The following is a 141034-nucleotide window of genomic DNA, read 5'->3' as shown; positions in this document are numbered from 1 at the left end:
AATATATACAGGTGCAATCACAATGCAGAATAATATCCAGTATTGTAATGAATTGTTGAAAACCCCTCGTGCGCTGACATTCTTTTCATGATCATAGCTCCGCAGATACGCACATGTACGATTACGTATTCCACTCTGAATATTTGCATAATTCTTTGGCGGGATAATTAGTACCTCAGATTCAAAACCTTTCTTAAAAATAAACATAATTTGCAAATTCTCTTAATTTTGCCCACGAGTGACTTAATGAAAAGTTCATTGAAATAAATTCAGTAATTTTTTTTTAATTCCCTGTGATATAGTCATTAAGTTTGTCAATTAAGGATGCAAAAATATCATTTCAAACAATTAATAGTAATCAAAGTGTGACATAATTCATGAAATTTTTCATTAAATCAGGATATTGTCAAGTCGAAGTTATTTTTACTTAATCATATTTTAGGAAAATGCTGAAACTTTAGTGTATGTTTCCAAACTGCCCAGGTCTTTTATGCATGCAAATAAAAATATTGTTTTTCTTTTTTTATTTTAATATAAGATAAATTTTTCCGATTTCATACACTTCAGATCAAATTAATAAAATAAATTGTTAATTCAAAGTCCGGAGCTTAATGAAATGACAATTCTCTTTCAGTATTGTCAGTGTATGGTGTCTAAAACACAGGACTAGTCACCTGGTGAAGTACAGGTGACATAATTTTTAGAATTCAGAAAGTTACTTGATGGCAAAATCTTGAAGATATATAGATTACATTGGGAAGCCAGTCAGAACGTTCTCTTCCTTTTTTAAACCTCTTGCTACTGAACAAGGACCAAAATTCTTATGCATATACGACATGTTCTTGTATTGCCTTCTTTATAGAACTTAATAAATTTTAAAACAAATTGCAGTTATATTCCTTTGAAGAATTCTATCTCTTAATTATTATAAAAATCAAAATTAAATAAAGATATAAAAAAGGATGCTCATTATTTTTGAAGTTTTAATGTGAAAGATAAAATAAATATTACACTACACTGAATTATAACTTCTGAAAACTGGCAATTACAGTCAAAAGTCGTTAATTCGGACACCCATAATCCGGACCTCAAAACTAAAAACTTTCTGCGCATGCGTCGCGTTCACGCATGCGCATAGGCGTTTACGCGTGCGTGTAAGACCTTTACTGCTGCGAATATACATGTGCGCATGCGCATAATACGTTTACGCATACGCGTTTAACGTATAAAGGACGGTATAAGCTAAAATTATCTAATTATCTATTTCAGTTAATGTTGCAGATTGCGTTGTTCTTTAATCTTCGAATTGGATCCGGCTTATGATTTTTTGCAGACTGTTAGAGCAATTTTATAAAAGTAAGCTTAAACTTCCGATTATGTCAAATAGAATTTCCGATATATATTTACTAATATGTAAAGGATCTACAAAGCGAAAGTATGTTTCGAAGTCCATTAAACAGAAAGTGGAATTGCTGCAAAAAATGGATAAAGACATATCCTTTGATTATCTAATCATTCCGAAATATGTTTATCAATTTCACGCTGCTCTGCGGGGGAAGGGAAACGACACGGCGCGCAATGAATTGGAAGTTGATTTGTCAGCACTATCCTTATCTTCAGGGCAGATGTTTTTATTTTATTTGGCTTATAATTCTTTACTAAATGTAGTATTTCATCTCGATGTACTCGGTCTTTGATATGATTTAAATCAAGTTCCTCGTCATTATAATTCGCTTCCGATAGTGAAGAAAGTGACTCAGAGGTTATTGATTTGATATTTGAAACGAAAAAATTTCGATTGACAAATTAGTCGGTATTCTCGACACAGCAATTGTAGGACTTGAACAGCGGAACTTTGTAACTAAACAAGAAATTATGTCTGTTTAATAGAATTAAAGAGAAAGTATTATCACATGAAACGAAGCAAATTAAACAACTTACATTGAAAGAAATGTTTAATAAAATAAACAAATAAATATTTAGCTTTTTCTTTTTGTAAATTTTGATACCCTTTAGATCATAATTCCTCTTTATTTCATAAATTACGGTTTCATATTTTTAATTTTATAATTTCTGCATGCCATCTTACCGGATTTAAACTGATGATCTATAATCCGGAATCGCCGAAGTCCCGACGAGTCCGGATTAACGATTTTTGACTGTATTATGCAGCAAGGATGATAAATACTTCAATAGAATAACAAAATGTAGCCCAATGAAGATTCAAGAAAAAGATTAAGAAATGCTCATGTTTTTTTATTACATTGCTCCTTAAGCTAAAAAAAAATTTAGAACTACCACAAGTGATTTGTTTTCTCATAAGCTCAAGATTTGATTATCTCTGAAAACAATCATCTTGCAGAGGTAAAATGGCAGTATCGAATAAAAATTCTAGTGAATCTAAAGTAAAATGAAATAAGTTTTGTACACACACTGCAGTTAAAAAAAAAGTTGTGGTTGGATAAAAATGCACTTGAGTTACATATGCGGCATTAAACTGACATTTCAAGTTTAATAATTAAATGCAAAAACAAATTTAGATGGAAAAATCAAAATTTTATGCATGCACACACACACACAGGAGGGAGGGTAAAGATGAAACTTATTTGTTTATTTTTATTAACAACAATTTATCCTTGCACTGTTATACATAAGAATTATAACTATCTCTGCCATATTCACTAAATGGAAAAAATGAATAAAAGTTTAGATTAGGATATTTGAATACAGCAAAGAACATGAGGGCTATCTGCCTCCCCTAAGGAAAAATGGCTCACATTTACGTTACACACAGGAAAAACTATACAGCCAGTACTTTCACCTATGATCAAACTTCCAGCATTCAGCAGTCTTAACTACTCAGCTACTGTGGGACTAAGTCAATAATCAGAATTAATATTTAGATAGTTTATGACTTGAACCTAAGTATAATATATAGTGTTCATTAAAATGTTTTAGCTAAATCTAATATAAAAAAAAAAAAAAAAAAAAAAAAAAAAAAACCTTAAATGTTTCATTTACTGATATTTTATGTATAAAATATATGTCTTCTAGAAAAATTTTAATTGCTTAGATAAGGAGAAGTCTTTTGAGTAAAAAAAATCAGTATGTTGGAGTTTTCCATCCACACATTAATAGTTCAAAGCACATTGAAATCATTAGAAATAGGCTAGCCGTAAACGTGGTTTTGTGTTTTTTCTGGATCTTAAATAGAATACCAGCCATAAAGGTAATTTTTATCTTTAGATAGTTAAGTCGTTTTTTCATAATCATTAAATGCTATGTTACAGAAATTTAGGTCAGTTATCTAATTTGTGATTATATTGCTCAAATGTGTAAAGCTTAGTTAAAATTTTGATGTAAGCACAATATCAAGATACCACACTATCTTGAACTTTTAATTATATCAGTCTTTGGAAGTTTTGAGGTATTTAATTTTTAAATGTGTGAGTAGTAAACTAATACATATCCATATCATAATACATTTTAAGCTAATAATGAAATGCAAGATCATCACAAAGAAATTGGATTATTTTTATAATTTAACTCAGAAACATTAAATCATTATTTAGCATTTTAATGTACATTTTTGAATAAGAAACTTGATTATACACAGATCTAATGCTTTTTTAGAATGAATTATAAATAATTAAGGACATCAGCATCTCCTCAGCTGGAAATGTAACCAAAATTAACGAAACCACCGCACTAACAATTCTGTTATTAAATCAGCTATTAAATAACAAATATAATTACTAATTTTTCAATAATTTAAAGTGATTATAAAAATATTTCACATTATAATATAAATGTTTCTTCCTACAAAATGGTAAAAGCATTAAAATTATTGACTAGCTTTTGAACAATTAAGTACTATGTGACGTCATTAGATTATTTTGAAGCAGAAGGTGTGAAAAATATGCAATGTTCTCACAGGAACCCTGGAACTCTCGACTATGCATCGAGTCTGTTTTCAATTACACCATGAAGACATGTGGAAGGACAGGAGAAAATACTTTATAACTATCTTACAAGTAAATGATCAACAAACATTTTGAAAGGAACAGAATACATCTACAAAGACAAACTATTAGGACAAACTGGTAATATTTGAGTTGATCTTCATTACTAAAATAACCTTAAAATACAAGTTCTAGTAACCCAGTACAAACATTAAATCATTATTTACCATCTTAATGTACATTTTTTAAAAAGAAAATTAACTATACAGAGATCTAATGCTTCCTTAGAATGAATTATAAATAGCTAAGGATGTCAGCATTTTCTCGCCTAGCAGAGGAACCCATAAATTCAAGAAATCAGTGTTACTATTAAATCAGTTGCATGTTAAAGTTTTAATCTTTAATTTGCACACATTTAATCAATATATATACTAATTTTTCAATAACTGGAATAAAATCTTTAAATCTGTTTATTTTTATGGAGTCAATCAACAGTTTATTTTTGTATTTCTTATATCAAGTGCCCAGAAAATATCCAGTATGATCATTATGTATTAGTTTCTATACTATATTAACTTATCAGTTGTATTTTGCTGTTTAACTTGAAGCGAAAAATTAAAATCAATGATAATTAGCTCTTAGTTGCCTTTCATTTTTTAATTAATCTCAAATCAAACATAGCTCAGTTTGCTTTATAAATGAAGCTAGCTATTCAACAGAAAATTCTTCAGCAAAACATGTGAGTGCTATTTGTCAAAAGGGAGGAGTACTTTTGTGGAGGACTTTATAGAGGAAACTGGTTGGTATCCAAGTTACACATTGGAAATTTGCAAAAATGCTCATGTAGCCAACCCTTTCGATTGGAATCCAACTCAGGTCAAACTATTAGTATTCAGTAACTTTACTGCTTGGCCACTGATGGGATCCAAATCAAACATATGTTTAGTTATTAAAATGAGCTATTGAACAGAAAATTCTAAAAGAAACGATAATTACTTATCCAAAACAAAAGTAACATTAATTTATGCAAACCATTTTAATTTGCTAATTAAAGGATATTTAAACAGTTTATTTATAATTTGAAACCATGCAATATGATTTCTTAATTTTTTACCAGGTTTAACCATATACAACAAGATACACCATTTACTTATTATTAACTAATTGTATGAGGTGCATAGAAATTTGATGAAAATCTCAATTATAAAGTATAATTTACATATCACAATGACAAGTTTACATAAGTAGTTGAATCAAGGATATTTTGTTGTTGCATATCTGTTACAATATAAAAACAGGATCAAATTAAATTAAGATAAATTAAAATTATTAAACATTTATTATTATACTTGTTTTGTGTTATAAAAACCTGCTGAAATCGCTGTAGAGTAATAGCTATTTTGATTATTCACAATTTACGAATTTTATTTGAGAAAAGATAACGTAAGTTCAAAATTATAAAAGAACAATCTAACTATGAGATGATAGAAAATAAAATTAGGACTAATATTTTGAAACTACATTTGTTCAAAGATTAATAAACCATGCTTCATATCGAAAGACATTTGATGATCCTGATAAAAACTTAATTCAGGAAATACTGAAAAATTATTTCAGTGATACGAATTATTGTTATAGTATTAAGTGATTAAAAAATATTTCAGAGTATACTGTAAATGCTTCTCCTTATAAAATAGCGTTTAATACGTTAAAGCATTAAAATTAGTGATTAGCTTATGGAAAATTTCTGTCTGCATACGAACAACAAAGAACAAAAAATTTCAGTAAAGAACAAAAATGCGCGAAGATCCCAAAATCACGACAAATTGGCGACATTTCAGTTGCTCTTCATTACTATGACAAACATAAAGTTCTTCTTCTAGTAACCCGGAGACAAAACTCTTCATCTGAACGTCATGCGTGATTGACATTCATTATAACCAATGAGAGGGTGCCATTTAGTAGGAGGAGCGAGAAGAGGTCCGGTTAATAACGTGTCCCCAAAAGAGTAATATGGCAATCCAGCTAAAATTTTGATGTTCTGCGCATGACGTCATAATACACACTTTTTTTTTCTTTCAAATAATCTATAGATGGCGCTGCAAATTTTAACAGAAATTCTACAGAAAGGCTGTTTTTATATAATGAATCACAAAGATTTGGCTACAGATGAACCATTTTAAGGAAATAATCCTTCATGTAATTTGTATGTCCAATACTTGGTATTCCAAAAGGAAGAACTTCTTAAGAATTTTGGGTACTTCCTAATTACTACCTTGCTGAAAGGCAAGTCTAGTTGGCTTTGTGAAAGGTCGCTAATTTATTTTTCTCTCAGCTAATACTTGAAAGCAGCCATTTTGAAAAGGTGGGGCAGTAGAAATTGCGAAAAAAAGCAATCAATGAATAAAATTTAAAAAGTGAGATATATCCATATTAAAATACTTACTTATACTTACTTTTAAAAAAATTTTAATGATTTCTCGTCATATGCACAGCGCATAAAAAACATTTGCTTAAAAAAATCAGAGAAATGCACGAATTCGGCGCACCGGCCAGTATCTCCCCAAGAACAGCTGTATGCAAGTTTCCAGCTATACGGTTAGCAACATCGGGGAGAAGTAAAAGCTGGCTGCTGTCAATGCAATGGTTTCAGCAGAGATATCCTTGAGTGGTTGAGCTTCTGGCCATCGAGAGAAACGGTCAATTAAAGTCGAGCAGTAAGAATAACCATTTTAGGGAGGAAGAGGGCCGATAAGGTCCAAATGAACATGGTTAAATCTTTGGGAAGGACCTTTAAAACTTGTCAAAGGTGCTTTTGTATGCCAATGAATTTTAGCCTTTTGACATGGGATGCAACATTTGGTCCATTCAACTTGTCGCACGTGGTTTCGGCTGTGTGCAACAACAAACTATGAGTATTGGAATTTGCCAGTGCTTTTAAGGATGAATTCATAACATGCCATAAGAGCCAATTTTTAGATAACAAAAAACATTTAATCACATCACAATAGTAAAACTTAATTAGTACAGTTGACAGAAAATCACGTTGGAAAAAAGCGAGCGTCCAACCGCACCGACGACGAGACAGACAGACAATACTATACTGAGCTTCCTTGAGCTATACTGAGCTTCCTCGAAAGGAAACCAAAGGGCTGCAATTTGGAATCCAGAACCTGATACAATGGCATAATGGCATAATCAGATGCATCTACATGCAAAGCAAGTGGGGAAGTTGGAGAAGGATGGGCAAGTAACGTGGCATTAGCTCGTGCTTATCTGCATTTGTTAAAAGCCTCAGTTGCAAACGGAGTCCAAATAATTGGTTTCTTCGAATTTTTTCTGCCAGAAGATCCTTTTAAAACGTCGCTTGTTTATGGAAGAGCCCTTAGGACTTTGTGTATAAAGCGCATGAAGGTTGGGGATCATTCACTAAGCCAAAACACAGATGAGTATACTCGTAGAGACCCCATGGGTTTGTCACTGTTGCTTTAGGAATGTCAGTTTCTGCAATAGGAATTTGGTAAAATGCTTTAAAAATATCTACTTTTTAGAAAATGTATTTACCGTAGAGTGAATGAGCAAAGTTCTGAAGATACGGAATTGGATAACTATCAAATTCAGTAACAGAATTCAGCTTGCGGTAATATCCAACCGGACGAACTGTGGAATTCTGCTTAGGGACGACATGCAATGGTGAACTCCATGGACTCTTGGAAGGACGGAGTATTCCTTGATCCAGGAGGAATTCGAACTCAGATTTCACTGCTTCGTGCAGCTTCCGATGGAGTCGTCTCGGTTTTAAGGTTATAGGTGGTCCACGGGTCAAGATATGATGCACTGTGTTATGAGGAACAGTCTGTATTCAAAAATTCTCACCAAATTTGTTACCTCAAGAACTATTTATTACTCGGAAATAAAAATCTATATCTCTTTAGTTATTTATGACTCTACAATAATTAAATAATTCTTTTACTCATACTCTCAAATGAGGAAAACAAAAGTTACACTAACTCTCTAAAAAGAAGAACAACATAGTATATTGCCATTCTCTGAAACATAAACTGTTACAAAACATAGATAATAATAATATGAATAGATAATGAATTAAAAAAACCTGTAGAGTAAAGAAAATAATTACATCTGCTCGAAGCTCGTGCAATATTACTCAAAGGCTGCAGTTAGAAAAAATATAAACAAAAATATTAGAGTCAAACTATTATTCAATCTGCTTAATTAGGGTAGGATTTATAATATCTGGAAACTCAGAAAGCAAGGAGTCATAATCTGAATTAACAGAAACAGTGACAATAGAAGGTTGGCTTTTGTGAGTAACATTGCCATAAGTAAACAATGAAGTTTCAGGATTTATAAAACATTGCCGTTTCAAATCAACAAGAAGATTAAAATGTTTCAAAAAGTGAGCACCGATGATAGGAGAAGTTACATCAGCAATCACAGATGTCCATGAGAAGTGTTTCCAGAGGCCCGATTCCAAATGTCTGTGTACAAATCCATATGCAGGAATTTTAGAGCTGTTAGTAGCAAAAAGGACAAATGTTTCACAACAGTTTCTCTTATCTTTAGGGGAAGGAGGTAACACTGAGATATCACCTACCAGAATCAATCAAAAATTTTTTACGTCTTCCTGTAGAGAAGAAATAACCGACTGGGCTTTGGATACTTCCGTCATCCCAGCTATGACAGGAGTTAGAGGCTTTTTGTTGTTGATAAGCGCAATGATTAGCATATATGCCTTATCACCAAAACGGTTATGAAAGAAACATACATTACTTTCCTGGAACGAGAGGTTGACCGACTCCGGAACCTAGTTGCACGAGAAAGTTCAGTGTGGATGTCTTGAACATAGGAAATGTTAAACATTGCTCTTACTCCAATAAGATTAATATTTATTTACGTTTTTTAGATATAGAATCACACAGACAAAAAAAATCAGTCATCGTTCTTTTCCTTCTCTGTTGCTTCATGTTGCCATTCTGACGAAAATAAAATTGCATGCGAGAAGTTTCACAGATGGCGCTTCATTAACGCGAATGATTTCGCCACACACCCCCTTCCCAGTGATAGCGTTATACGTCGTAATCTTTTAGGTATGCAGGAAATCTCACCCTTCGTCCAGCTTTTGTGTTTTTAGGATGAATATCTTGGGAAGAATCATTGTCTCCAGAAAGTGGAGGTGAGATTTTGGAGTTATCAGCTTCATGTGTCCGGAGATTTTTTGTTGTTTCATTCTTGAGGCTGAAACATGGTTTCAGTCTATCTATCAATATCCTTTCAGTTTTACCTGAAACTTCCACCACATCGAAAAATTTCACAAAACGTTTTTTAACTAAATATGGTCCGAGATAGGGCGGGTGAAGAGAAGATGAAATTATGTTATTATGAATACGTGTGAACCATTTGCTAAGTCCTTGTGCACGAAATTTTTTTTTTTTTAATGCTTGATTGTTGGTGTTGGTTTTAGGTTTTGAATGTGACTTTGCAATTTTTGTATAAAATCTGAATGCGTAACAGTGGGGACATACTTGAAAAATTCTCCAGGCAAACAGATTGGTGAACCGTACACAAGTTCAGCAGAAGAACAATGCAAATCCTCCTTAATGGCGGATCGAATGCCAAGAAGAATCAAAGGTAGGACATCAGTCCAAGAATTTGACTTTTGCAGGTGAGATTTTAGGCTGTTTTTCCAGGTTCGATGTTGCCGTTCTATTAAACCATTAGATTGTGGATGATAAGCCGTGGTGCTGTTAGCCTTGAAGCCTAGGTATTTGCTCAAGGATCTGAAGAGTTGGCTGTCAAATTGTCGACCTTGGTCAGATGTTATCTTCTCTGAAATTCCCAATCTCAAAATCCAAGTCCCGAGAAGCGCATTTGCGACGGACTCTGCAGTTTGGTCTTCCAAAGGTACAGCTTCGATCCACCGAATGAATCTATCGATGATGGTAAGCAGGTACCTAAAACCTTTGCAAGATGGTAAAGGGCCAACGATATTGATATTAAGCTGCTTGAAACGTTGATTAGGAACTTTGAATTCAGCAGCTGGAGCATGGGTATGTTTGTGAATTTTGGCTCGTTGGCATTGCAAACATGCTCTAGACCACATCTGACAGTCTTTGTTTATGCCAGGCCAAATGAATCTTTTTGTCAACAGCTTCGTTGTTGCACGAATCCCAAGATGGGATAAGTTATGTATAGAAAGAATTCTTGTTCGCGAAATTCTTTAGGAATGTATGGCCTGTTGAAATTAGTGGGGGTATCACAGTAAATTTTCTTATTGCTATCCGGAATAGAAATTAGTACTATTTTGAAAGTGGAATTCGATTTGAGAATTCTGAGGTCTTCAGCCTCCTGGCAATCTGCTATAACTGTATAATCAATTGGAGCTGGGATAGCGATAGCGATCGATAGCGGTTCTCGATAGCGTGTCAGCTACAATGTTTTCTTCTCCAGAAATGTAGCGTATGTCCGTAGTGAATCCAGCAATGTAGTTCAACTGTCGTACTTGTCTTGGAGAGGCTTTATCTTAATTCTGGTGGAAGGCGTAAGGGATAGGTTTATGATCAGTGAAGATAGTAAATGATCATCCTTCCAGAATGTGTTTAAAATGCTTCACCGCTAGGTAGATTGCAAGTAGTTCTCGATCGTATGCGCTGTAATTTCTCTGTGTTAGTGATAGGGATCGGGAGAAAAAACTTAGCGGTTGTTTTTCATTATTATATAGTTGATGAATCATAGCACCCACAGCAGAATCAGATGCATCTGTAGTTAGGGTGATCTGCGCCGTTTGATTGGGGTGAACTAACATTACAGAGTTGCACAGTGCTTTTTTGATATCAGTGAAAGCGTTCTGCGCATCTTCGGTCCAAATTAGAGGTTTTTGCTGTTAAGAAAGAGTAAGTAGAGTAAAGAAATACTCTTTTAAGCAAGACTGTCAGAGGTTGTTGTAGTTTGGCGCAGTTTGGAATGAAACGATGGTAAAAGTTCACCATGCCCAAAAATCTGCGCAAGCTTGTGAAGGATTCTGGTTTAGGATATTCTTTAATTGTATCGACTTTGGATGGAAGTGGCTTGATTCCTTCCTTTGATATTTCATATCCTAAAAATTCAACTTTACTCAAGCCAAATTAGCATTTTACAATGTTTATGCACAGTCCATAGTTATTGAGTCTTTGGAAGATTAATTCAAGATGTTTTTTGTGTGTTTCAGCATCCGGAGAGGCGATGAGAATGTCGTCCAGATAGCAAAATACAAAGTCTAATGCTAAGCCCTGTGTTCATAAACCTTTGGAAGGTTTGTGCAGCATTGCGTAAGCCAAATGTCATGTAAGGAAATTCAAAAAGTCCGAAAGGTGTTATGATTGCTGTCTTCGGAATATCAGCTTCATGAACAGGAATCTGTTGGTATGCTCTTATTAAATCTATGGTTGAAAAAATCGTTTTTCCGTGCAGAATGTGAGTACAGTCAGTTTAGAAAGGGTAGTGGGTAATGGTCTGGTACAGTATTTGCCACGGTAAGGCCACGGTAATCGCCACATGGTCTCCAGTCACCGGATTTTTTTAAAGTGAGGTGTAATGGACTTGACCAGTTGCTTTTCGATGGTCTTCAGAGACCTTCTTGCAACATATAATCAAATTCCTTTTTATCGGCAATCAACTTTTCTTGTGAAAGTCTTCTGACTTTAAAGAATACAGTGTTGCCTTTGGTTTCGATGTAATGTTGCACATCACGTTCTTTAATTTTACTGTTTTTTATGTTGGGTTTAAGTAAGTCAGGAAATTTGTTTAGGATGGCTCTATATGGGTTTTGAAAAGTATTAGCAATGAATTTAGGAGTGACGCTATTGTTACACAAAGTACCTTAAGCCGTTAATGAGGTGATGCCATCGATTAATTTCCTGTTTTTACTATCGACTAACAAATTAAAATGTGAAAGAAAGTCTATTCCCACGATAGGTTTATTAACGTCCGCAATGATAAAAGGCCATTTGAAATATCTGCGTATCCCTAAATCGAGCTCCAATAATTTTTGACCGTATGTTTTGATTGTTGTACCGTTAGCTGCGAACAACTCAAGTTTAGCCACAGTTCTTTCTTCCGATGGTGATGGTGGGATAACCGATATTTCTGCTCCAGTGTCAATTAAAAAATAGGTTGCTGATGCGTTGTCACGAATATATAGACGACTCAGCTGTACCCCTTAACTTTCTATCGTCATCGAAGGCCGGGGAATCAGTTTTCCTGTTTCGAGATCTGGTATTTACATGGTGGGGTGCACTTGTACGCTCTCTCACCAAAGCGTTGATGAAAATAACAATTATTTGGGTCATTGTTATTTTTGAAACGATTTCTAGAATTCGACCTGTATCGTCGTCTTTGTGGACTGGAATTTCTAAGCGTATTCATTTCTGCTATCTGTAGTGTCAAGTTTGATATCTGCTTCTGTAAATCTTCGGAGGTAATGTTATCAAATGGGGAAAAACAATGCGAGCTACCTGGGATGGATTGGGATTTAATTCCCATATTTTGTCAGCCATTGTAGACAATTTGGACAAATCATCACTGCTTACAGATAAAATGCTCCGCGTATCAAGTGATAGTCGTTGCATCCACAAAGTTTTTAAAAATTCATCGGGCACTTTCTCAGCCGCCAAGTTACGCATTTCGCAGAGAAGTTGGGATGGTTTCTTATCACCCAGTTCTAATTCGGTCATAAGTTTTCGGGTTTTCTGTGTTTCAGAGTCGGCAAAAATTTCAATAAGCCTTTTTTTAATGGCTGGATATTTGCCGTTGTCTGGTGGTTTGGTGAGAATATCAGAGATTTGTGACAATGTCACTGTTTCAATAGAACTGACTACATAATCGTATTTTGTTTGATCAGCTGTAATTCCAGCGTTTCGGAATTGGGCTTCAGCCTGAAGAAACCATATTTTGGGGTCAGGTTTCCAAAAAGAAGGAATTTTGATGCTGATCTTGGCGAAAGTCGCAGATGTTCCGTTAGTTTCGGCTTGTTTACTTTCATCTCCTTCAGACATAGCAGAACTAGGCTTAACGGAAATACAGCTACCTTTATTTAATTTTATATTTTTATAGCTTTTCCGGCTGAAGTTATATTGCAATATAGAACAAAATTTAAAATTTTAAAGTTGACTTACCATTTTAGAAGTATTTCAGTCCCACGTACGCTCGAAATTTACATTTCACCAGAAGCACTTCGAAATCGAAACTATCACTCAATCCACTGTCAAACTCAGGAAAAAATTGCGGAACTTTAAAAATGGGTAAGTAGCTTCTTAGGACGCTGTCCGTAACATTTATTCGGTAACAGGTGACTATTTATAAAGTGCTTATAATGTCAGTGACATCTCGTAAAATTACAGAAACATCGTACGTTCTTTTTACATCAGATACTTTATAAGTTGAATTCAATCGCATCCGGGTAAACCAGTGTGGATGTCTTGAACATAGGAAATGTTAAACATTGCTCTTACTCCAATAAGATTAATATTTATTTACATTTTTTAAATTATTTAAATAATTTAATATTTATTACATTAGACAAAAAAAATCAGTCATCATTCTTTTCCTTCTCTGTTGCTTCATGTTGCCATTCTGGCGAAAAGTTTCACAGATGGCGCTTCATTAATGCGAATGATGTCGCTACATTCAGAAATTTGGCGTGTAAGTTCTTCGATCTGCCTGGCTAGGGTTTCACTTAACATGCTATTGGTATCCAAGGTCGTTCCAGTTCCAGAAGTAGCACAGATTGCGCTAGGTTGAACAACATCAGCGATTTTATCAGCTATAATTTCTAGCTGATCAAGTGATTCAGAAGAAGCGGACAAAACTGTTTGAATATGGGCTGGTACCCGTTGCATCTATAAATTCTGCAAAAAGTCATCATTTAGCTGCTTTTCCAAATAGCTCTTTCATTTTCCGTAAGAGATGACTAGGCCGTTCGTTCCCCAGCTGAAGTTTAGTGAGGAGTTTTTAAATTTTCTTGTGTTCAGAATCTTAAAATTCACTGATGATCCTCTCAGACAGTTTTTTATATTTGTCAGAGTCCGGAGGATTTAGCACGATATCTGAGACGTGTGACACAGTTTCAGCATCTATGTTCGCTACAAGAGCAGAAAATTTCGTTTCATCACTTGTAATTCCGCTATAAATGAAGGCATTGTCACACTGTGCGATTCACAACCGTACGCTAGCTTTCAAGAAAGGTGGAATGCGAAGTGCAACTTTCGCAACTTGGCTCTGCTGATCGGGAGGAGGCATCGCAAGTATGTGGAAACTGTTCCGGAGCAGAAAGAAAATAATCGGAATTATCCGGAAAGCGAAGTCGCCATAGTTGGATAGGCTTACCCAACAAACTTAGCGAAGCACGTGACCAATTAACTTATTTTTCATCTATAAGTCACCAATCAGAGTAGGTTGGTTCTGCATATTCAAAAATAAGCTAAACGTATTCAATTAATGACATTTATTTAACTTTCTTGGATTACATAGCGAAAGAACAGAGCATGCGACCAAAACATATCATGCTGCGTTTTTTGCACGCCAGCGATAACAGTAGAGGCACGAGGAAGACTAACTCATATTAAATATCATTACGATCTTTAAATATTTAATGTGATACACATGAAAAAGACAAACAGTTAACATTTAATTTAAAAGTTCATTGCATGGTTGCTGCACTGTAAACAAGATACAGCTGTCTTCAAACCAATATCTGATCCTCATGCAGTAATTTCTTTTAAACAATCGCTGATCAGAAAAATGAGGTGTAAATCCATGTGCACTAAAATGCAAGTTTGCTGTTCGCTTACCTCGTTTGCCATGTAAATTCATTTTGGCGACAGAATGAGTTGTCTAGTGAATTTTCGACAGAAAGGGGTACGGAGAGGCAGAAAGAACAGAATCAATGTAACGGATTTAATCCGCAGAGAATCCACAAAATTTTAATACCCCCAGCATGGCGATAACAGAGCACTGTTGGCAACCTCATGAATTCTGTTTCTGCGTTTAGAAACCACTTTGTTTAGCAGCCGTGTTTTTAATTTATAACAATTCATTCTGTTTTATTTATTACTTCATTATATTCTTGAAAATGTTTTCTAATTAAGAGTTTTAACTGTTATTTTAATTTCCAGTAATAAGTGAAATTACTTAATGTAAGAATGCTGCTAAAGACAGACAAATGTTTGCACTGGCTGAATGCTCATTACATTGCGATTATAAATTAGACAGGTCCAATAAATATTAACTTCATAAAGCTATGAGGCATTCAATAATTTGCTGTTGTTTCTAATCCCCGACGTGGTCCAACATTTATAGACTAATTCCGTGAGTCTAAAACCTCTAAAAAGTCTAAAACGAGAGAAAGTATCGAGGGAAACCTTGTCCAAGATAAAATCAAGACAAAATAAAATAGGATCAGAGCATTACACTTGATGCAGGTCTTTAAAACTTTCTGCCCTTGTTCATAGGTTTGGTTTGGTTTATTAGATTACGGCAAAGCACTCGAGGGCTATCTGCCTTAAGAGAGGGATGCCTTCGTGGAGGACCTTTTAAGGGAAACAGGCTCGTATACATGTTACACATGGGGAAAACCACGAAAACACCCATGCAGCCAGCCTGTTCGCGGGATTGAACCTCGGACCGAACTACCAGTGTTCAGCGACGTTACCGCTCGGCCGCTGGTGGGCCCCCTTGTTCATAGGAAAGAGTCCTAAGTGTCCACTGGCAAAACGTAATATGCAAATCTGCTGGATTCTATGGACCCCAAAAAAGCAAGACGCCACTGAGACAGACTCTAAGTACCAGCCATGTACTGTAGGGACACTTCAGAAATTCTTAAATGATTTCTTACATGCAGAAAGTACCTCATTATAGGTTCAAAGCATATCTGAGTAGGAAGTCTGTAAAGCAGCAGCCTTTGTCAGAGGGTCTGCAGTCTCGATGCCACTAATACCACATGGGAGGAGGGAATCCATTCGATCTTTAACTAGGAATTAACCGAAAGCATAGAAAGTAAGTTCAGGACAGATATTGCAACCCTGTTCCTAACCTCTGACCAATGACTTACATTTTGAACTGATGATCGGCTGACAGTTTGGATCCACTTGTAGACAAAATCAGATTGAACAATTTTTTTCACATAGCTCGGGCCTTTTTTAATAGTTGAGCTCCGATCTGAATACAAAACAAGATTTTGAAATTTTATTTTTATGTCTAAAAGTGGAAAGAGTCCTGATAAGGATACCACTACCAGAATGGCCATGGTCCCTCTTGCTGGCTTCTATATACAAGGTGTCCCGTAAATGTTGTGCCAAACTTCTGGGAGAGGTAGGGCACAGAGCTAGTGGAAAATGAGGATTGCCTCATTCGAGCGATAGGCACCATACGAAGAGCTTGGAACGTTATACAAACGGAGAGCTTGTGAGCATGTGGTTCCAACATGATGGGGCGCCTGCTCATTTTGTACTGGTTGTTCATAGCCATTTGAACAGATCATTTTTGCATTGATGGATTGGGCATGGTTTACCGGTTCCCTGGCCCCCACGCTCTCCGGATTTATCAAGACCTGATTTCTTTTTCTGGGGAGCCATCAAAAGTGTCATGTATCACGATCCTGTTGTATCTGAAATGGATCTAGAGGCAAAACTCGCCTTCGCAGCTGCTACAATCAATGAAATTGCCGGTGTGTTCGAACACGTCCGGCAATCAATGTTTCGTCGGTGTCAGGCATGTTTGGCGTCTGATAGTGTAAATTTCGAGCATCTGTTGTAACATTCAAGCTGTCATATACCATCTGCATTCATATCCAGTAAATGTTTCAAATTAATCACTCTCTTGTTGCCTTTCCCATCTTCTACCTCTGCTACCACTTACCCCTGACACATCCAGGCACGGGTTCCTATGCAATTCTTAATCCTTATAATGTGCCCTACCTCCATCAGAAGTTTGTTACAACATTTACGGGACACCCTGTATATTTGAAGAGCATCTTTAAGTATATGATTGAGAGTCATATACTTAAATCATCTGTCTCATGAATTCAGAGCTGTCAGAATTTTTATGAGCTTGGTCTAAAGTAATGGATGCGATTAGAGTCACAGACAAGCTTAAAGCGTGGCCTCAGAGAGTGACGTTAAATCCGTCAAGGGGAGAGCAATTAATAAAACTTTGCTAAGATGGTTGAGAAAAGAGACTGCTTCACTCCAGTCTTTGGTTATTGATGCAGTTCTCCAGATATGAAGATGTTCTATTCTGGTCATTATAACTGAGAAACTTATAATATTGAACAATACAAGATTTCCTTCCCATACTCAATAGTGGAAGTCCCACTCAAATAGAACAATATCTTTAGTGCACATATGGCTCAAGTCAGAAATGATTTTCATCGCACTAACTTGAACTCTTTCCAGCCTACAGAGATTAGGGCACAGAAATGAACAGGGGAACCATATTCCAAGATAGGTCTAATAACGGAAGTATAAGTTAGTTTCAGAGTTGAGGCACCTACTCTCCAATCTTGCTCAGAAAAATATTTTAGTAGAGTTAACTTTTTTCTGCATCTTATCTGATAGTCTGGATATGCAAATTACTAAGAATCTCTTGATCCGTTCTGTATCCCAAGTACTTAGTATTCTTTTCGTAAGGTAAGGTTTGGCCATTCATGGCAATAGCAAATAGTAGGTTAATAATTATAAATGTGTCTATTAGTAGCATAAAAACTAAGCTCACATTTGGAAGTACGGAAAGTTAACTTGTACGCATCAGCATAAGCACTTACATATTTAAGAGTGAGGTTAATGTTAGCTTCAGTGTTCTTCATAACGGCCGATGCGATTAGCCGCTTGAGCTATTCGCACCAACATTAACCACGCATGCGCATTGAGTTGTCGGATCCGTCATTTGAACCCAATCGTAAAGAATGGCCTAAGTGTTGTAGTGAATCTTTTTTTTAAAGGCGGGTTACTACCTTGGCGTAGTTTATCATCCTTTAAGCGTTGGCGACTTTCAAAAAGTTTAGAAAGGAAAATGGGTTCTTTTCCTTTATATATTAAAGGAAGGAACACATATCCTTTTATTAAAATATATATAAAAAGGGGCAGATTTTTATGTTCAGAATGTTTATCGTTTTCCTGAACGGTTGGAATAGTTTGAATGACTGATTTGGGGAGGACAATCAGTCATTTGCTTACATTTTTTATACTTATTAGACATTTAGCTTTAAAGATGTGTTTTGACCAATCAAGACTTTAATTCATATCCTCTGCAAATTGTCTGAGAAAAGATAGTAAAAATTAGACAGAGGATTTCTGTATAGAAAATTTAGACATGAAATAAGTTAAAAGCGATTAAATCAATTATTAAATGAATAATTAATCATATAATACTGGTTATTATCAATTTTGTATGCCTGTTTATTTTTTTAAGGAAATACTTCGCATTTTCAGGACACAAAAAGTATTTCAAAGAAGTTTGAAATATTAGTAAAACCACATTAATAAATTAAATTGAAATAAATAATGGGATGTAATTTAAAAGACAGAAATAATTTAATGTAAGAGATTTAGATATAAAAATTTGCACACACAAATGATTTATCAGATTTTATAAGGTTTTATTTCATAAATAACTTTGATTATGAAATATGGCATTTAAACCTATAAACATGTTGTGGATACTGAAAAAATGATGAATATATAAGAATATTATAATGTTCAGTAAGTTTTTCTTATTGAATAATAAATTCTGACAGTCCTATAAGACTAGGGTTTAAGTTTGCATAAAAATTCCTCAGTTAACTAAAAGAATTTAAGTAATTTCTGAGCCTTTTTGTCAATACATTAAAGATTTTTTAATTAATTACATGTCCTCGTTTGCAATTAGAACCATCATTAAATTCCTATTTTATCTAATAATTTCCTGAATATTATCATGTATATAGATTGACCTCGTCTTTGTAACTGATAATTATTACTTGCAAATTATTCTCTTGCTGGTGAACTATTAACAACCGTTTTTATTGCTGAGTTAGGGTTAACAACCTTCGCTCTCGCTACCGCCTGCCTTACGGAAATCGGCGCAAAATGCTGCTACTTGAGCTGTTTGTGCACATGCGCGAACGTAGGTGGTGTGAATAGCCTTTTAGCTATTCGCACCGTCGGTGCGATTAGCCACTGCGCTTCATAACACAGCCAGAGGACATCATCATTAACAAAAAATGCCAACTTTATGCCTCGTAGATATCTCCTTTTTGGTTCCAGCAATGAACACTGAGAAAAGCAAAGGACGCACTGACGAGGCTTGGGGTAACCCTGAATAAGTCTGAAGTTTTTATATAGGGTCTTATTAAATTTAACCCAGACAGTTATAGTTTTCAGAAAATTAGAAATCCAGGGTAGGGCATTGCCTCTCACACCATAATCATCAAAAAGTTTTACAATAAGTTTAGTAAGCCATATCCTATCATATGCCTTGGTCAAGTTCAGGAAGATAGCTATTGTATGATTAGTAGGTCATAAATTATTGGCATCTCTAACTCTCTAGTAAAAATATAATATATGATGAATGGTACAGTGTCTTTTCCTATAAGCGTAATCCTTGTAAGTAGGTTATACAGAGATATATTTCGAAAAAGAAGAAGAGGAAGAATGACTTTGTGTGCTTACATTAGCTGTTCATAAGTCATGTGACCTCTGAGGTCATCGGAATGCATCTAATTAAGTCTATTTAGCAACATTTTTCCCCATGATTTTACATGGTATATGGGTCAAGGAGACAAGGTGGTAACTCTAAGGTCAGCTCGCAACTTTGTCTGTCTTAATAATCGGAATAACAATATCTTTTTTCCAATCAAGTGGTAAACAACGACTCTTCCATGACCGACTAAAGATAACTTTACCATTAGGGCCCAGATGCAAAGGTATTTGACCATGTAATGTTATCGGGCCCGGAGAATTTCTTCGGGTCCACATCTCTTAAGACAGGCACACCAGACATTAATCTCCGACCCATGTCCATATTTCAGCGGATCCATACAGAGTTTAGATATCTATGGTCCAAGGGACCTCATCCTCGCGGGCGCAACCCCCGCCCGGCTTTATACAAAGCATTGAGCAGAACGAATCGTTGCTATGTAAAAAACTTTGTCACCTTGCCTCCGGGCACCACTTCATTGGCAAAACGTACGGTGTTGTGGGTACTCTGTCCACTCTGTCAGTCCCCGCCACGAGAACTGAATGGGATCAAACCCCCGGGGATTCGTTCGACGATCTCCGATCTAGCTGCACCCCAGCCGAAGGAACAGACACGACAGTACCAGTACGGTCCCTGACAAGCCTGAACCAACCTGAGTACAATACTTGGGTTCTAGTCCTGTGAAGCCTAATTATATATCCCCGTGGTGGCTGCCTAGGTACAGATCCTAACCAGTACTTCCCAGGCGTTAGCCTGAGTCGGAAAGCATCCAGTTCGTGCATTACGAAATCAGTCCTAAAAATCGTGTCCCCAAGGTCCGAACTGCGACATTTATGAAATACAAGTCTCGCAATTCTTTCGATCAGTTTATCATTTATGTTGAACGTTAGTTTGCTTATTAGCTTGCAACAGCCGTAGAATATCGGCAGTAGCTTTATCATTATGCGGTAATTGTCCATTAGGATCAACTATAGTATTACACACTTTCATTTGAGAACATCTTTTATTTAGAGCTCTTGTAAGCTTCCACAGCTTTCAGCTAGATGCTCTAACAGAGCATTACTGCACATTCAATAATTTTGTAAGTCCTACCAATTGCACACGGCGCCGGGTCCAGAGCCAATGCAACTGGTGCGGTCACACTGAGGGACAAAAGTTTTAGAATTTAGAGAAGTAAACGAACAGCAAAATTTAGGAATAATAAAATTTGTAGAATCTAGAGGAGGCACGAAGAAACAGAATTAATTGATAGTGTCTAATTGCCAAACTTATAAAAAGCGAGATAAGAAACGAATTTAGCTAACAATTTGCTTAAAACTTATTAGACATGTATAGTATAACTGCAGTTCATAAATTTCTAAATGTTGTCGACATACAATTTCATCACTAATAATTTAATATAATAAACATCTATTTTAATTTGTTTTGAAAAAGTGCCATCTAAATATCAGAAATGGTGTATTTAATTATGGCAAAGCACACGAGGGCTATCTGCCTAAAGGGAGGGATGCCTTTCGTGGAGGACTTTCTAAGGGAAACTGGCTCGTATACACGTTACACATGGGGAAAACCACGAAAACGCCCATGCAGCCAGCCCGTTCGCGGGATTCGAACCTCAGACCGAACTACCAGTGTTCAGCGTCTTTACCGCTCGGCCGCTGGTGGGCAAATATCAGAAATGATGATACGCAAAACCATTTAATGGTAAAAATATATACAATTAAAACGCAAGTTAAAAGTTTAAAAATAAAACCATAATAAAAAGACTGCACAAAATTTGAGTGGCGTTGCAGATTTTTAAATCATCTAATTGCTTTCATTCGTTTAATACCAAGACCTAAAGCTGCATCACAACGAAGTTTTATATCAACAAAACGTTTTCATAAATCTTTTCATAGAGTAACAATTTTTAATATCTTTTTCAATTAACCAAGTTATATAATTACTTTTTTTAGCTATAATTTTAATCAACTCCTGTCAGAATGCAGATTAGTTAAATTACATAAAGGCAGAGCTCTTGAGTCCGAGAGAGAGCTTGTGGCAGCTCTTGCTGTCCGTTAATTTGTTGTGCCCAATGCTGCTTGAATTGATTGACCAGTTTAGTTTGGAGAAGCCATGCTTGCTTCGCAAATACTTGGGAGCCGAGCTAAAGCTTACTTAAGCCAGAACTAATTTGCAATTCAGAGCTTAATTTGACTTGAAGATTTTTTTTTTGCATTTCCCACGAACTGCAGAGATTTGGTTTTTGTTACATTCCCGAGTTCTGCAGAATTGTCAGGTTGATGTTTTAATAAAAAGATTTTACTTTAATAAATATTTTAATTCTGTATTCAGAGGCTAAGGCGGAACGTTAAGTCATCTGACTGTCTAATAGTTTGGCAGGCATGAGACTCAGAATGGATTTGTAAATGAGTAACTTCCTATCAATAGGCAGAACGCTATTCTGAGCAGTGGAGGAAAAGCTAGCTTCATACATTTGAAACTTCTGGATAATACATGTAAAGCGTCGGGTCCATGCGAGATGAAGGTAATAACCCAGGATAAGGGTCTTACTTAGCCCACGAGAGAGCAGTTCCGTAAGATTTGAGATCCTCATTAATTTTCCTTTTATTCACGAAGAAGTTTGCCAAAGTTTTACCGACGTTTGGGTTTTGTCTATGCTGACTAGCTTGCAGAGTTCTTTAATTACATCCGAGGTAAAATTTCTTCTCTGATCGTAATGTAACTGAAAAAGCACTCCGAACTTGGAAACCTAATGCTGTAGCATTACTTCATCTACCGTTACAGTCTCTTGATCAGAAATAGGATACAATTTAGCACACTTAGTAAAGTAACCAATGATAATGAGCAGGTATCAGCACAGAGATCCCTGGATGTCGAAGGCGTACGTTCAAAAGGCGTACCTACATTGTAACGTTGCAACTTCCTTCGGCTGCGTTTCTTTACGGATGTCTGGGATCTCGGAAGTATCAGCTGTGATCGGAATGCCTTTCCATCATTCAATTCGATTTTCCAGTACAAGACGCTGTTTCGAATATGGAGTAAGTCCTTAGGGAGCCCAATATTGTTTTGCCCATAGAGCTATAGATCGAAATGTCCTCTGCTAGCTAGGTTTCCTGTTTGATGATTGGATCAAGTCAATTATAGGTGTAATATCGCCGTCTTCCAACTGGTCATTCCAGTCATCTTTGTCACTCCATGGGTCTCGATCAGATCAGCCGATGTTGAAGTTTTAACTTGTCATGTGACCGGATTAAGCAGCTTGTATTTCGCTTCGATCGTTGAGCAATATCAGCAGCTTTCCGAGCACGGTCTTCTACACAGGCAATCGGCGTTTTCATGTGACGATCATTTCCGATGACGGATAGTGATGTTATATTCCTGGAGTCTGTATCCACCTGACTCTCGGGATTCTTGAAACTTAACAGCCAGGTCAACGATGCATGATCTGAGCGGAACAGGAATATTCTGCAGTAGACGTAATCATCGAAATGTTATATGGCTTTAACTATAGCGAGCAATCCTTTCTGGTGAAACAGTAATTCCTCTCCTGTTTAAATAGACACTTGCTCCAGTATGACACATGTTCTTGACGGTTTATTTCTTGGGATAAAACAGTACCGATACTCTTATTACTCGCATCCGTGTCGAGAATAAATGGTTTCTCGAGCTGAGGATACGTCAGGATTGTCGCAGGTGTTAAAAGCCTCCTTCAGTTTTTTAATGCATCCTCATATCCTTTTGACTACAAGAATTTTTGTTTGCTCTGTATCAGCTTGTGAAAGCGTCTTTGGATGGAAGAAAAGTCCTTGATAAAATTTTCGTAGTAGGTGCAAAGCCAGGAAAATTGTTAGCTGATGGATAATTCTGGGGCGCCTCCAGTCTTTAACTGCTGACACTTTTTCTGGACCTGTACAGATACCTCCGGCAGAGATGAGATGTTTGAGATAAGTCACTTCCTGTCTGAATAATTTACATTTGGTGGAACTTAACTTTAGATTTTCTCCTTTCAGTTCCTGAAGCACCTAAGGTTTTCTAGACGTTTTTCAAAACTCTTCCCAACGATGACGATGTTATCCAGGAATATCAGATAGGGTTCGTAAGAACGACCTCTCAACACGGTCTCCATAAGCCGTTCGAATGTTGCCCGCGCATTACATAATCCAAAATGCATCATTTTGAACTGAAGTCCTGGTCCAGTAGTAAAAGTCGACTTTTCTAAGTCATCGGGATGTATTTCTACCTGCGAATATCCACTCCTTAAATCAAGCGTCGAAAACCCACTTGCTTCCAGAATGTGACCAATTCTCGGAAGAGGGTAGCTGTCTTTCTTCGTAACACCACTCAATCGGCGATGTATTTCTACCTGCGAATATCCACCCTTTAAACCAAGCGTCAAAAACCACTTGCTTCTAGAAAAATTGTCCAGAATTTATGTTAATTTTATTAACAGTTAAATTTTAAGTTCCGTTCCTGTCGATTCTTAATTTCAACTTACTACTTCCGGCCAGAACGTAGTTTTAGAATCACGTCTAAATACATAATGAGGAAGAGCGGTATTTAATGGCGAAGTCTTCGATCTTAGTGAGAGAGGCATCCATCTTTTTAGGCTACTCTCTCGTATGCTGTTATTACGCTCGGCCGCACTTTAGGCCCTTGATAGCTTCGCAGTCTATTAACGTTAAGGGGGCAACTTGGTTAGAATCTTGATAGCTTCGGCTATATCTTTTTAGTTAAGATTAGTTTAGTATTATTCTTAGACACTTGGGCTTTGAACTCTAGTAAGTTCAAAGCGCAAGACACTCAAAGACGGAGTTTGTTTAGTTGGCATAATAAAGGGCTAGTTTATCCTTCTATCTTCTTGTTTCCTGTCACACGAACTCAAGCGATTATTCGCTTATCAGTTCTTAAAATTCTTCACGTTCAACAGTAACTCAGCATTACATTGTGAGGAATCCTACAATATCATCAATTCTCGGAACAGGGTAGGTCTTTCTTCGTAACATCGTTAAACTGGCGATAGTCAACGAAAATATAGTTGAACTGTCTTTCTTTCTAATCGGGACGATGGAAGAGGCTCAGGTCCGAGCTGAAGTCTTGATAATGTCGGTGTCTTGCACCTCCTTTAGGAGTTTTCGTACCTGTTTCTGTTTAGCAATCGGTAAACGCACAGCTTAAATTTTGACGGAGCTCACTCCAGTACTTCTGTTTCTGAGATAAATCATAATTTTAGCTGAAGTGCATGAGTCCTGAGGCACGGTGGCTAGCGCATCGCGCAACTGCACCGGTACGGGGTTCGATTCCCGGGCTGGGCAAGGTCGACTCAGCCTTTCATCCCTTGATTTCCATCACTTGGATTGATAAAATGAGTACCAAATTCGCTTGGGGACTAAACACTGCGGGTCCAAGCTGACCACTTGTTCAGGGCATAAACTTACGCACCCCGGGATACACGGTCAAGAAAGCAGATTTCGGGCACTGCAGACCTTGGCCCATTAGGGCTGTTACGCCACTGATTTTAGTTTTAGTATCAGAGCCCTACATAAAAGGGCTCCGTCACTTATTTATGTAAGTAAACCACAAATTCAGCAGTCGATTTCAATAATAAATATATGCCCTAAAATCTATTCTAACTCATGAATGGTGCCTGTGTTTTCCTCGGAGCGTTGACAGAAGTTGAGACATAAAAAAAAGCCTTATTCTCCAAAATGTGCAATAAAGTTATGGTAGCGGGCTAATTTCTCGTGTCTGTAAGTACTAAAGATATACCAGTTCAGTAGCTCGGACGTGCAGGTGCCACTCTAATGATTCCAACTGCAGAGCTCTTATAGACTTCTTGAACGATGTAACTAAACGCAAGGACCACTACTGTCACTTGTACTTCGAAGTCTAACCTCTGGTTTTCGGGCAGACTGTTATGTATTAATCTTTTTTTTTTTTTTTTTAAGCTTAAGTTGTTTTGCTTATTTCAGTTTTGATTTGTAATTGAAGTTCTAATTTTTTTGCTGTTTAAAGTTGGTTGTAAGTTTAAATTGTAACTTTTCGTAAACTTTAAGTTTTGGTTAGGTTCCTTTAAAAGTTCTGAGTTGAAGTTGTTTAATTTTAATTTGAGTTTAGGGACTTAAGATTTTTGGGTTTTGTATCTTGTTGTTTTGACCCTTAAGGTTGTTAAACTTTTAACTTTTTTTTTTATTTTAAAGCCTTGCTGTTGCACTTTTGGTGTGTTAATTCTTTTTCTTAATCTTAAGTAATTTAATTGGTACCCCTCTTTCTTTTAAAGTTAAACGAATACATACTTTCTAACTGGCGGTAGAAGAAAAAAAAAATGATTGTATTTGTATTTCAATTTGGATAATGTGTTTATACTTAAATTGTGGCTGAGGAAACAATTATTACAGTGCTGACATTTTTATTATGAATTATAATGTTGTGTAATTAGTAGCTTCATTTTTTTTAAATTTCCCAAAGTCACTTTTTATTAACTTGGTTCAGAGATTTTTCACCCCTTGCCCTCGGCTTGGATTTCCTTCAGCGGATACTCTTATCAGCGGTTTACTGCACCCAAAAATTCCTTCTACCAAGCGTTCCACCATGTGTGGGGGGCGAAGTGCTGGATGGATACACCATATGTTTTTCACGAAAAGAGGACCCTGTTTTGCTGGACCAGGCAAGCATGGAGATGTTCTACAGCATACTTATGGTGGGGGAAAATATTCGTTGAGATAGAAGATCTGCATTATTGACTGGGACCCTGGAGCGAGGCTAGTTTCTTCCCCCCCTGTTTCCGTCTGCAGTTTTGATGACACATTGGTGTGGCCTTGGAAGTTGAACGATGGAATAGCGAGAAAGGGCTCCTCTGGTAGTCGGGAAACCCCTTCCCGTGAAGATTCCTAGCGTTGGGTTGCTGGTTTTGGCTTCCTGCTGATCAACACCTATGCCAAGTTTTCAAAAAACGCGCCAGCTACTAAAGCGGCTGCGCAGTGTTTTCACGGAGACGGAGAGACGGAGAAAAGAAATTTCACGAGAACCTTCGAAGCACCAGAAAAAAAAAAGATGTCATCTTTGCCGTGCAGCTTGGAGGGGAGCTGCATCGTAGACGTAGCAACGTAAAATAACCAGCACCGAAGAGAGGCTTCAACATCTATAATTCTTGCATAATTACGCTTTCATTGATGGCCTGTGGAGGGAAGACCTGTGTCCTACTGGGTGGAAGCGGCAATAGGGGGAAGCCTGGCCTCCGAAACAATAGTCTTTGTTAAATTTTATCAACTTTTTTTTTTTTCTAATTACAGATACTATCCCAAGTTTTCCTTGAGATCAAAATGTTCGCCTTCGCCTGTATCAAGTAATCTAACAAAAAATTGTATGATGGATCCCAAATCAGGAACTGTGAAAAGTATATATTTATATATGTTAAAGAAGGGTATGTCATCCTTTTCTGTTGTTTCCTCAGAACAGAATGACCGGTCACTACCAATTTAAAATGTAACTGTACTCTTACTAGTATCTCCATAAAATAAACGTTAGTTTGATTTCATTTAACCTGTTGTAATTATTGTAATTAACTTTTTACAGTGGACCTTAAACATACAACGGGTTTTTGACAAAACACAACGCATCCTTGAAATTTAGAATTGTTTGTATATTCTGTTTTATGTTACTCAATGATAACTACTTTTATACAGTTTGGTGAATGATACAATATTGGTTGAAATGTTCTGTTATGTTACCTATAACACACAGTTACCTGCCTCAAAATCTAGTATGAACCTGACAAAGGTTATTTCACAGAAATGATGTTCAGTTGTAATTATTAAGTTTGAATTTCTATATTGTTTTTATATAACAAGAGTTTGAGGGCTACCCACTGCGTATGCTCTCAGAAAAGTGGCAGGACTTAGCTTGGGAATCCATCCATTCCGCTATACAAAATTGTATATTATGCACTCGCCAGGAAGTCTTATATGTCGATAGCTTTAGAGAGGGACAAGAAGGCATGGGTAAAATTTTAAAACCACCAGAATTGCTTCCTACTGTTGTTATGATTTTTTTAAGGTGTCAACTTCTTTGGCGACAGCAGAAACTCTCTCTTCGATTTTTTTTTGACAAAAGAAACTCTTTCTTGAATTTCTCCAACTTTGTTTTCTAGCGCATCTTATTCTGTTTTCATAATTCATTCAGTAATTTCTCTTTTCATTTTGTCTTGACATGATTCATCTCTCCTTTAACAAATAGACCGTCTCTTCCATCTTTTCTTGGCCTCTTTACATTTTATTCTTTAATGGAGTTGACGGCCCTTCTATCTTTTCTTCGCCTTCTTTCATCTCCTATTTAAATGATTCTTGTCCCGTTTTCACTTCCTCTTTGAAAGCAGCAAAGGCTCCTCCATCACTCTTCTCACCTGCAGTCAACTCCACTCCTAACAACAAAAATTGTTGCGTTCGTACAAGTTCGTAATAGATTAAATGCACACAGAATTGATGATAGCTTGATAAAATTTATTTTACCCAAAGAAAGACTTTACAGTTCTGGAACTTTCCACAAAAATAGTTGTACAATTCTTCACAGTATCACCAAGTACAATCAGCAGTTACACTTCAACTACTCAGAACCTCAAACAAAGGCAAACCAAAGCGCATCTGAAGAGCGAAGCTAACACGGAGAGATCTCAGTACTCCAAACTCACAATGAAACAATAACAACTACTCAGAAACTAAACTGATGTTCTCTCCGATCTTATATAATTTTCAACCGGTAACCGAGATATTTCTAGTCCTTTCTGCTTCTCGAAATTACTGGAAGGCATATGAAGGATGGCTAAGGTTACAGTTGCGTAAGAAATCAATTACAGTTATTTAGTAACAATATCCATTATGGTGACAGAAGTATCACACCAAAATATTGCCAAATGGTAGCCAAGTTCGACGAATTTTGGCGATTTTCGCCAAATTTGGTGACAAAAATTAATTGCCCAAACCGTTGCCCTCTTGACGATATCTTGCCAAACAGCTGGATAGCCATTTACTCAATGTTAAATAGACTTTGCCCTGTATTCACATTTTCTGGCAGAGCATAATTTCTCTCAGCTTTTATGTTACATTATTAAAAAAAGAATTCAAGTACAATTTCACTAAATTATCTAACTACGTACAAAGTTCGCAACAATATATCAATTACAAGTGTGTATGCTATAATAGTAACTATACAACATCTGTTCAAGATACGTTATAAATAGCATTTCTTCCGCGAATCACAAGGTGAAATTGTGAAACAGCAGAGCTCTAAGTACAACTACCTCCTACTCTGCTCAGTTGATCTTGTCTGGGGCTGTTAGAATATATAAGGGAAGAAGGGCAGAAAACCTTCGGATCTATCCCCAGAAGGAATCCTCCTACAAAATTAAATTGGTGCTGGATAAAGTCCTTATGTCATCTATAAAACCAGTATCACATCTACTACCTACCCTCAACAGTGTATTGAAAGTAACATTTGCGGGAATTTTCATTTTGTGGGATATGCTATTGGTGACTTACATAAAATCCAGGTCTTTGAGAAAAAACTACAAGGGACAAAGCTGTAAACAAAACACTTTCATCTCAAATGCAAAATGTCCCGCATAGCTAAGCAGAACATCAGTTCAAGCAAAATAACTTTGGCTAGGTACACTTCCAATGGTAGAAGAAGCTTGTTTCATAAAACATTTTCTCCCACATCGTTAGATATGATAATCTCATAAAGCACTCAAAGCTCATGCCAATGACAGATGCATTCCCGTGCTCTTTGTCCGCATAAAATTCGCAGACTTATTCTGGTGTTACTGTAATGGGGTTATTGCATCTAATTAACTAGTGAGAATAAGAGAAACTTTTCCAAGAAACCAGCTTCTCCTACGACTGGAGGGTTCTCAGCTGAACATGTCTCACTGGAATGCACATCCTGTGTAGAAACGTGGGATATTTTGCATTCGAGATGAAATGTCTTGTTTAAATTTAAGTCACTTGTAGCTTTTCCCCAAAGAACTGGTATTTGCGTAAATTAGCCAATCAGATAACTGAAAGTCAAATTTCAGAGAAATGTTCCTCTCGACGTGCTGTTGAGGGTAGCTTGAAGATGCTATACCAGTTTAAGACAGATGAGATAAGCCATAACAACATTCACTAATTTCATTTTAACATGCATAATCTATATTTATGCCTACTTAAACATTGCTTGGTTTCTGTCCTCAGCAATGATGTAATAGAAGTATCTAGATTATAACAATAATAATTAATATTAAGTGACAATTATTTTTTAAGAACAGTTCATAAAAGACTTCTTAAAAAAATTCAGAAACTCAAAATAATAAGATTACCTTAATAATATTTTTGTTAAAATGAATATTAAATGCAAGTGATACAAATAAAAGAAGTTGCATCCCATTTATAACATACCGTAAACTTTTCTGCCAACTAGAAGGAACACAATTTTGAAGATTTCAGGTATGGGCTGATAATAATATGATTCTGCTGTAGGCAATTTGAATAAATAAACAGGCTTTAACACATGCATTAACATCTTTAGACTAATTAAACTGGTGCCTTACAGTGATTCTGCTAATGTTTTAAATATGTGCAGTGCAGCACATATGTGATCAAATATGAATAATACTAATTAAAGTTAAATTCACAAGGTTCAACAAAATATGTTGAGATAACAAAGGTTGTACAGTTAAAAAAGGTATATAATGAACAAAATATTTACTTTTTTATGGAAACGTACAGAAAAATGATCACAGTATTCTAACTCTTTTGGGACTAAATTAAGTACAATGAAGAACTAAATGAAAAACTACAAATTACTATTTCACAAACGTTTCATTGATAATGCTTTTTATTATTACTAAAAAGCAGATAATTTAAAAATAGCATTATACAGTGCTTCCAGAATATAAAAATGCATGCACCAATATTTCTGACTTGGAGGTATATTATATTACATAAATAGTAAAATGTTAAAATTTCCACACAATAATAAAAAAAAATTCATAAGCTCTATCTTTCTAAATACTTCAGCACATCAGGTAGTTCCAGAAAATAACTACTTTAAAAGGAATAGAATGCTGACATCTATCTGACCAAGAACATCTATTCACTGATGATAAACAAGTAGATAAATATTGCTACACATATATAACACACTTCTAGAGCAAATTTAAATAATTATTTTATATTGTAAATTAAGGAAAATTACTGAAAAAATTTCCCCTTCCTCTGAAAATAAAATATTGAAACTTCGACCTTGAATTTATTGGGTTATCGAAATATTTAATTTGACTTATCTTCTAAGTCCTAGTTCTGGCAACAATTCCGGCAAAAAATTCTGAATTATTGAAGCTGAAGCAAAAGGTTTAGTATATATTCAATATATGTTAATAAAGTAATCAAAGTGTAATAAAAATAGATTATAGAATTTACGCTGATACAACTTTTTGTTTGAATGCACAACATGTAATCGAAGAGAAGGCTTGTAGAGATCTGTTTTTGAAATGCCTTTAAAAGTAGATGGCCCACCAGCGGCCGAGTGGTAAAGATGCTGAACACTGGTCCGAGGTTCGAATCCCGCGAACGGGCTGGCTGCATGGGCGTTTTCATGGTTTTCCCCATGTGTAACGTGTAAACGAGTCAGTTTCCCTTACAAAGTCCTCCACAAAGGCATCCAACCCTTTAGGCAGATAGCCCTCGTGTGCCTTTCCGTAATTGAATAATCCAATCCAATCCAATCCTAAAAGTAGATGTCATAGTCTTTTTGTCTCTTCAATGTCAAAAAACTTGCCTTTGAGAGGCAACTTTAGTTTTTGGGAAAGAAAAATGCAAGACGATTGAGTGCACATACTTATTTTCGGAACACAAGCGGTCTCAGATTGGTTATTGAATAATGAAAAGATGCATTGTCATGCAATACAAAACATTTGGAATACGTTTTCTGACTGAATAACGTAAGATTAAAAGTCATCTGCTTAATTCACAGCCATTTACAAGTCAACTACTCGGGCAATTGCAGAATTGCTCTGATCCTGAGCTTGTAAGAGAAAGCTAATATCACTGGATTTAAACACTTCTTGAATCTTCCGAGAACATTCCTTCTTTAGCTCATATTCCAAGAATATTAAGTGAATACAATCGAATATTCATTTGCACTACGGCTTGGTAGTTTACTAACGAGTTAACAAAACTTAAATTCTACTTTTTGAGTCTAAGAATACAACAATATCTTAAATATTTACAAATAAAATATTAAATTGGAGATTTAATTGGTGCCTCACCAGTTGCCAGCATTTGAAGATTGTTAAATACTAATTGTTTTTGCAAAGTTTAACCCAGGCTGCATAGTTGGTTTTTCGTAGTTTTCTAGGTTTTCTTTACAAAGGTTCTCTATGAAAGCATCTTAACCCTTTGTGGTGCACTACACTTTAAAGTCGGTATTTCAACAAGAAAAGTTGTATGCAGTCTATCTAGGCCTAAAGGAGTATACAGATAAAATTTTGTAAAAACTGCACTTACCGTTTCAATTCTATGGGTGTTCCATGAAATGGTACACTGCGCCACCAGAGCTCTTAAAAGTGCGACTAAGCGAGCATTGCAGTGAAGCATGAAAATGAGTAGAAGCTTTTGTATAATAATTAAAAAACACTGTATTATAGCTGTATACATGGTTTTCTGGATATACATAACTTTCTTGAATATACATGGATAAATGAGATAAATGTATGTATATACACAAGTCCTATATACAAAAATATTAACAAATTTTTTGATTTCATAGCTTCATGAAATTTTCAAATCATGTCACATCTTTTTGATAGAAGCATAAACCAACTTTGCAGGTTTTGAACAAAAAACTTGTTTTGTGCGGCTTCTGTTCCGTGCAACAATATGTTTCGATTCCAGGTAAAAAGAAAGAAAAAAGAGAAAGAAAAACTCTTTCCGAAGAGGAAAGAGTTTTCCTGCCATTTATGGAAAATTAATAATAAAAAATTAACTGCAATTAATATTAACAATAAAGAAAAATAAGCTATAAGATATACATACACAAAAAATATCTACACAGTTATTGTAAATAAACAGGAATGAGACTAAAAAGTGATAGCAAAATAATTCGCACAGGTTCCCTAAGTAAAGATAACTCAACCTATTGATAAAATTCCCCCTTGAAAACTACTCACAAAAATTTCAAGATGCCCATATTAGGACTTTCATAGCACAAACCGCACCTCCTCTCAAGACTGCTTTGTTTGAATTCATTTCCCCAAAACAACGTAAATAGAAAACATATACAACAAATGTTTTGATGCGTAATAGCATGAGATCGCTAAAGGCGCAGTGTTTCCACTAATGGAACACCCCGTTTTATTCAATGATTCTGCGCATGCTTTTTGTATGAAAAATGTAAAGAAATATATAACAAATAATATAGAGTTCAACCATCAATATTATATGACATTTTTTATTCAAACAAATTTTTTTACGTCACAAAAAACATAGAAAATAAATGGATTTTAATAACACATCATAAATGAAAATTCTGGGTCTCCTTGTGATATGCTGCCATCAACTATTTAAAAAGAGAAGTTTGAAGTATATTATAAAGGCATTTTTATCCATTTAGGTTTGAATTTATCGGTTTCAGAAGGGATTCTATTTTGGGTGTTCCACTCTATGTTCAAACAACCAACTAATCTAGTTTAAGCGTGATTTCCAAGTGAAGTTACTAGCAAAACCCGAATACTCATTAAAAATCACGTAGCTTGCCAATCGGGAGTAACATGAAAGATACAGCGCCAATAATTGAATTGCTGTTACGGTACGCTGCTTCTAAACTTAGATGGTCATTCCTTAATTAAATATAATTGATTTGTAACTTCTACTAGAGCGGTAAGAATTTAAGTGCAAATAAATAATATTGTATGCAATCTTGATTAATATAAAATTAGAAATATTTGCATTCAGACTAAAAAATTTTTGAAATATTTGCAATTACTTTATAAGAAGAAGGATTATTAATAACCGTAATAATTACTTATTATATTACTGATAATTAGAATTCAGTTCTTGACAATTACATTCTAAATTAGAATTTTAAGGATATAATGGATTGGATTGGATTATTCAATTATGGCAAAGCACACGAGGGCTATCTGCCTAAAGGGAGGAATGCTTTCGTGGAGGACTTTCTAAGGGAAACTGGCTCGTATACACATTACACATGAGAAAAACCACGAAAACATCCATGCTGCCAGCCCGTTCGCAGGATTTGAACCTCAGACCGAACTACCAGTGTTCAACCTCTTTACCACTTGGCCGCTGGTGGGCTTAAGGATATAATGAAAATAGATACGCATAAAAATACATTTAAGGATAAAAAATGAGTTGATTTTTTATGTTTAAAAACTTCTTAATTCATTTAATAAACATCGTACCCTCGTTGTTAATTGAGTCCAGAATGTTGCGTGTCGTTTATATAATTATTCTTACTTCTCCACAGAACCTGCTGACTTATCCAGCCATTAAGTAGCTGCAGATGATTTCTACATAACCATTGAACTTCCATTAATTCGGTCTATAGAGGGTTGTACGTTTATATCATAAATTGACTTAATGATATAAAAATGATTATTCTAAATCTTATGTTTCTATAAGAATATACTGTGCTTTAAAAATATGTATGATAGTATCAGCCGCTCTTTCAGCCACTTCATAAGCAACAGCTTGTTTAGAAATAAATTATGCAGTTAATGTCATAAAATATTTTGATAAAATTCAAATAAACATCAAACAAAAGTTCTCAGCTTTAGACAATTCGATTTAAACAAAGTTAAAGTAAAGTAGCAGATGATAAAACGAAGAAAAAAATTTACTCTTACAAATATTTTTTTTAAAAAGGAAAAAAAAAGAGAAATTAAAAAAAAAAAAAAAAAAAAAAAAAAGTTAAAAATTTGAATATCATCTATAATTTTAAAAAAAATATTTTTTCATATAGTATTAATAAATATTTATTACGCATGATTGAGGTAAAAAAACCATATAATTAATTCTCCGTAAAAATTGATTTTAAATTTAAGGTTAAAAATAGCTGTGACAATTTACTGCAACAAAAATACATAAACCACATTTGGCGTTATTATCGCTCAAAAAAAAAAAAAGATGCCAAATTTCCAAACACGAAAATATGTAAATTCATGTATATCTTAGAAAATTTTTAATAAAAAAGTCTAATTTTTTGCAGGTATGCTTAGAAATACACCTACTTTACTACTACTTACTACTTTTACTACTGATGGTAAAAATTTTATAGGTTATAATTCAAAATTTTTTTCGAAAAATTTATAAAAATTATTTAAAAATAGAAATTTAAAAAATAAAACAAAAAAATGGGCAAATTTTATTTGGAATGAACCTAAATTTCAAAATGTGAAAGTAAAAATCAAAAAAGTTTAATACAAAAAGAGATATTAATAAATATTTGCCAAATTCAATTAACATTGAGGTGCTAAAATTTTGAGAGCTAATATTTTAAAAACTACTCGTACGATTTTTACAAAACTCGGCATTCTAGCATAATTTGAATTGTAGAATCGAAATATGGAACAAAATTAGTATATTATTTCACAAAAAGTCCGATTTTGTGTGAAAATACCTATGTTAGAATAGTGCTATATATAAACCTAATATATATCCTAAGTCGCGCTTTCGAGACATGAAAAACGCAGTTTGAATTTTTTCAATCGGCCCAGGAGAACGAGAGATATAGCACTGTCCCATTTTTTTTTTTTTTTTTTAAGCAGTGTACCACCTTCTGTTATTTTTATTAAATGTTCTGTGGTGTGGAAAACGTTGGAATTGTTATTTAGCATCTTCAACTTCCCTACCACATACATGTACTTTGGATTACAAGAACTTTTCTGGAACTAACCATGCTTCCAAACTAAGGCACCATTGTTGCACGGATTTTTAATATTTATGACTTTTAAAACTCATGCAAGACAGACATACTCAATATAGGAATGACAGAAAGTATGAAACAGACATAGTCAGTGTTTTGCCTTATTATGAATTTCACAGATTTCATGCAACTAAGCAAATGCAGCAGTTACTTCCATTAATGTACTCATATTTTTGTTTTGTTTTTATAGTAGTCTGAAAAAATACTATATTAAAATTTTTACTATAAAACACTTTTATATTTGTGTTTAAAATAATTTCTATGAAACCCCAAATTTATTAATTAGAAAATTTGCATCTTTTCCCACTGTTCTAAACATAATTTATTGTAAATACTAAAAACAGGACTTAGCTTTTTCATATAACAAAGTCTTCCCATGGGGGGGGGGCAGGGAATGCTCTCCCAAAATTACTAATAGTAAAATATTTTTCTAATCTTAAAAAAAATAAATAAATAAATAAAATAAGGGGGGGGAAGAGAAAAACCCTGCAACTATTTACATTGTTAATTTTGTTAAAGATGATTACATGTAATCTAACAAAAAGGGGAATATCTACACTGAAAATAATAACTTTAAAAATTGATTTAAAATCAAATTTCAGTATCTTCTATGACATAAAATTCAATTCACTTTAAATTAGTTTCATTTTCAGTACAGAAATTGATTTTATTCTTAAGTAAGTCATTTCCTTGATTTGAAACAAATCATTCTTAAGTTAGTAGTTGCAAGTGAATGGTAATGGTGTAATATTTCTATGACTTGCTTCTAACAATTAACATTACATGCAATTAAAGCTCAAAAATAAAATCAGTAAATACAGAATAGTGAGGCTCATGGTTTTCGATATAATTAAAATAAAAGTAAAAAATCTCAAAAGGTTATTAATAAAATACAGATAATATATGGACAAAAAGAACAAAAAAACAAAGCTTTATTTAAAAAAAAAAAAAAAAAACAATTAGTTTTTCTTAACACTTTTGCTGAGATAGTATATTTTTAGTAAATTGTAAATTTTTATTAGTAAATGAAATATATATGTGAAATATTATTGTTCAAAAAAATATCTATCAAATACAATACACATCTGGATGCTACAGTTCAGTATCATTGAAAAATAATCACGTCACAAAATATTAACATACAAAAATTTTTAGCTGCCTTAACCACTTCCCAGTTTTGCCCGAACGCCGTTCGGGTACTTGTAAATGGCACTTTTTTGATTTTCCCGAGCGGCGCTCGGGCAAAACTTTTTTTCTAGTCTAATACACAGATTTGCCCGAATTTTTTGCTTGTTTAGTGTGTAATGTTTCTAACAGATGGCGCTAGTAGTCCAGTAAAGTTAGAATTGCAAAACATCTGGTTTCAAGGTTAGGTTTTACTGAATTCTTTTACGCAAATAAAGGCGCGAAATTTCTTTTCACTAGCTCCGGTGTTCCGGCTACTGCGAATACTATTTGTTTTAAATTTGGAGCTAAAATAAAAGAAGAAATGAATGATAATGAGAAGCTTATAACTGAAGATATAACTCTGATATTGACTCAGATAGTGAATCTGAAATTTCACTAAATGATTCTGGAAGTAATGGCAGTTTGTTGTCTGACTTCTCTAGTGATGAAGAAACGGAAAGTATAGATAATCTAACGCAAATTTGGAACTTTTATGAACTTGATATTAATAATCCTTCTTTCATGATATTAATAATTCTTCTTTGGAATCGAACAGATATGTAATAACAATAAAACATTTTAAATTCTGACATCTATTTTTGTAAAGTGTGTTTTCCAGTTCGCTTACTTGTTCGAAAAAAGCCAACTTTAAGGAAATATGTGCTTTTTACGATGAAAATAAAAATTAGCATAAATCAATAAATTCAATACTTGTAATAGTTCTGACTGCTGATTTGGGTTTATATAATGACTTTCTTCATAAAAATGTTTATCAAAAATATGCTTATTTTTTGTCATAATATGACGGAAAAAAGAATCTGTTAAGTGGTTAAAGAACTTAAACATTTGTTCAACATTTATATACGGATATAAAATATAATTATCTAGCATGCATAGTAGTAACTAATTATTAAACTAACTGATGGATTTAAATATCAGAAAAATATTTACACACCAAATACTTACAAACAGGGACAAATACAGAAAAATACTACATAACAGCAAAATATAATGCATAACTCTAGCAATGAATTGTTTCCTTCCTATTTAAACTATTAAAATTAACAATAAATAGTACATTAAAAATTTCAGAAACTCTGAAAAATAAGAATGACTAAATTATTTCCTTGGGCACAAAATTAAAAGGTACCAATAAATAATAATTATTGTATTTCCTGGCTATTTAGCTTTTAAACAAAACTTCTTTTCTTTTTCTGTTAAAGATAAAAATAATCTGAGAGGCTGTAATTATAACAGAAAAGCAGATAAATAAAAAATAGGACCCTTTTTGCAACAAAATTTAAGTTTCATATTAATGCAATGTTTGCTACTACAACATGTTTACTAGTTCTGGTACTCTTCTGTAATCTGGACCGGATTCAGAAATGTATGTATGTATGTATGCATGCATGCATGCATGTATGTATGTATGGATGAATGTGTATATGTACATATGCATTTATATGTGTGAACACATACATACAATCTTGAATGAATCTGGTCCTGATCACAGAAGAGTACCTTAGTTCTCATCATCTTAGAAATCACTCACATAAAAACAAGTGTTCTTGACATATTTTAATAGCAACAAACATTAAATTTTGTGTAACCAATGCTAAAATTTATATTTAATTTTGCTTGAATATGATCATGATTTATCTTTATGATAATTTTATTTCTTATATATCTATTACATCTTCATTTATCTATCATTATTTAGCTTCAATTCTGTTTCCTTGCCAATATATAGTATACTTATCTCTATGAACGGTGTGAGACTTTCAATAAATTAAAAAAAAAAAAAAAAATGTCAGAAGTCTTATTCATTTATGCAATCAAATCTACAATTCATCACTAAAGTCAATAACTTTTTTCCCTTTTTTAATAATAACTGCTTTCTTCAATGCTATTTCTTTTAAGGGACAATAAAAAAGTTAATAAAATAATAATGAAACAAAGCAGAACAACTTAATATTTTGCAATTCCTCTGTAACAGAAATTCAGTAAAACATGGCCAAAGAGAATTTTATACAGAAATTATAGAACATTTTGGACAAACCAATATGAAATAATACAGTGCAGTTGTTTCCTTTACATATTACAAGTGCAGCTTTATAAGAATATTATTTGCATATTAAAATACTAACAACATGTAAATATCAAAGGTAAAATTATTTATAAAATTGTTTAATATTAGCATTATTAATAAAGGGTTGCATAAACTGCATATAAATACATTTCATAGATTCAAAATACAAGAACATAAATGTCACAGATGTATATAAATAGAAATATGAAAAATACATCATCACTCATGACAAAAGACACAATCAAGTTTTCTTTTCCCTCACATGATAATACAAAAAATACAATATAATAGGAACATGATTAATATATTTTAGTCAAAAAATATATCTTTTGATTAAAAAATTTCATTTAAAAGCATTACCCTCTATAGGGCATGATCACTTCTGTTTTTCACGATTTATTTTTATTCCCTATTTATTACTTGGTTGTTTATCATATTTTGCTACCTTTTATAAGTTGTAAATAATTTTCAAGAAAACAGATTTTAAGAAAATAAATTACTGTACCAATCAACTTACACATATGTGAATAAGGTTATGAACAGATGGCTTCAAAATTAAATGACACTCAGATGGCTTTTTATACAGTTGGCACAGTTACATATTATTACTCTATCAAATATATGAATTTTTTATTAAAAAATACATGCTTACAAATCATGTAATAAAAGATTAATATTTAACATTTTAAAGGAAGATTCACAATTAAAATATTAATAAATAAATACTTAAATTTAAAGAAATTTTTTATTGAAATTAAGGAGCTCAAATATGTGCACAAAGATCATTTATGAATGATGACTATTCAATTCATTAAAAACCAATGCAGCATAAAAGTTCATAATTTTTAAGTTATATAAAAGTTATGGACAACCTACAGTATTAACATAATTTATGTACAAATATAAAACAACCTGCACGTAATAAAGAAAAAGTTACGCAAAATACATCACTTTATTAGAATTGGAATGTACTGTTACAGCTCTTGCTAGAGCTTTGTGTGTCTTGTCTTCGCCATTGGCTGATTGATGGCTGCCATCTCCGCTATACAAAGATATAAAGGCATTAAAAAAACTGAAAATATTACATGTGTTTTAAAACTGCACATCATATTATGTATGTATTACTATAGATACAAGCTGTCTGTAGACTTCATTTTAAAGAAAAAAAGGTAACAAAAATATAGTGAAATGTCTTAGTGCTTAAAAACTTTCAAAATTCTGAAAGTGATGAGTATTTTTGGAAACATAATTAAACACTGCTAATGAATATCATCTCTTTATTCTTCCACAAAGCCCAAAATTATTTGGGACCATGTATCACTATTTTAGATATCTCACTATCTTGGATACTTGATAGATTTATTGTATTTCTTCAAATATTCTTATATAGAAGAAAAACTTTTTTGCTTAAACATAAAATAGAATGTAAAATACAACTAGAGAGAATCTCCAGATATCAAACATATTATAATTTAAGTGCTTAATTGGGGGTAAGGGAGAAAAAAGCTGTTAAAGAAATGTCTTAACAAATTTTACAAAATATATACTTGTGCGAGAACATTCAATGGCTTATCAATGAGAAATAGTACATAGCATTTTTTTCTGTTACACAATAAAAAAACCTTATCTTCATTAAAAACTAATATTATATTATTCATTATTATAATTCATTATAGTAATGAATAACAACATAATATTAATAATTAAGGAATACTATAATACTATTAAGGAATAATATTTTAAATGGGAACAATATTGCGTGTGTAATAAGAGTGACAGGATTTGTTTTATGCATTCAGATAACCATCACAGCTCTGAATACTATTAAAAATAAATTTACAATGTAATGAACAAGATCTACAAAGAATTCCTTATCAAATTCTCAATATTCAACATCAAAAGCTAATTTTATTACACGAATCCTTAAACACTGCTAATGAATATCATCTCTTTATTCTTCCACAAAGCCCAAAATTATTTGGGACCATGTATCACTATTTTAGATATCTCACTATCTTAGATACTTGATAGATTTATTGTATTTCTTCAAATATTCTTATATAGAAGAATCCCTTTTTGTTTTCCATATAGGTCATCATTAAAGGAGACAAAGGAAAAAAAAACTCGTCATTTACATGTACACTAACTTTATTGCCAGCGGCGAAAAAGTTCTAAAAGTTTCACATATTTAAACTTGCAAAACTCTAGAAAACTAAGGTTAAGATTTCTACAGAACTGCTTCGAAAAACATGACAGATGTTCTACAACTAGAAATGTCAGTCAAAGAGTTCTCTCTAAAATGTATGAATAACATTTACTCATGAACAACATTAAAAATTTTTTCACACATATGTGTGAATATTAAATCTATTTTCAAGCTTTGTACAGAAACATCTGATATGTTTTTAAGCAAATGCATGCAGACCTGATTAAGAACTTGCAAAAAAGGTTAATAATATAAAAAAATAACTAAGAATATTAAATAATGAAGAGATAGTCAGCCTAAAATAAATACTATTAGTAAAGAATAGAATGACAACTAAAATATATTCTGAAGATAATTTATCACATAGAATTTCATTTTCAACAAAATTCAAGAGCATAATATATCCCTGCCAGTATTTAACTGTCAGTGAGAATTACAACTAAAATAAAAATCTGATGTGTACACCACATGACTTCCTTATCCCGTTATATATCCCGTCGGTTACAATTAAATGTCAATAATTAAGTCAGTGTCCGGACTGATGGCGCACCTTCCATGAAAGGTAAAAAATAAGGATTCATTGCTTTATTTAAAAAAATCTGATGTGTACACCACATGACTTCCTTGTATGGAATATTAAATTATACGCATTTTTTCTTGCATTTCATTTAAACTTATTCGACTGAATTAAACCTACTTCACCGACAGCGCATAAACCACAATAGAATAAATGCATTCTTTAAAATTCACTTTGTTTACCATAGCGACACTCTGGCGCTATGGTAAACAAAGTGATGGTATGGTATGGTGCTATGGTAAACAAAGTGATGGTATGGTATGGCGCTATGGTAAACTCTCCTCTCTCTATGTATAAAAGAAATTAAGCAAACAAAACAAAAAAGAATCAGTTTTTCATAGATGATTGAGTATTTCTCATTCAATTAATTCAGTTCTCACTTCGCGAGACGTCAAAAATACATAACAACTCAAAATATCTATATTAAAAATTACGAAGTAAATCTCAAACGCTTATTTCCTCGAAAAAATTCCAGAAAGGATTAAGCATGATTTAAATAATAAATGAAGGCGTTATCTTTGTTGTTGCGAAGCTAAGTTTCTCTAGATTGGCAACAAATCCGCTATCCTGCTGTTTCAAATGCAAACGAGCAATGGCCGCCATCAAAAACATTATTAGGCTTAGCGGAACTTAAACAATTTTAAAATTGTTGATAATTCTAAAAATATTGCATACAGATTTACTAAAGGCATAAAAATCTTAACCGGAAAATAAGAACAACATAATTCAATCATTTTTAAAGAAAAAAATGTACAACTTACAAACATATAAGAGTAAAGAAACTGAGATCACTGAGCCGGGTAACAGAGTGGATATATATATGAATATATTTATATACGTTTGGTGCGGCCGATTGCAACCAAAATTTGAGGTGCACATCTACATGTTATAGCAGTCCTATATACAAAATTTTAACATTCTGAGGCTACTCGTTTTTTAGTTATGCGAGATACGTACGTAGATACGTTCGTAGAGACGCCACGAAAAATTCTCTTCAGAATTCATTTTAAAGCAGTTATTTTGTCTTACATACAGATATCGTGGAAATACATCGTTAAATTGCATTTGAAAGAGGTCAAAATTTGATATTTTCGTTGAAATATGCTGCCTGAAACTTTTCGCGATTACAATACTTCCTTTTTACTTCGTACAAGGAAGTAAAAAAGAAAACACAAGGAAAATAATCATGGAAAGACTTAATTTTTTTTATTACTTAGCATTAAAATCACAAATCAATGTTTCAACCTACTATGTTTTTTCTTTAATTATGAACACATTAAATACGAGACATTTAGATACCTGGTGCTGATAAAGGATTTCATTAAATAACTATGAATCTATTATAAGATTTTACCATAAATGTTTTAATACTATGTAATATTGCCTAAATTTTGAAATATGTAATTTTCCCTTTTTTTGTAAAACCAAGTTAAAAAGACAAAAGATTAAATAATACAGATTTATATTACATGAGAATTGAGCTTACCTATCATGTTCCTTCTCTGTCATATGATAGCGAGCACGAAAAGCTACCAAATGTGCATAATATACAGGTGCAGGAATAGAAACAGATCTAGTACAGCGAGCATATGTGTGACATAATTGATATGTTAGAGACTGTAGTTCATCAGATTTAAACTGATTATCATCCCAGAGTACATGATAATGAGCTGGCCTACTTGTTCCCTGGAGAAAAAAAAAAAAAAAAAAAAAAAAAAAAACTCTCTTTATATATATAAATAGAATTTTAAATTAATATAAATTTAAAATTAACATTAAAAAGCAAACAGTTATAATTTTCCAACAAAATAATGCAAAAATGGAAATTTATGAACAATTTTAAATTAATATAAATTTAAAACTAACATTAAAAAGCAAACAGTTATAATATTCCCACAAAAATGGATTAATTTCTAAAGCAATTTAATTAGTACAATATATACAGGATCTTAACACACTCATTAACATTAATTCAACAGTAGATAATATTTAGGTCAACTGGTTTGAAAACAATAAGAAAGATGTGACAGAAGTTGATGCTTATATTCTCTGATTGCTTCTCTAATTTTGATGCTTTGCATGTATAGGAGAAATATATGGTACAAAGAGATAAATAATATCACTGTCAGACTAAATAAAACATTGATGTATGCAAAATTTGGGTGTTTTAAATGTTCTAGAGACTGTAAAAATTTCATCCAGAATTTTTTTTGATTTGATTTACATTATAACGTCATGTTATGCAAATAAATAAAGAATGTGGAATGAAAACTTATGGATATACATAAACATATAAATATAAGTAGATTACAACACTCATACAAGAGATCATAATATAAAACAAACTTATGCAGAAAACAAGTTTAAGAGATAAACATTGATTCAGTATATGGCATAAATTTACTTAAAACACATTTTGGGGGAAAATATTAATTTTTCTTTATTAACAATTAAAATTTTTCCTGAAAATGTCTAAATTTGGAGTACAAAACTTTTGAGGCACACTAAAGATTTTCAGATGAACATGTTTATCTGGACTGATTAGACAACAGATGAATACATGTCATAATAGACATTATGTTTTTTATAATTATGGACTAATTAAATGCTTTAAATTTGGAAATAAATTACACTTTATTTAATGAAAAAACTCTTTATTTAATAGTATAATTTGAATTATTTTTGCTAACTTTTCTCCTTTTTGGAAATTGTATTCATTTAGTTTCAAAGAGCAAATTAAACTTATAAGCTCTCAAAACAGCAATACCAAATATCTTACGAACATAGAAGCTAGCTGCTTATTTGAATATTGCTCCTCTTAATCTAAGCTATAATTACAATAGCTAGACAAACCTAAATCATCATGTTTTATTTTCTCTACCCCCCCCCCAAAAAAAAAGATTTTTAATTATTCATCTTCATTAACAAAATCAATTCCTTTCCTTAGATTTCATTCTCAAAGGACTGAATATTTAATTATGGTTAAGCTCACTCAAGTCTCTTTGTAAGGATGTATGTGTTCATGGAAGACTCTATTAACCCGTTACTGCCCAGCAATCTATTTATAGATCATTTACTTTTAGAATGACCATTAAGAACAATATCTTTTAATTACCGTAATTTCGCACGTATAGTCCGCAGACACGATTTTATATAAAAAAAATTTCAAAAATCGTCAGATAGTCCGCACCACCGGATACTCCGCGGACTATACGTCCGAAATTACGTTTTTTTAATACGGCAATATTCCCATGCCTTTTAAACACATCCTTTTGTTTGCGCCAATTTCTCACCGCTTTCTCGTCCACTTCAAAATAACGGGGTAAAATCCTAGTACACGGTGCAGCCTTGGTGCGACTTTGAAAATTATCGCCAACACCAAACATGATCCAAAGAACGCCTATATATATAGTATACACACATAGTATATATACTATATACATAGTATATACTATGTTTAACTATATATTTTCTTTGAATGACCCGTTAACTACTCATCGTATATGTCCCGTTTTCACTGCTCATCATAAAGTCGCCAAAAGTAGCCAAATCCCGTGTGCACCGAATACTAATATTAAACCAATAACGGCCCGCTTCTCTATTTCATCTTATTCAGCTTTCTCAACTACCTTGAGTTTAACTCAGCAGTAAAAACTTCGGCGATGTTTCATCAACGTTATCGAAGATGAAAGACAAAATACGAAACAAAATACTGTGCAACGTGCTATACTCGTGATAAGTGGTAATGAAATGTGACCTTCGACTCCACTCACTCGGTGTTGCCGAATCACGCTTTTTTCTTCCTACTCCAGGTACTTGCTACTATGGCTCCTAAAAACCGAGCTGACGCATTACTTTTCCCCCCTCCCGGCAGTTGCGCTAAAGCATTGCGAAGGATACTGGGATACAAGACTGGTTGCGCTAAGTGAGTGCTCACACAACTTTCTTTGGCTCATATCCCCGGCATCGCTTGATGCGCGAGCCTGGATTTTAGGAGCTCTACTTGCTACTACTCATTCGTTCTGCACTATGCTCTATGGTTTACTATCGATACGATACATACGAATGTTTTCTTGGAATTTCGCGCTTTTTTTATATTTGATCATCGGCAGTTCACGACAGCGTGTTTTTTAAATTTCAACGATTTTAACCGTGAACAACCAGCGTATTATCCGCACTGGTGGATAGTCCGCAGCTTCAAAAATTCGCATTTTAAACACAGATAGTCCGCGGACTATACGCGCGAAATTACAGTACTTCTTTTTGTCACTGGCTGATTTCCTTACACACGTGGCCATAACACCAAAGGTGTTTTTAAACATTCTTTTCCAAAACAGTCCAGCAGATAACATCTGAAGTTAGCCAAGTGATGCTTCATAGTGCTGATTTCGATTTTGTATTGAACGGGAAAAAAATTAGAAGTTATATTTTTCTTACGTGTTCTACATTTTCAATACCTCTTTAATTGTTCTACGTTATTCAGATTAGAAACATAACATTTCTTATAATTAAATTTTCAGCTTAAACATGCTGATCTATAAATAGATTGCTGGGCATTAGTGGTAACTAATACTTTTTTTCCCCTTTTCATTTTTTCCAAAATGTCCAGGCGTAAAGATTTTCACAACATCGAAGAAACATTAGAATATATGTTTTCTAAGGAGACTGAGTCAGATATAATTGTTGTACCACCTGAGGTGGACAAGTTAATGAATGAAGAGTGCTTTCAGGATGGTGAAATGATCACTCCATTGGTAAAAACATAAATGATTTTGGACCTAACTTTATGGAGCAACTGAAATCTACATCTAGTGCTAGAAATGAAAATAAAAAAGAGTTAGTTTGAAATTATCAAAAAAGTGCAGCCAAAACCAAATTGGACAAAAAATAACCCTATGTATGCTTTTAAAAAAGAAGGTAATTTGTCTGGTGAAAATTTTGAGAGTATTTCAAATATTTTAGAAAATAAGAGCCCATTTGAAATTTTTGAAAAGTTTTTAGCTCCCGAATTTTACTAATGTGTAATAAATGAAACAGAAAGATATACGGAAGTGTGGAAAAATAAACCAGAGTTTACAGTTATAATTGATGATTTGAAGAATTTTATTAGTTTTTTTGATTTTCTCTGGTTACCATACTTTGCGTAATGAACATGGTTACTGGTCAGAGGAATATCTCATGGTACCGATAGTAAAAAATGCAATGTTTCTAAATAAATATTTAGAAATTAAATCTGTAATCCATTTTGCCAACGATAATTATGCAGCAATGCAAACATCAGACTGGGCATTCAAAATAATAATAATAATAAAAAAAATAATAATCATGCATATAAATCACAGTTTTCAAAAATTCTGTATGTTGATGAAATGATGATTAGATATTACGGTCATCCTTTTTTCAAACTATTCTTAGAGGCAAACTTATACAGTTTTGCTATAATTCATGGACCATATGTGGAGCAAAGGGCTACTGTTATAATTTTGACTTATATTTTGGTGCAGAGAGTTTTGACAATACTCCTGAAACTTCAAATGACCTGCTTGGAACACGAGTGGTGAAAAAAAGCATAAAAGACATCTGAAGACATATCGCAAAAATTTGAAGGAAAGCATTGGAAGACATTTGGTGATGCCATTGGGACTAAAGTGATAGGCTCTGTGTGTTTAGATAGAAAACATCATGTTATAGGTGAAAGACAAAATCAAAGAAGATGCCAATATAAAAAATGTAAGAGAAGTCCTATTACGCTTTGTACAAAATGCGATGTAACACTTTGTGCAAAATGTTTTCCACTATACCACACTTAAATATTGCAAATTTGCTCAATTAAAATATAACTAAGGAAATGTAGATCAGTAAAATAATATTTTTTCCTTTTAAATATCTTTAGTTGGTTTCAATTTTCTAAAAAATTCATATTTTGTTAACTAAATTCATAATGTTTTAAACATAAGATCATAGAGCAGTTACTTGTTTTTTTATTAACGGAAGTGCTCAGCAATGTATTTATAGATCACCTCTTATCTGAACAGCTAATTATGGTAATTGAATAAAACTTCATAAATACTTATTTTATGATATATGAAATGTAATTTAAAAATATTTTTCAAAAATTCTCATTTTAAAATAATTTGGGCATTAACGGGTTAAATGAAACAGACTTGAAACAGAATAATGGGAATAAGGACCATTTTGCTATCTTAAAATTTCATATTTTCATATATTTTCCATTTTTATGACTAGCATGAGAATGAATTTTATATGACAAACTAAAAGTGAACACTTTTACTTTAAATGCCATCAGTCGAATGAGCTCTGACAACTCAAGTTTAGAAAGATACCTAAAATAACCAAACTGACCTTCATTTTCTTTTCTTAACTAAGGATTCAGAGTAAAATACAGTGCTTGCCTAGGCTACAGGTACTCCCCCCCAAAGCACACACACATATATATATATATATGTACTTTGGGTTAATTATTTAATTTATTAAGCTCAAGAGGAAAATACTGACAACCACATAAAGTTAGCCCACTTAATAGCAAAGAATAAACTAACAATGCCTTACTGCTCTAGTCCTTAAATAACTGAGGGGGGGAAGGAAGAGTTCGAGTTGTTCTAGCTTTTAAAATTCAAAAAGAGATTTTACACAAAAATTTCTTTAAAAAACAATACCAAATAACAATTTTCCAATGGAAAATCAAATTTACTAAACAGGAAATTATTTTAAGTGACTTTTTTTACTGTGGCTGTTAGCTTTGAAAAGACTTTTGAATCACCTAAAGGTTATTCTTAAGGCACATGAGGTTGAAGTACAACATGATTTAAAACTCCATTAAAACTTTAAAAAAGCACAAATAAAGCAAAACTGATCACTCTAAAGTACAATAAAAAAAAGTTGCAAAAAGTGTTTTTTTATTATTATTATTATTTATTTTTTGATAAAAATCATTGAAGGTATTCAAAAGAGAATGTAAATGACAAGAATGCATTTATGTTTAGCAGCAAGAGTGCATTCAGTTAATTTATTACAATAACAAGAATTGAACATAACTCCACCTCATAATTCAGACAAGTAAATATGCATTTGCAAATATGACACATGGTTTTGGTACAGTGTACACTAATAAAAATACATTTATATTTTTATTATTTTATATAAGAATTTAAAAAAATAAGTTCTAGATCCTATGATTCATTTAACGAACTACTTTTCATTGCTTAATTTTTGTTCCTTACTAATTTTTCTCTAATAAACATTAATTTTAAATTTAAAACTTCTAAAAGCTTAATTGTTCAAATTATAATCAATACTTAGCTTTTCAGTTTTTACACTTTTAAAATAAAACTTAGTACTTTAAAAGGATATCTTTAAAATGTCCTAGATGATTTCAAATAAGCCAACTTTTCAATAAATGGTACAGATGATAAGCTTCTGGATTTAGTTCTTAATTGATACACTATATAAAGGAAATCTGATTCAAAGTTATCAAAATTTTTCACTTACTTGAATACCAGCATGACTACACAGATAAAAGTCATTTTCAGATGGGTGAGTGATAAAAGAATCTACAGTTGTTCCAGCTGGAACATTTCCACTTTTACCAATTTGATATTTTTTGTCAGCACAAAATAATCTGGTATGATGTCTCCTCTCAACCACAATATATGTTATCCCAGGTTTGTAGTCAGATTCTAACTTCAGACAAGCTTCTCGTATAGCAAGAAGCTCTTGACTTAAAACCTATTAAAAATTTAAAATAGGCTTATAATGTTAATTTTCAAATAAATCTTAAGATGCTGATGTTAGTACTACTGTTTTATTTTTAACAATTAATACTCTATTAAACAAAGTTACTAAAAAAAAGTTTTAAATTATTTTAACTCAAACTTACTGGAAGAAGTTGGCCTTCCGAAACATGATCACGGTACATAATTATTCTTAATGGTTTAAAACGTGTTGCACGATAAAACTGAATGAGAAGTTCTTTAACCATTGTTGACAAATCTTGTATACTTTCTTGACGGCTACCCTGAACTCGAACTGCAGCAGCATAACGACTGGGATGAGCATCCATGCTGCCAACAACCTAAAGATAAAAAGCAAAAGCTACCATAAGTGTTAAAAGTTAAGTCTACTAATAATTTCTTCCAAATTTTGCCTAGATGACATTTTTTTTTGGACAGAATTTTTTTTTATTCAAACATATTACAAGAATTCATGTTTATTAGGAATTTATGTACTCATAATATAGAAATGGGAATAATGGGAATAAGGACCATTTTGCTATCTTAAAATTTCATATTTTCCATTTTTATGACTAGCATGAGAATGAATTTTATATGACAAACTAAAAGTGAACACTTTTACTTTAAATGCCATCAGTCGAATGAGCTCTGACAACTCAAGTTTAGAAAGATACCTAAAATAACCAAAATGACCTTCATTTTCTTTTCTTAACTAAGGATTCAGAGTAAAATACAGTGGTTGCCTAGGCTACAGGTACTCCCTCCCCCCAAAGCACACACACACACACACATATATATATATGTACTTTGGGTTAATTATTTAATTATTAATATAATTAATATATATGTTATTGTGAAAGACCGAAATCTCGAGAATGTTGACTTTCACCTGTGAATGTCAACATTCCCATAGTCGCTTGGTGTATGGCCAAAATATTTTCCAAATACTCTTATCTCTGACCTACACCGGTAAATGTCGACATTCACCGTGTACTAATGGTGACAGTTGAACATATAAGAATATTATATTTCCTTCTCCGTAATTCATTTGCGAAGAAATGCACTTGAGACTCAGAATAAGAACTTAAAACACACAGTACATTCAAAATGAGAAAGGAAAATAATAGAAGTTATAAACTTACCAAATTATGTGATTCAAATCGCATTTATTGCAACAACTTAAACTATTATGACACTTTGAATTCCACAAGAGGCCCTTGCTTTTACAACTGCATTTATTTGTGGAACACTTCCTTTTGGAATTTCAGCGTGTACATATACTCCTCTCTTTTCGACCTACACCAGAGCATATCTGTGATTGTCGACATACATCGGTGAGGGTCCGAATGTACAAGAATGTAAAGAAATATTCAATCTTTCACCGACGTATTTGGTAAATGTTGACATTCTCCGGTGAAAGTCGACATTCTCCAATTTCGGTCTTTCATGGTAACATATATATATATTAATTTGTAAAAATTATTACAGAAAGTAACTCACTAAAGTTTTATGAAGGGTAGTCAAGTTTAATGTGGATACCTTTTGCAGCTTGACAGATGTCAAAATAATTACACTCTTGCCAAATGCTTGTCAGCACTAAAAATATTGTACAGCAATTATTCCGAGTGCATACACTTTTTCAAAAAGTCCAGATTTGCACCTTTCTTTGGTAGAGATAATTCTTCTTCACTGAATAACAAGTGTTCAAGATAACTGTCATTTCTATCAATGTTTCAGGATGCAAGATCAGCTCTTAAGTAGTGATAATTTGGAGCTAATAAAAATTTATAACGATTTCCTTCTCTTTAAGCATCTTTACTAAGAATTAGAAATTTCTCTCAATATGCAAACCAATGTTTTCATTAGTTTCTGCGTACTTTATCTCCTAAATTGTAAACCTCTAAACAATGTACCTATGAGGGCTTACTTGATCTGGTAAAAGTTAAATAGTTCAAGAACTCCCAACAGACAAGAAGCAAATTATCGCTATGTCTCAAAGTAACTACAAAGTCAGACAAAGGTTTAAATAAGCCTCTTATTTAAACCGAACTTAAAGGTGTGTTTTCATGCTAACCAAATCAATTAAAGTTTGGGGTAATGTAATTAAACAAGAACAATAAAAGTCAAACAAAAAAATGTGGACTATTGGTCAAAGACTATACAATTTAATTTAATTTTAAGCTGGCTCAGTAACTCTACTGTCATAACAAATTCAAATGTCGGCAGGAGTAATGCAAAAATGGAATTTAAAATTTTCTATAGAAATTGATCTTAAAAATCTCCAAAATGTTGACAAGTCACCAAACTTAGATCCGTTCAATAAAAGAATTCACATCCCCAAAAGCGAAAAATTGTTGAAAAGCTCTTCATTAGAAAAAGTGAAATAATTTCGAAATACTTGTTTCACTTCTTGCTCAGAAACTCAACTGTATTATTATTTACATATATCCATTTACATTAGAAATAGGAACAAATCATAACCCATTCAAATAACCATATTTATCAATGAATCGCCAAAAATATACCTCCAAACTGCTAATTCACACTCAAAATGGCAGTCGTAAAAACAGACAGAAATTTCACATGATTAAAATTAAGGACCTTCTGCCAATTTCGGCCAAAATTAAGAACTTTTAAGGACCAAAAATCGATTCCAAAAAACTTAAGGACTTTTAAGGACTCTTAAGGACCGTACGAAACCTGTGGGAGCTACTAAATATATCTACTAAATGCAATTCAAATGCCAGTTTAACAGCAGAAGTGTGCTCGTCAAAATCTAAAAATCTTTCAGTATATTCTTCTATTAAATCCTTCTATTAAGTAATCTATTAGTAAATTCTTCTATTAAATAATCCAATGACACCTAGATATTCATTAAATGTTTTATTTTTACATTTTGCTGATTCGACATTTTCGCTAGCTCTGGGAAGTGATAAGAGAGCAGTGTTTAGAAAAATGCCAAATTTTTTTTTCAAAACGCTTGGATCTTTTGCCACATTTCATATATATGCTTTGTTTTACCTTGCAGGCAAATATTTAAATTGTTTTGTCGCAATACCAGAAAAAAATGCAATGTTTCTTCAAAATGCTTCATATGATTAAATCATATAGTTTTCCTTGTTCTTGATAAAAGTTTAAAATTCCCAATGATGCATTGCATTTATGTATATAGATGACAATCGAAATAGTTCTATACAGAGTGTCTTGCAAAATGGTTATTTTTGTGCAAAGATTTTGCTAATGCAAAATGCAGTGAAATATTATAAATTTTTTCAAGGTTTCCTTTTTACTTCCATGCACGAAGTAAAAAGGAAGTATTGTAATTGTGAAAAGTTTCAGGCAGCATATTTCAATGAAAATATCCATTTTGACAGCTATCGAATGCAATTTAACAATGTTTTTGCATGATATCTGTACGTAAGGAAAGAATAAAACACTCTTTTCCTCCAAAAAAATTATAAAACTGCTTTAAAATTAATTCTGAAGAGAATTTTTCGTGGCGTCTGTACGAACGTATGTACATACGTATCTCGCATAACTCAAAACGGAGTAGCCTCAGAACATTGAAATTTTGTATATAGGACTGCTATAACATGTAGATGTGCACCTCGTATTTTGGTTGCAGTCGGCCGCACCAAACGTATATAAATATATTTATATATATATATATATCCACTCTGTTACCCGGTTCAGTGATCTCAGTTTCTATACTCGTTTGTAAATTGTACATTTTTTGCTTTAAAAATGATTGAATTATGTTGTTTTTATCTTCCGGTTAAGGTTTCTATGCCTCTAGTAAATCTGTATGTAATATTTTTAGAATTATCAACAGTTTTAAAGTCGTTTAAGTACCACTAAGCCTTTTTTTTAATGCCGGCCATTGATTGCTTACATTTGAAACAGCAGACTAGTGGATTTGTTGCCAATCTAGAGAAACTTATCTTCACAACAACAAAGATAACGCCTTCATTTATTGTTGCGAATTAAAGCATGCTTAATCCTTTCTGGATTTTTTTCGAGGAAATAAGTGTTTAAGATTTACTTCGTAATTTTTAATATAGATATTTTGAGCTTTTATGTATTTTTGCCTTGTCGTGAAGTGAGAACTGAATTAATTGAATGAGAAATACTCAGTCATCTGTGAAAAACTGTTTCTTTTTCGTTTTGTTTCCTTAATTTCTTTTATACATCATTCTAGCTTTATTATAGTATTTGAATAGAACATGTGGCACGATTAGATAATTCTGTTCTTTAAATGATATAAATTTTGTGCATTATGAGTTATAATATGAACGAAATATAATACTGTTAAGTAAATCTAGCGCCAGAGTGTCGCTATGGTAAACAAAGTGAATTTTAAAGAATGCATTTATTCTATTGTGGTTTATGTGCTGTTGGCGAAATAGATTTAATTCAATCCAATAAGTTTAAATGAAATGCAAGAAAAATGTGTATAATTTAATATTCCATACAAGGAAGTCATGTGGTGTACACATCAGATTTTTTTAAATAAAGCAATGAATCCTTATTTTTTACCTTTCATGGAAGGTGTGCCATCAGTCCGGACACTGACTTAATTATTGACATTTAATTGTAACCGACGGGATATTTCTTTGGTGTTTTCGAGAATGTCAACTCTGCAAGTTCTTCCAGTTAGTTTACCCAATGCAAGAAGTTCTTCATAACATTGAATATCTTTAACTATGGCATGTTTATAAAATATAAAACTTGTTCCGAGTACGTTTTATCAGTACTTTTATCTAGCAACTGAATAAAACATCTTCATTTCTGATAATTGTACAAAGTGGCTCTGTTACATTTCCAACTAATTCATGTTGTTGATCTGATATCGTTTTTCTTGAAAGAGGGAATTGTTTGTATTTATCAACTTTTTCTGGATCTAACACGCCTACTGCTTCAAAAATACATTCTTTAATTATTTCTACATCACTAAATGGTCTGCCTCATTCTCCAAGTTTCTGTGCTATTTTGTAACAGTGACTGCAGTGATATTTTTCTTTACAAAAGCATTAAAAGATGTTTATTGATGATGCTTTTCATTTTTCAATTTTTGAACTGCAGCTTGTCACCTTCTATATTGAAATATTTATGTTCTTCATAAGTAAAACAGTGTTTATTTGCATCCGCTTTTTCAAAGTAGTCAAAAGACTACTTTGAAAAAAGCGGGTGTAAATAAACACACACACATATTGTATTGCACAATAATAAGCACATTATTTTATTTTTCACAGAAGTAGAAATAATCAAACTTCCACTGCACATTAAATTTTCTTCTCTTACATTTTGACATTATGGTGAAAACGAATATCAAATATAATCAAAAGTCTTTAATCCAGACTCGTCGGGACTTCGGCGATTCAGATTACCAATTTTTTCGGATTATCAGTTTAAATCTGGTAAGATGGTATGCAGAAATTATAAAATTAAAAATATGAAACCGTAATTTATGAAATAAAGAGCAATTATGATGTAAAGGGTATCAAAATTTTAAAAAAAAGCTTAATATTTATTTGTTTACTTTATTAAACATTTCTTTCGACGCGTGCATGCATAAAGCATACATTACGCATAGTCGAAATTAGAAAATTGCAACCAGAAAACTATTTGATGTGTCCTCGTGATATTTATAATGACGAGGAATTTGATTTAAATCATATCAAAGATGGAATACATCGAGATGAAATACTACATTTAGTAGGGAATTATTAGCTGAATAAAATAAAAAAACAACATCTGTCCTGAAGATAAGGATAGTGCTGACAGATAGACTTCCAGTTCATTGCTCGCCGCGACTTTCCCCGCAGAGCAGCGTGAAATCGATAAACAGATTTCCGAATGGTTAGAGAAACAAAGGATATGCCTTTATCCATTTTTTTGCAGCAATTCCACTTTTTGTTTGATGGACATCGAAACATACTTTCGCTTTGGCAGCTCCAGCATCGGAAATTCTATTTGACATAATCGAAAGTTCAAGCTTACTTTTATAAAATTGCTCTAACAGTCTGCAAAAAATAATAAGCCGGATCCAATTCGAAAATTAAGGAACAATGCAATCTGCAACATTAACTGAAATAGATCATTTTAGCTTAGCTTATACCGTCCGTTATACATTAAACGCACATGCGTAAACGTATTATGCGCATGCGTAAACGCCTACGTGCAGAAAGTTTGTAGCTTTGAGGTCCGGATTATGGGTATCCAGTTTAATGACTTTTGACAGAAGTATGTTTAAACAAGCATATATTTAATAAAAATACAATAAAACCTTTAAAGAAATAAAACAATAATAAGATTTTCACAATGGCCGAGAGCTATACGATAGAAGACTGTTACAAACACGTATAGATAGCTACAAATCACCAATTCCGGAACATACAGGAGAATGCTGAAGGATGGCAGGCAGAGGGAGAAAAGTAGGTACTACAGTCAAAAGTTGTTAATTCGGACACCCATAATCTGGACCTCAAAGCTAAAAACTTTCTGCGCAGGCGCTGCGTTAACACATGCGCATAGGCATTTACGCGTGTGCGTAAGACCGTTTACCACTGCGCATATGCGTGTGTGCAAGCGCAGAATAAGTTTTCGCATGCGTGTTTTATGTATAACGGACGGTATAATCTAAAATTATCTAATTATCTATTTCAGTTAATGTTGATGATTGCGTTGTTCCTTAATCTTCGAATTGGATCCGGCTTATTATTTTTTGCAGACTGTAAGAGCAATTTTATAAAAGTAAACTTGAACTTTCGATTATGTCAAATAGAATATCCGATTCTGGAGCTCCCAAAGGATAGTACAAAACGAAAGTATGTTTCGATGTCCATCAAACAAAAAGTGGAATTGCTGCAAAAAATGGATAAAGACATGAAGAATGTGACAGAGAGGTTAGTGAAAACGAAAAAATTTCGATTGACAAGTTAGTCGGTATTCTCGGCACAACAATTGACGGGACTTGAACAGCGGAACTTTGTAACTGAACAAGAAATTGTGTCTGTTTATAGAATTAAAGAGAAAGTATTATCACATAAAACGAAGCAACTTAAACAACTTACATTGAAAGAAATGTTTAATAATAAAGTAAACAAATAAATATTAAGCTTTTTTTTGTAAATTTTGATACGCCAAAGTCCCGACGAGTCCGGATTAATGACTTTTGACTGTATCTGTCTCCAGAACAGCCACCGTCGTCATGGTATCTGACGAATGCCGGTTGCTATATCAACAGGGTCAATGTATTTCACAAAGGGGTGAGCCATGGCTAAAAATAAGAACAAAACAGAAGAATTTCTATTGTTGGAGGTTGGCAAACTGAAAAGAGTGCCAGAATGGCAATAACTTCAGACTATGAAAGACTGCTAGAACTGCAACACTGCAGCATTCTGATTCATATTATGCTCAATAGATGGCCGCACGGTTTGCTAACAAGCGACCAGAATAACTAATGCTGATAGCATAGTGTTTCCTGGGCAAAGTCAGTTTATGCAGTTCTTTACCACACATGTGCCAATAATTAGTTCTAGCAAGTACAAGTAGACATGAAAGAGGCACCAGTCCATCATTAATTAGCCAAAAGGTAATGACTGTATCCACTAGCCATCTTGAGCACAGTCACCCAACAGCTGCTATGAGCATGAACTTCAGATGCCCAACTATGTGCAAGTCCACAGCAAATGGCAGAGGTGCCATCTTCAGCATCCAGTGGGCACCTCAGGAATGACCAGCTCTAATATTTATTTGGTTTAAGAAAGGATTAAATTACTTATACAGTACAAAGTCCGTAATCCGGACGTCCATTATCCAGAATGATCTATAATTCGGACCTCAAAGCCACAAACTTTTTTTTTGTATGCTTCACACATGTGCGTTTAATGTACAGTCAAAAGTCGTTAATCCGGACTCGTCGGGACTTCGGCGATTCCGAATTATCGATTTTTCCGGATTATAGATCATCAGCTTAAATCTCGTAAGATGGCATGATGCAGAAATTCTAAAATTAAAAATATGAAACCGTAATTTATGAAATAAAGAACAATTATGATATAAAGGGTATCAAAATTTACAAAAAAAAAGTTTAATATTTATTTGTTTACTTTATTAAACATTTCTTTCAATGTAAGTTGTTTAAGTTGCTTCGTTTTATGTGATAATACTTTCTCTTTAATTCTATAAACAGACATAATTTCTTGTTCAGTTACAAGTTCCTCTGTTCAAGTCCCGTAATTGCTGTGCCGAGAATACCGACTAACTTGTCAATCGAAATTTTTTCGTTTTCATTAACCTCTCTGTCACCTTCTTCATGTCTTTATCCATTTTTTGCAGCAATTCCACTTTTTTGTTTGATGGACATTGAAACATACTTTTGTTTTGTAGATCCTTTGGGAGCTCCAGCATCGGAAATTCTATTTGACATAATCGAAAGTTCAAGTTTACTTTTATAAAATTGCTCTTACAGTCTGCAAAAAATAAGCGGGATCCAATTCGAAGTTTAAGGAACAACGCAATCATCAACATTAACTGAAATAGATAATTAGCCATCCGTTATACATTAAACACGCATGTGAAAATGTATTCTGCGCTTGTGCACACGTATATGCGCAGTCGTAAAGGTCTTACGTGCACGCGTAAACGCCTATGCGCATGTGTCAATGTGGCGCATGCGCAGAAAGCTTTTAGCTTTGAGGTCCGGATTATGGGTGTCCGAATTAACGGAAGGTATAAGCTAGGCTAAAATTATCTTTACTTATTCTAAGGCATTTCAGTTAATGTTGCAGATTGCGCTGTTCCTTAATCTTCTAATTGGATCCGGCTTATTATTTTTTGCAGACTGTTAGAGCAATTTTATAAAAATAAGGCTTGAAACTTCGATTATGTCAAAAAGAGTTTGCAATTGTGGAGCTGCCATACCGCTTCTGATAGTGCAGAAAGTGACAGAGAGGTTATTGAAATTGAAAAAATTTCAATTGACAAGTTAGTCGGTATTATTGACACAGCAATTACAGGACTTGAACAGTGGAACTTTGTAACTGAACAAGAAATTATGTCTGTTTATAGAATTAAAGTATTATCACAAAAAACGAAGCAACTTAAACAGCTTACATTGAAAGAAATGTTTAATAAAGTAAACAAATAAATATTAAGTTTTTTTTTTTTTTTTTTTTTTTTTTTTGGTGCAAATTTTGAAACCCTTTAGATCATAATTGCTTTATTTCATAAATTACAGTTTAATATTTTTAATTGTATAATTTATGCATGCCATCTTACCAGATTTAAATTAATGATCTATAATCCATAGAAACCCCTAATTCGGAATCGCTGAAGTCTCGACGAGTCCGGATTATGGACTTTGTATTATATTTACATTGCTGCCATGGTATATTGAATATATTAATTCGCTCTTAATTGTATAGTGATACCTAAAATTTATTCGTACATAAGACAGTGCTAGTTACAGCCATTTACTGTCATAATACAAATAATTTTAAATAATTAATACAATCCTAATGCAATTATTAATAAATTAAATAAATTACAGTAGTAAATATTATTCTAAAACTTTATCTCATTTAAGAATTATAGTAGCATTTTAACAATGCTTTTAATGTTCTTACTTGACACAAGTCCTGTTAATTTTCTTAATTAAGACTGGAATTTTAATGATAAGTCATTTAGATGCCCAGGCAATATTTTAGAGGTACAGAATTACTTGGTCACTGGACACTGAAAGACATAGTGGTCTAGGTCTGTCCATTCCCCACATGTGCAAATACTAGCAGGAGAAAAATGTGGAGAAGGAACCGTGACTTGTTATAAACTGAGTACGAAATGGGTTGAAGCTTGGTAGTTTCTTTCTGAAAGAACTCATGTTCTACTCACTTCTGACACAGAATCCCATACTTGTTGTCAGCACTTCAGTGTTATTTTCTTCAATTTGTACTTTAGATGACAGCACAGCCAAGGTATGTTGACAAATAAATCTATTTGCATTTGAGTTGCTTGCTTTACAAGTTCACATCCTTCTCATTTCCTTGGTGGCCAAAGTGACCTTTTATCTAGAATATTGTGCAGTTGATTTCATTTTGGGTTAGGATTTTATTAATATCCTGTGCTATTGGCAAGAAGTTCATTAGATTCTTGATAGCCAAGAGTACTTATTGCTTGGCTGTGGTGAAAACTTTCCCGTTCTTCAAGCTTAATTTAATTCCCCAGTAAATTTCTGCTTGGAAAATGCTATTGCTGTTCAAAAGGTACCCCTGTCATGCAGTGGAATTTCCTAGAGATACTTCAATCCAGAAACTTACAATTAGTTCCAATAGTAAGTTTAATCTTTGGAAAAAAAAAAAAAAAAAAAAAAAAAAAAAAGAATATAATAATGCGAAAGTGCAGCACTCTTCAGAATAAATTAATGATGTTAATTCTTTTCTTAATTCAGCTAATAAATTTATGATTCTGAATTCTTCTTAACTCCTTTCTTGGATTCAAGAAAAATTGTAATAAAAAATGTGCATTTAATGAACTTGAGAGCAGGAAAGTAATTAAGTAAATCAACTGGTTCATATTTAAATAGGTTTTGCTGATGATTATTTTGTCATTATGCTGTGTCAAACTTAAAATGAGAAGTAGAATTTTGATTGAAAAGATGGTGACAAATGATAGTTTACGAAAATTAGCAGTTGTAAGAATGAAAGTAAAGTTAAGAATATATTTTTAACCAACACAAAGAAGGCAAACAAAATTTTATTATTTTAACATAACATTTTAAAACTATACTTTTTGATGTGCTTCATAGTCTAAAGTTAGCAAAAACAATTTTCTTTTTGAAATGAACTTTTAACTTTTAATAGCTGATTTCTAACCTCTCCTAGATGTTCACTCGAGGGAAGTAACTCATTCACCTTGTCTTTGCCCTGGCTCAGCACACATAATTTTTTTTTTTAAAATTGTTGTCTTCTTTATGCTGTTGCCTCTTTGCTTGGCCAGGGGTAATGTCAAATACTGGGAATTTTATGAGCATGAAATTTTTCTGATTTTTCTGGATGTAAGCAAAAGTTCAGGTCATTTATTGCTTTCAAATAGATCTTTTAAAATATGCCAAGATATGAAAAATAAACAATGATTATAGCTTTACAGACAAATCTGAACCTTCTTTTTTACAGTCAAAATTCGACTTTTCTTACCTTCATATAAACTTAAATCCCCTTTAATGTCAGCTTTGTTATATTCAAAATTTCTTTTTTCTATTTTATAACCAGAAATTTCTTATGCTAATTTATCATAAAAGTAAATTATAGCTTTACAGACAAATCTGAACCTTCTTTTATTTTACAGCCAAAATTCGACTTTTCTTACCTTCATATAAACTTAAATCCCCTTTAATGTCAGCTTTGTTATATTCAAACTTTCTTTTTTCTATTTTATAACCAGAAATTTCTTATGCTAATTTATCATAAAAGTAAATGAAACTATGTGTCTGAAATTAACTTGCAATTAAGTAATGTTACATACCAATATACTTTTACTAATCTTAGCACAGTACTACATTTCACAGTAAAAATTTGACTTTTCTTTCCTTCACATAAAATCCCCTTAAATGTCAGCTTTGTTGTAATCAAAATTTCTTTTTTCTATTTCATAACCATAAATTTCTTATGTCAATTTACCATAATAAATGAAAATATATCCCTTATATTAATCCATAATTAAGTAATGTTACATACAAATATACTTTTACTAATGTTAGCACAGTACTGCCAAGTTTGGAAAGAAGTAATTTTTTCTGAGCATCAGTAATAATCTACAAATACGCTCATATAAAAAATATTTTTATGGTATTACAGGTAATTTAACATTAAAGGTATCAATTTATGTGTAAAGGCAATACTTTGGTTCCAAATATTTCAGTTTTTAAAACTACCACCCTGAGCTCTCAGAAATTTGCAAATATAAAGCATTATAACATATAATTTTCAGAATACTCTAGTTCAATTTTTTTTTTTTTTTCCATTTCTCACAGCTCTTTCATTTAAAAAAAATATGAAGTCTTTCTAAGCTTATTGATGGTGACACTAATACAGTTCTGATAACAGTAACAATGAACTTTTCATCATGCAAATATTACTCATACTCGTAGCAATACATTTTACAAGGCTATTAATAATAAAATCAGTCTAAATATTTTCTTACAGCAGCAACAGTTGGCTTCCTGCAGGTATCAGCAGCAGGAGGATGAAGTATGTGAGCTCCAAAAAATATCACGGGTTCATTACAAACTTTTGCCCTGAAAAAACTAAATGTAAATATCAATTACATACATACATATATATAAAAGCAAATCAGGATTTTCTGGATTTAATATTACATATACTAACCTAATACTTGGAACAAGAATACTGTTAATACCACCAAGTTTCACATTGATCTTTAAACATAAATTTGACAGGGTTTGTGGTGAAGTTTTATTTACATTTTTGGCCTGTACACATTGAGTGGCTATTCCCAAAACAGTATCTCCTACACGTTTCACTTCCGCTGTAATGGTAATTAAAAAAAGATAAAATAAAAACCTGCAGTAAGTATCAAATGATTTTTAGAGATATGTGTGTATATATAAACACACACACTGAAGTACAAACCATAACAATACATAAAATTAAAATGCTTCAGTATTAGACTACTGAAATAAAAATTGTTTTCAGTTAATATGAATTTTATGGGCAGCATTTAATAATACAAATATGAGAAATTGTTTAATAATTGTGTACTTAACTAGGAACAATCAATAAATTAGCCCAAAATAAAAACTAAAATATATTTATTTATGAATCAATAAAATGATGATTTACATAATTACAAAAATACTTCAAATTAGAAATTTTTGATTCATTTCAATTTTAAAAAGTTATAGCCAGTATGATCAGAAATTTTATTTTCTACAGGCCATAGTGAAAATACTTCCACATAATTATCAAAGATAATTTATGAAAACATTGCTAAAAAGTTTGGATTTGGCAAGGCATTCAAATATAATATGGTACAAAGTCTAAGGACTCATCAGGACTTTGGCAATTCCGGATTTGGGAACTTCCTAGACTTTAAAATCACTAGTTTAAATAATAAGTTGACATGAAGAAATCACAAAATTAAAAATCTCAATAGCTGTTTATGAAACAATGAAGCATGTATAATCTTAGGGAATTAAAACCTACAACAAAAAAAAAAAGTTAGCTATTTATTTGTTTGTTTTATTAAACATTTCTTCCACAGTTAAGTTGCTTCATTTTTTGTGTTGATACTTTCTCTTTAATTTTACAGATAGGCATGATTTTTTGTTCAGTTACAAAATCTTGTAATTACAGTGTTGAGAATTCCCAATAAATTGTCAATAATTTTTTGTTTGTTTGTTCTCAACAACCTCCCTATCACTTTCTTCATGATCAGATGCAAAATTTTCTGCATTTGGACCTATACTATTGAATTTGTCATCTGTTAGTTGATTATTAGGGCATTATCATCGTAATGGAACACTTCTGCTATATCATCTTCATTTATTATCACTCCTCCACATTTCTTCACAGATTCTATTAACTGCAAAATTTCACTTTTTGTTTGTGATACCGAAAATCTTTCACATTTGTAGCTATCATCATAAATCTTCGTGAGCATCCGCTAAACACCACTGGCAACTAAAGACATGTTGTTCTGCTAAAATAAGTCTTACTCCTATCATCGCTTGAGGAAATTAAGCCTGAACTATATAAGTTTTCCTATTTATTATACTTACATCTATTTCCCGCATATGCTTAACGCTTATCTGAGTCCCGATGAAATAAATTCTCACACAATGGAACACTTCTGTTTTATCATCTCCATTTATTACCACTTCTCCACATTTCTTCACAAATTCCATTAAGAGGAAATTTTATTTTTTGTGAAAGGGCATACAGCAGGAATGGCCAAACTTTCAGTAAGAACTGCATGTTAAAATTCAAGAAACCTGAAGAGCTGCAAGTAGATTTACCAAAATCTGCAACTAAAGATTTATATAATTTTAAAAGCACTAAAATAGTTTTTGAATGGAAAGAAATATGTCAACTAATTTAACAATGATAGTTCATTTTATAATTGTGTAGTTAAAAATATAAATAATTCTTCAGAAAAGTATGTTTTCCACAACTGTTTTAAACTTGTATATGATGTACATAGTAATTTTTCTTCTTATATTAAGTAATTTTATTTCTTATATAAGTTATTATATATTCTTATTTATATTATATTTTCTTTTACAGGGTTCATACACATTTCTGCACAAGGAAATTAAGTACTAAGGACTTTTAAGAACCATTGATGAAAAAAATTAAGGACTATGACCAAATGCAAACTGAATAAATTCTATTAAAAATATTATATCTATGCTTGAACGTGAGTGGGATACATTATTATTAAACATAACTTAATTAACATAATTATTAATATTTTGAGAATAAAATTAATTTTATGAAATTTATCAAGTAGCATTAAATATTTTACACTCATAATAACTGGACACATCTGAAAGAAGATAAGTGATATTTTAGTTACGTTTTACTAACAGTTAACTTTTTTTTTTAATGTCTCATTTTGTCACATACTTGCTCAGACTAGAGATTTAGTAAGTAGATTTTATGTCAAGCAGCATAGGTTAAAATGAGCATTAAAATCATAATCAGCATGATTCTGACGCTGTTAGTGTCGTAGCTTCATGTAGAGTTTCTGGGGTTGTAACTCAGTTAATATACTTTAAGGTCCTAAAAAGCCACTAAAGCATTAGCAGTGATAAGTTGTTTTGCATCAAGTCTCACTAGATGCAAAGAATAAGTTTTGCATGAATTTTTATATTTTTGTGTTTTACCTTGGGACCACGGTAAAGGTTTAACACGTTGAGCCCAGCACCGAATCTGCTGTCCTTTCCGTTCAACCGACGGCAATATTGCGATCAAGCAGTGCAATATTGCTGACTTAAATTATTCATAAATTATACAAAAAGGAAGGAGAGGCATATAAAGTCCGAAAGTATTGTTTGAAATGTTATGATGACAATTCAAAACCATTTGGATACAAGATAGACAAAAATGTTACCAAAATAGTTGTTTCGTATTGTAATATGTGTAAAGCTAAGCCGTAGTTTTGTTTAGAATGTTTCAATAAATTTCATTAAAACTACATTTGATGACATTTCATTGAGACTATACTTATTTTTTAACTTTAATACTGTCGGTCCTGGCGACCGACGCCAGCCAAACGAAAATTCCGGTGCTGGTTCCCAGGGACCGACGCTGGGATCAGCATGTTAACGAAAGGCAATAACTTGCTTTAATATAGAGAGATAAATTTTAAGAGAATGCATTTAGCTATAATTAAATTAGGTATTAGATAACCTTAGTCATTATGGATTTACATGGCCACTATTAAATTAAATTAATTTTTTTAATAATATTTTTAAAAAAACCCTATTAATATCGCAATCTCATAAAATTTCACAGTTTAAAATACAGGCAATTTATGACATTGATTTTTAAACAATATTAGGATAATTACATATTAAAAGCTACAAAACATAAAACTCAACAACAAAGCAGCTTTCTTTAGACGATTTCGCTGTCACATCGAAGGTGACGTTTTTTTTAATATGGAACACATCGTATCCGGATGAGTTGTAATCTATCCGAACGAAATAATGAGTTGTAATTGTATCCGAACGAAATAAAGAGTTGATCTCGCAAGAAATCTACGATGATGACATGCATTTTTAATGAATTTTTAATGCATTTTTAATGAGTTTTTCAATTTATACTGAAAAATATGGATGAAACTCGTAAGGCGAAAGTTAAGCTCAGGATCATACACGCTGTGTATGATCCTGTAGATGATTGATCCCATCCAATATTTTTCATTTTATTTGAAAATTCTTTACAAAAATGCATGATTGCAAACATTTTATTTTTCTGTGTAAATTATTATTATTACTTTCTTTCTGTCTATAATTTTTTTTAAAAAATTATTACTATAATTTTTTTCCTGTTTAATTACTTTTGTATTTAAGAATAAATTTATTGAAAAAGCTGGAAATATTGTATTGGTATTTGCTTCAAATGCTGATTTTCTTTCCAAACTTCATTAATAAATTTTACTAAAACATCAAATCAATATCAAGAATCTGCTGTTTTTTTTTAACAGTAAAAATATTACTTTAAAGAAAAAAAGAAAAAATTATTTTCACTTATTTAAGAATAGTCACAATAGTCAATTCAATGGTGTAAGCTTTGTATAAGTAATAAAAGATTAATCTTTTGAGAAAGTGCTCTTATGAATTCCAAGAAGGAAAAAATGTAGTGAAATATGCTTAAAACAGTCAAGAGTCTAGGCAGTTTTGTCTCCTGTTGAAGTTCTGTTTTTTAATTACATTCTCCATGAAAGGAATTTACTTTTAATGAAACTGAATAGCACACATAATTCGTAACATAGACTATAATTTAATGAATAGTATTTATTATTATTATCCACTCTTTATTACTATCATTTGAATGGAATTTTGATCATTAAATTAATGCTATTTCTCTGGTAGAAATTCCTGGATAAGGTATGAATGTTTATAATTTTGATGTATTTGAAGACTTGGGTACCTAAAATTTGTCAATGTGAAATTACTTTTGAGATCTGGTCATAAATAGAAATGACAGCATATGTTGAAATTAAATTCAGGGGTGCGGCTTATACATGCAAATTATTAGAAATAGATGTATACAACACAGCAAAATGTATTTAATGATTGAGCTTAAAATACATTGTTGGGTGAACGTTTCCTAGTATCTTACTAGTTATGGTTGCTGGTCATTGTGACCAGTTGTGGGATACTAGTACTAGTGATAATTGATACTGGTAGTGCAGCAAACTACTATAGTGATCGACAGGGGCAGTGAATAAGGAGTGCTAAGCACACATGTTTCACTGTCATAGAAACATGTTCCTTTTGATTAAAAATTTAAAATAATAATAATAATAATAATAATGTATGGTAGGTACTGTTTTTAGCTTAACTGCTTTCACACCTGCATTAGATACAGATCTTATCCTCAAGATTTTTTTTAAATTAGGCATATTTAGAATATCGTATTTCTCCTAAGAGAAATTATATATAAAAATTGAAGAAGGTTTTATATATATAAATATGCATGTGCATGTTTATAGTATAGAGAGTACTACAGTACAATGCAGAAATATTCCATACTGCTTTGCACAGAAATATATGTGCCAACCAAGTATTGGTCTTTCAAAAAAATTTATCTAGACCATTTTGTTATTTTTCTTTTTTTACCTTCTTCTGTTATGTCTTGGCTTACAAGAAGGGCAGATAAAAGTGCATTCTGTTGAACCAGTAAAACTTTGTGGTGAGCTGAAAAGGCCATGATACAAAATAACGAAAACGAGCAGAGTGAGCGCGAGAAATCAATTGAGCTAGAAAACAGCGCACGAAAGGTGTAGACAGATCCACGCATGCGCAAATTTAGCTTCTCTCATTGGCCACAGCTTAGGCCCCTGTCTCGCAGGTGTGAACGGATGTCCCGTTTTTTATGCCCTTATGGCTATGCCTCTATGCGCTTTACGACCACGTCTGAACGCAGCTTTAAGGACTCTTAATGACTGTACGAACCCTGTTTTAGTAAGTGTAAATTACATAGTTTTCCTCCAGTTCTCAGTTTTTTTCTTATTCTAATTACAACTGTCAATTAATTTTAAACTGAAAAAGAGTGAAGCAAAGATATTTACAATAACACTCTACTGAAAAACTATATATCAATATCCAAAAATCATTTAAAACAAGCAGTTAACGTAATACCATTTTTGCATAAATATAACAGCTTAGCTTTTCTACATAATTAAAGTTTATCAGATCTTTTTTTTTTTTTTTTTTTTCTTTGACAACTCAGTTGCTTGATGGAATGTTTGTGTAACAAGTTACTTTTTTCTTCACCACTACATGGCAGATTATTATATTTCATACAAATTATCCTAAATATATATACATGTGCCAAGCATAGGTAAGATCATCCAGACCAGAAGGGGGAAATTTATTTATTGTAATTTAAAACTTGAAAATGCTTATAACTAAAAAGTAATTATAATATGTTAATTAAAAGAATAAAAATGATTAAAATATGAACAATATTAATTAACATTTGATTAGAATAATAAGTGTGATCACAAAATATTCCCCTTATTTCATTAGAAGCAGTTAAAAAAATCAAAACTTAATGCTTTGAATGCACATTAAATATCAAATACAAAAATTATTTAAAGATGACACTAGATATTAATACAATACATGTGATATTCCAGTAACACAAAATAGAATATTTAAATTTTTAATTTACATTTTAAAAAGGTTATATATTAATACATAAGTGTATCTCAATCACTTGTTTTATTAAAAAATATATTACGCAATAAAGCATTCAATATAACACACAATAACAGAATGAAAACAAATAAAATATATTATTACTCTTTAAATACTTTAAAATATCAGTACAAAAATTTGCCGAAAGATTATTAAAAAATTCAATAAGAAGGAAACTTCTTTAATATAACAACATTTTAAAAAAAAAATGTTGACTTGATGTTCTGGCTAAATCATTAACTGTATCATCACTTTCTATTTGGTTTAATGAACCAGTTCCATATTTCACCAAAATAAATGCTTCTAAATTTAATTGAGCAAGTACTGCATAATCGATATTTCACATATTTTAATTTTGAAAATGACCTTTCACAAATTACTAAAGATATTGGTAACATAAAGCAACTATTTATAAGCTAAAAGAAGAGTTGGATAGGCTTCTTGGTACATATCATCATCTTCTTGGTACATATCATTATCTTCTTGGTATCAGTGTATAGCAACATCACAAACAATTTTTGTAACTTTTACATATAGTTGTTTGATTCTCTCCTTAAAGTTTATTTTTCTTCAGATGATCCATTTTCTTTTTCTTTTGATACATCTACATCTGAAAAGCAAAAACCTAATGACCATTCCTACATTTGTCAATGAACTCGTTCTAGATGATGTGAAAGTGATGTGATTAAGTGAAAATGGTATTTAACTGCTGCTGGAGAAGATAAGGAATCATTCTTGTATATACTCTTATAAGTTATTGGAAAGCCTGCTGATTTAAGTGAATTTGATAGAGGGCAGATTGCAATAACCTGAAGATTTGGAACGAGTATCTCCAAAACTGCATGACTGGTGGGTTGCTCACAATCTATTGTTGTTGTCATTTATGAAAAATGGATAAATGATGGTGAAATCAGCAGCAGATGCCAAGGTGTTGACCATCCACATGTCATCAAAGGAAAAGAACATTGGAAACTGTCCCACTTGGTATACCAAAATCAGCACCAGATGCTGGTTTAGCTGACAGCCCAATGCAATCCAAGTGTATTAGAACATACAGTTCAGTGGATATTGTGAATATGGGACTGTGCAGCAAATGTCCTACTCATGTGCCTCTGCTGACCAAGCGTCATTGTCACCTATGCCCACAGTGGGTGGGGAAACATCAAGATTTGACCATGGATAAGTGGAAAAATGATAATTTCTCATTCATCCGATGAAGTAACTTTTTTCAACCAACAAGGCCTGGAAGTTGGCATACCAGGACAGAAACATGTTGATGGTTCTGTCCCGGTATGCCATCTTCCAGACGAACAGTTGCTCCCCTCAGCAGATGATACACAGGGGTGGTGGCAGTATTATGCTTTGGGGGACATTCTCATGGATGGCTCATCATAATTATAGTTAAGAACATCATGAAAATTTCCAAAAGAAGTCCAGAACTTTACAGTAACATGAGATTCTGAGTGAATGAAAGGCATTGGAACAGGGTGAAAAAGTTCAGTTTCTTACAAAAGTTGCCAATGCTGGGTAAATCCAATGTTGCTATCAAGAACTATAACCAGCAGCATGATGCATATCAGTTCAGATACCCAGTGCTTTTTTCTTCTTTTTTTAAAATTTTAAACCACTTCTGTAATGGAATTATTATAGAATATCTTGGAGTTTAAATAATACCAGAGCAGTGTTTTTTCCATAGAAAGTCCTCCCCACAGGCTGATAGCCCTCATATGCTTTGCCATAAATCAACTAAACCAAACCAAACTATCAGTGTACCCTTAGTTGTGGTAGAACAGACCATGAAAGCAGCGGATTATCTGAACATAACTGCGGATCAGTTGCACTCTCACATGGTGTCTATCATCCCAACTGGAAGTGAAATCTTCCAGCAAGACAACGTCCCATGTCACAAGGCTCAAATTGTCACAAACCAAACAAATACAGATTTGTTGAACACACAATATTGCATTATACACCATAAAAAAATGATGAAACCCTCAGTGTTGTATGTATGTATGTACACACACAAACAAAAAAAAATTTTTTAATGTTACTCAGAATTAATTAAAATTTTGGAAGATCCTAAGTCCTTAAAAAACAGACAGGAACGTTACTGCTCATTATATATATATATAGGGTTCGCTCAAAGTGTATATATACATACATATACATAATACACTTCGAGCGAACAACTTGAGGGGTGTGTGTATGTATATACACACACACACACCTCAAGCAAACCTACCAGAGCCAATCAAAGTGAGGAACAACATAAAAACTAAATCATTAGGTAAGCTTTATTTTTCCCAGTACAAGTTATAACTAAGTATATTCTTTATGCCATTTCATAAGATATGAGGTATGCTATTAAAGGAGGCTGTAGTTTATGCATTATCTTTTTTGCAGTTTCCTATTCCAAAAATAATAAATTACCAAGTTAGTGACAGAAATGGTACAAAGTTGAAACTTTTTAAAATTATTGTATATAAAACTTCATTTGAAAGAATGAAATTTTTAAGCTTGTTAGTATAGCATGTTAGTTCTTAAAATAGCATGCTGTAGTACAATTTGTTTCAAATCAAAATAATATTTCAAAAATAAAATAATTATTTATTTTGATATGAGGACATTTTGAGATTCCAAACAGCAGTTTACTTACGCCTGATATAAGGCTTATATGCATATCATCCACAATAGCAGAACACACATCATAATTATAGTTAAGAACATCATGAAAATTTCCAAAAGAAGTCCAGAACTTTACAGTAACATGAGATTCTGAGTGAATGAAAGGCATTGGAACAGGGTGAAAAAGTTCAGTTTCTTACAAAAGTTGCCAATGCTGGGTAAATCCAATGTTGCTATCAAGAACTATAACCAGCAGCATGATGCATATCAGTTCAGATACCCAGTGCTTTTTTCTTCTTTTTTTAAAATTTTAAACCACTTCTGTAATGGAATTATTATAGAATATCTTGGAGTTTAAATAATACCAGAGCAGTGTTTTTTCCATAGAAAGTCCTCCCCACAGGCTGATAGCCCTCAAATGCTTTGCCATAAATCAACTAAACCAAACCAAACTATCAGTGTTAAATCAAGAGAAAGATGACTCCACACAAACAGAAAATGACACAACATGATATTATTACTATAATACTTTTAAGCAATCATTTCATACAGTCCCATGTGGTGAGACCTTATCTTGTATTCAAATGACACCTTTTCACCTTTCTCCAGGCCTTGCAAAATGTCTAGTCACAAATTTACATCTCACCTGGCCACAAATTTAGATTGAATTTGGTGAACTTTTCTCTGGACAGAATTAGACATTTGTATGCATTCATTGCAGGCAGCATTTCTGCATGTAACCTAGGCAACCTTACACAATATTATCCTATAGTGGATTTAGACTGCTCTTGATGTAATACATGAGTTACTGATTCTGCAGTAGTTCTCTGTTTTCCTTATTGCTTTGCTCATGACCTTGACTGATTTCATCATTATTCTACCACTTTTTCTAGGTTAGAGAACTTATTTTACTTTTTTTTTTTTTTTTTTTTTGTAACAGTATGACTCGCCACATATGATGTGCAGCAACTATAACATTGATAAATTTTAAGAACTTTATGATTCTTCTCAAAAGGTTATAAACAGAAAAAAAAAAAAAAAAAAAAAAAAAAAGGTTGTAACACTTTTTTTTAAATATTCAAATATCCATTAAATTTTAATATGTACACAATATACCATACCATAAACTGTAGTCTTTCCTGGCAGCACCACAATTATAAGCTGCAAATCATTGAACTGATTCATTAGGTACCTAAACATGGGTTCAACTTGATCAGCATTTGTTGCATACTTGCAAAAGCAAGGCTGCCCACATATGGGCATTCCAGCATCATTACTTATCTTCTGAAGCTGCTGGATAAATGATCTACAAAAAATTTTCTTTTATTAATTCTTGAAAGGTACATGTTTATTAATAATATTTTTAAATAAAAAGTTTTAATTTATTTCTATCTTAAAAAAGACCAATTTGTTATTTAGACATAGTAGACAGCAGAAGTGCTATTGCTTTTTCGGGAAATAATACATTTTAAATTAAATATTAAAATCAATCACCATAAATGAAGAAGCTGTTAGAAAACTATCATTATGTGATATTTCTTGCTATCAATATAAAGAGAATTCAAAATATGAAAATACTTCAAAGCATCCTCTTGGCATGAACGATGAGAGGCAAAACATGCTATTGCCCACACTTTGATTTCAATCCCAGTATGAAACTGCTTGCCACGCATATCCCACACTCCCAGATGAGGTATAGCTTGCTCTCTAGTCTAAAAGACATAAAAAACAATGATATTAAAATTATCAAATATTAGCTGTTATAAAGTAATAAAATAAAACACACTAATTCCAATTTTATGCCATAAGGTAAATAAATATACTGGCCACGAGTTGCCAAAATTTTTATATAAAACAGACCTGAGTTTCCTTGTTTGCCCCCTACTTTTCTATGCTAACAATGGGCAATTTTCTATGATAATACTGGGCAATTTCTATGATAATAATGGGTAATATATTTTTGTAATTTCACCTTCTTTAATTATTATTGCATGTTAAAATAGCTTTTATGATGGATTCAGAGTGCAAGTCCGAGGGCAGTGAATAAAACAAAACTTTTTTTCACAAAGTAAGAAATAAAATAATCTGCAATACAGTACAAAGTCCCTAATCTGGACTCGTCGGGACTTCGGCGATTCCGGATTAGGGGTTTTTCTAGATTATAGATCATCAATTTAAATCTGGTAAGATGGCATGCAGAAATTATACAATTAAAGATATGAAACCATAATTTATGAAATAAAGAGCAATTATGATCTAAAGGGTATCAAAATTTACACACACAACACAAAAAAAAAAAAAAAAAAGGCTTAATATTTATTTATTTACTTTATTAAACATTTCTTTCAATGTAAATTGTATAAGTTGCTTTGTTTTTTGTGCTAATACTTTCTCTTTAATTCTATAAACAGACATAATTTCTTGTTCCGTTACAAAGTTCCAATGTTCAAGTCCCGTTCAAGTTGCTGTGTCGAGAATACCGACTAACTTGTAAATCGAAATTCTTTCGTTTTCAATAATTTGTTCTCTGTCACTTTCTTTACTATCAGAAGCGCGCATGTGTAAATGCTTTACACACATGCGTAGCGGAAGCGTGCATCAAACGCGCATGCGTAAACGTTTTATGCGCATGCATAAATGCATTACGTGAATGCGTAAGTTTGTGGCTTTGAGGTCCGGATAATTGACATCCGTATTACGGACTTTGTACTGTATATGATTTTAATGTGATTTTTATGCTGTGATGGTCAGAAAAGATGGTAAAGCTATTTTCACGAAAACACTATAAAACTATTTTTTAGAACAGCTTTCACGGATTTTTAATAATTCTTTTTATGTTGATATTTATCTTAAAACCCAATGCAAGGGATTTGATATATATAGTAACAAAAAGTATTTTTTTAAATTTAAAATCTGGGTGTACTACAGGAGAACTGGATATCAGTGAACAGGATATAAAATGTTGACCACCATGTAAAATTTGAGGGAATGTATGTCACACATATGTCAAGCAAAAAAACTGCTTGCTGTTAAAAGTGTTTTGCAGTTTTAAATCCAGGCTAGAACATGAAAGAAATAATAATTTTTTTTTAAAACCTTTAACTACCTTTTAACTGTTTAAATAAATACAAATTAGAGAACTTGATAGCAGGAAAAAAAAGAAAAACACCTTTATTTTCATTTTTCTTAAAGTCTGAAAAATTATGGAGCTGCCACTTCACAAAAATAAATAGTTTTTAGAAACAACATAGGAGGGGCTACACACTCCCAGCGAAAACGATTAGGAAACATTCTCTTTTAAATGAAGTGGAAACCTGGCAGTTCTTTCACTGGGTGTAATAGCACAGGGATTGTTCCCTCCAGAGATTTGCACTGAGGTGGTGAGCCTGCATCATCCTTAGGCATGGAAATTTTCAATGATTGCTCTGTGTTGTCATTTAGAATAAACCATGGTTTTAGTCTATCAACTGATACTCTTTTGGCAGTTCCATTAATTTCTATATGAACGTAATTTGGTGCTTGGTGTTTAGTAACATAAGGACCAAGATATACTGGTTGTAAAGATGAAGTGGTTATGTTATTGGAAACAAACGCCATGAGTAGTCATTACAGAAGGTTTCATGACATGAACGATACTTTGTAGCCTCTGAACAAAATCTGAATATGTGCGTAACATTAGGGATCTTTGTAACAAACTCTACAAGTAAACAGAGGGGACTTCGATAAAGAATCTCAGCTGAAAAGTATCCTATACTTTTTTTCACAGCAGCACATAATCCAAAAAACAAATGGTACAGCATCTACTCAAAATCCATACTGCTGTAAATGGCACTTCAAGCTAGCTTTTATAGTTTTGTACTGCTGCTAAATTAATCCATTCAATTGTGGATGGTATGTAGTAGTCCTACTTATCTGAAAGCCAAAATATTTGCTCAATGATAAGAAAAGTTCACTTTCAAACTATCATCCTTCACATACAATATGACGAGGTATTCCAAAATGACATATTCAGTCGAAATCATCCTTTTGCAACTGTTTCTGCTGTTTGATCTATTATAGGAAGTGCTTCAAACCATCTTGAAAAATGATCAATCATCGTTAGCAAATATCTGAAGTTTTAGTATGTAGGTAAAGGGTCCAACAATATCAATGTGAATGTGTTGAAAACGTCTGAGTGAAAGTCCATTAGATCTGATTGTGTATGTCTTTGATTATTGGCATTCCAGATATACCTCACACCATAATCGACAATCTTTATATTTTGCCAAATGAATCTTTGCATGATTAGTTTCTTGGTGCTTCTAATCCTTGGATGTGATAGGGCATGAGTAGAGGATAGGTTATTTAATTACAGCAAAGCCTCGAGGGCTATCTGCCTAAGGAGAGGAATGCCTTCGTGGAGGACTTTCTAAGGAAAACTGGCTCATATACATGTTAACCACGAAAACACCCATGCAGCCAGCCCATTCACAGGATTCGGACCGAACTACCAGTGTTCAGCTACTTTACCGCTCGGCCGCTGGTGTGCCACGAGTAGAGGAAAAAATCTGCCAAGAAAAATTTGAGGGAATGTATGGGTGCTTACTGTTGGTAGGACATCAAAATAGATAATTTCTTGGTGGCAGAAATGAGAATCTGAACCATTTTTAGCCTTGGATTCTTTTTCAATATTGTTAAACCTTCATCATCTTGAAATTCGGCTATAGCTACATAATAAATTGGAGACGGTGTAGAAATTATGTTAATTCTGAAAAGAACACTGATTACAACATTTTTTTTCTCCCGTGACACATCAAATATTCATTGACTATTGGGAACATAATTCAACTTTCTTGCTTGTTTAGAGGAGGCATTGTGGAAATTTTGCTGAAAAGCAAAAGTAACAGATTTATGGTCCATGTAAATCATGAAAGATCCTTTTCTTAATATGTATCTAAAATTCTTCATTGCAGTGTACATGGACAAAAGTTTCTGGTCATATGCACTGTTGTTATCGATCATGTGTATCAAGTTATGGAACATGAGAAGAATCTTAATGGATGCATCTTTCCATGTTCATTTTAATGTATGAAAGTCCTTATTTTAAATGCGAATGCAGGAGCATTCGCATTTGAAAAATACATTAGTGTTAAATGAGGCATGGACAAGCATAGCAGCATGAGAAAGAGCATTTTTGAGGTTTCTGAATGCGTTAGATCTAGGTTAGAGGTATTTTTGCTGATTTTGCTATTTCTGCTCAGTAATGAGGTTATAGGCCGTTGAAGTTTGGTGCAATTTGGAAAGAAAAGGTAACAAAAGTTAACCATTTCTAAGAACCTGCACAAGTTGGTGGCTAATGTGTGTTCAAGTATGCTTTGTATGGCATCAACTTTTGTCAAAAGAGGTCTAATTCCTTCAGCTGAAATTTCGTAACACAAACATTTAATTTTCGAAGTACCAAAAATACTTTTTGCAATATTGATACATAAACTATAGTCATTTAACCTTTAAAAAAAAACTATGTTAAGTGCTCACAGTGGACCTTTCATCAGGAAAAGGTTGTCTAAATAGCAGAATGCAAAATCTAGACTTGATGATACCACATTCATGAATCGTTGAAATGTCTGTTCCACGTTGCGTAAATTAAAACCATGAAAGGAAATTCAAACAGGCCAAAGAGTTAAAATGGCTGGTTTTGGAATGTCAGCTCTGTGCACTGAAATTTATTGATAAGTTCTTACTAAATCTAAGGATGAAAATTTTTTCTTTCTGTGAAGAATGGAACCACAATTGGTGAGAAATGGTACAGGATAGTGATCTGGGTTAAAGGGCCCTTTGTGATCTTCACACAGTCTTCATTCACTTGATTTCTTCAACTCTTTGAAGACCAAAATGGCCCAGATGGCCCTTCATTTAAACAACCACAACAGCACAAAATGGCCAATATTATGATGCTCTTTTCTTTCCTTCCCCTAAGGTATGCAGCAGCAGGTGCAGGTTCCCCAAATGTATCGTATCAGTTTAATGCAGACAGTTTGTCCTAAAAATTTATTTGTGGTTTATTAACTTTATTTATTAGAAAGCAGAAAGGATGTCATTTTAAATCTTCATGACTCTTTGTGTATTAATGATGGGGTGGGGAGGGAACTGATGTGAATCTGGAAAGGCATTTTGGGCGCTTTGGTATTTCAAGCATACAAGTTAGAGAAGCTTCAGTTTTCAAAGAGTTGAGGTGAGATGTAGAGGACTGGCCCAACAACTTTTCAAAGGTCTCAAGGGACCTTGTAACATGAAATTGAATTCTGCTTTTATTTTTTCAGATGAAAGTCTTCTAGCTCAAGTGGCAACTGCATTCCTTTGGTTTCTATAACATGTTCAATGTTGTGACTCTTAATTTTATTATTGACAAGTGTTAGCTGCAGAGCCGGATTTAGACTTGATTAAGGTCCTAAGCTATTTGAGATATGGGGCCCTTTATAAGTCTGTTATATTTTAATTTTTTTGGGATCCTCCCCCAAGAAAGTGAGGGCCCTAAGCTATAGCTTGTGCAGTTAATATGTAAATCTTGCACTGGTTGGTTGTAATAGACCAGAAAATTGTTTAAGAATAGCTCCATACTGATTTTGTACTTATTGATTACTCCATGCTGATTTAGCAGGAAATACCAATAGAGTATAAAGAAATGATGCCAACAATAAATTTATGATTTTTACGGTCAACCAAAAGGTGGAAATAAGACAAAAAATCAATACCTATTATTGGTTTAATGATAGCTGCAATCACAAAAAGTGAATCAAATGCTCTTCAGTCTCAAATCTAATTTTAACAACTTTTGTGCGTAAGTTTTAATTTTGCTTCCATTTGAAGCAGAGTTCAAACTTGGCAACAGAACTCTTTTCTTCCCGCCATGGTGGAACCACAAAATTCTCTGCATCAGTATCAATTAAAAATTGGGTGGCAGTCTTTTTATCATCAATAAAACAATAACATAGCTCCACTGCTCGACTCTTTTTTATCTGCGAGAACCAGAGATTTAGTTTTCCCGCAACTGATGGTTGTTCTTGTTAAGCCAATTGCAACATTTAATGCATCTAAAAGCCTTATTGCTGAACCTCGAATGATAATAACATAGTGTACTGTGATGTCTATTACTACACCTGCTACTAGAATTGCTTCTAGAGTGGGATCCAAACTGTTGATGAACAGACTGCTTTCTATTCAGCTCGTTAACTAGCAATGATAATTCTAAAATTTTCTTCCATGGTTTAACCAAAATATTTTCATCACTGGAACATGCAACAGCAGCATTCCGATATGATACTGCTTTATTTCCCATATTTTATCAGCCATTTTTGAAAAAACATCACCACTGAGTGATAAAATGCTTGTCATTTCTAATGATAAACTTTGAAGCCTCAGAGTTTTAAGAAAAGGTTCATTCAGTTTATCAATAGCCAAATTCTTCATTGCACATAATAGCTGGGAAGATTTTTTTTATCACCCAAATCTATTTCAGTTAATAGTTTTTGAGTCTTTTGAGTTTTAATGTCCACAAAGTCAGAAATGAGCCTGTCTTTAAATGAAATATATTTGTCATCTTTTGGTGGATTAATCAAAATATCTGACATTTGTGATAATTTTTAAGCCGATTACATAATCATATTTCATTTCATCTGCCATTATTGCAGCATTTCAAAACAGCACCTTCACTTGCAGAAACCATACTTTTGGATCCAGTTTCCAAAATGATGGAATTTTAATACCATACTTGCCAACCTATGACACTCAAAAATCAGATTTTTCACAATGTTAAAAGGACTTTTTAAATCATAAAAATATAGTTTTCAATAATGAATTAACTTTAAATAGTTACTAAGTCTTAAATGCAAGCAACACAAAATACCTTACACATAAAAAACACTTTTATTACTTGCATCATTTCTTTTTTTTTTTTAAAAAAAAGAAACTTTAATCAGTTTTCGTACAAATGTTATGAACACTGGCAGATTATGCTTTCATTAAGAAAGAAACTTCATAATTTTGTTCATAGCAATTGCCACGTAGGCCTGCTTTCGCTAATAAAAGTTTTCTAATGTGTCATCACTAATATTAGATCTAAATTTAGTCCTCGTTTTCGCAACAACACTGAAAATCCTCTCGCACTCCGCATTACTATGGGGAACTGTAAAGATGGCCAACCTAATTCTAGACAGTTCACTATATTTTAAAATTCCATCAGCATCTTTCAGTTTTCCAATTAAACTCCACTGGGTGTCAAACCTAGCTGATTTTATAACTTCATCCAAGTTTTCTAATTGTAAACTGCAAAATTGCGACTGCAGTATGTCAGTGGCAACATCAATATCATCATCTTTCATGACTAAATGAAGTAACACAGGAAATGCATTCAAAAAGTACCTTATATCAGAAAAAAGATGCATTTGCTAGAGCAGAAACATCAGCAACTTTAGCATGCAAAATCACTTCATTGTTGACTCTGGATTAAAAAAAGAAACAATTGGATACAGTTTTGAATCAGTATTATTGCTTCCATCCATAGAGAGGCAGAACAGAGCTGTTTTAATGCAATCAATAACTGAAGATTTAATTTTCAAACTCATTACTTAACAATTGCACCTGCTTTGGTCATTGCACTTGAGTATTTCTTAGCGATTTCACTATCAGGAACCATTTTTCTAAATAAAGCTGCAGCGTGATCCGATGCATTCAGTGGCAGGTTGTGCTCCAGTAAAAAGGCAGAGAACAGATATTCTGCATTAATCACTTTTTGGTCCTTTGTTTCCGACAAAAAATTTAATTTTTCGTTTTTTTTTTTCAAAACAACTCATGTTGTCCTTGTGCTTTTGTGTACGCACATGTTTCAGAACATCTGCGCTTCCACCATGCGAAATCGAAAAATCGCAAATTTATTACATTTCCTTGAGGAAATAATGGAAGGAAAGTCAACTGTGTACGATTGTTGAAACATACACGAGTATTTCACCTTTCTCGCAGACATAACAAAAGATGATAATTTATAACACTATTTCCCGAAGGCATGTGTACTCACACAACTCAGGACAAGATGAACGAAATAACGAAAGAACATCCACATAACAGCCTTGAGTTTGCTTTGTGCTCATTGGCTAATATATGCCAGATGACACGCAGTGGAGCTCGATGCCCATTGGAGAACTGGAGAATGACGTTTCTGGATACGTATGCTCTCACTCACAAAGCAGAAATTCTCATCTGATTTGCAAGCTTTTGTTTTAGATATAATCTAGAGAAAATTCAATTGCTTTCAGACGCCTAAAATCACTTTTTTTTTTTTTTGTTCATATAACGAAGTATTAAGCCAAGTTCCATAAAAATCGTGAGAAATATTAAGAATAAGAAAAAGTCGGGAGAAATATATTGTAAATCGGGTTGGCGGGAAAGCGGTCGAAAATCGGAAGTCTCCCGCCTAAATCAATAGCGTTAGTATTACAGAGTTGGCAACTCTGTAATACTAACGCTATTGATGACTCATGTTGAAGCATAACTTTTATTTACATCATTGTTTGCCATTTTTGTTTAATTAATGCTTAAGAATGGTCAGTTGTCTCCAATGAAGGGAATGTAAAAATAATCTTTTAAAAAAACACTGTCAGCTACCTAAAGACTAGAGAACTTGTTTACAGGAACAAAATGAACAACGTTTTAATTTTTTTTTTTATTCTGAAAAATAATAGAGTTGCCACTTCACAAAAGATACAGAAGTTGGATAAAATATGGAAACAGCTTGTAAAATGCATGTTTGTACTGAGATATTTATTCTTGCAATAGCTGTTGGTGGTGTAATGTGTTTGCTCACTAACACTACCTGTACAACATCCTCAATATGTTGCAAGTGTTATTCGGTATCAAGACAGTGTTCTGTGCACATGTTGGAGCTAAATGAATTCAAACGTGGGCAAATTGTTGGGGCTTGTATGGTGGATACTTCCGTAATCAAGGTAGCTGAAGTGTTTGGTGTTTCAAGAAGCACAGTATCCTTTACATACAGGAAAAACAGAAAAACGCCACCCACTAAATAACAGTAGATGAAAATGATTGATCATGACAGATGATCGTTGAAAAGGATCATGATGAAAAATAAGAGGGCTACAGCTGCAAAAGTGACTGCTGAACTAAATGTCACACTTGCAAATCCTATCAGCACACAAACAATACAAACTGAGCCCACAAACAATACAAAACAAACAGGGTATTTTGAGGAGAATTGCAGTTCAAAAGCCACTGTTCAGTGATTGAAATGCCTGTACGAGGAGAAAGTGATGCCAAAATCACAAAAAAATGGACTGCAGAGCAATGGAAGATTGTCATTAGGTCAGATGAGTCTTGCTCCAAATTGTTTTGAACATCTGGGTGAGTTTACGCCTGGTGAATGCCATACCAAGCATATCATAGAGACTGTTTGCTGCCAAGTGTGAAACATGGCAGAGGCTTGGTTATGGTTTGGGCAGCCATACCGTGGTATTCCATGGGACCCATCATTACTGTGCAAGGTCTCGTTACTGCCATTGATTACGTAACCATTTTGGCTGATCACGTGATTTCAAGATGACAGAGCTCCTGCCCACTCAGCTCACCTCATCCATACTCCAGGATGCATAACACTAGGGTTACAAGAGGGTGTTCATGGCTTCTTATTTATTATTCAAAGCTATCTTGTCAGATAATACAGGACATCCGGCTGTTGACCTTCTGCTGATGCATCTGGTAGCTACTCAAGCCTCAGGACACTAGTGTATCCTTTGTGAGAGAAAAACAATTCTCAAAACATTTTACTTTGCCTGATTTCACCATTTAACATGCAGAAGTATGTTTTGTGACTGCAATCGATTCTGCAGATTCCTTTCATTAGTTCTTGCTTCACCTGAGTGAGAATGCAATGCATTTTGCATAACTCTTTGTTCTCTGTCTGCCCTGACGTCTGCACATTATTTGGAGCATTCATTCATAGTGTTGCATTTTCACTGTCACATAATGTATATTCTAAGAAGTTTTTTACAGTAAGGATATTTTTTAAGCATTAAATTCAGACATACTTGCACACATCACATGACACATGAAAATAAATACCATAAACAAAAATTGTGTTCTCCACATTCAAAATTTCATTAAATTAAAGCAACGAGGAAAGATTACTTAATACATTCATAAACTTTGATATAAAATAGAAACATTTTGCCATTTAACATGCAGAAGTATGTTTTGTGAAAATTAAAATAATTCATAATGTATTATATGACACATATACTTAGCAAACTAGAAGCAAGCAATGACATATTTTTAGTACCATTTTGTGAAAATTAAAATAATTTATAATGTATTATTTGACACATACATTAAGCACACTACAAGAAATGACGTATTTTAGTGCCTATCTGAATGCCAGATATAATTCATTACAAATAATTACCCTTCCTCCATACTGCAGTCTAGGAGGTGGCAAGACACGTCCTTTCACTTCAACCATTGTGTTTGATATGTGAAGATCAAATTCTTTTATGTAAGGATCTTCACTATAGTCATTTTTTTTAACCTGTATACAATAAAATAATTAAAGTGTTATTGTAATAAGAAAAAATAGTTCATTATGAACTTTAATTTAAAATAAAGACATATATCTGTACGAACCAATTTACTGATATCTTCTTGCCTGTTAGGTGCAGAGCGTGCAGTAACCTATAAAATTTTTTCATACATTCAAATTTCAGCTTTAATTTCTGAAAAACAACATTTATTAAAAAGTGATGTTCTTCCAACACACATGTTGGACTATCCATTTTATGAACCTTAAAATTTGCATTTTAGATGTGGAATTACAGTCAAAAGTCGTTAATCCGGACTTGTCGGGATTTCGGCGATTCCGGATTATCGATTTTTCCGAATTATAGATCATTAGTTTAAATCTGGTAACATGGCATGCAGAAATCATAAAATTAAAAATATCAAATCGTAATTTATGAAATAAAGAGCAATTATGATCTAAAGAGTATCAAAATTTACAAAAAGAAAAGCTAAATATTTATTTGTTTACTTTATTAAACATTTCTTTCAATGTAAGTTGTTTAATTTGCTTCGTTTCATGTGATAATACTTTCTCTTTAATTCTATTAAACAGACATAATTTCTTGTTTAGTTACAAAGTTCCGCTGTTCAAGTCCTATAATTGCTGTGTCGAGAATACCGACTAATTTGTCAATCGAAATTTTCTCGTTTTCAATAACCTCTGAGTCACTTTCTTCACTATCGGAAGCAAATTATAATGACGAGAAATCATATCAAAGACCAAGTACATCGAGGTGAAATACTACATTTAGTAAAGAATTATAAGCCAAATAAAACAAAAACATCTGCCCTGAAGATAAGGATAGTGCTGACAGATCAACTTCCAACACATTGCGCACCGCCGTGTCGTTTCCCTCCCCCCGCAGAGCAGCGTGAAATTGATAAACATATTTCGGAATGGTTAGACAAACAAAGGATATGCTTTTATCCATTTTTTGCAGCAATTCCACTTTTTGTTTGATGGACATTGAAACATACTTTTGCTTTGCAGATCCTCTGGCAGCTCCAACATCGGGAAACTCTATTTGACATAATCGAAAGTTCAAGCTTACTTTTATAAAATTGCTCTAACAGTCTGCAGAAAATAATAAGCCGGATCCAATTCGAAGATTAAGGAACAACACAATCTACAACATTAACTGAAATAGATAATTAGATAATTTTAGATTAGCTTACACCGTCCGTTATACATTAAACGCGCATGTGTAAACGTATTATGCACATGCGCATGTTTGAACCATTATGCGCTGACGCATGTGCAGAAAGTTTTTAGCTTTGAGGTCCGGATTATAGATCATTCCGGATTATGGGTGTCCGAATTAACGACTTTTGACTGTATATGAGCTGTAAACTTCAAGTAAATAAGCCAATAAGATTACGGAGTATCATAAATCCTAGGAAAATAATCCTTAACCAATAAAACCTTAAAATTTAATGCAAATTTATTTTTTAATTTAACAGAATGTTAGCAACAACACTGTGTTAAAATTAAAATTGATCTGCTGATGTTCTTGATAATGAGGTTCAGCGTGTAAAATTCACCATACTAAACATATTACATTGAGAAAATATGAACATGACTTTAGATGTTAACTTGTATGTAATATATATACAGCATATGAAATATACTGATGGCCATTAAAACTGCAACATTGTGAAGAGGCACACAATAAACTTGAAATTTGCTTGAATAATAAAACATATTTGGATACAAAAATGAGCAGGATTTCACGGCATACACACATTACAGCAAGGATAATAACATCTTGAAACAGTTTAAAAATAAAATAATAATGTTGGTTTTTCATTCAGAAACTGCATTTACTTATTAATTTTTGTGCTGGATGTTGTCCTAAGCTTTCTGCAAGAAGGAGAAACTCAAACCAGCACGTTTCACAATTCCATCAAGGGAGAATCATAATTTACCAGGAATGTAAATTACTGGATCATGCAACTGCTGCTTGGGCAGGTTAAGATTCAGTCACCATCATCAATTTGCAATTGGTGGTCAAGGATGGCAACAGAGCATGATGTGTGGAATCACAATTATTCTTATTCACAACTGCTCAAAATGATACACAACTTGTCCACATCACTGTTAGAGAACATAAAGCTGCATCACATATCCTGGGTCATGGAGTTCAAGGAATTGCAAAATACCAAGTAGGGTATTGCAAATCTAAGTATGGAACAAATACATAACGAAATACTTACTGACTTGCAAAACAAGTACACCAGTATTGCAAGTCTCAGACAATGCAAATGGCATTGCATGTACAATACAATACCATCTGCATTGCCTGAAATTGTCAACAAAGTGATCGTTGTTTCATTTTCTCATGATGTTACAGCACAGGAATGTTTTTATGATGAATCCCACTTTTGTTTACAGCATCATGAGGGCTATATCTGTGTGCTCAAGCAATGAGGGAAAGGAAGGTTGAAAGCTTGCATTTTTCATCATTATATCAGTCTAGCAAATGGATTGCTGATGTGAGGTTTCATTGGGTATGCATTTGATTTATATCCAGTCCGGATATCCAATATTTTGACTAGCCAACATTATATTATTGAGTTTTAATGCCTGCAGCTGACTCAAATTTTCAGGGTCTCCATACTTTTCAATAGAACAATATAAGCCAGCATCTTGCCTATACAGTCTTATCTTTCGCAAAATACAGGGTATTTGACTCATGCCTAGGTTTGTGCATTCTTGAGAACTCTTATCAACTGAAAAAGACTGCTTAGTGACTGCAGAAAGAATGGCCTAACAACATCTGCTAGCCAATATGAAAGATTGACTGTTTACTCTCACACTGGATGACCTCATTATCAATACAAGGTAGCATTAGCAACAAGACACATCGTTGTAGTTGCCATGAGTTTCAGAATGAATAATGATTGAAAAATGTATGCATGTGTATCAGAGAGCATTTGACTCATGGTATAAATAAATATTATAGTCAAACTGGTATTATCAGAAATGGCATATATTGAAATTATTATAAGATAAATCGATAAAAATGTTAAAAAATTTTTAAACTATACATAACAAAATTTAAAAATTATCTGCAATTTCCTTTTTTTTCCAAACGACTAATTCTTTTCTGTAATCAATGCAAACAATTCAGTATTTGTTATTATGTAGTAATTGCATTCATGGAAAATGCCAACTGTTTAAACATAATAATAATTAAAAAAAAAAAAAACTACCACTGGACAACTGGTGCAATACATTCTCTGAGAGATTAAAGCACAAAAAACAAAACTAAGAAATCAGAAATTTGCACAAGAATTTTACACTTTTCTCAATCAACCAGCTACATAAAAGTAAATTCATGATAATGACAAATATAACTACAGAAGAATTTTTTAAGATGCAACCAAACAAAACATACAAAATAAAATCCCATTCCAAATATCCATAATGTGAAAATAGACTTTTTAACTTTTAGCACATCAGTAAGAGTTAAAATAATAAATAAAATACATTTAAGTACCTTAATCATGGTAGAAGTTTGTGTATCAGTTAGCTTCTTCATACATCGCTGACCAGCAACTATATTACAAACCTTGAAGAAAAAATACACACACACACACACATATATATATATATATATATGTTATATATATATATATAACATGCCATAAATTAAAATAATTAAGAGTCCTTAAAACTGAGACACAGAGAGAGTACTTAGAAGACACTCACTTCCAGAGGCAAATACGTATGCTTATGCTCTTGTCCAACTTGCAAGCAAGGAAGAAAAGGATACCTAAAGATAAGCATAAAATCAACTCACCTTGAATTTATTTTGAAATTTATATAACTGGCATCTAACATTACGATAACAGAAATTATTATATAAATACTATTCCTGCATAAAAGAATAATATTGCAGCTCATGTAATAAATTTCATATGAAAAACAAAGATGTAAAAATTTTGTAAGAATACAAGCTATCAATTGGGCAATAATTGTTAGGGGAATTTAAATTCATAATGAGCAAGTGATTGAATTACAGACAGACTAATTTGTTATGTCTTGCCTAGACAAGAAAAATTGGATAATGTTATATTAAAACTGGCCAATAATGATTAGTTAATAGATTATGGCATAGTATGTGAGAGTCATCTACGAGGGCATTTTGAAAAGTAAAGATACAATGGCTCGCATTCTTAAAAAAAAAAAAAAAAAAAAAATTATTTAGAAAATGTCAGTTACATCTTATTAACTGGATTATTTATTATTTTTTGACATAATCACCCCCATTATCCAAACATTTGTTAAGTCGGTGCACAAACTTTTGTATCCCACAGTCATAGAAGGTTGTCGCCTGTTGGAATCCAACACGCACACATTTTCCTGTACCTTAACTTGACAGTCACAACTTCATAAAGAGTTGTCATTGACACTTCCTGTATGATCTGATGCAATTCTTTCAATTTGAGATGTCTATTTGCACGAATTGCTTCCTCTGTTCTCTGAAGAAGGGCATCAGAGATGACAGATGGCCAACCTAGTCTTTGTTCGTCATGAACATCGATCCTACCTTCAGAGAAATGACGACACCATTTTGTTATATTTTGTCGATTCATAATGTTCCCATAAACAGAAACAATTTCTTTATGAATATCTGCTGGTCGCTGACCTTTTGCTTGAAGAAAACTTATGATGGAGGGCACTTCGCATTTGGCGGGATTTTTAATCAGCGCATTTTAAACACAACTTACTCCAATCAGAATCAACGTTGAAATGCCGAACGACTGCGAGGAGAAACCTAATGGTTCAGCGAGGAGAAACCTAACGGTTCAAGGTTAACACCTGTGTTGCCAACTTGCTCACCAAAACTTTTCTTTTCCTCTGGCGTACGGTGTTTCTTTACTTTTCAAAATGCCCTCGTATTTTAGAAACAATACCTTCATGAAGGATTTTATAAGGGTTTATTATACAAGAAAAAAACATGTGGCCTACTTATCCGCTAAGGATTTGGCTCTGTTAAAAAGAAGGGGGGAAAAAAACCTCTGTTTATGAACCAACAGCAGGATTTTAAGAAGCTGGACAGCAGTTTCCAAAAGATTTACAACAGATAAAATGCAGATTAAACGATGGTTAGCATTTTCAAAAATGAAGTATTTTTTAATAAAAGCATGCAGATCATCTTTGTTAGACTCTATGCTGTAGCATACTTAACAAGCTACAATATGTATTGCAAAAAGCTAACTCTGTACATAAAGCATACAGAGGAAAAAATTATGAAATTTTCTTTGTTGTGTTAGTCTGTAAATGATGCAGCAATACCTGAGGTTTGAATGCACTGTGTTACAACTATACAATGAAACATTTTTGCTAAAAAAATTACTACTTTATTATTGCATAGTTACTCAGTTATTTCCTTCTCAGTTTATTCAGATATTTTATTTGTAATAGCCCCATAAATAAAGGACAGAAATGCATTGTTATTCTATTAAATTTGACAATAGAAATGGGAAATAAATATTACTGAATATATCATAGAAACTGAGGTTGCATCATACATAATTACAAAGAGGGGGGACTTCACACTTAGAATGCAATGGGAAAATTAAAATCAACTACTATAATCATTTCAATCCACTAATAAAGAACAAAACTAATATTTGTTTAAACCATCTGAATTTACCATTCCCCCCCCCCCAAGAGAAAAACGTGAAAGAATATTAATAGTTTATTTACTAACAGATCATATGAATTTAATATTTTTCTAAAAGTAATTAATAAAAAAAGCAAAACTAAAGGTAAAGTGAATACATTAATAATTTCATCATTCTCTAAAATAAAAAATGAAGACTTTTGTGTTTTGTTCTGTCATAACGATGATGGAATCAATATAACAAGATTTTCAATAATTTCAAAAGGGGGAAAATTGAGCAAGAAATAGCTAAAAAAAAGTTATTGATTTCCATTATTCTTATTTGTGTTTAATAAAATAATATATTCAAATTTACAAAAGTAAACCATAAAACAAGAATTACAAAAATCTAAAGGATGTTTAAAAAATGATAAAATTAAAAAATTTTAAATTGAGAACTTTGCATGTGCATTCATTCTATTTATTCTTTGAGATGTAAAATACTTTTATTTTTTCTGTCATGCAACGGAGGAATTCTAACAATTAACATTAATTAGTGCAGCATTATTAACAACATTATAATAATGGCACTATTTCACACAAAGGAAGCAGAGTTGACTGAAAAGATCTAGAACTTCCTTTGTGTAAACTGAATTATTTTCGTATTACTCACACAGCCTAAAAAATTCACTTAAAATGTTTGATATTTCAGATATCTTAAAGAGCAAATTTTATCACAAATTAAGACCCAAATGCCAAAATAAAATTATGATTTATGATTAAATATAGCTTGAGATACATAAATAAATGATGAAGAATTTCTAGATACTTACTCACATACTTCTTTTAATTACCATTAAAGTTTTCAAGGCATAGTATTTGTTTTATTTAAGCAAAAATACTGAATTTAGTTTGGTAAGTGTTTTTAGTTATGAAATGTGTTAAAACAAAATGAAAGCTGATTAACAGTGGGAAAAAATAAATAAAGCTTACCTTTGGAGCCAAATTACCATTCCTCCCCCCCTGCTGGATTGCAACTTAAAACACAACTAAACTAGTTACCTATCTGCTTATTAAATCATATAAAGCAAAGCACTAGTACTTCAAAATTTATATTTACATTTTTGACATCTATTTATACCACATGAGAAACTATTAAAATTTATAAAACTTACACAACAAAAACATTTTTTAAAATCTTTCAAAAAGGAGGAAAAAAATACAAAATAAAATAATCTTTTTAAACATCACCTTAATTTAAGTTGGTACTTATCAAGGAAATATTTTGCAACAGTGCACTCAACAGTCTGACCACTATCTAACTGTAAAGGGAACCTATATTAGAAGAAAATAATTTAAATTTTTAAGAACAAAAATGTAAACAAATTTCTTGTCCATTCAATTCAATTAAAATAATTTTATTACTTAAAGATATAAAAACAAAGGATTAGTTTTCAAGTGGGTCAGAGTAATGTACCCACATACAAATTTTAAATGTAAATAAAATAATACTAGAAAAAGTTTAAAGGACTTTTCATGACAAAGAAATTACATACTACATACTACTGTATATTGGTGATGTTTTCTGTACATATGAATAAATAACTGTCATTCATTTCCATTTATAGATATCATTTGGCAATGCTTAGTTTAGGCTATACTGGTAACAACAGCTTGACGTTTTCGGAATGATTTCTTTGGAATATAGTTAATGTATTTTTTACAGCTGGCACATTTGCTCATCTTGAAAAATAGTCCTTATTTCAAATATATACAGTCAAAAGTCGTTAATTCGGAATGATCTATAATCCGGACCTCAAAACTAAAAACTTTCTGCGCATGCGCCACGTTGACACATGCGCATAGGCGTTTACGCGTGCGCGTAAGACCTTTTACGACTGCACATATGAGTGTGCGCAAGTGCAGAATACATTTTCGCGTGCGCGTTTTATGTATAATGGACGTATAAGCTAAAATTATCTAATTATCTATTTCAGTTAATGTTGATGATTGCGTTGTTCCTTAATTTTCGAATTGGATCCCGCTTATTATTTTTTGCAGACTGTAAGAGCAATTTTATAAAAGTAAGCTTAAACTTTCGATTATATCAAATAGAATTTCCAATATATATTTGTTAATATGTAAAGGATCTAAAGCGAAAGTATGTTTTGAAATCCGAAATCTGTTTATCAATTTCACGCTGCTCGGCGGGGGGATCGCCGTGGCGGGCGCATAATGAATTGGAAGTTGATCTGTCAGCACTATCCTTATCTTCAGCGCAGATGTTTTAATTTTTTTGGCTTATAATTCCTTACCAAATGTAGTATTTCATCTCGATATGCTCCGTCTTTGATATGATTTAAAACAAGTTCCTCGTCATTATAATTCGCTTCCGATAGCGAAGAAAGTGACAGAGGTTATTGAAAACGAAAAAATTTCGATTGACAAATTAGTCGGTGTTCTCGACACAGCAATTATAGGACTTGAACAGCGGAACTTTGTAACTGAACAAGAAATTATGTCTGTTTAATAGAATTAAAGAGAAAGTATTATCACATGAAACAAAGCAAAACTTAAACAACTTACATTGAAAGAAATGTTTAATAAAGTAAACAAATAAATATTAAGCTTTTTGCAAATTTTGATACCCTTTAGATCATAATTGTTCTTTATTTCATAAATTACGGTTTCATATTTTTAATTTTAGAATTTTTGCATGCCATCTTACGAGATTTAAACTGATGATCTATAATCCGGAAAAATCAATAATCCGGAATCGCCGAAGTCCCGACGAGTCCGGATTAACGACTTTTGACTGTACACTGATTTTCTAGTCTGTAGTTCTTGCTACTTACAAGTATACTTATAACTTTTAAGAACATACAAGTATCAGTACTAGATATTTTACAAAAGACATGCATAAAAATGTATCATAATCACATACATAATATTTAAGTTTAATAAAATATTTCATTAGTAGATTAAAATACATACGCCTGCATTTGTGCTGAACGTCTAGTAACATTGCAAACTCTGTATTTTCTTCTCATTGTGCCGCAGTGTGTTATTTCTATCTTTAAACCTTTGATTTCCTTGGTGAATTTGACCCTTTGAGAATCAGTGATAGGTTTTGTCAAAGGTTCTTTAGCTTCAATAACTTCAGCCAAAAAGTCAACAACTGGTAAACTTCTATAAAATGCAGTGGCAGATACTAAATAATATAAAGAAATAATATTTATAATATTCATAAAAGTTAAAAAAAGTTATATGTTTTTTCAAAAGTTTAAAAAAATTATTGCTTACAAAATACCAGACAAATTTTAGGCTCCAAATATTTCTTGGTACATTATGATCATTCTTTTTCAATATTTATATTTTCTTTACAAGGTTATCCACAATTATTGCTTATTAACATGACACATTTTTTATAAGATTAAAAGACACAAAATTATTTTGCACATTTATCTAACACCATATGCATGTATTATTCTTCTACAATACATCCATTTTGTTATTGGTTTCACAGTTTTTCTATGCAACCTTAAAAAAATAAGAGTACAAGATAAAAAATTAAGGGGAATGAGCAGGAGAATGTAAGAAAGCAATGGAACTGTCCACAGAAAGACCTTTATTTGTATCAGGCATAAATGGTTTTGTAGAGCGCAAGATATACCACACTCTAGCAGATGTCAGGCGATTCATATATGATTAATGTGTAGAGACATTAGGTATTTTTTGAAAGGAAGGAAAGATGAAAAAATGAGCAACATCCTTGCCAGGAATCGAACTATGGACCTCTGGAATACGCGCACAGCGTACAGACCACTACACTACGAAGGCATGCTAAGAAAGTGGGAGAAATACCTTATAAATGTTAGTCTGGCATAAGACAGTTAGTTCTATGCAATTAATGAAACTGTTATGATGTATTTATATGCACCATTACACAACTGGTGCACAATATAAAATGAACTAGTACACAATACAAAAACATATTTTTCTTGCTTGTACCTTCTGGATAGCTGGATATGTCAATGCACCCAAAACCAATTTGGGACACAAAAGTCCAGCAACATCTTGCAGTCAATAATCTGTGAAGAAAAGAGAGACGACAAATACATTTAAGAATGTGCATTGCAGAGATCATCCAAAGATGTCTGAGGAAACAATACGGGATGTGACAGAAAAGCTATTGGCGTTCCCAAATAAGTCTTTGCAGGTACCTGAACTGGGAACGTTGGCAAATGAACTAGAAATGCCCAAAAGAATACAACAAAAGGGTACCCAAACCATAAGATCTTTAAGTTTCCATATTAATGCATGAGAAAATTATTAGACACTTAATTATTGTAAAAAGATGCTAAAAGTATCTGCTTATGGAAAAGGATGTTTCTGTAGAAAACTGGCCTATATTTAGGTTACATAAGAGGAAAATTATAAAAACCTCATACAGTAATTCCCATCTATCTGCCAGAAATGGAATCAGAAGTGAGTTACCAGTATTGTGAGGCTTTAGTTTACCACAATGGGTTTATAAGGAAAGAGTAGAATTTAATAATACTCGGAAAAAATTTGCCTAACTGAATGAGTACATACTCTTTATGCACCCCAAAGCAATATCATTATATTTTGACCAGTAAATTTTTTAAAACTTTCTTTGAGACGATTATCAGCAATTAGACACCTAGTATATTTTGTGGTCTTTCACCAATTATCTCCCCCTTTCTTTAACTAACTGTTAAAATTATTTAGAACTTCAATTCTTATTTGGGCCAACTTTAATTCTTACTAATTACCCTTTTAAGAAGAATGATGATAATTTAAATACCTTTCACATGAAATTATTGGAAAATCTCTACATATAATAAAAGAAAGAGTCTGTGTGTGTATGTGTCTTTCATTCGCACTGCGCTTAAACTATAATAAACCCACGGTTACGAAATTTGGTACATAGGTGAATTTAGACAAGAGCCAGTGCACCTCAAAGCGATTTTTTCGAAATTCGAATTCAAATTTTTTAAATTTTATGTTTTGTGATGAAATCGCGTCATTTTGAGACATAATGGGCTATAGGAAAGCGAGATTTTACTCTACACACTCCATTTTCACATCGTCATGAAACATAGGCACTTAGCTATTTTACGAACTTAAAATAAATTTTGTGTTTCAATAAATCGATTAAATGCGAATTTATTTAACAAAGCGGGCTTAACACCTTTTCAACGGGATTTTTTCTAAAAATGTACAGTTTATTTTTCTTTGACTTTTGGACACGTTAAAACTTCATCCTTGTGAATGCTTTTACAAAAAGAATTTGGGGAAAATGATAATATTTTATATTTTAAAAACAATTTTTAAATGAAGCTTCCGAGTACAGTTCTCACATCTCACATCTTTAAAAATGTGATTTTGGCAACAATTTTCCTGTCTTATTGTTGCTGACAGATTTTTGATGAAATCGCATCATTTTGAATAGTTTCATTCTTGTAGAAATATGGGTTTGGCAACAATTTTTCATCGTATTTCTTATATCACTGTTTTTAGGAGATTGGCAAATTTCATTGTCATATATATATATATATATATATATATATATAATACATTTTTATTGATTTTTTTTACACAGTTGTTCTGAAAAGTAAAATTTTGCACGGAATTTTACGTTTTTTGAGTTGCTTTCATGTTACATTTTGCTTATTTCACTGTTTGTAAGATACTGAAAAATTTTGCATGATTTTTTTCCTTCAACGGAAAGTTGGTTAATTTTTTTATTAGGATAATTAATATTTGTATTAAGGGATATAGCTTATTTCATTGTAATTTTTTCCTCTTGTAAATATAAGATAAAATATCATTAATTATACTTTGCTTTTCAGAACTTTTTGTTTTTTGTATTCTTTTATGTTATTTATTGCTCATTTCACTGTTTTTAAGATAATTTCACTGTTTTTAAGATAAGTTTATACGTAATAACTTTTTTTTTTATGAAGTTCTTCTGCAGAGTAAAATTCTACGCAGTTTTTTAATTTAACGTTTGGTGTTCCCTTCAGCCATTTTTCCGGTACATTTAAAAGCCAGACGAAGGCTGGCAGCAAAGCTGCTAGTACTATAATAAAGAGAAAACTATTACTATGTATTCAGAGCAAAGGTATGTAGCATATTACTACTTTTAAATAACACATTTAAAAAAATTTCTGGAAATTGCTAAAAATGGTGCTATAAAAATAACTAAATAAATCAAACATAAATTTGAAACATCTTTAACAAAATTAAAAATGCATAAACACACCATCAATGTTAAGCATCATTTTCCATCGACTGGGACGAACACTTTGATGATATCCAAACCACACTTCCCTACCACCCCCTAAAGGATGATAGTAGCCAACAGGTGATGAAAAGAATGATCTACCAACTGGTGTAAAACTAGAGTTCAGAAAATAAAAAAAATGAAAACTTTTAGTGATAACTGTACAAACACAAAAATATATATAAATGGATATTAAAGTTGGATAGTTAAAAATAATAGCTAGAATTTTAATTTATTTAGAATACAAAGAGAAATTGAATTATTATTATACATTTTTCAGCATATACACTAGTGAACGAAACACAATGGTGATGTACAGATGCACAAATGGCAATGTTTCATAAAAAGCATATACACTTGCCAGAAAGAATACAGGTACCCTGATATGTAGACACAGAGAAAAAATGTCGTATTTACCAAAATGAGTTTTTTGTCTTTTTGCAGTAAATTTTTTTTTAAACTTACATATATGAAAAAAAAAAAGTATTGAAAAGTAAGCAAAATGACTAATAAATAATAGATAAAAAATTTGAAGGTCTCAGCTTCTTTAGCATTGAGTTTCTCAATATTTTGAAGTTTTTCCTCTTGTATATGGATATTTACAGCAACTGTGTGAAGATATGACATGCTATGGTCTACGAAATGAAATTTATCACTGAAAGCACTACAACAAAGATGAATATAGTACAGCAGAATTTCATTAATATACTGAGCACAAGTCATGGTCACAGGTGAAAGAATGCAGTATAAGAGTTTATTGACCATTAGACTAGCCCCTAACATTATGCTATAAGGAACATATTATTCCCTTTCATGGATACTTTCTGGATGTAAGGTACAGTACAAAGTCTGAAATCCAGACTCGTCGGGACTTCGGCAATTCTGGATTTGGGATTTTTCTGGATATTAGATCATTAGTTTAAATCTAGTAAGATGGCATGTAGAAATTATGAACATTAAAAATATGAAATTGTGATTTACGAAATAATGAGGTATTTATGATATAAATGGTATAAAATTTTACGAAAAAGCTTAATATTTATTTGTTTACCTTATTAAACAATTTTTTAATGTAAATTGTTTAAGTTGCTTCGTTTTTTGTGCTAATACTTTCTCTTTAGTTCTGTAGACAGACATAATCTCTTGTTTAGTTATATTGTTGAAGTCCTGTAATTTCTGTGTCGAAAATTCTGACTAACTTGTCAATTGAAATTTTTTTCGTTTTCAGTACCTTCTCTGTCACTTTCCTCACTATCAGTAGCAGTATTTTCTGGATCTAGAACCATACTACAGATTTTGCCATTCATTAATTGATTGATGATTGAGAAGCATTGTCATCACAATGAAAAACTTATTCTATATCATCTTCATTTATTACCGCTTCTCCACATTTCTTTACAAAATCCGTTATTTGGAAAATTTCACCTTTGTCTTGCGATATAAGAAAACCTTTAAAATTTGCGGCTGTCATCATTAAATTTAGTTGTCATTTACTATTATTTGGCTATGCATCATGAGCTTGGTGACTAACAACAAGTTGTTCCGTTAAATTTTATCTTGCTTCTATAGCGCAGTGAAACAATTAAGCCTGAATTGTATTAGTTTAGTTATTTATTATACTTATGTCTATTTCTTACACATGCTTAAGGATTATCAAAGTTCTGAATACATAAATTCCCACATATACTTAAGCCTTATTGAAGTTTGGCGCTAGATATCTTACTGCCTGATGCAATCTCAGTGGGTCTTAAATTCCGCGACCCGGTGCGGCCATACGAGCCCTGGTGCTGATTCTGAATTTATGTGACTAACAAATCAGTTATTCTTAGTTCAAATAGCCCTAAATGTAATCTTTGGGCCTATCAGTAACATCAACAAAATCTATTTTTAGCATATGGAAAGAAATTTTTGGAAAATTTTTCCTTGTTAACATATTTTAGCGCATTTACCTTAAATCTGTATACTATACTCATATCAGATCAGTTGTTGCTTACAGTCAGATGAAAGACAGAGTCTACTATTATTTAAGAAGACAGCATAATGCCCAGTTCATTCTCAGTATGACTGCAATGTAAACAACCCCATTGAAAATGAATGTAACAGTTAACTCAGTGGAATACAAACAACAGATCTTTTGGGTATACAGTACTCCTAGTTACAAACCTCTGGCTACAGTTTCAGTCACTTGACCAGCTGTGATGCCGCAGCTCCTTTTTTGCTGATAGAAAAGTATTTGTTTGAAATGTTACTCAAAACCAAGAAACAATACTATGAGCAATGTCAGATTCCAAGGCAATATCTGTTATTTGCCATCCATCTGTAAGGCCATTCTAAGATGAAAAACAATTTCACAATCACCAATTGATTCCTTCATGTTCAGATTTCACTTCCAACAGTAACATTTTAAATTACTTATTGGAACCACCACATGATTCACATGTGCAGAAAAGAAAATGAGCATATGCACCATGCTTTTCAGATCATAACAAAATTAATGCAAAATTTTCACATGTTGCAGCCTCAAATTTGTGGCTGTAATTATATGCAATATGTCTTCAGGTTTGACCCGTCAGCATATATTTAGAAATGTAATACAGATATTTTTCCCACATACCAAAACTGTAGTTTCTTCTTCAGAATATTTTTGTGAAAAAAGAGAAAGAATCTAATTCTAAGAGTAGCATTAGCTTGATGCTTTACATATGCAGGTAGATTTTCACAATAAAGCACGTGCAGGGTCCTAATTCTTAATTTTACTTTGGTACTAAATGAAATCCCCCCACGTTGAACAAACACAATCAGTTATTAGCATAAATATGCATGTTTGCTCAGCGTCTCAAGCTGAAATATTCTACAAAAATTTATTGCTGATTTTATACTCAATGAATAATGTATAAGTCTGATGCAAACCAAGAGAATCATTTTTTGCTTTCATCACCACAAGTGTATCAACTAATGGCAGCTTGAGAAAGAACTCACACAGTGATGTCCAAAACAATTTTTTTTCCCAAATATTAGTAATTACCAAACAGTATGGTAAACTTTTGCCCTGACATTAGGCTTGACTACAATTACAGACATCTAACAACTGTGGTAGGAAGTGCTGAGTGAGTTGATGAGGAGAAAAATTTCTTAAGCACTCTTTATTTTTTGCTTTTAACTCTCTAGCAGTTTCAAGATTAAGCAATTCTTTTTTTCCAAATACGTACGATATCTGTCAATTACAAATTTGTAATGTAAACTAGATCATTTACACCCACTGCAATGCATACCTGGAATGATAGCTGACCTCATTGATGATCATCAAAGAGTTAAATCTGTCCGTTTATTACTCAATAATCTTCCAGACTAAATCTAAAAGTTAAATAAATATCTTAGGCTTTATTGAATATGGGCATGCTAGGGAGCAAAAAATAAAAGTATTTTATCTTTGGCAGTGGCAACACATTGCTTTCAAATAGCCAAGTTTTTCATTTTTGGCTGAATAAAACTGAAAAATGAATATCTTATATTTTCCTGAATGGCCATAATCTGGCATGCTGGAGATAAAAATGCTTTGTTTAGAACAATGCTGCAATTTATCACTTCCAAATTCCTGAGTCTGTCAATAAAAAATTCATTAAATTTGTACAAAATATGAAATAAATATTAAAAAAAACTGAATTTCAAAATTTGGTTTTTGTGGTGTACATGTCCAGATAGAGAATTACATGTATTAAAAGTCTGGTGGCTATAGATACTGTTGTTTTTTCCACAATGCAAGCAATAGGAACACATACAGATTCTTCATTATTAAATTTTTTTTAAAACAATACAAGGCAATAATATTTCGTAACAACAATCTGAAAAGTAATTCGAACACAAAAGTGAGATTTAAGACTAATGGCATCTCTGGTACTAATAAAGCAAACAAATATTGAGTTTTTCTCATAAGCAAAATTTTATTTCTTTAAGGTCATACATACTTCATTGTTTCATATTTTTAACTTTATAACTTCTGCATGTCATTTAACCAGCTTAAACTGACAGTCTAAAATCCAGTACTTCCAAAGTCCCTTTATATTGTACTTAGTTTCGATTAGATTATGCTGCATTTTACAGTCATGTAGATATATACACTGGTTATCATAAATTAAGGAAAAATCACAAAAATCACAATTACTGAAAAAGTTACATGTAGAATTTTATGAAACTTACCCACAATATACAACACATAGTAAGGTATCAAATAACATAAAAATAAATTACCAGACAAATATGGTAGTATAGAAATTAGCACATGTATAAAATGAACAAATCGAAGAAATCTGTTTGCTATAGGAAAAGTACCTTCAATATGGAATATGGTTGCCTCTAGAAGCAATACAGTACATACAGCAATGCGTGATGTTTTCAATTATGTGGTCTATCAGTTCCATAGGGAGAGCCATTGCTCTTGCAAAGCAGTTACAAGGGCGACAAGGGTCTGAGGGGGCAGATTGAGAGCAGCTTGCCATCTCTCTAAAGCATCCCAAACGTGCTCGATAGGATTCAAGTCCGGGAATCGAGCTAGCCACTCAATGCACATAATTGTTTCCTGTTGAAGATAATCATTTACGATGCGAGCCCTGTGTGGTCTTGCGTTATCATCCTGTAACAGGAAAGCATCACCTATTGCCCCAACACATGGGCACACATAAGCATCAAGGATGTCATCTCTATAAACTGGAGCATTCATAATTTCCGTTGGAAAGACATGGAGGTCTGTGCGTCCACCCAAAGAGATGCAACCACAAACACAGAAACTGCCTCTTCCGTATGCATCTCTTTAACGGATGTTTGACGGACGATAACGGGTTCCAGGTTCTCTCCATATCAAATCAAGCCTACTATCGCTTTCTAGACTAAACCTAGACTCATCCGTAAAGAGAATAACCCTCCACTGATCCCGCATCTAGTAGACATGTTGTCGTGCCTACTGCAACGGTCCCTCCTATGGCGTGATGTCGGCACGCAAATGGCTGGTCGCCTCACATAAGACAACCTTCCTGAAGCCTTCTACACACAGTTGACGTTGACACCAACCTTCCGGTGGCTGCAGCAAGAGAGGATCTAAGAAAAGTCGGAGTAGCGGTTCTATTCCTGTGTGCACATAATGTCAAACATTGGTCTTCAAAGCTCATTGTAGCAGTTGGCTGTCCTTGACTGAACCTCCTATATGCCGAATCTGTAGTTTGAAATTGCCACCAAAGTCTATGAACCAAAGAAGGATTCACGTTTAGCCATCTGGCCACTTCTGTTTGACTTAATCTTGCCTTTAGTCTCCCAATGGCTCTCCATCGTAGTTCTGCAGGCAAATGATGCCTGGAGGTCATTGTTACGAATTCTCTATCTCAGATTTCTGATGTTACTATCACAGTGAAATATGTGGGCTTGCTCTCAAACATGGACTTTTATTCTCCTCACAGATGACGTATTCCAAGTGCAGTGCCACTAATTTACATATTGCAGTTTTATTCAGCTACTCTTACTTGGCAACATATTTATATTTTACACAGTTTGGCTTATTTTTGAGGGAGTTATCAAAATTTTTGTGATTTTTCCTTAATTTATGATAACCAGTGTATTTTGGATTTGCCTTTATCCTGAATTTTGTTATTCTGATAACCAATTAATGAACAATTTGATTGAAATGACTGTAATTATGATAAAAAAATATTTTATTGACTATAAATGACTACATTTTATGATTAGCTAAAGGGTTTGCATATATCTAATATTGTAATAAGAATTTTTATATTTGATTAATAAAAGCTGTATTATATAATAACAGTTGATATTTAATTTATCAGTGTATCTTGTTATTTTTAATTTCCTTATAGAACAATTTCAAAGTAGTCAGTGACATGGATTTTTTTCAGACTTTGTGCCAAAATTAATTGGATTTTTTTCAGACTTTGTGCCAAAATTAATTAACAGAACTTTAATGGATTTTGATTATTTTTAGCATTACACAACCAATAAAGTTTCACTTTTAAAATTATTTATACTACTGGATACATTACATTCAATTTCAGGACCCAGTCCCTGTTTATGTAGCAAACTTATAAATATATTTAATGTAGCTCATAAATAGACAGGGTGACCCCAAAGTCAATTACATTTGCAAATTCAATAATTCACTGAATAATATAAGTATAGAGGTAAAAAATTACACACATGCTTGAAATGTCATGGGGTTTTATTGAAAGGAAAAAAAGTGCTTAAATCGGCCAACGGACTGTGCTTCATATGATAATGAAAGCAATAATTGGCATAACAATTGATTTTTTAGCAAAGACTATGTTCTTTATAATAATTGAATTGGTAACATATTAGTGTGCCTTGCACCTGTCACACTGACAGTTTGAATAGCAGAACCATGCATTTCCTGAAGAAAAAGGTCCCATCACGGTTGATATGATAAATCCACATCACACTGTGACCAACACCCAGAGGTGAGGATAGAAAAGTAGCAAAGTCATGAAGGGTTTGATTCCCTTTCTCACTACAGCTCATTTCATACACGGTTCTTATGTGGCATCACTGACATTTTGCTGCCTAGCGCCATATTTTGGCTTTTTTTCCCCCTTTCAATAAAGCCCCATGTCATTTCAAATTGTATTAATTGTTACCTCTCTACCTACACTATTCCATGAATTATTGAATTTTTAAATATTACAGTCAAAAGTCGTTAATTCGGACACCCATAATCCGGATCTCAAAGCTAAAAACTTTCTGCGCATGCGGCGCGTTGACACATGTGCATAGGCGTTTACGCATGCGTGTAAGACCTTTACGACTGTGCATATGCGTGTGCGCAAGCGAAGAATACGTTTTCGCGTGCGCGTTTTATGTATAACGGACGGTATAAGCTAAAATTATAACTCAAAAGTTGCTGAATGTATAAGAACATGGAATATGTTGGCTGCATGGATATTTTGTGGCAGTTTTTCTTAGAAAGACCTTCAGAAAGGCATCCCTCCCTGAAGTGCTTTGCCACAACCAATTAACAGAGAAATTAATGTGATATACTTACTTCATGCTTGGTAAATGTCTCATGATAACATCTAAGGCATGAATGGCTCCATTAGGTACAGGAATTTGAGATCCACAAGGAGCACTCAGAGCTTCATCCAAAAATCTCAAATCTAATTCATCGATATACTTTAATACAACCTTAAAGACACGATCCTTTCCCTCTCCAGGTAGAGTAACTTCTATATCCATCTGAAAACAATTAAAATCCCATTAAACTCATATTTTTAAAGCAATTTAAAACTAAAAAGAGAAAATAGAAGATAACAAAATATAGGAGAAATACAGCAGTGTTTATGGATAATATATTTCAAGTCCCACTATAGTTATGCGAAATTTTGGATAATACAAAAATGTAATTCATGAAACATACATAAATAAATTTTAATTAGTAAATAACACATTAACACATTATCAATGCTAAATAAAGTAAAAATGCCATGCACTTGTATTCTACTCTACATTCTTCACTTGCAGTGCACTTTCTCTGAAGAAAAAGCATTCTGAAATTTTAGCCTAATACAGTCAAAAGTCTTTAATCCGGACTCGTCGGGACTTTGGGGATTCCGGATTATCGATTTTTCCGCATTATAGATCATCAGTTTAAGTCTGGTAAGATGGCATGCAGAAATTATAAAATTAAAAATATGAAACCGTAATTTATGAAATAGAGAGCAATTATGATCTAAAGGGTATCAAAATTTACAAAAAAAAAAAAAAAAAAAAGCTTAATATTTATTTGTTTACTTTATTATTTCTTTCAACGCACGCATGCGTAAAGCATACATTACGCATAGTCGAAATTAGAAAATTGCAACCAGAAAACTATTTGATGTGTACTCGTGGTATTTATAATGATGAGGAATTTGATTTAAATCATATCAAAGACAGAATACGCCGAGATGAAGTACTACATTTAGTAAGGAATTATAATTCAGAAGTCAAACAACAAAAATCAGCGTTATACCTACAAAATTTTCACAGGACTAGTTTCGATGGTTTTACCGAACCATCATCTTCAGCAGCAATCTGATGATGGTTCGGTAAAACCATCGAAACTAGTCCTGTGAAAATTTTGTAGGTATAACGCTGATTTTTGTTGTTTGACTTCTGAATTAGTATTTATTCGGCGTGTTATTGTGTCTTAATTAAGGAATTATAAGCTGAATAAAATAAAAACATCTGCCCTGAAGATAAGGATAGTGCTGACAGATCAACTTCCAGTTCATTGCGCATTGCGACATCCCGCCCCCGCAGAGCAGCGTGAAATTGATAAACAGATTTCGGAATGGTTAGACAAACAAAGGATATGCTTTTATCCATTTTTTGCAGCAATTCCACTTTTTGTTTGATGGACATTGAAACATACTTTTGCTTTGTAGATCCTCTGGCAGCTCCAACATCGGGAAATTCTATTTGACATAATCGAAAGTTCAAGCTTACTTTTATAAAATTGCTCTAAAAGTCTGCAAAAAATAATAAGCCGGATCTAATTCGAAGATTAAGGAACAACACAATCTGCAACATTAACTGAAACAGATAATTAGATCATTTTAGCTTAGCTTACACCGTCCGTTATACATGCGCATGTGTGAACCATATGCGCTGACGCATGCGCAGAAAGTTTATAGCTTTGAGGTCCAGATTATAGATCATTCCGGATTAACGACTTTTGACTGTATTCATAAGATAATTGAACAATACTGCTATACCTATGCTAGCTGTATTATTACAGTACAAAAATGGCATAAAAATATAAATCGCATTTTCAATCAAATCCCAGCATAATAACAATGAAACATTGATCAGAACTGAGCAAGTGAATTTGTGTTTATAGTTATTATAATCAAGGAAAGACTGGGCTCATTTTGGCTGCTGTATTTCAACTTACTTTCATCTACAGTGAATTTTAGAAACTTGTGAAATAGTCTTGAAACTTGTGTCCTTTAACTCACAGCTTTTTTAAGCTGCAATAAGTTACAAACTGAAACAACAGCTATGAAAGTAAGCAAATAATTGAAATTATTAAACCAACCACCCATTTCTAGTTTACATGCATTTACAATACCTAGATAGTAATCAACTTAGAAGGACTTCGACATGACAAGTCATACATAAACACTAAAACATTTTTCTCTTAAAATCATTAGATGATATCACTTGAAGGTAGCAAGGTTTATGATTAAAAAAATTGGATACATATTTACAAATGCAATTACTTTGTCAGAAGAATTAAAGTCAAATTTACATTTTAAAGGTTTGATTTATAATATTAGCCCCCTTCAGAGAAATTTTTTAAAGAAAAAACCATTTAGAAGTCAGGAAGTTATCACCTTATTTCCAGGCATGTGGAACGAATTCCTTGCATACATGTTTTTTCGTCCGTCAAAGACTGGTTTTTGAGATCCAAATATTTTTGTGTAAGCTGATAACATAGTATTAATAATTTCTCTGGAAAAATCACAAGAAAATTTTGTTAAAGTAACTAATCATTTCACAGTAGTCATAAAGAATAAAGGGTACTATTCGGTTTCGAGGGCCATAAAAACAATCGCCAAACTATTGTTGATGCCAATGCTGCCAAAAATAATTGCAGCAACCCTAATAATTGCTGCAAGAAAGGAAGTATAATAGTAAATAACTACCTAAGATTGATGTTTTAATTTAGATGAAAGGTTAGTTTCACATAATACTTTTTTATTATAATTTACATGAAAAAGGCTAAACATGACTGAATGGAAGCATAAGAGTAATAACTATTTTGGATCATTATTATAATTTATATAGAAATTGCTAAACATAACTGAATGGATGTCTGCATCGCTATTTCACTACCGACGTATCGATAAAGCATAATTTCATCTCATTGGTTGTTCAAACGTAATTTTCTATAATGAACGATGCCTTTTCTTTGAAAATATTCTCAGTAAAGTGCAGAATCGCTCACTTATCTATTTGCCGCTTTTTACAAGGGTAAAAACAATTGGATTTTTGTCAATTTTCTTTTACTTTTAAAGTGAAAATAGGTTGATGTGTACATAGATAAAGGGTGTGCGCAGTGCCATTTTTGTGCAATTCTAGGAATTTTTTTGTGATAAATAAGTGATAAATAAGTGATATGTGATAAATAAGTGAAAATAGGTCGATGTGCACATGGATACCGAGTATGTGCAATTCTTAAAAATGCATCAAGCAGTGGGTGATTCTGCCCTTTACCCAAAATTCTATTGCCAACTTTTTGTCAAGGGCAATTCTCAAATTGTTAAATCCATAGGATATCAAAAAAGGATTTAAAAATTAAACTAGTATTTCAATGGCGTCTTAAGAAATATAGAACTATATAAACTTACGCAATCTGAAATCAGTACGTATGCTAGATTTGGCGCTCTGTTAAATGTGCACGTTTGCTAGATTTGGCACTTTTGTGCATACATTTTCGCTGCCATTTTTTTACGGCCCTCAAAACGGAATAGTACTGAATAAAGTTACGATTTTACACAAATAACATATTAAAAATACTGTCTATAAAAACAATAAAAATACTTTATAAAAAATAAATAATAATTTAAAAACAAAGCATTTCATAAAAAAATTCTTAGTAAGAAAGTGACAGAATTACAAAAAATTCATAAGTTGCTACATAAACAATTAATGCTTTATATAAATTATAACATTAAAATTCTTCCATTTGGACATTAGTAAAGTTAATAAATTGATGACCCAGTCTTATTCAGTTTAAAAAATCACTACCAAACTAAACCTTCAGGAAGTTCCTTCCCTAGTTAGATAATCTCAGAGGTCTATCGTAATTAAGATTAGATACAATACAGTTTACAGATTTCATACAATACAGTTTACATGATACTCAGGAATGCAGATTTTACTTATTTATTTATTTCACATTGTTTACAAAAAATAATTATAAAATAAAGGATATTTTGGTTTTACTTGTAACAGCAGGTGGCGTTGAACTATTACACAAGAACCACAAACAGTCCTTTTAAAATTAAACGAAAAGGTGCCCTTAAATTGATATTGATTTTAAATAAATACAGAACGCTGACTTTTGCTTCTGAAGAAGATGGATGGGTCTATGCCTGATCACCTTTAAAATTAATACAGAAAATAAGTTTGTGTTTTATTGAACTGAAAATTGTACGGTTTCAGATTCCAAATTCATCCAAGAGAATCTATATATTTATTTCACATTTATATACATTCATACGACATGGATTGACATTAGTTCATATCAAATGACTTGCAGTTAGTTGGAAGTTTTTATAGCAAAGCAAAATTGTCAAAAAATATGTGAACAGCCTCCGTATATGTATTTTTAAACTTAAATTCTTCAGGCAAACCTAATATAATATGAATATATCGAGACAGTAATCAATTCCCCATTTTGTTTTTATAAAGATAAATTTTAAAGCATTTTTGTTTTGCAATAAAGTTCCAAGAATACTAATTGCATGTTATGTAACAAATGAAAATTATGTTTCGTTTATTTATTTTTCTTTAAAGATTCTTTTTTAAAATTTTAAAATAATGTTACAAGTTTTGCATATATGTAAATAATTTTTGTGAAATTATATGTAAATTGAAATATCTCTTGAATAATATAACACAGAAGGCCTCAAAGAATGCGAAGCTTTGCTGGAAAAATAAGATTAAGGGATTAGTCCATTTGACATTGAGGTAAATGGCTATCTTGGCAGCACCAAGTTGGCGATGGTTTTGGTGACTAATTTTTGTTGTCATACTTGGTGACCATTTGACAGCATTTTGGTCTGATCCCTATGTAACTGTGTATGCCTTCTGAGCAATTTCGACAAATTGAAGGTATTGGACATTTTTTGACAGATGAGTGAAAACTATAAAACCAAAGAAGAGCATCAGTTTTCAATATAGTTCAGAGTATTGAGATCCTGTGCAAGCTCAGACATTTGAGGCTTTTTAATACTGTCCTGCGTTTAATGTTCTTAGTAGTTTGAAGTAGTAACTGTTGACTGTGCTCTGTCATACTGAAAACAGCTAAATGAATACTTTTGAGAAAAGTTCCAGAACTATTAAGTGTTTTTTTTGGGGGGGATAAAGGTCATCAAACTATCATTAGTTCCAGTACATTATACACCCATATACACATAACAATATTTTACCGCACAGATATCTATCTATCTACGAATTTCTTTAAAAGTTCATTATTTGATGATCTTACAAAGTGTAGCACTTATATATAGATAATCTACGAAACAAAAAATACTTTAAATTTGAAACAAATTTACTTACCTATTAACTTTCCTGGGACATTTATCTGGAGTTATAGTAACATCATAATGATGCAATTTGCAAGCTTTCAGTGTGATGGGAAAATGATTAGCCCTTAATTTTATTGCTGATCCTTCAGATCCATAATCTGGTCTTTGAGGAAATGTAAGTACAGGAAAACCTGAAAGATCCTTTGCAGCCATTGTTCAACTACCAGTGTACACTCAAGTCTTCTATTCTAATTACTTAAAATTAAATGACACATTACATACAGAAGATGTAACATAGACAAAACAACACAACATATACAGTGATCAAAGCATGTAAAATAACAGGGAATGGGAAGTGCATGCTGGCAACTTTTAAGAAAAATAGTATGTACCCAACAGAAAATAAAACGAATAACTTCTAGTTGCATGCTTAATATTCAGTTATAGTAAGCACATTAGAGAAATCAGTCTAGATTTTGTCCCATTTTGGATCAACAGAGAGAATTTAAGCTTTTATCCCTTCTTATCCTACCATTAATCTCTTGAGAATATATTTGGATAATTAATGAATTCTTTCTCCGCAAAAGTAATTCATAAATGTCTGCACCTTACTTGGAATTTAAATGTGTTATTGTGCATGATAGCTAACTTCCACTAACATCCTACCAAAAGAGATGGCATCACTTACATATTTTATAAATTTTACAGGTATCTTCATTATTTACAACATGAATATTTAAACATAATTTGCAAAATCCACAGTACTTGTAGCTTATAAGATATTGTTACGGATTTGGTATTTAAATAGCTTATGTTAGTTGAATTGTAAATTAAATGGTTTTATTTCCCGTGCAGTGCAGCACGTAATGAATATTAAAAGAAAGCTTAAGCTGGAAAATTGAAAATACAAGAGCGTGTACATGTAACATTTAATAAATATCTCTTTTTAATTTCGAGAAAGTACTTGAAAATTCTCATGCACAATTTTAAAATCTTATAAAAGGAGGAAAACCTCTCAGTTCGTGGTAGTTACTTAGTTTGTTGTTGTTTTAAGAGTTTGTTTAGAAAACTGCTCTTGTTGACTGTAGCGAATTCATGGATTAGCTTTCTTTAGCTGTTTTGAATTAAGCTCTCTTGAACGTTTGAGTAGTTAGAAGATAACTACTGTCAGATATTGTAATACTGCATGAATATTGTAGGAAATTTAAGCGTATTTGTTGTGATAATAATAAATATTTGTTCATTTTTCATCGGATTTGTGCATTTATTTCGTAACGAACCCGTGTGCACGCAACAATTTTTGGTGTCAGAAGTGGGATTTGAATGCCAATAACAAGAGCGATGGAAGAGCAATTAAGGCAGTTGATATCAGCCTTTGCCTTGTTTAAAGAAGAAATGAAAAAAGAGATGAAATCTAATCAGGACAAAATTGAAGCAGGACAGGAAAAGATTGTAGCAAGACAAGAAGAGATGAAAAGAGAAATTACCAGCGTAATAGAAAACAAATTCGAGGTTATGGAAGGCAGAATTGACGCAGTAGAAAATAAAGTTGGAAATATTGAAGAAAATGTTTCTTTGGTAAAAGAAGAAATAGAAGAGAGAGTTTCTGCCATGGAACAACAAATTAATGATAGAGTTTCTGCGGTCACGAAAGAAGTTGATGATTTAAAGAAATTCGTAGTAACAGCAGGGAGCAATCTGGATGGTTTTCTACCGATGCCTGCTCGTCCATCTCTGAAGCTATCCACATATGATGGGAAGACATCCTGGCAAGTGTACAAGACCCAATTTTCTATAGTTGTGGATGAGAATAGATGGGATTCCCAAGCTAAGGCCTGTCATCTCACCGTTTCCCTGAGAGCAGAAGCAGCGGAAATCCTGAAGATTCTTCCCGAAAACCAGAGATTAGACTTTGAAGCTCTATCTGGCACATTGTAGCTGCGCTTCGGAGAAAAGTGTTTAAAAGACTACAGCAGGCTTCAACTAAAATCCCGTCAGCAGAAGACCACCAAAACACTTCAGGAGCTCGCCACGAATGTTGAAAGGCTGTCACATGCCTTTTCAGAATGCCCGACAGAAACAAGAGAAATCCTGTTGCTGCAATATTTCATCGATGGCACCCGAGACCCTGAAATACAGAAAGCACTGCGAATCTCGGATGTTAAAGATTTGAAAAGCGCTTTAGTGTATGCCATGAAATTTGAGGCAGCCCAGCAAGCAAGCCACTCGTAGAGCCCGCCACCCAATCAGAGCTGTTCAAGTCCAGGAGCCAGGGGATCAAGTCACTGCTCGTCTAGACGATTTAACTAGACAACTGAATGCCTTGAGACGGAATATTGGTGACAAGAAACCGACCGTAAAGTGCTGGAACTGTGGTGCTGAAGGAAACATACGACTGAACTGCAGAACACCCCAGGGTACGGATATTAAGACCGTTCCTAACAAACAGCAGGGAAACTAATTAGTGGCCAACTCGCGGGACGGAGGTTGAAAGATAATGAAAAGCCCCAGTTTAAAGCGCTTCAGATTTCTGCAGGGAGAGGCGGCAGTAATGGACTTTTCATAATAGGACATATCAATGGAGTTCCCAGTAATATTACGATAGATACAGGAGCCAATGTTACCATCATCCGAAAAGATTTGGCTCAACAACTGGGAAGCAAACTTATCTGGACGATGCCCTGCATTACCCTCTGGACTGTGTCCGGTCAGAAGATCGACATCGACGGAAAAGTAAATGTTAACATCACATTTGGAAGTGATGCTTACCATCACATGGCATATGTAGCAGAGATCACTGATTCTCGCATACTCAGATTGGACTTTCTAAGGAAATACAATTTTTCCTTGGACTTTAGAAATAACGAAGTGCATTCTACATCTGAGGACACAGCGTTATTTGGAGTTAATGAAGAAAAAGTTAAATCTGTCCATAAAATCATAGCACAAGACAATATCACAATACCGGCAAGAACAGAAATTTTACTTCCTGGATCCATAGCCCAAAACAGAAATTTCCACTACAGCATCATAGAATATCCCAATAACTAATAGCCCAAACGGAGTACTAGTAGCCTCAACACTTGTTGACCTATCCAGAACGGTTATCCCGGTGAGAATTACCAATGTAACTGAGAAGGTGACAATTATTAAGAAAGGTCAAGTGGTTGCAGCATGTACTCCAGTAACCACCGTTAAAAGAAAGAGTAACATCCAAGAATCCGTGTCTTCAGAAAGAATTACATCAGAGTTACTTCAGAATGCACAATTAAACGATGAAGAGAAAAATGCTGCCGATCGCATCATTAAAGATTTTCATGTTGTTTTCTCCCGCTCGTCTTCTGACGTGGGTCGAACTAGTTTGACACAACATAGAATCGATACCGGCGAGCATCCCCTGATCAAGCAACATGCAAGACATCTACCATTTGCTAAACAGGAAGAGGTATGAACACTTTTAAAGGATATGGAAGAAGGCGATGTCATCGAGCCTTCAGCAAGTCCATGGGCATCTCCCATCATCCTAGTCAGACAGAAAGACGGCTCAACAACATTTTGCATCGACTATCGCCGGTTGAATGAGGTTACGAAGAAAGACAGTTACCCTCTTCCTAGAATTGATGACATTCTAGACAGTCTTTCTGGAAGCAAGTGGTTCTCAACACTTGATTTAAAGAGTGGGTATTGGCAGGTAGAAATACAGCCTGAAGACCGAGAAAACATGGCATTTACTACAGGACAAGGGCTTTGGCAATTCAAGGTGATGACGTTTGAACTGTGTAATGTGCCGGCAACATTCGAACGTCTTATGGAGACTGTTTTGAAAGGCCTTTCCTACAAAGCCTGCCTGATATACCTGGACGACATCATCATTGTCGGAAAGAGTTTTGAATAACATTTAGAAAATCTTAGGAAGGTGCTTCAGAAACTGAAAGAAGCCAAGAAGCCAATCTGAAGCTGAGTCCCGCTAAATGCAAATTGTTCCGAAAGGAAGTGACTTACCTGTGATATGTCATCTCTGCAGAAGGTGTGCGCACAAATCCTGAAAAGGTATCAGTGGTTAAATCCTGGAAATGTCCCGAAAATGTCCATCAGCTGAGAAGCTTCTTACAGCTTTGCACCTACTCTAGGAGATTCGTGAAGGACTTTTCTTCTATCGCAAGACCCCTTCACAAGCTGACAGAGAGCAAGCAAAAGTTCTTGTGGACAAAAGAATGCGAGGATGCATTTAACAACTTAAAGGAGGCTTTAACATCAGCTCCAATCCTGACGTATCCTCAGCTCGACAGACCATTTATTCTTGACACGGACGCGAGCAATGAAAGTGTTGGTGCTGTTTTCTCCCAAGAAATAGATGGCCAAGAACGTGTAGTAGCTTACTGGAGCAAGTGCCTGTCTAAACTGGAGAGGAATTACTGCGTCACTAGGAAAGAGTTGCTCGCCATAGTTAAAGCTGTAGAGCATTTCCATCATTATCTATACGGCAGAAAATTCCTCCGCCGCACAGACCATGCCTCATTGGCCTGGCTTTTAAATTTCAAGAATCCTGATGGTCAAATAGCCAGGTGGATACAGAGACTCCAAGAATATGACATCACTATCCGTCATCGTAAGGGATCATCACACAGGAACGCTGACGCCCTTTCTAGAAGACCTTGCCCAGAAAGCTGCCGATATTGTTATAAGGTGGAAGGGAAATACGAGCTGCTGATTCTGGACACAAGACAAATTACAACATTAACATCGGCTGATTGAGACCCGTGGAGTGATGCTGAAGTCAGGAATAACCAGCTGGAAGACTGCGACATTAAACCCATAATTGATTTAATGGATTGATCAAACAGCAAACGTATCTGGCAGGACATTTCTATCTGTAGTCCTACAACAAAACAATACTGGGCATTCTGGGATTCACTTCACATTCGAAACGGTGTCTTATACCGGAAATTCGAATCGGATGATGGGAAGATGTTTCAATGGCAACTGATACTTCCAAGATCCCGGATTCATGATGTCCTTAAAGAAATACATAACAGCCCTACAGGAGGTCACTTTGGAATAATGAAGACCTTGCAGAGAGTTTGTGAGCGCTTTTACTGGAATAATGCAAAGGATGACGTGCAAAAGTGGTGCCGATCTAGCGATGCCTGTGCAGGTCGGAAAGGACCGAAGAGACGCAGCCGAGGCAAGCTGCAACGTTACAACGTAGGGGCGCCTTTTGAACGTATCGCCTTTGACATCTTGGGACCTCTGCCACGAACTGCTGACGGCAACAAATACATACTCGTTGTCATTGATTACTTCACCAAGTGGCCTGAAGCATCCCTACTCCTGATCAAGAGGCTGCCACAATAGCTGAGGTGATGGTACAGCACTGGATTTCCAGGTTCGGAGTGCCTCTTCAGTTACATTCCGATCAGGGAAGGAATTTTATGTCGGCAGTAATCAAAGAACTCTGCAAACTACTCGGCATTGTCAAAACTCAGACAATGCCATTACATCCCCAGTCGGACGGCACGGTAGGGAGGTTCAATCGAACCATCCTTAATAACCTCTCATTAGTGGTTTCCAGAAACCAACAAGATTGGGACAAGAAATTACCACTGTTTTTACTGGCTTACCGCAGTGCTTGTCCACAAGACTACCGACTATTCCCCATCACAGATGTTCTTCAGTTGTAACTTTCGTCTGCCTTGTAATCTCTTGTTTGGTCGCCCTCCGGATGCTCCTTCATTGCCTAAGGAATATACTCAAGATCTCCAGGCCCGGTTTGAAGTGATGCACAACTTTGCACGAGAGCGAGTCAAGTTGGCGACAGAGAAGATGAAGACCCGCTACGACACAAGAGCTACTGAACATCAATTCCACGAAGGAGACGAGGTGTGGTTGCAGAATCCGACTCTACAGAAAGGACTTTGTCCAAAATTACAGTCACTTTGGGATGGTCCGTACACGGTCCTAAACAGGCTGAATGACGTCGTGGTTCGGATCCGCAAGTCTTCAAACTCTAAGCCTAAAGTCGTTCATTACGACAGGTTAGCTCATTACTATGGCCATAGTACGTAATGTGAATAATTGTAAATAGTGTAAGACCATGGTCCTTTTTGTTTCTAAATGTGTATTTAGTATTTGATTTGTATTTGATAGCATTTGATTTGTTTTATTTATTGCATTTATTGTTCATGTTGTTTATTATTGTAATGTAATGCTTATTATTGCATTTATGCCACAGTTGTAAGTTGCCAGGGATTGTACTGCCCGGGACGCGCAGTCCTTGGGAGGAGGGCAGTGTTACGGATTTAGTATTTAAATAGCATATGTTGGTTGAATTGTAAATTAAATGGTTTTATTTCCCCCGCAGTGCAGCGCGTGACGAATATTAAAAGAAAGCTAAGCCGGAAAATTGAAAATACAAGAGCGCGTGCATGTAACATTTAATAAATATCTCTTTTTAATTTCGAGAAAGTACTTGAAAATTCTCGCGCACGATTTTAAAATCTTATAAAAGGAGGAAAACCTCTCAGTTCGTGGTAGTTACTTAGTTTGTTGTTGTTTTAAGAGTTTGTTTAGAAAACTGCTCTTGTTGACTGTAGCGAATTCGCGGATTAGCTTTCTTTAGCTGTTTTGAATTAAGTTCTTTTGAACGTTTGAGTAGTTAAAAGATAACTACTGTCAAATATCGTAATACTGCACGAATATTGTAGGAAATTTAAGCATATTTGTTGTGATAATAATAAATTTTTGTTCATTTTTCTTCGGACTCGTGCATTTATTTCGTAACGAACCCGTACGCATGCAACAAAAAATTCATAAATAAAAAAGTAATTCATAAATGTCTGCACCTTACTTGGAATTCAAATCAGTGAAATTGGGCATGATAGCTAACTTCCACTAACATCCTACCAAAAGAGATGGCATCACTTACACATTTTATAAATTTTTACAGGTGTCTTCATTATTTACAACATGAATATTTAATCATAATTTGCAAAATCCACAGTACTTGTAGCTTATAGGATATTATAAAATTTAGCTGATGCCAAAAATGGAGATAACTTGCAAATAAAAAGTCTGCTTCACTGCTGCAAACACATATGTCTACAAGATGTGTTGAATTCATATTATTTTCGACATGCTTCATAGTTGTTATTTTTTCAGAGTCCTTAAGAATTGAAAAATAACAAAATCGAGACTATGAAATGGAGTTTAATAAAATGAAGGCTTCTTCTGTCAGAACTGTAAAATCATGGCCAAAAATATTCTAATATATCTCATGACTTGTATATATCACCCAAGAACATTGAATAGAGCTGCAAAAAGTATAGAATGTGATAACAAAGGGCCTAGGAAATTAGTTTCAAGGAAAATAACATTTCTAAAGATATCCAAGTCATTTTGGCAAAGATATGATGATCTTGCACATTTACCCACTCCTAATCATCTCTCCCGAAGAATCTTCCAGAAGCCTCCTTTCATTTCCAGACATTCTTACATCAGGTGTCTTTACAACACTATTTCATTCAACCAAAGACACTGAACTCCACATAATATTTGGGGCTATATGCATTAAGTTCATATTCACTATTCAACTATCAGAAATAACAGCCTGAACTCATCTGGGAAGATTTTCAACTTTTGAAACATGTCTATAGAAATTGCTTCCTGATAATCTAAGAGAGCTGCAGTGAGTCTGGCTACTGAAATTGTGTGATTATCTAGGTATGTAATTTGCATTTCAATTTTTTTCTTCCAGAAATGTTTAATGGAGTTTAGGTTAGATTATGTAAAAGTCATTTAAATTTTTTAATAACCATCTCTTCAAACTATGCAAGCACAACCTTTGCTGGGAGGTTCAGAACAGTTTTCCTGTCAATAATAATATTCATATTAATAATACTGTTGTCAGAAAAGAAGAAGGACACAGATTTCAAGAATATCAATATATATCTCAATGTTTATTTTTCTGACCATAAGAACTAAGAAATCCAGCCAAATCATGATTTCTCTAACATCAAGTTCGACAGATGACAAATACAGTTGGATATAAAAAACGCATCTGGCTTCTACCAGCTTATGCAATAAGATTTATTACTCCATAGAATTTCCACTGTTTCACAATCAAAGGGTGGTGAGCTTTGTACCACTGTAATTAGCATTAGTAAGTACCCTTATGTTTGAGTTGTGAGTGATCACAAAATTATCAAAGCTGAGGCATTTCAGGTCTCGGGTAACAATTCTGCTATTAGTATTGACATCAGATCATTTTGAAACTTATGAATCAGCACAGCAACTGGTTATAAGTGATTTTTTATGGTTTAGCAGCTGTAATAATTAAGTTTACACATCCTACTATTTCATTGTCTTTCATTTCCCATTATAGACTTTACATTTTTTAACATCACTTACAGCTGATTTAACTAATCTCATGACCCTTTCAGTGGCACAGTCATGCCACTCAAAGGGTCATGAGATTTTTTGTCACTTGGTCTAAAGGCTTATAATCTAAAATATTTTGCTTTTTTACTTTCTTTAATGATGTATCATCTAAATGAATGAAAGTTTATGAAAACAGAAGAGTTACAGAGACTAAAATAAGTAATTATATAAATTTAGCTAATAAATGGTATTTAAATACAGGTCTTCAAGAGCACATTCAAAAAGCCATGCCACTCAGAGGCTTGAGCATCTGCAGCAAAGGCTGATATTTCATGAACCAATTGCTATAACGATGGCACCCTATGATTATGCCATGATGTAGTTCACTCAATTATACTGGTTTACTGGTCTGTCTAACATATTTATACGAACTTCCAATGCTATTAACAGCAACTGTCTTTTTTATTCGATAACAGTTCAGACCATATAATGGCCACATCCCCTTCTCCAGTGAAGGTAGATAATTTTGTGAATATAGTGTATTTCAAATGCAGTTTCATGTTATGGCAGACATTTTGTCTGAAGGTGGTGGTGCTAGTGAAATTTTTTGGTGCACAACCTAAATAGGTTATTAGTGCCAGACACATGTTAATTAAGTACGAGTTACATTTAAAACCACACGTTAATTATATAAATCACAAATTTAAAACAACACCAGACTTATAAAATCTAATGAAGTAATAAAATGATGAAAGTTGAGATGAAGTTACTTATTATTTATATATTGATATGAGATCTGAAGTAGTACTGTAAAGTACTGTAGTAACTGTAAAGCTGTAAAACATGAGATACATTAAAATATATAACACTTAAGTACAAAGATACAACATTAAAAGAAAATCAAATTACATTACAAAAATAAGCCTCTTTCAGGTAGTGAAATAAATTAAAAATTGGCCTCTTTCCCGATTATACGGTGTACGAGTCTGTATAAATTATGAAATTTCTTTGATGTAGCTTTGAAATGAATAGAAGTGCATAATATAGAGCAGTCAGTTTAAATGTTAAGAGAAAGCAAGTGTGGTGCAAGCATCTTCTCTTTATATGGTCATCTATCACAAATGCTGCTCCAACAAGACTAGTTGCTTTTGACCCATCTGTATATATGGAAACATGGCTGCTATATTTATGTCTATGCTCAAAGACAAGTTACTTGTATATGATCTCGCTAGTGTTCCTCAAACAGAATGTCATACATGCCATCAAGCAATTATACCTTAAAAGGATGGTCAGATTGAGATAATATTAAAATAATGTAGAAGAGAACTGCTCATGCCTTAACTGGAGTAATGGTTCATAACAATCAACATAAAAGCTCTCGACAGGAGATGTTCTGAATGCTCCATAAAAAATCTGCAGTGCCTGATGATGAATTAGATCTATTTTAACAAAACTGAAGGCCTTACAGGTCCGTAAGCAGCTGAGCCATAAGACCAGACAACCACGCTGTAAACATGAAGTAAAGTGCGCGCTCTGTGCCCCAGGAAGTGTCCGCCAACACTTTTAAAAGACTTAATATTTTGGTACACTTCTTCCTCAGATGTAGGAATGAGGCAGGAAGATTAGTTTTTGGTGGAGCATCACTCAAAAAAACTTTACTTCAGGTTCAACTGGAATCACTGACCCATGAAGACTCAGGCTCAAGATGAAGACTTCGCTTTCTACAAAAGTGCACACAAACAGTTTTCTGTTTTCAAAACATAAATCTTTGTTTGTCTGACCAGTCCTGAATCCTGTTCAGAGCAATCTGCAGTTGTCTCTCTACATGTCTTATATCTGCCCCATGACAGCTTATCGGCAGATCATCAACATATAACAATCCTAAAACCGCAGGAAGAAGTTGCTTTAAGAGAGAGTTGATTTTTAAAGTGAACAAAGTAATACTGAGCACACAGCCTTGGCATATCCTCTTCTTGTAAAAAGACATCTGATAAAACAGCACCGCTCCTGACTTGAAGAAGTCCTTACTCTAAATTTATTTTTTAATGATAATAGGCAGGTTGCCATGCAAGTCACTGTCGTGAAGTTCACGAAATATACCATATCTCCCTGCCTTATCATAAGCTTTCTCTGTATTAATAAAGACAGAGACAAGACAGTTTCTTCTCACAGAGGCTTTGCGAATAAATGTTTCCAAAAGGAGCCTGTAATCCATGGTCATTCTTCCTTTTTGAAAACCGCTTTGACAGGGCAATATATGATTCTCTTCCAAGAAATAGACTAGGTGGCTGTTCACTATTTTTTTTAAAAAACCTTGCACATGCAACTCGCAAGTGCAATAGGCAGATAGTTGTAGGGATTCTTTGGGTTTTTTCCTGGCTCAGGTATAGGAATAACAACAGCTCTCTTCCGTACATTGGGGAAAATATGTTCCTTCTACACTTGGTTATAAAGAGCAAGATGGGTAGTCAGACAGATGCTTCAGTATTTCGAAACTAACACCATCTAGACCTGGACTAGACCTACGTGTCTGCAATAGAACTCTTTTCAGCTCAAGCATAATAAAAACACTATTATAAGGCAGAGTTGGAAGAGTTAATTAAATGCAAGAGAGCTTTTCTCAGATGGCAGTTTAACAGAAAGAAAGGCTGGTGGATAATTATTGCTCGAAGCACCAATAGTGTTTGCAATTTCTTCTGTGGAGCTTATCACTTAACCATCTTTTTCCATAAAGGAAACTGAGTGGTTATTATATATTCCACATGTCTTTTTAACTCTTTCCCAGAGTTGTTTAGTTGGTGTAGTTCATGTTATCCCAGATACATAGGATATACATGAATCTCTCTGACTCTTATGGCTTACTTTCCTTGCATTTGCTTTGCTTTTTTTGAAGGCTACGAAGTTTGACAGAGTTGGGTACTTATGGAGAGTTCCCCAAGTTTTTCTCTGCTGTCTTAAGAGTTTTCCTGGCACTCATGATTCCAGCATGACTTTGGATATTTTCTTACTTTTCCTGATGTCATAGGTAAAGAGACTACAGCTGCCTGCATAATATCAGTAGCTGGTTTAACTGCTTCATCGATAGGCATAGCAGCAACCATTTCTTCTGTGAGGTCCATAATATATGAAAAGATTTCTCAGATTTTATCATACATGAAATGAGGAGCTCTAAATGTGGGATTTATTTCTTCTTGTGCGAGAGTTACAAAAATTGGAAAATGATTGCTATTATAAGGATCATTCTCTTCACTGAATGAACAAAAAGGTAAAAGAGATGGTGAACAGATGGCAAGATCAATAGTGTGAAAGGTTCTTGTAGGCTTGTGGAAGTAAATATCTTGTCCATTATTGAGAAGACAGAGGCAGTGATCTTCAATCATTCGCTCTATTTGTCTGCCTCTAGGATTTGTATCCTTACTTCTGCAGAGCGCGGTATGAGCATTACAGTCTCCTATTATGATAAAGGGCTTAGGCAGCTGTTCTACCAAATAGTCTAAATCTCGTTGATCAATGTGTTTATTTGGAGGCAAGTAAAGAGAACAAACTGAAACAAAATTTTGTGCATTAAGTTGCATGGTTACAGCTTAGAGGCTCATTCATAATGAGATTTAATTGGAGGGATAATCAAGTGAGGCTATAATACCTATGCTTCAACAGACATGATTACCATCAAAATCATCTTTTCTGTTCAAACAATACCTCCCGAGCTTAACCAGATGATCTAACAGAGTTTTCTGGACTGCCAAGCACATATGACGAAAGACATTGATCAGATGTTTGATGTTAATGAGATTTTGGTGGAAACCACAACAACTCCATGATATGAGAGTGGCCATTATGAATGGTGTTTATTCTTTCTGTGCTGTGTTTTGGTTTTGTGTGGAAGTAGATGTTTGGGAATTTCTAACCTTTTCTGTACATTCATGTTATCTGAATCAACGTAGTCTGAAATCATACAGTCAAATGAACTATTGCTGACACTTTTTTGTTTGTTTGTAGTTTTTACGGAGACTTTTTAAAATTTGTTTTGGACTACTGTTTCTTTTTTCTGCATTTCGTGAGTTGGTTTGTCAATTATGGGATTGATTGTAGTGTGTTGAGTTTTAGATAGCAGTGTGTGTACTAATTGATGTTCGGGTACCAATAGATCATGTTGATTTTGCAGCACTAGCAAAAGACATGGCTGTTCATGGGTGAGTGCCTTCAACTATCCTTCTGGCTTCTGCGTAAGCTACATTTCTCACAATTTTAATAGCCTGAACTTCTCTCTTTCATTGCAATTTGGGACATGAGCATGAGAAAGCGACATGTTCAACCTTGCCATTTGTGCACAGTGGGGCAGGAATACAAATGTCACTATTGTGGCCAACCACAGAGCAATGTGCACACATGAGGTTGCCACGGAAGGAGATCTTAGATTGACCAAAACACTGGCACTGGAAACATAGCATCAGGTTTTGAATATATGGGCGTACAGGACAATTGAGGTATCCAGCCTTAATATTCTTAAGCAGGTCAGGGAAGTTGAAGGTCAGGATCACATATTTTGTATTTATCAACTGACCTTCCTTAAGCACCTTGATCCGCCTAACAACACATACATTTTGATTGGCTAGCTTGGAAACGAACTCTTCTTTGGAAACAAACAGAAGGTCGGCTTCCAAGATTATGCCTCTACAAAAGTTTAAGGTTTTATATGCAGACACAGATATATCAATTTGCCTGAGCTTGGTTAATCGCAGGGAAGCAAGCAATAAGTGTTAATAAGCAAGGCTCCAAAACGAAGATGCTTTATGTTTCTAGGCTCACTGATGGAAGAATGAATACATTTGTAAATTACAAATGGAGATAACTTTTGCATTTCTCCAGAAGGACTTAAAACTATAACGAAATGTGGACAGATATTTGATTTATCAGCATTTGCATCAGTATGCATCTTTCTGCTAGATTCTTTGGGATGTTCAGTTGGGAAGGACATGACTAGTGTCTGGCTTCTGAATTATATATTCGGAGTTGCCATATTTTTAAGAAAAATGATTCGAGTCTGACTGCGCCACCCACCACGGAAACACAGATTCCTGTGTTAGGGCTAGCCAGACCTATACGCAAATTGAAGCTCTCCCCCAGTCGACTTTCCCGAAAGCAGGTACTTCCGCAAGCTTTTCCCCAAGCCACTGACACAAGGACTAGTGACCAGTCAATTGACACCTATGAGGATGACAAGGTACCTCCCATTTAGCTGAAGCAGAAGATAAAGCAGTGTGTTGTGGACGGTACCTCATCCCTCAACTACCAGGACCCTCCTTTCCAGCGACACAGGTCTCCACGTATGGCTAATACATGGGCTGTTTTCTCGCCATATGAAAACTACAGACAAGGGCTGTTCCAGTTTCTCATGATGAGCCCCCAACCTCTGAAGAGGAAAATCACAAGGGAGAAAGAAAGAGAAAAAGTTCCAGCCAAGAGAAGAATGAAAAGAAGTTAAATCATTGTGCTCCAGGATCATGACACCCATTTCACCAAGAAGATGATCCTCTGAAGGGCTAGGGTACCTCAGGATTGTCACACCCATACTCACAAAAGTGAGCCTCGGAGGGGTTTTGTTTGAAAGGAATTTAAATGTAATTTGTTGACATTTTTAATGTAATATCTAATTTTAAAGATGGTAGGTCAATTTGGGGTTTTAAAAGCAGACGAAAGTTAATACATAATTCAACAATTCACAGTAGAATGCGTCATTGTGCCATTAGGTAAACGTCTCTTGCAAGAAGCAGCTGAAACACACACTGTCAAAAAAGTATTTAATGCCAAACATAAGTTACAGACTGATTCTTGTAAGTTCACTTCCACAATACACTTTTAACATTTTCAACGCAGACATCTTTTTCCATAATCCTTTTTTTAAAGACCACCTCTAATCAGACCCAGGATGTCCCTCCCTCAATACACCCCTGTTGATGACTCCTTTTATGATGTGGATATGTCATATATATAAGCATTTTTAGTTTTTGATACTGCCAGTACACATCAGAGTATGATCTACAAGAAAAAAATTTTAAAAGTTACCAAACAAGATTATATTATTTCATGAATACTCACACAAAATTTGAAGTCATTCTGACCCTTCATTTTGTTTCAGATGAGTTTGAAATGAGTAAGATAAGCATCCTAAACATAAAAGAAAAAAAAAAAAAAAAAAAATTAAAACCCTTTTTGCACAAATTTTATAAAGATAATGAATTCTAACTTATCAACAGATTATCAACAACACAAAATATTACAAAATAAAATACAACACAGAATAAACACTACATTGAAGAAGGAATAAATAGAAATAATTAAAAATTCCAAGAACCTGCCAAATCCTCTCCAAAACTTACTCATCCATAGTGTTTTTTTTTATATCATTATCAAATTCAGAATATTTATTCTTATTTATGATCAATATGCTCATTCTTACCTGCAAACACTAACATAATAATATATCAATATTTATAGGTGAGCAAAAACAGATTCTGAGCAAATTTTTTACAAAAAATTAGAATAAATTAGAAAATATTAAAAGAAATATACAAACTGGTATGAAAAACTCCCAATTCTACTGTGAATTTTCATTTTCCTTCTTTTAAAACAGTGATTCAACCAAAAATTTTTCATGATAAATGGAAGAGTCATAGATGATTATGACAAACTGTAACTGTGATTTTAGGACGGGCGGCTAAAACCCGCCGGGAACTGGAGAAATTCGACCAATCAGAGACAACCGTTGCGCCAGGAACTTTTGGCGTCATTTTCCGATCGCCAAACGCAATTTTTGTGCAAAACTGGTATACAAGAAAGCAGTTGTTTGTTCGTATTTCTTGGGTAGAAGTACTTCATTTGTTTTGGTTATTTTGTGTTGCCCTGATATGATTTAATATTTAATTTACTGTAGAAGCGATAAGTGAAGTATGTAAATCTCAATTTCGAAAACATATATTCCACTCAATTGGCTAACTCGATACCCAATAACTTTTCTTTACTTTTAAATAAAGGGTGAAAATAATAATTGATAAAAATTACTTACTGTGAAATTTCTGGGCTCTTTGTGTATTTGAAAATGCTTGTTGATATCTAGGTTCATATTATTTCACGTACTCTAAACATCGTGAAATTCAATAAAGAAAAATATTTTAAGAATGTGTCTTTTTTTTTTTTTTTTTATTTAAACTACTTTTAAAACTTTTAGAAATTTTTCTTTTGTATATTTTTCCGTAGGCAAAAATCACATTAACAAAAGCTCCTACTGAAATATAGAAAATGCAATGATTATTCAGAGAATCTGTATATTAAAATACTGATGTGGGATAACTCATAAAATAACCCAGGTAACCCAGTAACTCCAAAAAAAAAAAAAAATAATAATTGAAAAAATTAACATGAAACTTGGTTATGCATTATTCTCCATCAAAACAATTCTGTTTCATTTCATTGTGTTATGTAAAAATAAAGATGTAATTTTTAAAGTCTTGGAACATTAGCACAATCAAGTAATTTTTATTCATGATGAATCTGTGGGGTATTTTACACTTTATATTACACTGTATGTGTTACTATGTACATTATTTTCTTTCATTGCCAAGACTTTTCTGAATAATATGCAGTAATTTATCACCTTCGTTAGTCTCCAGGGTTTGTAATTATATTTTAGGAAATCACACAGTCTTTAAGCTGCAATTTTAATTCCACTTGCTTATGATTCCAGATGTCATGTATTAATCCCTAGCAGAAATTCTGTATACGTTTTCTTGAAATCCAAAGCCTTTTCTTTTTCTGTACAAATAAAATATTCCAACAACAGCTATCACCATTGGATGCCTCTAATTTTTATTTTGTAAAGAGCAAGAAATTGTATATTGTAGTCTACACATCTGCTGCCTATGTTCCTATAATTTGCTATCATTTCTGATTGTGGAATTGTGGTGAATTTTCACAATTCTGTATTATGCATATTAGAGCACGCATAAAAATATTTCAATTGGTAAGCGATTGTATAAGTGTTTTCTTTCTTTTTTTAAAAAAGTTCTGTATCAATGGTAGTAATTTATTTAATTCATTATTGTGTTCAAACTATTAGTGCTTCTTAGTCTTATCCACTCGACTGCTGATGAATACTAATTATGGAAGATAGTAATAATTTTTCTCAGTGTGAAAATTTTGTGACCATTTTATAGAAAGTTTCTTACTACTGCTCCAGAATCTTCGGATGAAGTTATCATTACATGATATATCATAATTTATTCTTTATATTGAAACTGATTGGGGAACTTTTTTTTTTCATCTGGAATAATTGTTCTTAGTAGCAGAATAACTGCACACAAAGGACTCTGTTTATAATTGTTATTCTCCAAGCAGATTTAATAAATTAACATCATTCAGTTTATTATACCAGTGTTGTATAAGAGTCAAAAACGGCTTTAAGACAAATGGGTGATATCTGAGTATAAGTGTGCATTTAGTTACAATCATTAGTATTAATCATTTATTGTTTTACAATGGTTTACATTAATGTTATATTTTCCTAATATCTAACATGGTAAATAACAATTCTATTTTGCTTGGTTTAAGGTTGGTTCCTAGGGACCAATGCTATATTTAATATGTTAAGAAATGACTGATTAAGTGTTAAATTGATAAAAACAATTTACTTATACATAGAAAACAAACACTTGAAATTTTGAACTTCAAGTTATATTTTGTGATTATCCATATGATCCATGCGCAAAAAATATTTTAAAATATAGTATTAAAAAAGAAAATTTACAGAGTTTAAAAATTTATTAAAAAATATTCATATTATGCTACATAATCTGATATTTTGAGCAATATATATTAAATTGTAATTTATCAATCTAGATAAAATTTTGATTAAAATATCTAGTGGTGAGCTATTAAAATATTAACAAAGAACACACACTTTATTTTATAAAATTCAAAATACCGAATTATGTTTAATTTTTAAATGTTTTAAACGGAAAACAAATAGTAACTGTGCATGAAAAAAAAATTAAATAAGAAATATCATGGAAATTACATAAAATAGCAAATAAATTTCATGATGTGCACAATTTGTGCCAGAAGTTGCCCCTCACTTTTCTTCTCACATCAGTTGATCATTTGTAAGGTTTTAAGTACCAGCAGAGATTTTTCAAAAATTTTCTATTTTGCTAAAGGTTTCCCCATTTCCCCATTAGCATTGTCTTTAAATCTAAAACTTCATGTGAGTCAAAGAAGGTCTTATTGTGGAAACACTTTTCGTTAAGCTTAAAGCCTGCTTAGCTTCACCTCTATTAATACTAATAGTCTTTATAATAACTATACCTTCCTTTACACTATTAGGAATTCCATTATGCAGTTTTCATGTTAAAACCATCTCGATGGAAATCCTAAAATAATTTATTTATATTTCATGTTTTAATGTAAAATTTAACATTGTCCAAATATATAGTTAAAGTACGGTAACAACATGCAAGACTTTTTTCCCTGGAATAAGTAATAAGCAAACAAAAAGAACAAAGGACAAATTGAGCAAAGGACGCGTGCAAACTTCGTACATCTCATCACTAAAGATATCATAATGGACTTTTTGTACCCCATTTAATGTTGAAAACACCTAATATTACTGATACTAAGAATAGGCTAAATAGATTTCACTTGTACATATATCAAAGCTATATTTGCAGACATCTTTAGAAATTTCAAGACACTTTCAACTCAGACTAATTGCCAAGCAGGCTCATTTCCATTGTAGAACTGATGGTAATGAAAAAGCTGATTTCCTCACACAGAAAAAACAAATTTACTGAGTGCATTAGATTTCACTTTCTAAAGCTTTTGACGAATTTAATTTGTAAATTTTCCATGCAGAGTCATTTCGAGCATGTAATCGAAGAACTTGGAATGCTGTTCGAACAAATCCACCTGTGGTCCCAGGTTCTCAAAAATATAAAGTTGTCACAAAATTTGTCAGGTCATGAATTTCAAGATTAAAATAAATCAAGAAGGCTTAGAATGATGCAGAATTTGTATAATTCTTATTAATTTTGAGTGTTATCTGATATCTGTTCTTCAAAAGGCCAGGAATAAAAACCTTTTTTCATTTTTATTGAAGAAGAGGGACTTACGTCAGTTATTTCTTAAAACTGACACAAGATTTTATGTTAAGCTGCTATTTTTGCCTTACTTTAATTTTATATGTTTTTGTCAGTTAAGTATGACTTTTATCTGCTCTTGAATGTCAGAAACATTAATTTTTCTAAACCATGGGTTGTATCAAAATAAAGTACTTTGGAAGTAGATTTAAGCAAAATAAGTATGTTTCAGAGAAGACTCATAAGTATTACAGAAATATAAATTCTAATTGTATTGGAAGCCTATAACTTTAAAATACATAATTACAAATGTTTTATATGTACATATTTGGTTATATGGTACCTGTCCCCATACTGCTTGATAAGAGTACTCTAGGTGATGTATTTTGTGTAATATCTACATGACACATATATTTCACTGGCATGTTGGTTTCCGCAGCCACAGTAATCTTGTTTGCAGATCAGACTTAATATTGGGTACAAATACTTTGTTTTTCATTTACCATTTTATACAGATTGTCAGACCAGATAAGCTAAGCAAAAGGTGTCCAAATATATAGTTAGGATATAAACCTAACTATCAGTGTTCAGCAGTCTTACCATTCATGGGCTCTTTTTCAGATGATTATCAACTGCATTATATTACATTATAAAGATCTTCCCATTTTACACTCCTCATGTTATGCTAATGACAATTTTTCTTAAAATCTATTTGTTACATGCATTAATCCTTCACACATCCTTCTTTTGAAATTGGGAAAGAATTCCAGATTTTATTAGATAAACAAAACAATTTAATAAAATTTCATATTAACCTTTTCAAAAATACAGTACATTTGAGATTTTTACTATCAATTTATTCAACATGCTACATTTCTTAAAAATCAAATATCACACAAAAACGTAATGCATTTTAGAAAAAGTTCAATCAAATTATTTATTATTATTTAGGAATCTTCTAATACATATATATATATGTTCTGCATGTGGCTTTGTTGGCTAAATTTGAGTACCTAATAAATACTTATATATATATTAAGAAAGAAAAAAGCAACACATCTTCTGCACAGGCCAAATTAATAAGCCTTTTTCATGTGCATTTTTTTCTTGATGATCAAAAAATAAATTCTTTCTGTAATTTTCAGTGCCACAAAATAAAGTGAAATGTACAAAACTTTTGCGATACAACACCGTACACCTTTTTTTGCGGGAACAGGCTAGAAATTTTATTACACATTTCACGTGATAATCCACCGAATTTTCCGTATTCACTACATTGTCTTTTATAGCAATAAAAGTTAGAAAACTATTATAAATTGATGCGAAAAAGACGTAATCAAAAGATACGAAAAGAGGAATATGAGCGGAAAATAAATCCAAAACAAACCCTTCAATTGCTGGCATAAAAATTGGTCGCCAAAAACAGTCTCTGGCGGTAGCTTATTCTGATTGGTTGAATTTCTTCAGTTCCCGGCGGGTTTTAGCCGCCCGTGATTTTAGGCTATTATTGGCAAGATGTCAATGATTTTAATCAGCAAATTAAAAAGAAGTGAGCAATTACAGTAAGACATTAATCCATTTTTTATATGATGGGAAATATATGTTAAAATCAAAGCTTAAAATAATCTAGAATGCAAGCAAAGAACTTTTAGTTACTGAATTAAAAAAAAAGGATAAAAGAGGAGAAAAATTAAAGAAATAAAACAGTTAAAAATATTTTAACTAAGCCCTGTTAGTAGACTGCATGAAAGTAAATTTACGCCTCAAGCAGGAGTAAGAGAGCAGTAATTCAAAACATATGATGCATGATCGCAAAAAGACCATTTTTCAAAAATTTAAAATACATCACTTTATTCTGCAAACACATCATTTCATAGCTCTCATTAAATAAAATTAACAGAGATGCTGCATCTTAGATATAAATCCCTATCTAAAAGTGACTTAAATGGTAAATTATAAAATGATATTATATATACATATATATAATTCATAATAAGAAAACTTTCCATACATACAAACAAATTGAGAAATGCAGTAATGCTTTAGTTAATCTAACAGTATGTATGGTTGGTTTAATATCTGTATAGGGTTATTTAGTGTAGGTATTTTACTTATAAGTTAAATGCCTATATATATATATGTATATATATCAAATGTTACTACAGTCAAAAGTCTTTAATCCGGACGTCTATAATCCGGACCTCAAAGCTACAAACTTTCTGTGAATGCGCAAAATACATTTACGCATGCATGTTTAATGTATAACGGACAGTATAAGCTAAACTAAAATTATCTAATTATCTATTTGAGTTAATGTTGCAGATTGTGTTGTTCCTTAATCTTCGAATTGGATCCAGCTTATTATTTTTTGCAGACTGTTAGAGCAATTTTATAAAAGTAAGCTTGAACTTTCGATTATGTCAAATAGAATTTCCGATTCTGGAGCTGCCAAAGGATCTACAAAGCGAAAGCATGTTTCGATGTCCATTAAACAAAAAGTGGAATTGCTGCAAAAAATGGATAAAGGCATGAAGAAAGTGACAGAGAGGTGATTTGTTTCTCTAACCATTCCAAAATCTGTTTATCAATTTCACACTGCTCTGCGGGGGGGGGGGGGGATGTCTTGGATGTTTTTATTTTATTCAACTTATAATTTCTTACTAAATGTAGTGTTTCATCTCGATGAACTCATATAATTTAAATCAATTTTTTTCCTCATTATAAATATCACGAATATATCAAATAGTTTTCTGGTTGCAATTTTCTAATTTAGACTATGCGTAATGTATGCTTTACGCATGCCCTCATTGAAAGAAACGTTTAATAAAGTAAACAAATATTAAGCTTTTTTTTTTTTTTTTTTTTTTTTAATTTTGAATCACAATTGCTCAAATTACATCACAATTGCTCTATATTTCATAAATTACGATTTCATATTTTTAATTGCATAATTTCTGCATGCCATCTTACCAGATTTAAACTGATGATCTATAATCTGGAAAAACCGATAATCCGGAATCACCGAAGTCCCGACGAGTCCGGATTAACTAAGTTTAATTACTTTAAAATCAGTCAATGTGTGATAACTAATACAGTGGATTGCAATTCATGCTCTGCACAGGCCTAAAGGTTCTGAATGCACTTTCCAGGGCTCTTCAGCTGCTCCAAGAAATAAAGGAAACCTGACTGAAATATAAGAAACTAAAAGTAGGATAAAAATCAGGAATTTTTAAGTTAGATTTTGAATGCCTTTTCTATAGAACAATCCTTGGCCATTCCTTGGAACTATACATTCACAAAGCTTCTCATTCACTCTTGATCCTTCAGAAATTCCTAGAATCCATTCAAAGCTTTTTAAAACTTAACTCCAAATAAATATAGATGACAAGCTAATTTGGAGTTACTTCACCGTGAATACTCTAGCAATATTGCTATGAAATCTAAACATTCTCCCACAAATTTTCTCCACATTCGATTTCTTGAGGTTTAGTTGTATAGTCAGTGAGTTTTCATTAACCCGCGAGCATGCGCGCTGGGTATCTCATACTTGAGGGCATATTCTATGTCCCTTATCTCAAAACCCCTTACCTGGATATGGATGAAACCTTTTGTAGCTGAATTCAAGGGCACATTCATGAAGCTGGGAAATCCGTGGAGTGATTCTTTGAATACTTTTCCAGGAATTGTACTGTTTGGATATGTGACGCCCGTGCACCTTCTCACGTCTCTCAGATTTTCACCCTAACTTTCTTAGTTAGTAAGCATGGCGCAGGATCTAAGTTATGATTAAGAAATGGAAAATGTTCAGAAATATGCTGGAAACCATTTCAACAGATGATGAAACATTTAGAGAAGAGGAGGAAGAATTAGTAGTTAAAGAACACAACAGCATTTATAATTCCTCAATAGACAGTGATACGAACACCGAATTAGATAGCGAATTAGAAAATCGATGAAATGATGAAAATTATGTTGGTAAAAATGGCTTGGTATGGAAGAAAAACAAATTCCGAACGAATGTTGGTACTAGTTCTAAAAGCATTATCTTTAAAATTCTAGGAAATACTAGTTATTCAAAAGTGGAAAATTACTCAAATCAACGGCGGCAGCAAATCATGTTCCCTTTGAAACTAAAAGAAAAAATAATTTCAGGAGATAGCAACATAGGAACACCATCTAAAAAGATGAAAAACTTTTTTTTTTGTAAATTTTGATACCCTTTAGATCATAATTGCTCTTTATTTCATAAATTACGGTTTCATATTTTTAATTTTATAATTTCTGCGTGCCATCTTACCAGATTTAAACTGATGATCTATAATTCGGAAAAAGCAATAATCCGGAATCGCCGAAGACCCGACGAGTCCGGATTAAAAGACTTTTGACTGTACTAGTCTATGAAGAATATAGGAAGCCACTATGAGCCCTTGCAGCAAATTGATTCGACGAAAAGCACTGACACGTGATAATCTCTACAGGTAATTATGCCGTAAAGTGATTAACTCAACGAAAAGCATTGACATCTTTGATCTGCATGCATAGGTAGTAGTAATTTCAGTCATCCATAACCCTGTAATGGTGACAGTTTAAAATGAAGACTGGATGTGTAAAATGTCATATTTAATGAAATTATAATCAAAAGAATCCAACATTGTTAGGAGAAAGAAAAATGCTAGTTTTTGATGCAAATGTAGTGCTTTCCTTTAACAGAAAAGTTGTTTTCATTGCAGTGCATGAAAAAAGAAGATAATGATTGCATCCTTTTCGCTAAAATCTTGTTGGAAGAAAATAACATCAAGATTCAAGAAAAAATCACTTTATTTTTCAACAGCTTAAAAGAAGATGATTAAATAATTGTGAATGGGTACTGAATACATTCAGTGTGAAAAAACAAATTCAGTGGAATAGAAGGTCTATAATCAGAATGGAACAAATAAATGAACACTGAACCTTTTTCCATAAATTTTGATTCCATTATTTCAAGAACCAAATTTAATAAATTTTGATTCTTAAGGTCATAAATGCTGCATTATTTTTTGCTTTTAATTTGTACATGTCATCATATTAAATTGATGACTAAAGTCTGGAAATTTCTGAAATTCAGAACCACCGAAATTCCAACAATTTTGAATCTTGGACTTTGCACTAGATATGCATTTTTTTTTTTCAATTTCTGAAATACCATTAATAAAATTCTTATCATTAACTTGTAAGACATAAAAGATACCCTTCTAGAGAAGTTGATTCTGAAAAGGGCTCCATGAGCCAAAAGGTTTAGGAACAGCTGATTTAACAAGTCAACACAGAAAAATTAAAAATATTAGATTAAATTTAAAAGTTTCTGTTTTAATTTTTAAAAAAATCTGACTTTTTTATTAAAACAAAAAAACCATTATTACTTTACAATTTGTCTATCAGTAATCTTATCACCAAATAAATCACTATCAAGATTACCAAATCAAGGTTACTACATAGAGGTTAATCTGATAGAATTTTGCAATATTCTCTGCCCTCACTGGCTTGACCTTATTTTAAAGCTCAATTTGCAAAGCCACATTCTGCATACTCTATTACTACTTAATTTTGCCAAAAGAAAATCTAAATTCTGGACTAATACTAGATTCACTTCATCAGTTTTATCCAGGACCTAAAGCACGTTATCAAGGAAGAAGTGTAAATACAAGACTTATGGCATAAAGGTCATCTGAAAGCTCTTACTCAAGCAGCACACACTAACACAGAAGAAATATGTTATACTTATTCTTTTAATTCATGCCCAGATCAAATGCTTTCAGAGTCAGTTGTAAAAGAACATTGTACAAAGTAGTGAAAGCATGCAAAAGTTTGGTGTATATAAATTTATTACCTCTAGTTTAAGAGTAATGTTTATAGAGTAAATATTTATAAACATTTACAGAGCCTTTGTAAACTTTTTAAATATTTTTAAACTCCAATACTGTGCTAATTAATATAGTTCCATACAAATTTGAATGATTCTTCTTTTCCAGGCACTTAGGACAGAATGGGATGCATGCAAATGCACAGGATGCATATTCCTGTAAATTTACATTGATGTCATGTTTTATGAAATTGAATTGAAATAACCATGTCAAGCAGAAAAGTTATTCTCACAAACGTTTAATTATTCACTTATCTTGTAAGTAACATCAAAATTTACTCGTACATTTTAAAATCATTTAACAGAAATACACATTTTACCAGATACGTGTAAACTGTAATTATGTGATTTTTTTTTTTTATTGTAAGCAACATGGTTCCATTCATCTGAACAAGTAATTTAAATATAATTAAAATTAAATCATGGGATTATATGTAAATCATATATACCGTGTTTGCTTGCATAACAGTCCCACTTTGTTTTCCATTTTTTCATTGTGAAAGATTAGGTGCGCTATGTAGGAAAATCTACTGCACAAATATTGTGCACTTTTGAGGATTTCTTCTGCTTCAAAACAGGGGTGCAAATATTATGTGAGGGTCACAGTAGGGTACGAACTGCGCCAAATTTGATTGAAGATCCCCGTCCCCCTCTTATCTAATCCATGAACTGCATGACGTTTCCTGTCCCTTATCTCGTTACCAAGAAGATTGGGTGCTACAAAATGTCATTTATCGCCATTAATGGGACATTCTATTGAGACTGCATGTCTTTATTTTCGTTTATCAGTATTGTAAAAATTGTGCATGCAAAACAAATACAGTCAAAAGTCGTTAATCCGGACTCGTTGGGACTTCGGCGATTCCGGATTATCGATTTTTCCGGATTATAGATCATCAGTTTAAATCTCGTAAGATGGCAAGCAGAAATTCTAAAATTAAAAATATTAAACCGTAATTTATGAAATAAAGAACAATTATGATCTAAAGGGCATCAAAATTTACAGAAAAAAAAAAAAAAGAAAAAAAGCTTAATATTTATTTGTTTACTTTATTAAACATTTCTTTCAATGTAAGTTGTTTCGCTTTATGTGATGATACTTTCTCTTTAATTCTATAAACAGACATAATTTCTTGTTCATTTTACAAAGTTCCGCTGTTCAAGTCCCGTAATTGCTGTGCCGAGAATACTGACTAACTTGTCAATCCAAATTTTTTCGTTTTCCCTAACCTCTCTGTCACCTTCTTCATGTCTTTATCCATTTTTTGCAGCAATTCCACTTTTTGTTTGATGGACATCGAACATACTTTCGTTTTGTAGATCCTTTGGGAGCTCCAGCATTGGAAATTCTATTTGACATCATCGAAAGTTCAAGTTTACTTTTATAAAATTGCTCTTACAGTCTGCAAAAAATAATAAGCCGGACCCAATTCGAAGATTAAGGAACAACGCAATCATCAACTTTAACTGAAACAGATAATTCGATAATTTTAGTTTATACCGTCCGTTGTACACAAAACGCGCACGCGAAAACGTATTCTGCTCTTGCGCACACGCCTATGAGCAGTCGTAAAGGTCTTACGCGCACACGTAAACGCCCATGTGCATGTGTCAATGCGGTGCATGCGCAGAAAGTTTTTAGCTTTGAGGTCTGGATTATGGGTGTCCGAATTAACGACTTTTGACTGTATTACTTTAACCCTCTGGCTGATCATCCCGCGATTTCCACGAGCAACTCAAATGTAGCAAAATTTGCTCATCCCGCGGGCACGTGTTTTTCTTTCTTTATTGAGGAGCGCATCCCATATTTTCCCTGTTTAACCACTAAAATAAATTATATACAATATTAGCCGTTTAGTTTACGTTTTGGCCGACAGATATCGTTAGTTGTCCACTAAATTGTGGCATTAGTGCTCAAACTTCACTTTTTGCCGCTTTATTCTTACAGAAATGGCTGCTAGAAAACGTTCAGAGATTAACTTGATTATTTAATTAAATTATTGAATTGTTAGTTAGATTTATTGATTATATTAATAATTAGATTGATTATTAATTATATTTATTGGATTTGGTGCAAAGACTGTGAAGTTAGATTTTGCCTTGAAACCTATTTTGAACTCTATCATACTAAACTGCATTTCTAAGGTTGAACTCTATCATACTAAACTGCATTTCTAAGGTATTTTCCCCTCAGCATTTTATATTTTCTTATATTTTATACATTTTACTTTTTTATATTATGCAATAAATAGAAATTAACTGTAATTCGACTGAAATTTATTTAAAAAAAGATTTTTTTGGTGATAACATCTGAAATTGGTTTTTCTGGCAACTTAGTTTCTGATAATAAAAATCTATATAAAAAATATTCTCTAGAAAGAAAAAGGGCATTTTTCAATTCTCCAATATATATAGATTTAAAATATGGAAAAAAAAAAAAAAAAATTTGGGAAGCAATTTTGGTCCACAAATTGAGCAGTCAGAGGGTTAAAATCTGGCGTGTGCTAAAGTAAAAATTAATTTCTTTTACACACATTTTTAAGTTTTATGATGCTTAAAGGAATGATGAGCCAGATCTCTTTTATTCTCTGTAAGAATTAAAAACTTTCCAAGTTGTAGATTTTAGTCGCTGATATATATATATATATATATCAGTTTTGAAGAGTAAAATTGATAGATTAATGACATACACAAAACTGATACATAATCAACCTATCAAATATCGGATTTGTAGCTCACCTTAAATAAGTTCCTTGTCTATATAAATATTAACAAATCTTCTTAGATAGCAGAATGGTTTTAACTTTCAAATTTACCATTTTAGGTATACAGTTCTAATTTAATTTAAAAAATTCTTTTTATTAAATCTAAAAATTGGACTTTTAAAGTCGTTCTAAATTCACACTAATATCATTGCAATATATTCCCGTATTAAGCTTTCCGTTTTTAGTCATTGAAGTTATTTTACGGTTATTTAACTTTCTTACAAATTCCATATTTTAATACTAGAAACGTTTAAATATTTATTCTGTTTTCCACCTGATGTACTTTGGCATACGTACTTTGGCATATTTCGAATATGCATTTAATTAATAAATGAATAATTATGAGCACCAGCAGAATTTTCATAATTAACAAAACAAAAAAAAAAAAAAAAAAAAATTTCAAACTCCCTTATATTCATATCCTGGGATTTTCAGTTCCCTTTTAATCCATTCCTTTTTCACATATTGTTGCACTGTACTCAAGTTTTCATGTATGTAGAATTTATATACTTTGTATTGTATTTATGACAATTTAGTATATTTAAATGATAATTTTTACAAATTCTTGCATCACAACTCTAGTTAACAGAAGATGTTTCTAACACCTTGGCAAAGCTTAAACTTCAGCATGTAGCTTATTTTCTAATCTAGTTTCAGGCTGAATTTATTGTAAATTACTTGAAATTATTTGTTAACAAAGATGGTCGCTAAATCACGCTTATAATATTTCTAACTGTTGTAATTTATAATGTAATGAGTTCATGTGATTTATAATTCATTTATAATTTTTTCAGCAGTATTGAAATTAATAGCAGATACTGATAATGTTATACATTTAGATTACAATGATTTAGATTGCCATTGCCTTCTTCACTCATGCTTTTATGCTACATTCCTAATATTTCATAATGGCATACAGGTAAGTTTAACTCATTCACCAAACATGTAAATCTCTAATTCAGCCCACTTTTGTTCTTACGTGTGCTGTATCATCTATTTTCTTTAATATATTGTTCAGTCTAATTTCAAAAGATTTTGTGGAAAAGTCACTAAACATTGGTAGTTCGACCCGAGTTTCTAGTCCCAGTGATCTCCCAGCTCTTTCTTTTTTTGTACTTATTTACTGCATAAAAAAGTAGCGTAAAAATTTCAGTTCATGAAGTAAAAATACTTTCTTAATTTATTCTTTAAAAGTATTGCAAAAATTTTTACCTTTACCTTAGCATATCTTTTTACAAATCCCTCTAATAAGAAAAAATTAGGAAAGAAATTAACTCAGTTTCGGTGATTGATACCTCGGTGCAAATTATATGTAACGTTTTTTCAAAAGCATAGAGTTTATATGGATATCAATAAATTAAGGATTATTTCTCCATCTAATTTTCTTAACATGTTTATTCCAGAATTTTCTTTTCACACTGTAGCGCTTAACTTTATGAGCTTTCTATAATCATTCAATTTCTCTAGCCATGGCAACTTTGCATACCTTCCGACAAGTAGTTATATTTTTAACCACTGTATTTTAATTCCTGTTAACTATCAGTATATTATTCACTTGTTTCACAAGTGCAACTTTTATTTTATATGCAAATACACGTAAAATAGCATTAAAACTTCAGTTATGCGGAGCTCCTGATCGATTGCTTGTTTTAGATTGAATGAAATTAAGCTGAATGTTACTGTTAATTAGCTGTTATTAATTTAATTATAGATTTCTAATTAATTATATGTTCAGATATTTCCACATATATTACTCAAACGTTTGCATCCCAATTTTTAATTTTTGGTTAAAAAAATAAATTTTTATTTATTGAGAGGCCTGATTGATTATATTAATTTGCAGTGTTGTTTATCTAATTCCTTTCTTCTAGATAAATTTTAGAAAAAACTACTTAGCATAGTAATTCAAATTTATTTACAATTTATACGTCAGTATTCCAAATGCACAGTAATGTTGTTATAATAGATTTCATGCTAAGCTTTTTTTTAATTTAACTAAATTTAATTTCTGCAAACATTTAGATGATTACTTTAATTAACAAAAAATATTTTTAGCACACTTTAACACACTTTGCTATGGAACAATTTTTTGTGTGCTAGTGAACTCTATTAAATTTTCCAGTCTAGTTCAGACATCTTGACTATTATTGATGTAATTTATTAAAAATATAATTTGTATGCTTTATAATTATTTAATTTATCATATTATTATAATAAATGAAAGATGTTTATAATGCTAATATGTATGTTTACCAATACCTTTCATTTTCTTTGTTAGCTCTAGCATTTATTACTGTTATTCAAGTAATTAGCCTGCTTGTTAGATATTTTTTATTTATTCTTGTGATATGTAATTCTATTTATTTATTTTTATTTTCCTCTTGGCTACAATTGGCTTTGAAAAGTTAAATTGTAACCCTGTAGGCAACAGGGGAAAGAAATTTTGATTGGCGCAGTTGGACTATAGCTGGACCCAGGGGGGGGGATTTTCATTAGCGCAGTTGGAGTACACCCAGGGCCACTATTACACGAGTATATTTATGTCTGTGTGTGTGCGTGTGTACAAAAAGTAAAAAAAGAGTAACCATTTAGGTGAGTTTTAGCATTGCACAGTCACGCTATAACAATCAAAACGGTTTTCATGCCTCAAAAACAAATATTATTCAAGAAAACTATTCGGACAAATGCTTCAATTGTTATTCTAAGAATTCATCAGACAAATCATTTGTAGTATAAACATTTTACAAACCATCTATAATGTTTAAACTGATTCCGGTTTCTTTATTTAATTCAATATAATAATAAGAAAATACTAAAGTTTCAACTTACATCAAGATAAACTGACATCTCATGGAAGAATAATTGTTAAGGGACCAAAATAGGTCGTCAACACGTTCATCAATAGTTGGGATTCAAATCCAACGCTAAATTAACGCAACCCAAATCACTGATAAACACGACAGAGTACTCAACTCAAAACACAGGGAATTCGTTGTTGACAGGTTATCTTCACGAGAAAAAAGGAGGGAAAAATGGGAGGAGTTACGAGATTCTCTGGGTTGCATGAAGATCTACTAATAACTTTCTCGCCAAGTAATTTGGCGTCATCGGCTCATTCTCATTTCTGGAACTGTGGTTGAAGAGTGGTCTGTTTTTGATCCGTAAGTATGCTAAAATTCTACTATAAATTTTTAATACCTTGTTTTCCAAATTTACACATTTTGCTTGATTAATTTGAAGTTGTTTGTTTTTAGATGTGCGCAATGGCAAATTTCAGGTTATTCGTCAAATAACCAAGGTTTCTATTTCTCTGGTAAGTGTTTGCTATATATCTTATATTTATTATTAAATATTAAAAGTAATTTTTGCATGCGTATATTTTTTCATGCTCATTTTCTGTTTTATGTGCTGGTAGATTTCTGGCCGATTACCGTGTTTTTAGATAAATGCGCCATTTTCATTTAGGTCATATAGAGATTACTGTTTCCAATTTTTTTTAAGTAACCACGAAAATTCTAACACATGTAAAAGCTTTACTAGTAAACTTTTGATTGAGGATATTTCAAGTAAATGTGCCATTTTTACTGAATTTGTGTAGAAGTTGCTCTTCGTTATGCCTTTTTTGAGCCAATATGTTAATTAGTTGTATTCTTTTAATGTGTTGTTTTGCAGATTAATGCAGTTTATTTGACAGATGTGTAATGCTGTTTGTTGAAAAATGCATTAGAACCAATGATGGTAAGATCTTGGCCTAGCAAATTAGTAAAATATTACCTGCTCTTAATTACTGAATCATATTTAGGATAAAATCTGCTGTTTATGTATGAAAATTTGTACTTTATCTCTGATTATGTGGTATATGCCCAGAATTTCATTATTAATGATCAATTCATTAAAATTACTATTTTTAATTGTCTACTTTGTTTTGTGTTGCTGCTGCTCATTCTGCCTTTTTTTTTTTTTTTTTTTTTGAGTAGGTATAAAAATTAATTCTTGTTTTTTATTTTTTTTCCCTCAATGTCTCTTTTTATTGTGCTGGTAAATTTTGAGAAAATTTCAAGTAAATGTACTGTTTTTACTTAGTTTGCGTAAAAATTGTTCATCTTTATACCTCTTTTGAATAAATATGTCAATTCTTGTTTGTATTATTTAATATCTTGTTTTGCATATTAACACAGTTTATTTGACAGATTGAGATGCGATTTGTTGAGAATATTCATTAAAACTAATGCGGGTAAGATCTTGGCCTAACAGATTGGTAAAAGATTTTCTGATCTTAATTACTGAATTTTTATTATATTCTAGGATAAAATTTTGCCTTTTACGTGTGAAAATTTTTATTTTATCTGATTATGTGCCAAATTTAATGATTCAAGAAAAATGCCATTTCTGTGTGTAGCTAGTTCGTTGTTGCTGTTCGTCATGCAGTTCTTTTGAATATGTATCAGTTTGAAAATTTATTCTTACATGTGTATTTTTCTCATCCATTTTTGCTGTGCACTTTTCCTGTGAATATTATTTTTATTTAGTCTATATAGAATTTGCTCTTTCTACCTTTTTTCAATAAGTATGATAATTAGTTCTTGTTTGTGTTATTTTAATGCCCAACAATTTACTTTCGAATGTTTGTTAATTATAGAAGCTAATTTTACTTTTTGCTTGCAGTTTTCAACTCTGTACCTTTTATCCAGACATAAATAACATCTGCCTTTTCATTTCTAAACTTAAAGTATCGCAGTCGGGAAAAGGTTTCAATTTGAAAGGTAGTGGCTTTTCTAATTGCAAGAATTTCTCTTCAGAATTATAATTAACATAGGCTGTGCATTCTCTGCTAAGTATTTCATTTCTCGAAAAGTCTGGTAGACCTTTTAAATCGCAATTTTAATCTTTAATTTTTTGGATATAATTAAGAATGAATTCATTTGGAAGCAATTTAAAAAATAAAGGCATTAAAATATTTCTGTATAAATCAGTATGGTACTTTTCTGTTTCGCCGGCGCAAATCTCGCCAAGCGCACTTTATTGGCGACAACACATAATACACATAAAAAGTGTCAAAAAAATGTTGGTTCTAAGATTTTTTTTATTTTAAAGGCATAAACATTTTAATATCGTTTAAAGTTTTGTAAAAAGACAATAAATTTTTTTAAAAACGTTAATTTAAGAATTTACTATGCTTTCATGGTACAACATCCTGATTCGCAGGTTCGTATCACATGAACCCAAGTGATCTCATTTTACATAATTCTTTGCTCAAACTACGCTACAAAAATCTAATTCTCTCAATCATTCAGTATTTATCTACAATTATTTCAAGTTACATTTTAATATGGAATACAAGTTTAAATGCAAGTATTATTTCAGTTCGTACGAAGCTTACTTAAGAATTATGTAAAACCCAGTACTTTACTTTGCTAGTGCATTCTCATTAGAATTGATGAATTTAACCCTTGATTTTATCTTTTCTATATTTTTGCCTTCGCTGAGCTGTGTGATTGCATCCTAATTGACTTAAATACCGCGAATGGCATTAGGGCATAAAATTGAACTTTCTGGTAAAAATTCTATGTAATTGTATGCCAGTATTGAAGTATTGAAAGAAACAGTGGCGTAGCTAGGGTGGGGCAAGAGGGGACATCTGTCTCCGGGTGCAGCATCAAGGGGATGCCAAATTAATGCTACGAAATTTTTTAATGAATGTTTTGCATTCTTGACATATAGAAAAGGGCGTAAATTCTTCAGTTGTTCCCGGGCGCTGGAATCCTAGCTATGCCACTGGAAAGAAACAATCAATCTGATAAAAAAATGGCTGCGATATGTTTTGAAGATAAGCGTAAAAAGTTACCAGCGGAGATATTCCGTTTGGCATCTGTTGTACCATTTTTGGCGAAGCATCTCCCAAAAGTCTTGCTATTTTTCAGATTTCAAGTTTGACTTCTGTGCCTTGTTTTGCAGGTTAACATGCTTTATTTGATTGCATAGAAGTTAACTTTTCCTAAAAAGGCCTTAATTATAATATCATTATTGGTAAATTCAAGGCTTAAACAGATTGGTGAAATGTTTGACCTTAACTACTGAATTCTGCTAATTATATGGGATATGTCCATAATTTAAATTTTTTCCTAGTAAATCGATCAATTGGAACAAAATGTGAAATGAATTTATTAAAGAGTATGTCATTTGCTGTATTCATAAATTTCCAGCCATGTGTATCATTTAATAATTATTTGTTTTTAGTATAAAAAAAGTAGTAGCAGATGGTCCTACCAATTTGAATAAATATGGAATTTAGTTTTTAATAGTTTTATTTATTTCATGTAATTTATTATATTAAAGTATAAAGGCTATGCTCGTGGATTTTCTAGTAAAGGCAAGTTTCCAATAAATAGCAGTTTTTATTTGAGTATGGTGGTTGAGCTATTTATCCAGCATTTTTTTAGTATGAAGACTAATCATACTAAAAAAATTTGAGCATTTTTAAGTCATTCTGGATTTTCTTTCATTTGATTAATTCGTTAAACTTGCTGTTATTTGTAAAAAATTACCTTTTTACAAATAACAGTACTAATACATAACTTATTGAACTTTACCTTTCGTTTTAGTGGCACAGGTGATAATAGATTTTTACCCTCCCCCCCAAAAAAAAATTTCCAAGTGTGGCTATAGAGAGTATGCTCAAGTTCATAAAATAACTTAGTTTTTCTTTATCATCACCTTTCTGTTCAAGAAGCTTTTCTGCAGCATACAGTGACCTCCCTTTTCTATTATAAGAATGCAGTCAAAAGTCTTTAATCTGGATGTCCATAATCCGAAATGATCTGGGCCTCAAAGCTACAAACTTTCTGCGCATGCGCATATGCGTTTATGCATGCGCTTTTAATGTATAACGGACGGTATAAGCTAAGCTAAAATTATCTAATTATCTATTTCAGTTAATGTTGCAGATTGCGTTGTTCCTTAATCTTCTATATGGATCCGGCTTATTATTTTTTGTGGACTGTTAGAGCAATTTTATAAAAGTAGGCTTGAACTTTAGATTATGTCAAAAAGAATTTCTCTGATTCTGGAGCTGCCGAAGAATCTACAAAGTGAAAGCATGTTTTGATGTCCATCCAACAAAAAGTGGAATTGCTGCAAAAAAAATGTATAAAGGCATATCCTTTGTTTCTCTAACCATTCCAAAATCTGTTTATCAATTTTACATCTCTCTGCGGGGTGGGGGGGAGAGGAGGAACATCACGGCGCACAATGAACTGGAAGTTGATCTGTCAGCACTATCCTTATATTCAGGGCAGATGTTTTTATTTTATTTGGCTTATAATTCCTTACTAAATGTAGTATTTCATCTCAATGTACTCAGTTTTTTATTATGATTTAATCAAATTTCTCATCATTATATTACGGATACACATCAAATAGTTTTCTGATTGCAATTTTCTAATTTCGATTATGCGTAATGTATTCTTTACGCATGCGCTTTGAAAGAAATGTTTAATAAAGT

At 32.8% G+C, this 141034-nt stretch overlaps 1 protein-coding gene across 1 annotated transcript; it reads right to left on the bottom strand.

Annotated features, from left to right (window-relative positions):
• Positions 1 to 36581: 36581 nt before the first annotated feature.
• On the bottom strand, positions 36582 to 136512 carry LOC118204723 (protein argonaute-1-like). Its single transcript, XM_035377021.2, has 20 exons — positions 136363 to 136512; positions 120839 to 120907; positions 106395 to 106618; positions 103442 to 103559; positions 101110 to 101300; positions 94032 to 94168; positions 90737 to 90953; positions 88994 to 89077; positions 85843 to 85906; positions 85631 to 85702; positions 82197 to 82244; positions 81979 to 82101; positions 72111 to 72244; positions 71654 to 71838; positions 61843 to 62002; positions 61658 to 61751; positions 49603 to 49797; positions 49215 to 49451; positions 43192 to 43391; positions 36582 to 39964 (listed from the first exon to the last, which is right to left on the bottom strand). Exons 3-20 carry the CDS (start codon positions 106574 to 106576, stop codon positions 39856 to 39858), a joined length of 2550 nt encoding a protein of 849 aa, XP_035232912.1. The 5' UTR covers positions 106577 to 106618; positions 120839 to 120907; positions 136363 to 136512; the 3' UTR covers positions 36582 to 39855.
• Positions 136513 to 141034: the final 4522 nt, after the last annotated feature.

The sequence above is a fragment of the Stegodyphus dumicola genome, chromosome 5, assembly GCF_044657685.1.
Source record: "Stegodyphus dumicola isolate Sdum_Otavi_A_Nest chromosome 5, ASM4465768v1".
NCBI classification, from domain to species: Eukaryota; Metazoa; Arthropoda; class Arachnida; order Araneae; family Eresidae; genus Stegodyphus; species Stegodyphus dumicola.
Note: the sequence above shows the minus strand (reverse complement) of the source record. Positions and strands in the feature narration are given on the sequence as shown.

Bases quoted from the DNA above. Each gene is read 5' to 3' on its own strand.
- LOC118204723 (XM_035377021.2), bottom strand. From the start codon at position 106,576: ATGGCTGCAAAGGATCTTTCAGGTTTTCCTGTACTTACATTTCCTCAA. The intron at 82,102-82,196 runs GTTCGTACAGAT...TATTGTATACAG, and splicing joins AAGAAGATATCAGTAAATTG to GTTAAAAAAAATGACTATAG. The intron at 49,452-49,602 runs GTAAGTTTGAGT...AATTTTTAATAG, and splicing joins CGGAAGGCCAACTTCTTCCA to GTTTTAAGTCAAGAGCTTCT.